The sequence below is a fragment of the Pelodiscus sinensis genome, chromosome 3, assembly GCF_049634645.1.
Source record: "Pelodiscus sinensis isolate JC-2024 chromosome 3, ASM4963464v1, whole genome shotgun sequence".
Classification (NCBI taxonomy): domain Eukaryota; kingdom Metazoa; phylum Chordata; order Testudines; family Trionychidae; genus Pelodiscus; species Pelodiscus sinensis.
Window position 1 is genome coordinate 79,639,489 of NC_134713.1, and position 121,896 is coordinate 79,761,384.

Below are 121,896 nucleotides of genomic sequence, written 5' to 3' on the forward strand. Positions count from 1 at the left end.
ATGACAGGTACACAAGCTTGTATCCCTTCCACCACATGTGGTACGATCCCTCACGTGGTGGACCAAACCACACAGCCTTCTAGTGGGCAGGCCGGACCACCGGGATCAACCCTCTGTTCACATAACTACCGATGCGTCACTCATTGGATGGGAAGCCCACATGAATACCTTGTCAATTCAAAGCCAATGGACCACTCGAAAGACCATTTTTCACATCCATTTATTGGAGCTCATAGTTGTGTTCAGTGCATGCAAGCATTTTGCGATATACATTCAAGGCAAGACTGTCAGAATATTGACCGACAACATAACAACAATGTACTATATAAACCGGCAAGGGGACACTCCATCCCATACTCTATGTGCTCTATGTGCCAAAGCAGTTCGGTTATGGAACTGTTGCATACAGAACAAAGTCACCCTTTTAGTCTCATACTTACCAGCAGTAAACAACATAGCAGCTCTCAGCAGACACTTCACCCTGGACCACGAATGGGAGCTGCATCCTCAGATTTTCCAATCCATCTTTCAGTGATGGGGCTTCCCAGAGATGGATCTGTTTGCTTCCTACAAAAACAAGAAATGTCATTGTTACTATTCAAGAGCGGGCATTGGCCTGGAATCTCTAGAAGATGTCCTTCTCTTCACTTGGGAAGGTTCTGTCTTGTATGCATTCCTCCTACTCCACTCATTCCCGAAGTGCTGGAGAAGATCCGCACAGACAAAGCCACAGTGATCCTCATAGCACCTTTATGGCCATGGCAGATATGGTTTCCTTGCCTGTATTGGATGTCTCCTCTGCCTCCCTACCACCTGCTGATTCAGCACAGTCTCTTGACTCAGAACACAAGAACCTTATTCCACCCACAACCACATGTCCTATGCCTAACAGCATGGCTCCTTGTTGGTTCTACCAGGCAGAACTACAATGATTATGACTAAGTAGAAGAGGGTATGTCTACACTACAAAGTTAATTCGAACTAACGTCCGTTAGTTCAAATTAACTTTGATAGGCGCTACACTAGCGCTCCGCTAGTTCGAACTTAATTTGAACTAGCGGAGCGCTTAGTTCGAACTAGGTAAACCTCATTGTACGAGGACTAAGCCTAGTTCAGACTTACTAGTTCGAATTAAGGGCTGTGTAGCCCCTTAATTCGAACTAGTGGGAGGCTAGTCCTCCCCAGCTTTCCCTGGTGGCCACTCTGGCCAACACCAGGGAAACTCTATTGCCCCCGTCCCGGCCCCGGACCCCTTAAAGGGGCACGGGCTGGCTACGGTGCCCGTGCCAGGTGCAAGCCTGCCAGCACCCAGCCAGCAGACCCTGCACCTGGTATGGCTCAAGCCAGCCACCTGATGCACCTCAGCCCTCCCCCTCTTCCCGGGACCAGGCTGGCGGTTCCCGGGAGCTTGCCCAGGACCGCAAGAGGCGGGCACCCGCCTGGTCCAGTGCAGACATCGTGGACCTCGTCCACGACCTCCGCACTAGGCACAGGAAAGCAGCTGTCTAGGGCCGGAGAGCTGCCAGCCTGGCCACCCAGGAGCGGGTTTGCATGAAAATCAAGGTGGTCAACTGAGACCCCCCCAACCCTGAGCCCTGAGCTTAGAATGGCCGTACTGGGTCAGACCAAAGGTCCATCTAGCCCAGTAGCCTGTCTGCCGACAGCGGCCAACCCTAGGGACCCTGGAGGGGATGGACCAAAGACAGTGACCAAGCCATTTGTCTCGTGCCATCCCTCTCCAGCCTTCCACAAACTTCGGGCAGGGACACCACTCCTACCCCCTGGCTAATACCACTCCATGGACCCAACCTCCATGAATTGATCTCACTTCTCTTTAAACTCTGTTCTAGTTCTAGTCTTCACAGCCTCCTGCAGCAAGGAGTTCCACAGGTTGACTATTTGCTTTGTGAAGAAGAACTTTCTGTTGTTAGTTTGAAGCCTGCTACCCATTCCTTTCCTTTGGTGTCCTCTAGTCCTTCTATTATGGGAACTAATGAAGAACTTTTCTATATGCACCCTCTCCACCCCACTCGTGCTTTTATAGACCTCTATCATATCCCCCCTCCATATCCTCTTTTCTAAGCTGAAAAGTCCCAGTCTCTTTAGCCTCTCTTCATATGGGACCTGTTCCCAACCCCTGATCATTGTAGTTGCCCTCCCCTCTCCCACCCTCTCTCTTCCCCTCTCCCACCTCCTTTTCCCAGTCTCCCCGAGTTTTGTTCAATAAAGAGAGATTCTATTTTTGAACACAATTGTCCTTTATTTTGTACATCAGGAAGGGGGGCTAGGGAGGGATAAGTGGAAGGAGGTGAGGGAGGAATGGGGTACAAGCCCCTGATGGGAAGGACTGGGCTGGCTCTGCGGGCTTCTGGGGGTGGAACCTCTCCTGCAACCCCCCCAATTGCCCCTTCTCCCCATATGGCAGCCTGCGGCAAGTGCAGCCGGTCTGATGGCCGAGTGCTGTGATGTGCCCAGTGTGGGTACTCCGGGCAATCCAAGCCAGGACTGCTTTGCAAGCGGGGCACCCCTGAGAACTGTCTGTCCGGGGTGGGAGTCGGGTCCCTTTAAGCACAGCCCTCGGCTAGCCTGAGACAGCAGCTCCACGCTCTAAGTCCTCATCTGATGCCCTGCCGGCACTGCTTCCAGCCATCCTTAACCCCGGTTCAGGGTCCACTCTGTATGGACATGCTAGTTCGAATTAGCAAAACGCTAATTTGAACTAGTTTTTTAGTCTGGATGCGTTAGTTCGAATTAGCTTAGTTCGAATTAACTAATTTGAACTAAGTTAGTTCGAATTAGCGCTGTAGTGTAGACGTACCCAGAGGTCCTATTACACAGTAGGAAACAGTCTACCTGATCCACTTACCTACAGAAATAGTGTAGGTTCCTTTCCTGGTGTTCTAACCAAAATCTAGACCCAAGAACAGTATCCTTACAAAAAATCCTAGACTGCATCCTGTCACTTAAGGACTCTGGATTGGCCCTTGCATCAATAAAAGTGCATTTGCCTGGCATTACTTCCTTCCATCAACCGATAGAAGGATTTTCATTTGTCGCACATCCCATTACAAGAAGGTTCATAAAAGGTCTTGTCAACATGTATCCACCATGCAGACCACCACCACGACAGTAAAGTTTAGAAATGGTGCTGGACAGTCTTACCCATGCCCCCTTTGAACTCTTAGCCACCTGTTCACTTTTGATGTCACAAAGGTAGTCTTCCTATTGGTGATTATTTCTGCCCACAGAGTGAGTGAGTTGGCAGTCCTATTGGCAATTCTGCCATATACCATTTTCAACAGAGATAATGTGGTACTATGTTCTCATCTTTCCTTCATTCCTAAAGTATGTTCCGACTTTCACCTAAATGAACCAATTGTACTTTCTACCCTAGATCACACCAAACGACAAGAGATGCGATGTTTCATTTGCTAGACCGTTGCAGGGACCTTGCATTTTACATAGAACTCAGTCTTTTCGTAAATCAGATCATTTATTCATTTCCACAACCAAACATACTGAAAGGCAACCTCTATCATTGCAATGAATTTCCAAACTTATAGTTTCATGCATCACACAAACTATGTGTTATGCCCTATGGAATGAACCACTGCCTCAGGCATTAAGAGCGTACTCAACAAGAGCAATGACAACATCTACAGCCTTTCTCCGTGGGGTTCCACTTAATGACATAAGCAGGGTGGCTACATGGCCCACCAACGACACGTTTATGAAACACTGCGCTATATACAAGCTCAAGCAAAAGATACCAGTGTGTCCTCCACAGTCTTATTGACAGTAGTTAAACCGTGAATCTGAGGCTGATCTTCCACTACTCTTGACTACTGCTACATACTCGCCAACAGTGGAGCACCCACGGGGACACTACTCGAAGAAGAAGTTACTCACCTTGGTGCAGTAATGACAGTTCTTCAAGATGTGTCCCCCCCGGGTGCTTCACTACCCACCCTGCTCCAGATTCTACCATTATATCTATCAGATACTGGGGTGGATTCGAGGAACTGGCGAGAGCTGGACCGCGTGAGAGATCAAAAGGGCACAAACGGCCCAAAGCACGTGCTACACATGCTCACGAAAACTCCAAGCTGTGGCACCGGTATGACCCGACACTAACAGTGGAACACCCATGGGGACACACATCTCGAAGAATCGTCATTACTGCACCAAAGTGAGTAACTTTCTCTTATTGTATCCAGAGTGAGGGTGACAATCCCATGACCTCCCTACAGCAGGTTTGCAACATGCCATGCCCCTTTCGTCCCCCCGCCCCCAACACATAATCTCCTTTAGAGTCAGGACTCCACAATAAATACTATGAAATTTCTGGTTTAAACAGCTGAAAACATAAAATTTACCAATTTTCAAAGCCTATGGCAGTGAAATTGACCATAATGGACCATGAATTTGGTAGGGCCCTAGTTATTGATCCTCTAAGGGGCCTTTGGATGTTACCACAATAGAAATAATAATAATTGGCAATACAAGTTATCCTTATCTCTTTTGAACATAGGTACCACATTTGTTTATCATTTTATAGTACCTCCTTAGCTCTTCTTGAGTTTTTCCAAACTAATAACCTGCTAGAGAGTGACAATGATTGTTTAGTGAAATATCTTTGAGACGGTAAGGGTACATATACAGTGCAAAAGCAAAAAACCCAAACCCTCACTGCAGTAAATCTCAGAGCCTGGGTCTACAGACTCCACTACAGAAATGCCTCATTTTGAAAGATCCTGTACAAAGATCTGTCGAAAATGTCCCATCTAAACTGCCGGGTTTGTTTGTTTTTTTCTTTTCGAAAAGCCCTGTTTTGGAACAAAGCAGCGACCACCATTATGCAAATGAAGCATGGGATATTTAAATCCCGGCTTCATTTGCATTTTCAATACATCTAATTTACATCCCTCTGCCGAGAGCTTAAAAGCTGGTTCACCCCAGGGCTCTTGCTACATTTCAAAAGCAGAAGTGCTGCGGGGAGCCTGGGGACAGTTGGGGACCTCACTGGCCCCATGCTCCCAGTGGCACTTTGCTTTTGAAATGTACAAGAGCCCTTTCTGGGCTCTTGTACATTTCAAAAGCAGGGAGCACAGGCCAGCAGGGGACTGCTTGAGTGCCCCACTAGCTGTGCTCCCTGTGGTGCTTCCGCTTTTGAAATGTAGCAAGAGCTGTCAGGGCTCCTGCTACATTTCAAAGGTGTAGGCACCCTTATCGACTAATCAAATAGTCAATGCAAATTACATAGACTATTCAGTTATTGATTCATCTAAATTTAACATCCTTGCAATGCAACATTAATAAAAAATCTCATTCTTTGCAAACACCTATCTTGGAAGGTATAAATAGTTGTAGAGTGGAAAAGAAGGTCTGTTGGATGGAGCTTGGCAGCTGTTCCGAGCTGTAAAAAGAGAATGTTGTCTAGCAGTTGTAGCAGCAGATATTGTAATCAAGCGCACACAGTAAACATTGATTCTGAAAGCAGTACAATTAAGTGAAGCTTTATCTGTTACATTGTTCTTCTCCCATTTCTGTCTTTAGCGACCTTGTGCATCCTCTCAGTTATCTTATTGGCAAAAAAGATTATATATAGATACAGCTTTCAGAATTATACTACTGGTACTCATCCACAGGCAAGAATAGGGAAGGGCTGTACTGTAATATAAAAGTTAGAAATAGCTTCTTAACTGGTTCCCAGAGTAAAGGGAGCTTTCCAAGAAGTGATCACATTCTCACACTCAGGCAACTTTGAACACATTCTTTATCTTTAAAAGGAAACAGAACAGAATCTGTCAGTAAATCAAATGAAGTCTTGGTCTTGTCTGCTGTAACCTTGTTGTGCAAAAACATATTGTTGTGAAATCAGGCATTAGGTGTGGACATTTGAAACAGGAACTGTCATGGCAGAAACCGTTTCTGTGTTTAGAGAATAATGGGTAAACGACCATATGTTTTATAAGATAAGACCATACCTTTCCCACACTTCGTGTTTTTTCTTTATTATTCTCTAAAGACAGCTGCTGTGGTGACTGTTCTTTGGAGGCTTTACATACATAGCAATAGGCAGATCATGTTTCATTTATTGTGTACAGTAATATCCTCTCCTATAATCACTGCACACTTTCTTTGTGTTTACTTTATTTATAAAAATAGAGATTATGTATCTTGCCAAAAAATTCCCATCTCAATTTAATTATTGTTTGTGTGCAATTAAATATCTAAATAGTAAATGTTCCTGCTGCAACTTTGTAGAACTTCTAGTATCCGTTTCCATGACTAGTAAACAAAGCTATCCATCACCTCTGCCAAAACTGTGATTTGGTCAGTTCCCTAATTCCAACTTCCTCTCCCTTCCACAGAATTGTTATCTGCATAGAAAAACTCAGAAACAGATGGGTTCATTTTTAGTAATATATATTTTAGAAATCAATTTAAACAAGATAGGCTATTACAGAGGAACATTCTAAACAATCCATGTTTCCCAGTTTCAGGGTCGTATATAGAGGCCTTATGTGGATTTAGCTTTCAGTAACAAGCTATTAATTTTTTATGTTAAATGGTTTATTTAAGAAATAATTTCCACCCAACTGAGAAAGGAAATAGCAGTAACTGTTAAAATACCAGTAAGGGCACCATCTGGTAATAACCTTTTTTCTTAAATTCTGATAGGGTGGGGGACAATTAAGGGGTACAGAGAGGGCACAGCAACTCAGTAAACTTAGTACTTTTTGTCCAACTAGTGTTATAAAGTTCTCCATGCAAAATGTTAACTAAAATAAATTGTTGGTTAGTTTTGTCCTATTTGATTTTAATGTATAATATACACAAAATAACTTGTTAAAGAATTTTATCAAGGTTGCAAAGTCAAGCATTCAAGTTACAAAATACAGGTTGAATCTAATTTGGCACCCTTTATTGAACCATGGGAAACTTGGCCAAATCCATGAAGAGTGGGCGTCTAGCTAACTAAAATCATGCCAGACCATAGTTCTGGACTAAAGAGATTCATCTTGTACCAGAATTAAGTTTTGTGTAACCATGATTTGGCCCCCTTATGCATATACATTATGACACATTATATGATCACATACAGGTTGAACCTCTCTAGTCCGACAACATCTGTGGTTCCATACAATTTTAATTAGCAGAATGTCCACTTATCATAGGTGTGGCCACAGTCTTATAAAGTTTCTTTAAAGCCATCAATCCTGGTTCTCAGTGTTCTGTGCTGTTATTTAAATATAATTTACCCCTAAATGTCTTCTAAGAGGCCAGTACACAGTGGAAATGTTGGGAACACTGCTAGACAATATTGACCTCTCATGGTTTGGCAAATTCTCTGGTTTGGCACTGGTCAGGTCCTGAGGGTGCCGGACTAGAAAGTTTCACCCTGTACCATTTTTTCCACAGGACCTACTACCTTCTTCAGTTCACAGAACAGACAGTGCTCTCTTAGGCCAGATCTACACTAAAGGGGAAGGCCGACGTTACATAGCTGGAGTTGACGTATCTTAAATCGTTTTTTCGCACTCTCTATACAGCGGGAGGGCGACAGAAGCAACTACTCCCTTTGACTTCCCTTACTCTTCATGAGAAGCCATACGAGTGCTGACAGGGGAGCCCTCTCTGTTTGAATTACCAGGTCTTCACTAGACCTGCTAAATTAAATGCTGGAAGATCACTGGGGCAGTATCAATCTTCTGTGTAGTGTAGACATGGCCTGCCTTACTTACAATATTTTGTTTTCTCCTAATTGTTCACTGTGGTAATTTCTTCATAGGTCTGTTTATGGCCCACATCATTTTAGTATCTGAGTGTTTCACAGATATTTAATTAATCTTCACAACACTACTCTGAGGTGAGGGGGTATTATTAACCACACTTTAAATGGGGAAGTGAGACACTGAGCAATTAAGGTCAAAAGTGTCCACTGATTTTGCATGAGCACTTTGAAGTGGTGGACAATAATTTTTGATGGGGGCCACTTCAAGAATTTGGAAAGTGGTTGAGGGCCATATTCTTCCATGATATTAACGGAGGAGGTGCTGGGATGAAGGTTGGGTGCAGAAGAGAGTTTGGGGTAAGGAAGGGAGTTTAGGTAAAGGAGGCAATTGTGCCCTGGGGCACTGGACTGGGATGCAGGGGGTTGGATTGTGACGTAGGGCAGGTAATTGGAATACAGGAGGGGATGCAGGAATTTGGGTTGTGGATTAGGGCAGGAAGGGATTGTGATCTGGCGTAGGGGATTAGGGTGCCAGATCAGGGAGAGGAGATGGGTACAGGAGGGAGGCAGAGGATTCGGGTATGTGGAGTGGGGGGCAAAGGGTTGGGGAAGAGAGGGGCAGGGATGCCAGAGGCAGGATCTGGCCAAGGGACTTATTCACCAGTAGCCCGTTCCTGAATCAGCCTCCCTGTCAGCCAGTGCTCCCTCTTAGCTGCTCATCAGCATAGCTTCGCAGGTGATTAATCAGCCCTGCCCTATCAATCAGCTCCATGCACAGAGCCCTGATCCTCTGATTGGGCAGGGCTGATTAATCACCTGTGAAGCTGTGCTGTCACACAGCTTAGAGGGAACACCGCTGCCTGGCCTGCCCCTACACCGGCTGCAGCCATGTGCTCTGGAGCCCCTTGTGCTTCGTGTCTGGCCAGAAACCAGCCAATGGGATTGTGCTGGGGACGGAAGCAGCTCCTGAAGCTTTCCCCTCCTTACTCTCAGTTTTTGAAAGAAAAAATGCCCCATGGTCACGTTTATGAGTAACGTGAGAGTGGGGTGAGGCAAGCGGGAGCCTGCCTGTGGATCCCTGCAGCATACATGGGCCAAAGCCGGCCCTCAGGCCATGTTTTGCCCAGGCTGGGTCTAGAACCTGATTTTTTTTCAAAGTACTTAGCATTGTACTTTGTATGTTCAAGAGCTGCTCACACTGACTTCAGTTGCAGCTATTAGTGTTCAGTGCTTGTGCAAGTCAGACTCTAGGGTATCAAGTCAGACACCTACTAAATGAACATGCACAATTTTTGACCACCTGTGAAAGGCTTAGTTTAAGTGACTTGCATAGCATCACAAAGAAACCCACCACCTGCTGCTTCCTGGCTGAGTCCCTGTTCTCCCCTCCTTCTTCTGGAGGTCTTCAGTGCTCTCCACGTCCCAGCAAGAAAGAGAAGGAATATAGTAAGATACAGGGGCAGGACCTGTAATTGGAGCAGGGATAGGGCTGTGGGCAGAAGAGATGGGACAGTGAGTTAGCTTCCCCAGGGGAAGCTTCATGGTGGGCTTCTTTATCCCACCTCCCTTAGGACTGGAGTGGAGAAGAGTTCAATGTGTCTACTTGTGTTGCATTGATCAAGTAGAGGGCTAGACCCTTCACAGATCTGGACCTTTTTAATCCTTTGCCCATGTGTAAAATGCTGGCAAAATGTTACCTAATGAGTGTAGCAGTATTATAGTCACTTCTCACAGGTATAAATGAAGACACAAAGTGCAAAGTTGTGCAAAAATGAAGGTCAATAGATTTGATAGTATATCAAACAAAGTTCCTGATCCTATGAACACTGCTGAGAGATGATGGGGTATTATTAATCACACTTTAGATATACTAAATAAATAAATTAAATTTTAATAAATTAATGGAGATTGCCTATCTCCTAGAACTGGAAGGGACCGAAAGGTCATCAAGTCCAGTCCCCTGCCTTCACAGCAGGACTAAGTACCATCCCTGACAAATTTTTGCCCCAAATGGCCTCTATAAGGATTGAACTCATAACCCTGGGTTTAGCAGGCCAATGCCAAAACCACTGAGCTATTCCTCCCTCGATAATGATAACCCTGAACAACTATGCACTGATAGCTTCTGTGGGATTATGCATCTGAGTAATTCAACTGATGGGTATAATTATTTGTAGAATCAAATCCTTTTTAGTCATTTTTTTAGATTGACATTTTTTGTAATATTGCTACAATTCATGTGCCTCTGATATTACCTTTGTTCTATATGGGTAATTTACTATATCTGAAATAGAATAAGTTTGTATTTAATGGCTTAAACTCCATACCTATGCCTGTCCAGCACCATGCCTTTTTAAAGCCTTGTCATACAGTATATTTTAAAATGTCAGCACAGCAGAATAGTAAGACACTAAATTTAAGTACAAAGGTCATGAGACTTCAGAGGATGTGTGCTTATGTGCATAGGTATAGTCAAGTGATTAACGGCAGTGGAAAATATGTTGTGGTTTTTCATTATTTGCATCAAGCTGTCTTTACTTCTTAGATTTTACAGTGGCTAAATAAAAACCATTCTTTTTGTTTGCTCTTCATTAGCATTACCATACTTAACTGATTCTGCGGGGATGCTCGTGTGCTTACATTTTAAAAAGAGATTTCATCAAAGCTGACTTCAAAGTAAAGCTCTGTGATATTCTTTGGCCTAAGCTTTCCTTCTCTCCTCTGAAAAATGCAGATTCAGGTCAACTGAAACATTTTACTAATGTGCGTTGATGTCAGCAAATTGGTCCTAGAAAAAAAACCAACAGAAATGTTGGGTAAGATTCAGAAAACCAAGAAGAGAGTGGTAATGGTATATGCCTAATATCCCAGTGGTTAGGCTCACTCAGCTGGCTTGAAGAAAACAAAGCTTCAAGTCCCTGCTACAGAATGCCAATGTACAGGGTGTCTTTTTCAATCCCTCCAGCTGAAATTATTCCACCCTGTATAAATAATTATGTATTCACTGGAGGCAGGACCGGAACTTACTTTCCTCCTTGCTCTCCAAGGTGAGTGCTCTAACCAGGGAATTATTACAGTCACACTTATGGACTCATTAAATATGTAATTACAGGCAGTCCCCGACTTACGCGGATCTGACTTATGTCGGATCCGCACTTACGAACGGGGCTTTCTCGCCCCGGAGCTCGCAGGCAGCGATCCGCCACCTCGACCTCTGGGGCGAGAAAAGCTGCTCCCGGTGCCCCTGGTCTGCTGGAGACCGTCTCCAGCAGACCAGGGGCACCGGGAGCGAAGCCGCAGCCGCGGCGGGTTCCCGCGCTTCTGAGGCTTTGCTCTGGCTGCTGCCGCTGCGGCTTTGCTCCCCGTGTCCCTGGTCTGCGGGGGGGGGGAGGGCAGCTAGTGTGCCCCTCCCCCCCCCAGCAGACCAGGCTTTTGTTGTGGACCCTGGGGCGCTGCCGATTGGTCCTGCAGTGCCGCTCTGGGCACTACTGGACCAACCCGGCAGCACCCCAGCTGCTCTGCCCCAGGCGTCCTGATTCAGCCGCTGCTGGTCAGTTTCAGCAGCGGCTGAATCAGGACGCTTGGGGCAGAGCAGCTGGGGTGCTGCTGGGTTGGTCCAGTAGCGCCGAGGAGCGGTGCTACTGGAACAACCCAGCAGCACCCCAGCTGCTCTGCCCCAGGCGTCCCCAAGTCAGCCGCTGCTGAAACTGACCAGCGCTGACTACAGGAAGCCCGAGGCAGAGTTGCTCTGCCCCAGGCTTCCTGGAATCAGCCACTGATCAGTTTCAGCAGCAGCTGACTTGGGGACGCTTGGGGTTCTTAAGTTGAATCTGTATGTAAGTCAGAACTGGCGGTCAGTTTGAGCAGCGGCTGAATCTGGATGCCAGTTCCGACTTACATACAGATTCAACTTAAGAACAAACCTACAGTCCCTATCTTGTACGTAACCCGGGAACTGCCTGTATTTACACAAAGTAGGACAGCTTCAATAGGAGAGATTGACTATGCTCTCCTCCCCTTCTTATCACTGTAACCAATAATCTAGCAATTAATAAACCCACTTGGACAGTATGAAACCTGAGTGCTCCACAGCAGAATGAGGCTTGGAACTTGGGTTACCCTCATCTTATGTGAGTGCTCTGGATATTGGGCATAAGGGGGGAAATCATCATCACTACCTTCTCATGAGTTTTGTGACTGTAGCCATTAATTTCCAAATTTCATTAGCTTTTTGTTAAAAGAAATGGTTACAAGTACTTGAAATCAAAACGCAATGTTTAAGTGTAGGTTGAACAAAACAATTTCCTAATTTGACTGTTTTTCAAAAATTTTCACAAAATGTTGGATTCAAGTTGACCCCACTCAATTCTCCTTCCCTCCCCACTTCAATTTTTTTGAAATGTCAGCAACCAGAATAACAGCCACACAGCTCTACTTTATAGTACTAAAGACCAACAGCATTTACTCTTGGGTAGAATATTGTGTCATTGCATATGTGCATAATTAATGAGCTGTGCATATTTTTAATTTTTTGAGCAGAAAAAAGCTGCTGAAAAGTTGTTGCTGTTCCATCTATTGTCCACCAGAGAGTGCTGTGATGATAGAACATGGCAGCTGTTCCAGCCAGCAAGGGAAGAGAAAGAGTCTGCAGAACCCTCTTCACAGTGCCTCTTGGGCCAGGTCAGGAAAAGGGGGCTATGGAAAGACAGACTGCATGGGAGTGCTGGGGTGGGGGTGGGAGGGTCAAGAAAGTGCTCATAAGGACTATTGGGGAGGACAGAATGGAGCAGCATCTGAATGGGAGTGGAGATGCAGAGCTACAGGGGGAAGGAGAACATCTGAATGGTGTTACAGAGACACATGGGAACAAGGGGAAGGAGTGCAAGGCTAAATGGAGATGGGGGAGTGAATGTCTGAGTGAAGATGGAGGGACATGTGGACAGGGGCTACAGGGACACATGGGGTGAAGGGACAAGTGTGATTACATTCTGTTATTTGATAAATAAAATTTGCAAAATTTGAAAATATTGTGTGCAGATTTTTTAATTTTTTGCTGCAGAATTTTTAGCTGTGTAAATCCTCCAGGATTAAGCATTTTGATTTAAAATGGTAGTTGAATAATTTTAATGTTACACATTTGCTAGCTCAAACCAAAACACAGAACTGGTCATTATGGCAGACATAACATGTTAATTGTTTTTGGAGCTCTGTTTCATAGTTCAGGATAGTAAAGACAAAATGATATATAAAATTAGATTAATATGATACAGTTATTTTAACTAAGAGGTAGAATGATCATTTTTATTTTTAGAATTATGTTAGAATGATTTAAATACACTCAAATAAATATTATACTTGCACCATGACCTACAGTAGTTTAATAAATGTGGATTGAAATATGTCCTTTCTTAGGAAAACCCATGGAAGAGGCCTAAAGGATAAACCTTGCTAGACTCTTCTTACGGAGTTTCCTCTAAATTCTACCCTTTTAAGGAGCAGGACATTGCCTCCCTGTAGAAAAAACAGAGGTCTGGCCTCCAAAACCTCTTAGAGCTTGATGGAATCTGCTAGAGGTGTAAGGCCATCTGCTTTGTTGCTTCTTGTGTCTCTACACTGGGTTCTGGCCCCTTGTGGTTCAGCCACAGCTTTCTGACAGCACAGCTCTTGTGAAGCTGCCCTACCAACTCAGCCAGAAAACCTATTTAAGGGGTTCCAGAGAACGTTAATATAGCCTCTAGCTTGATATGCACTTTCATGAGCTGTTTCTCAGTGACTCCATGCGTAGAACTAAACCTGCTATTCCCAAACTTTGGAGAGATGTGGGAATGCATCCAGGGAGGCATGGGCTGTGTGCTCTTTTAAGGGGAAGGCGGGGGGGAGAACAACTCCAGTTGCCATCCCCAACTGGCTGGGTCTTTTGCAGAAGGGCCTCACACACAACGGAGGTGGGTGAGAATAAATGAAAGTTGGAGTCCCACCACCCGGGCTCAGGCCCTCCTTCCTGTCTCAGAATCTCTCCCCTAGAAGTTGTGGGGCTTTGGCTGTCAGCCTTGATGTGGCAGCAGCACTGCAGAAGTAAGGCTGGCAATATTGCACTAAGTCTACTGTGAAAAGCAAAGAGGAGTACAGCTGGCTGGGAGGTGGACAGTGGGGCAAAACAGAGAAGGCTGCTGACTCCCACTACTGTGGCAAGTGCTGGCAGGGATGACCATTGCTGCCACTCCATGCCAGGTTCCCTAGTAATCCCCCATCACATGTCATTTCAGGGTGGGGAGCTACAGGCAAGGTTTGCAATGGAGTTAGGGGGCACAGCAAGGGTGGATGAAGGTGTAGCAGGTACAGGGGTTGGGTTAAGGGGTGAAGTGGAGGAAGGATGGGATGGAATGGAGCAGAGGCAGTGTGGAGGAAGGGCCTGTGACAGGAATTGCGAAGGGGTTATCCCAGACTCCACGCATCCCTGTTAACAACACATTCATTCTGAACTATAAATTGTATCATGAGCTTCATGATTGACTTGGTTACTTTTTAGGAAGCAATCCCTGGACAGCATGTAAAGAAAACCTGATTTTTTACATTTCAGGTTTATCTTGTCTATTGACCCTAGCACAAAAGTGTTCCTGCTTATCTTAGCTAGCACAGACATCCTGACTCCAGCATATTGCTTGTTAAGCCCCTATTAACAACTTAACATTTCATACCATGCCGACTAAGAAATGAGGTCTTACTTATGTCAAGTTACTTATGCCCAGCCAGGCCTACAGAAAGCTACCTTATAAGACGAGCTAAGGGAAATCCCCATCTATAATCAGACTCCCCCCAGCATAGAATGAGCATTGGGGGATGATGGGTATTCTATTTCAGTGATCCTCGCCTACCATAACAGCTTCCAGGGACTCCTACAAATTGCTGGAATTTAAAGTAGCCTGAATAGAGTTCTAATGCAGCTGAGCATCTGACCCTTTATGTGGTATTAAGAAAAAAAAATCAATTGTTGGAGATATGCATAATTTCAATGCACAGCATAATTTCTCATATGTAGGAAAAAAAGCTATATTAGTGACATACTATATTATCTGAAGATAAAAATGTATTCTATATTTATTACAATAATTAACAGTCATTCTGTTGTATCATGAATTTGTTTACAGAGTAATGATAATCTTGATATTCTTAAAAGTAGAACTGAAATCAAGTTTAAGTATGTATGAACAACACATGCAATCATAGATTAATTAAATATATCATTGACCATGTAAAGACTGCAGGAACAGGCCGTAAAAGTAAAAAGTGTAGTGCTCCAGCAGCTTCTACTGATATAACTGCAGCAACTTAAACTGTCTGAGCTTTAGTGGAAATTTTTTTTCAGAAATAAAACACTTTGTTCTTATGTTTTTAATTGGGTGATAGAAAAATACTTGTGTGTGGTCATTCTTACTAAGAGTCAAACCCACAGAATTTTCCATTTTGCACTGTTTGTTTCTTTCTTGGCTAGAAGATGTTTTTATGAAATGGATTTATAAACTATTAGTCTGAGGGGATAAAATGTTTTCTAGAGAGGTTCATCCAGCAGTATATTACAACTTCACAAAATGCCTCCTGTGTTTGTTTTTCAAAAACAAACTAATAAAAAGCTGGCCAGTTAACTGAAGCAGAACTAAATTCACTATTACTTCAGTGATTAGTTTGACCCTTAGTTTTGGACTATGTCTTATTGGGGTCTCTTGAAATAAGGTTGCTAGGAGGTAGATGTCACATGATTCCCAACTTTTTGTCTGGAAAAATTATGAAAAGAACAGACAATATTTTTACTGAGCCATTTGAGCACACACTTCTGGCTAGGCATTCAGGACTAAATAAGGAGCAAGTTCTGTATTAAAAATAGAAACTGAGACAGGTCCAGCTGCAGCATGAGTTGTAATCATTGTAGAATTAAGGGGAGGATGGTTGGTTCATGTGAGGACATCCTAATATGGAGACTCAAATTACCTTTGTCTTGTTCCTAGAAGGCCAAATCCTACCTGACATCATACACTTTGCTACTTGTTAGCAGAATTGTAACCAATTACTACAACAATTTATTTTATCTACTACACATTTAAATATGTCTTGTTTTATGTAGGTTTGCTTGTGTGGAGGACATGGGGAAAAGAGCAGAGAGAGACTTTTTGGTATCTTCACAAGAACTGGGCAAAATACATACCTACCACTCCTTCAGCATTTTGCTAGCATACCTGCCAATACTCCAGATATCCAAAAAGGCATAGTCATTCCCTAGCTTGAATGTCTGTCCAGGTCTTTAACCCTCTTCACAAATGCTGCTGTTGGCAACAGGCACAAAGGAATGGGTGATGCTGCTCCTTTGGGGAAAAGCCATAAGGAGCACTGCAGAATGCACTGCTTGCCCCCTGATCTCCTAGCCATCCTACCCTGTGTCGGTAGTATGGTTCAGAGACTCAAATTACCTTGCCATGCATTACATGATATAGGGTTACCATATTTGAACTTTCAAAAAAGAGGACACCTGGTACCTGCTGGTGCCATTGCAACGGCAGCTGCTCCACTTGCACAGGAAGCCAGGCTCGGGAGCCGGCAAACTCGTCACTGCGCACATCAAGCTCCGGGCTCTGACCACCACTTTGCTGCTGCCGGAGCTTCCGCTGGCTCTCATGGTGTGAGGGGATGCTGCATGCCAGGTTCCCACTTCTGTACCACCCCGAGCTTCTGCGGGGCCAAGAGGAAAGAGTGGGGAGCCAGGGAGGCTGCTGGCTGGGGCCCATTCTGAGGCATGAAATTAAAGGCACTTAGGGGAGAAGAGGCATGGCTAGAAAGGAAACTCAGGAATCCTGCTTCCCAGAATCCCTTCCTTTCCCCTGCTTGCCTCACCAAGCACCAGCTTCCAAAGTCCTCACAGAGCTGAGACTGGAATCCCCAAATCTGACCAACAGACCCACTGCCCACCTCTAGAAAAGAAAAGATGCCAGAAGTTCTAATGCCCAGTGCCTCTACCCTCCCCCAGAACTAGCGAGCCCTCTAGCCCCCCTGCTCTAACCCAATGCACCACCCGTCCCCAAAGCCAGGCACCCCCAGTTCCTCTGCTCTAACCCAATGATGCCCTCCCCACTCCTGCAGAGCTGGGGACATAACCTAGCAGGGCAGAGGCTAACGCAGTGAATACATGGGAGGAGCCAAACCCACCCCTGCACATGGAACCTACCCTGGGTCTCACTGGAACTGGAGCTGCCGCTGCCACAGCCACGTGCTTTTCCCGACAGGCATTGGAGCATGTGCTCAGAACAGCCATGAACAGTCCAAGCACACAGCTCTGAATGTTCCATTTGACAGGCACGTGCCACCGCTCCTTCCTGATAACCTTTGCAGGTCATTTAAAAAAGCCAGCCAGCCGGAGATGTAACAAGTGAAAACGAGGACATGTCTGGGAAAAACTCTACCTGATACTTATCAAATGTGTGTTCTTTCAGTTTGGGAAACATGATAATTAAATATTCGAGTTATACTCAAATCCCTGTGGACTAAAGCCCTGAGTAAGTTTGTTTTAAATTCTGTATTACTCCATACTGGATGTAGATGCTGTAGCAGCTTCAGCTAATTCCTTAAAATCTACATGTAAAAATGTAAGTATGTGAAAATTCAATCAGAAGCATGTCCTGAGCACTATTTTAATTTGTTATTAAAGTAAATTTTATGCTGTTTCTACATTTTGAATTTTCAGTGAGCTGTAGAATTTTACAGTGAAACCTTTGTTATCCAGCACTCTGTTAACCCAAAAACTTGGTTAACCAGCATTGCCCCCAGCCACAATATTGTCACATCTTCAGGTGCACAGGCCTGGCTTGGTTTACCATGATTAATACTTATTAAAAAAAAATTAACAATCATCTTTAACTCAAAATAGAAGGGTGAGATCAACTGTCTCACACTACAAAACTACGAGTATTAAAAAACTTGAGTTTTACTATTATTGTCCATTGGTTTTTCCTAGGTTGATGGGACCCTCAGATAACTGGAATTCTTAGATAACTAGAACACCCTAATCTCCGAGTATGCTGGATAACACAGGTTTTGACTGTATGTTGAAAATATGTTGCATATGTACTTTGATATGTTGCTTATAGGGTTTGTCAAGGGGAAGTTGAATTTTGATAAGGGAGTAGGGTTCCAGATGGTTTCAACAAAAATACCGGACACGCTTGACATTTCATCACAATCTACATTACATCTTATTTAGAAAATACCAGACATTTATATTTTCTCATTTCTATGTTCTCAATTTGTTTCCTGAACAAAAAACTCAAATACTGGGCTGTCCGGTTCAAAACTGGACACCTGACAACCCTATTTAGGAGTAGGGGACAGTTGGACAGGAGTGCCATTGGGGGACAGCAAGGGGGGCACCTGCCTCCCCGCTCCAGGTTTTGTAGCACATTTCCTGCTGCCCTCTGCAGCTGTGCGCTACCCCTGTCCTCAGCCACAGAGTCACCACTGGCTACAGTGCTTGGGACCAGGTGATTGCCTGATCTGCTGTTCAGATCCAGATGAAGGCTGATGTTGGGTGTCTCCCTCCCACTTCCTGTGTGTCCAGATTCTGCTAAACTGGCATGCAGGGGGCAGGGAGTCTGTGCTGCTGCCCCTGACTCAGGAATGGGTCCATCTGCCATAGGGAGCAAGCATTAGGCTCCCGAATCCTCGACTTAAAAACAACAACATGTGGACACACTCAGGCACACACACAGTCTCACACACACACACACACTTGTCCCGACACACGCACTCTTAACATGCTCCCTCCCGCACACATTCTCTCTGTCTCTCACACATACTTTCATTGTTATTACCTGTATATTATTATTATTGTTGCTGTTACTTCTTGATACATCCTGTCATAATGTGCAATGTACACCTATTCTCTGTAATTTTATTCTTCAAGCATTCCTTAAGGATGACAGTACTTGTTATTTTATGTTTAATATACTTTTTTGAGTAGTGTGACCTAAAATGCTTAACCCTTCCTGGCATCATTATTACTTTTATTAACATAGTGTGCTTTGTCATTCATTATTTAAACGTGGTACAATCAAATAATAGCATCCTTCTAGAATGTAAGTTTAGCTTGTGCTCACCTTACCAGTGCCAGTTTAAAAAAATAGCTAAACACAAACCTTTAGACACTTTGCAGCTGAAAGTTGCTTATTTTCAATTTTTATTTTTAGTTATATATGTAAAATAACAAAATTTGTATGAAAATAAATGTCCCAACTCATATACTAATAGTAAGACTCCATTTGATGGAGTCAAATTTTAGTGAGTCACATATATTATTATGATGGACAAATATAACTGCCAAAATAATTAGTAAAATATATTTATCTTCTTGGTAAAAGAATCATAGAATACTAGAAGTGGAAGGAACCTCAAGAGGTCATCAAGTCCAGTCCCCTGCCCTCACAGCAGGACCAAGCATCATCAAGATCATCCCTGATAGATCTGTCTGTCTAACCTGCTCTTAAATATCGCCAGTGATGGAGATTCCCCAACCTCCCTAGGCATAGTATTAGGAAAAAGAAGAAAAATCTTAATCACATACCTTAAAATGAAATAAATACATTTTCAGTGGGGTAAAAAATTATTAAAATAGAGGCAGTAACACAGAGTGTACCTGTTACAGAAAGTAAGCAGATTTTATTTATCTCTACTGAAGAGAGTATACAAATTAGCAAACCTGTGTTTTTGATATCTGTGTTTAAATCTCCAGAATCAATGTCTCAAGGCTTAGAATTGTGAATATCTTATTGTATTAAATCTCCTGGTGGTTCTAAATTTAATATACATTTAAAATATAGCTTCAATTGGTGTTTATATGTTTTTCTTTTTTATACAATGCTCCTATCAGCTAATTTTTAAGTTCTTATCTGCAAAAAACAAAACAAAAACTTAAAACTTTTCAGATGCCTAAATAGCCCCTTGGAACCAAGGTTAAAGTCCCCCCCACCAAAAATATGCAATGGCGCCCAAGCACTTGGACTTTTTGACGCCTGGGAAAGTGTGGAAAGATGGTTTGAATTTGTGAGTAAACATATTGATCGTCATCACTCCAGTCATGAAATAGTTAATATTGTTGACAGTGAAATATATATATCATACTTTGCACACGTAACTTGTACTGGTTAAACTAACATCATTTAAGTAATTGGCCTCATCTCAATTGAGATAGAGTGTCTACTTAAGAATTTGTACTGGATTGACTAAGGGTTTGTGTACACACATTTTTTGTATCACTCTCTTGGTTTGAAACCAGCATAGCTAAAACCAGAATTATCAAAATAGTTAAATCAGTATAAAAACTGTGTAGGCCATACATATGTAACCCTTCTGCCGGGTAGGCCTGGCAGTAACCAGGGCTGGGTACAATATCTTGGGGTCAAACTCACAAAGAACCGACTTGAGCCCCCACCCAGTAATCTGGGAAATTCACGCACCCCTGGGCGCCTCTGAGAGGCAATGCTTCCCCACTCGCAAGCACTGAGTCTGAGTGTAGGAAAGAAACATTTAATGAAACAGAGAGAGAATTCATACAGCATTAACTTGGGGAAAACATCACCATAACCCAAACATGAGCCAAGCACCCACCCCAGCCAAGAATCGCCTGAAGTCCAAAGAGTCCGACACCCCAAAAGTCTCTGTCCCTGGTCCATGCCACCCAGAGTCCCAAAGCTCACCCGCAGGGTTTCACCTCCCAACCTGGGTAGAAATGGGGGTGGGAGGATAGATAGGGGGCACCTTATAGGAAACTCCGCCACGCTCCACCAGCTGTCTCGCCCCACACCTCTGGACGCTCCGCTGGGCACCTGCCGCCGCTTCTCGCCTGCCGCCGCTCTGCTCCACACCACGCCGCTGGTTGCCGCTCCTTGCCTGCCGCCGCTCTACGCCACGCCGCTGATGGCCGCTCCTTGCCTGCCACCGCTCCACGCCGCTGGTCGCCGCCACTTCACTGGCTGCAATAGGTTTGGCTCTCATCCAAACCAATGATTTCAGCTCTTTAGCCACCAGCTGGACTGCCAAATGAATCCAGCTTTCACTGGACTAGCAAAAGAAAAGACTCCTCAGGGAGTCTGCGTAGGTCTGTCCTTAAAACAAAGGGAGAAAGGTGCAGGCTAGGCCAGTCTTTTAGCTCACACCTGGCAGGTGTGAAGCAGGCTGACTCAAGCCTTTTAACCCTTTCCCCCAGCTCAGTTCACTCAACTCTGGAAGGGGGGGAAGCTTGTTCTTCCGAGACCTCTAACCATGATGGTGGTGTCTCTCCTGCAAGCACTGGTGGCATGTTTTACAGTTCCCACATTTAGGGGCAGCATGATTAGTTACCCCCACAACAGTCCCAAATTATATACAATTCTCCACATTCCATTCCAACACTGACCTTCCATCAGCCCTGGCTGAATGGGATTTTTACATAGCCACACCTCGGATTCTCTCCTGAGCAATATTTACATGTCAACAGTTAACAGTTAATTACCTTGCAGAGCTAAACAACTGTAGTGGGCACACCCACCCCTCCTTTTAGCTGGCTGATAGCAAGCAGCAATTCAGCCCCTGCTTACACATACAAATTTTTAAATGGTCTTTGGTGAAATGTAAGTTGTGTATGTGCCCAAGGGCTTACTTTTCAAAGTTAATAACCTATTAAAATGAGTGGAGCAGTTCATATCTTTCAGAGCCAGCAATGGGCAACCAGGTGGGCCTCATGAATGGCCCTCCACCTAGGGTTGCTAGGTGGTCTCCCAAAAAATACACGAGGTATTGTTTGGTCAAGCAAAAAAAAAAAAAAGGAATGCAGGATAAGAAGCCTTGCGGGGATGGAGGGAGTAGCTGGGACTTTCGAAGGCCCAAAGCGGCGATCGCAGCCTCGCCTACAAGCTGGGACTCCCAGGCTGGAAGGTAGGGCCGCCATCAGCACTTGGAGCCTGTGATTGCGCAGAAGCCTGGCAAGGGCAGGGGGAATGGCTGGGAGTCCCAGCCACTTCCCCTGCCCCTGCCAGGCTTCTGCGCAATCACAGGCTCCTAGCGCCGATCGTGACCCCACCTTCCAGCTGCTCCCCCCGCCCACACCAGGCTTCTGTCTGGTGCACAGACGAAAAAAATCAGAGAATAACGGACATTGCACATGTCCAGTATTCTGATTTTTTTTACCAGACAAAGAGCACAAATACCGGACACCTGGCAACCCCACACACCTCAGTTTATGTTTGGAAGGTTTGTTGTCATCACAAGGGCTAGAAATATTTTTAAATGAAATCTTGGGCTTTGTCTATGTTAAAAGTGCCCAAGGATGTTTTTCTAAATTCATTTAGTCAAAGAGCACAAACCCTTTTGGGGGCACACTTAAAATTATTTAAACCTGGCTAAGATCACTTTCATTTAACCAATTTAAAAATAGTGTTAGTTAAGCCAATGTAACTTTTAGTATAGACAAAGCCTTAGATTTTTGGAACACAATTCTGCAACAAATTCCCCTCTCTCAGGATTGCAGTCTACATAGACCATGCTCATAGTCATCATTTCAGTAGTTTCACTCATTTCCTAAACTTGTACATGAGGATTATGAAACATGACAAGCAAGAGCCAGCTGACAGCTACATTTATTACTTTTTTTTAGAACCTAATCACAAGATCTTTCCTTATCTCTGTGTACCATATGATAGTCATGGAGAGCAGCCAAAAGTCTGTCTTCATCAAATGGTTTATTATTTCAAATAACAATATGGCTTTAAGACAACTCATCTTCTGTTATTCAAAACATATTCAAAATTCTCTTAGTACCATGCAGGTAAGTACAATGAATGATATACTACTGAATGATGAGGGTTGTGCTATTACAGAAATGTTAGGAGATAACACTGGCATTAATTTTGGCATAAATAAGTCACTGATTCCAAATGAATTTCTATTTTTACTTATAATTTTAAAGTTCATAAAACATAGGCCTTCATTCTCCAAATGAAAGCTGTCTCAATGGAATTCATGGTTGATGGTTTGTGACCGTAGGGCTTTCAGGATCTGACTAAACTAATGGTATAAAAGATTGGAAGAGGGATGTTAAAAAAAAATTTAAGTAGGGAAAACACTCTTGCGTATATGAATTAGCTCTAGTGCAAAAATGGTTTCTTAGCAATGAGTTACTTATTATTTGTGTGCATTATCAACACAATCTGCTAGGCACTTTCTAAGCACACAGCACAGGAAAGCACAATTGCTATCCTGAACCAATAGTAATCTAAAAAGCAAACATTGTGTGACTGGAAGGGAAGAGGGAGACAATCAGAACACATGCAGGTGTATACTTTTTAAAAAAAAATTTACATAAAGGGTTGCACACTTTATAATTTCTATAGGCAGAATTTACTGCACACTTAAGGGGCTACTCATACATCACCCCACCCCAAGCTCTTGTCACCCTCCCTTCCCCCCACTCCCATTTCAGAGACTCTTTGAAATATCCCACCTCACTCCCCTCATACTTTAGGTTCTGTGTCCCTCATCTCCCCACAGTCAAAGCTCTGTGTGTGTCCCCCCCCGATCTTCCTCTCTGCCACCTGTCAGGGTTCCCCAATCTCCCCTTCTGCCAGGGGTTCTGTGTATCTCTCATTCCCATCTTCCCTTGGATCCCAAAGGCTTTGTGTTTCTTCCACTCTCCTCCCATATAAGGTGCTGCATGTGTGCCCCTTGCCCTCCATTCCCCACCTTATATCAAGAGCTCTGTACTCCACCATTTTTCTTTCTGTTGTGGAGCTCACTTATTCAAGCTGTCAAAATGTTAATCTCTTTTGGGAAAATGGGCAGAGACTAGAAGGGGTATTATAAGGCTGGAAGCCATTAATACAGGGGTGGGCAAAAAGTTCGGATGCTGGCGGCATTCCAAGACTTTGGTAAGTGGTAAAAGGCCACATTTTTCTATGAAGGGGATGTGGGGGTTGTGTGTGGAAGGGAACTTGGGTAGGGGACTGGAGTGCAGGATAGGGTGTGGTGTCTGGGAGGGAGTTTTGGCGAAGGAGGAGGTTGTGACCTGGGGCAGGGAATTGGAGTGCAGGGTCTGGGAGTTGTGATCAGGGGGAGGGGCGGGACTGGTGCAGATTGTTTGGTTAGTGACCTGGGGCACGGAGTTGGGGTATGAGCAGGAGTGAAGTACCAGAGGCAAGCTCTGGCCAAGAGATGCTTATCTAGTCAGCTCCCAGCCAACAGCCCAGCAAGACACTCAGGCAGGCTCCCTGCCTGCTACTGCCCTAGACCACTCAAAACATACGGCTACTCCATGTGGCTCTCTACACCACATACAGGCAGGGCCTGGGAGCGAAGGATTCATGTGCTGCCCCTGCCCCCAGCACAATCTCTTAGGTCTCTTTGGCCAGTTTCCAACCAATAGTAGCTGAGAGATTGTGCTGGAAGTGGGGGCAGTGCAGGAAGCCTCCTTTGCCCTCCCAACACACGGCACATGGAGCAGCCAGTCATTTTGAGCAGTCTGTGGTTGCTCTGTGCCTGATGGTTCTGATAGGGCAGGCCAGAGGTCGGTACCTTTAACCAGGTGGGGTTTTTGTTTGTTTGTTTTGATATATAGACAAATGCAGAGGTTTATGAAGCTCTGGCTGTGCCAGTCAGGTGGTAGGTGCTTCCTATGTTCCCATAGGATGTTCTGATTTTTACCCAAATCAAAAGGGTTCTGACCATTGATACTTGGAGCAGGCCCTGACATTTTGGCCTTGATCATGTCGTATTCAAAAGTTAGTGTTACATACATGGGGTGGATTTACCATAAAACAAATGGTGCTGGTTCGGGACCCCTAATGACAGGAAAGGGCCCACAGTGGACTGAGAAAGCAAAGAAAACAAATGCCTCATTTTCAAGCTTTGTGCTATATGTTTATGTTTGTTCTTGTGGTAATGCCCACAAGGTATATAACCAGTATATGAAGGCAAGGGGCAAGTAGATATGTAAAGTTAAATGGCCCATTAAGGAACACTTAGCTCACACTAGACCTGGGGTGAGACACATGATTCTGGGATACATTAACAGGAGTGATGTGAGCAAGACACAAGAAGTCATTCTTCTGTTCTACTCTGTGCTGATTAGGCCTCAATTGGAGTATTGTGTCCAGTTCTGGGTACCACATTTCAAGAAAGATGTGGAGAAATTGGAGAAAGTCCAGAGAAAAGCAACACAAATGATTAAAGATCTAGAAAACATGACCTATGAGGGAAGACTGAAAGGACTGGGCTTGTTTAGTTTAGAAAAAGAGAAGACCGAGGATATGTCTACATTGTGTATTCTGTATCTTGACAATCGTGCCTGTTATTTCGAAATACCTTTTGAAATAACGGGTATACTATTCCGATGTCCCTGTAAACCTTGTTTCATGAGAATTAAGGGATGTTTCAGAATAGTGCTCTATTTTGAAATTTGGCACTGTATAGACAGCACCAAATTTTGAAATAAGATATTTCGAAATACACTCAAAATAAGGTACACAATTTGCATAGTTCAAATTGCATAGCTTATTTCAAGCTATGAGTACTGTGTAGATGCACCCTGAGAGGGGACTTTATAGTGGTTTTCAAGTATCTAAAAGGATGTTACAAGGAGGAGGGAGAAACATTTTTCTCCTTGGCCTCTGATGATAGGACAAGAAGCAATTGGCTTAAATTGCAGCAAGGGAGATTTAGGTTGGACATCAGGAAAAACTTCCTAATTGTCAGAGTGGTTAAACACGACAATAAATTGCCTAGGGAGGTTGTGGAATCTCCATCACTGGAGATATTTAAAAGCAGGTTGGATAGACATCTATCAGGGATGATCTAGTGCTCGGTTCTGCTGTGAGGGCAGGGGACTAGATTTGATGACCTCTCGAGATCCCTTCCAGTTCTAGTATTCTATGATTCTATAACAATGTTAGACTACAAAAAAAATGAAGATACCTCAATTTATTTTCATTTACTACTTATAATATAGGAGCATGATGAAGAAAAACAGAATGAAAAAATGGGGGGTGGGAGATGAGAATTTTTTTTTCTTGGCTGGGTCCCCAAGGGGCAGGCAAAAATTAAGCTGAGCATGGGGCCTCACTAACTCTAAATCTACCACTGACATATACCTAAATAGACAAACAAATGCTACCAAGTTGAGCATAAGGATTTCACTAGCATGGCCAATCAAGAAATATCCTTCAATTGTCTCCCACTGCCCATCACTCTGAGATATCAGCACAGCACTTCAGCCATATTCAAACATCACACACTGCTTTGGCCAGAAAACAAACACGTCTCCCTGAGGAATAATAGCAAGAGTCAAGCTTAAATTGTCAACCTTAATTTGATTGTTACTACTTTTGTATATTTAAATAATCTTGTAAAGAGATGTAACTTGTTTAATCCCAATTTGGTCTAACTTATTTTTGAAGGAGTGATTTTTAGTTTTCAAATATTGAGGGTCAGGGGAATCTACCACTGAGTTTCTTGAAAGTTAAAGGGAGGATTAGGAGTAACCAAAGCGTTTCATAAATATTAATGAATTAAATAATTACAACCCCTTTTCACTGATGGAGAAAGTGAGGAACAGAAAAAGTAACTGATTTTCAGAGTAACAGAGGAAGTCTGTTGTGGGGCCTCTTGTCTCCTGTTCTTGTGTTTTAACCACAAGATTATTTTTCTTCCCATTTTTACACTAAAATCTCACACAAAAATACCTTCAAGACAGAATGAATTCCCCTTGCTGCTCTGAAACATCAGGTAACTGACAAACACATAAGTGGAAACAGGTGGCCCTTACACTGTCAAATAACTGCATACAATATAAAGATTTATTTTCTTGTGGGAATTCAGTTGTGTGGAGGATTGGTAAGGGGGTGTGGAATAGGTCTTGTCACTCAGATTGACTGAAACTTGTTACCTTATGATTCCTGTTTGGGGGCCTCTATAAAATGAATTGGTGGTCTCAGTCCAGTTTCCAATGGACAAGTATTCACACCCAAAAATCTACATAGTTATCCATCTCAGAGGCTAAAGACTGATTGGGAATTGAGATCAAACTATTCTCTCATTGCTAGAAGTGATCTCTCTAAGGGTTCTGTACTTCGGGCTTTACCACATTTTATGTATGTTTTAGCCCAGACACTGGCATAATCCATCCGTACACAAAAAACCTCACACATGTGTTTATATGCATTTTGAATACATACTCAAATGAGTGACTGGGAATGTGGGTTAAAGCAGGTTTTGCTTTAAGATGTGTTTTTACCCACCTACTTTGCAGTGAGAATGCAGCTAAATGGTGTGTTGCTAAGCTTGTGTTTAGATAGTGTGCCAATGACTTTCCACAAATCCTGGAGCTTCTACCTACTTAACTTCTCATTAGCATTCTATGTACTGGAGGGCATGTATGTAGCTGTTTATATACATCAGCTATGTAGGCCTTGATTCTCTATTTCCTGCCCAGTTCAGGCCATCTGTGTGCAAAAGCTGACTACCCAGTGTGCTGCTAGCTGACCAGATGAGCCCATCAGGAGTCTTGTTAGCCTGTGGGCTGAGTATGGCAGTTAGTGCGATTTTCAGAGAAGCAGCCAAAATCTGCACTTCTTCTTCAAGCAGTGTCTCATGGGTGCTCCACTGTAGGTGTTGGGTTTATACTGGCGCCACAGATTAGAGATCTTTTTCAGCCATAGTCCGCCGGACCGCGCATGCGTGAAGCGTGTCTTGTGCCTTTCGCGCAGTTTGTGTGCGCACAGTCCGGCTCCCCTCAGTTCCTCCTGACCGTCCTCAGCCGTGGTCGGAGTGAACCCCCTCTCTTCAGATTCCTTTCAGGATTGAGAGAGAGAGAAAATTCAGTTAGTTAGTTACTCATAGTCTTCCATTCCTAAAGTTATAGTCACAGTTATATCATTTAAAAAATAATAATAATATTCCTTGTTAATAGTTGAGCATATTTAGTATAGTTGCCTCAGACGAAAAGGACGACTATACTAAATGCCCAGATCACCCAGCTTTAAAAAGTGTGGCTTATACCGAGAAGCAATGACCGTCTCCAATGGACACTCCCTTTGTATAAGGTGCCTCGGTGAGGGGCACATTCCACAAAAATGTCCCCATTGCTCCAAACTCACTGTGCGAGCCAGGAGGGACAGGGAGATGTGTCTAAAAACGCTCCTCTTTGATAGAGAATTACAGCCACAAGGTATTGACGCTCCCCGCTCAATGGATCCCTCGGGGCCCACATCTCGGCAGCCACCGTCTCCCAAGAAGATGAAGAAAAGACCCTCACCCTCTTGGTCCTTACCCCCAACGCGAGCCAGCGTCAGAGATAAGCCAGGCACCTTGGGCACATCTGCTTCACGTGGACCCGATAAACTTAAACGGAGCCGCAGTACATCGGCACCGAACCCGTCGTTGTCCACCTCCATGGCACCAACTGCACCATCGGTGCCGCGTTCAGCACCAGAAGCTCCACCGGCCCTGACATCATCTAAGGCACCGAGGCGCTTGCCGGCACCAATCGCCGCTTTGGCATTGCACCAAGAACTGTTTAAGAGGGTAACAGATAGCCAGAATGTGCAACTCGAAGTACTACAAAAACAACATCACTTGCTCAGAAACCTTCAACCATCACACTAAGCCAAAGTTGCACTACTGCTAGATGACGCCATCCTAGAAATAGTAGATGATATATGGCAGGTGCCAGCCTCGACTCCCGCTACCAACAAAAAAGCAGACAAGAAATACTTTGTTCCAACAAAAGGCATGGAGTTCCTCTTCACCCATCCACAACCAAATTCACTGGTTGTAGATGCAGCTCAGCAGAGGGCAAAGGCTCCCCAATAAAAACCCAACAGCGCAGATAAGGACAGCAAACATCTAGACTTATTCAGCTGAAAGATATATTCTTTGGCAATGCTGACCCTACACATGGCCTATTACGCAGCATTATTGGCCAATCATAACTTCAACAATTATGCAAAGCTGGTCCTACTCATGGAACACTTACCCGACACTAAACGTCGCATTCTTAAGGCAGTGGTCCAGGAAGACTACGCAGCCTCCAGAACAGCTCTGCATATAGCCCTGGACACAGCGCGCATCACAGCCACCTTGGTGGTCATGTGCAGAGCATCATGGCTGCAACAGGCAACTGTCCCAAAAGACCACCTGTCTAAAGTTGAAGATCTTCCATTTGATAGGCAAAGACTTTTTTCGGAGAAAACTCACCCAGTCCTCCACTCAGGTAAGGACTCCAGAACCACACTTAGAACGCTGGAGATATACACACCACCTTACCGGCGTAAGAGATACACACCATACCAAAAGCAAAGACCGTTCTCCTATCAAATGACCTCATATAGACAGCATGACCAGTAACACAACAAACAGCATCAACAGAGAAGACAACCCCCACCAAAAGCGTCTGGTCAGCACAACACCAGACAACAGGTTTGACACTTCGATCGAGGGACTGAGAACCATACCGCTCAACAACCACACTCATGCTGCAAAGACGTTATTCCACCATCGTCTAAGGCCTTTTCAACACTGTTGGGGCCCATATCACCACCAACAGATGGGTCCTTTAAACCATCGAGCTAGGTTACACCATCCCCTTCACATCACTGCCTCCTCCCTCCCCTCCCACCCTATCCCTCTTCAGGGACCCATCTCATGAACCTCTGCTAAAACAAGAAGTACTTCGTCTACTCACCATCGGACCAATAGAGAAAGTTCCAGATGAGTTCAGGGGCAGGGGTTTTTACTCCCGATACTTCTTAACTGAGAAAGTCGGGAGGTTGGAGGCCAATTCTAGACCATCGAGGCTTAAATCGATATCTTCAAAAGCAGCGTTTCTGGATGGTTACCATAGCTACGATCATCCCGGCACTACACAGTAGAGATTCGTTCACGTCCCTCGATCTGCAAGACGTGTATTTTCATGTGGCCATCCATCCAGCCCACAGAAGGTTCCTTCATTTCCAAATAGGTGCTGACCATTTCCAATACAAGGTCCTGCCCTTCGGTCTCTCATCGGATCCCAGGTTTTTCTCCAAGTCTCTTGCAGTGGTTACAGTGTACCTATGTTGCTGGGTATAATTATATTCCCTTATCTGGACGACTGCCTAATCAGAGCACCTTTGTCAACAGAAGCGCTTCATGCCACAGACACCACAAGAGCAGTTTGAGGCGTTAGGTCTGATTCTCAATATTCTGAAGTCAGCCGTGCAATCAATACAATTCATTGGTGCCCATCTCGACGTGACCAAAGCTTGAGCCTTTTTACCAGTGACCATGTTTCAAACAATCCAAGACCTGATACAAATACTTCCTACCAGTCCCAAAACATCTATACTCCACTGTCTACAGCTCATGGGTCATATGGCATCCACAACGTATGTCGTGGAACACGCGAGGTTACACTTCGGGGCTATGTCTACACTGGCATGAATTTCTGGAAATGCTTAAAACGGAATACTATTCTGTTTTCAGTTTTTCCGAAAAAGGAGCGTCTACATTGGCAGGCTGCTTTTCCAGAAAAGTCTTTTTTCCGGAAAAGCATCTGTGGCCAATGTAGATGCGCTTTTCTGGAAAAGAGCCCCGATCGCCATTTTCGCGATCGGGGCTTTTTTCCGGAAAAGACTACTGGGCTGTCTACACTGGCCCTTTTCCGGAACAGTGTTCCGGAATAAGGACTTATGCCTGAGCGGGAGCAGAATAGTTTTTCCGGAATAGCGGCTGATTTTGTACAGTAGAGCATCGTTGCTTTTCCGGAAATTCAAGGGCCAGTGTAGACAGCTCGCAGCTTATTCCGGAAAAGCGGCTGATTTTCCGGAATAAGTGGCCCAGTGTAGACACAGCCCCGGTGTCTTAAACACTGGATAGCCACAGTATATAACCTGAACACCCATGACATCCACAGGACAGTTACAATCCCTGTCTATGACAAAAAATCGTGGGCTTGGTGGACTATCCCCGATAATCTGATGTCTGGCATACCCTTTCATCGTCCCCAGCCGACTACCGACAATGCAGCTGACTACCGACGCATCACTCCTCGGGTGGCGTGCCCACTTGAAACACAAACAGGTGTAGGGCTGTAGCCAGACAGGAACCCCCCTTGTAACATCCATTTTTGCTTGCCTGGATATGCAGGCTCAGTGACCGTGAATGGCTGTAAACAGAGATATGCCAATTGCTTACCAAGAGGCTGCCGAGGAGTGCCCTTGACTAAAACCCACATTGATATGAACACAGAGCCGTCTGCGGGGGGAGGAATCTCTCGCCCAGTAAAAAAAATGTCTAGTACTCACAATTTAGTTATCTCTCTTGCAAGTGTAAATTAAGTTGAAACTTGCTTGTAAGAACTGGCACCACAAAACGGACCAGTACAATTTGGCATCTTAGATAAGAAAGAGGATACGGGCCCCTATGGATATAAAGATGGGTCCAGCAGCACATTTACTCTGAGTGTCAATCTACCATCTATCTGCTGGTTGGGTTATGTGTTTGACCTCCCGAGGTTCCACGGGGATGCCCACCTCGTATTTATTTGTCTTTCCTAGGAATTGAGGGACCGGCCCTGGCTTGACCCGCTGGAGTCGAGAGGCACAAAAAAGAGTAAAACTTGTACCTGGATGTGGTCCTTTGTCTTAAGTGTACACATAGACTTAGAGCTCTTTAAAGATTAAGCTGTCACTTGGTACCATTATTTCTATTTTCTATCTTTATTTTCTTTGTAATCATTTTTAAGATCTGTATTTGCTAGCAGTTAAGAAAGAGAGCAATAGCCATTGTAACCATATGCTTTTATAAGTCTTTTTAATAAACCTGTAACTGTTTAAGTTTTTAACCTGACTCTTTCAGTTGCTGTAACAGAACAAAGCACAATTTAAAAGAACTTCAGCCGGTCATAAGGGATAGGTATAGGAAGAGCTTGGGCATTTTGGATCGTGTCACTCCCAGGTGACAGATCCGTTAGGGCATCTCAGTCTTCCCTAGACTGCCCGCTGCAAAGGGATCCTGTATCGTAGCAGCTGAAATCTGAGATGTAATAAGCTCTTCCTATAAACTCTGGGGCGTCTGTCAGCCTATTGGCTGCCTTCCGCGATGGGACCCCAGTCCTAGCGGTAAAGACACGGATGTTAAACCTTTTCTCAGTAACACACACACACACACACACACACACACACACGCACACACACACACACACACACTGCCCTGACCGTCGGCTGACAAGGGCCTATGGTCCCCCAAAGAATCGTTGATGCACATCAATTTCCTGGGACTATGGGAGGTCTACAACACCTGCCAACACTTCCTCCCCATTATCCAGGGCCAAGTCATACGAGTCCTAACTGGCAATATGACCACCGTATATTACATAAACAGACAGGGAGGAGCTCGGTCCCGATCCCTTTGCACCGACGCAATACGTTTGTGGAACTGGTGCAATCACCACAAAATCTCCCTTCTCACAGAGTATCTCCCCGGACAGCAGAATTCCACAGCCGATGCACTAAGCAGACATTTCTCCATGAACCACAAGTGGGAGCTACATCCAGAAGTACTCTCCATCATATTCCATTACTGGGGGTTCCCATCAGTAGATCTCTTCACCACACGTCTCAATGCGAAATGCTCCCAATACTGCTCAAGGGCCGGGATTGGATGGAACTCCATGGGAGACTCCTTCTTGTGCAGTTGTAGTCACTGTCTTCTATACACCTTCCCTCCATGCCCTTAAACCCCAGAGTCCTGGAAAAGATAGCTATCGACAGAGCTATGGTAATTCTGATAGCCCTCTTCTGGCCATGACAAACGTGGTTCCCTTACCTATATCGCATGTTGGCTCGCTCTCCATATCCTCTGCCCAGACACCGCGACCTGCTCACACAGAACCACAGACGCTCCATTCATCTGCAGACCAACAACCTCGCACTGACAGCCTGGTACCTGGTTGGTTCCAACAAACAGAGATGATATGTTTGCAAGCTGTCAAACACATTCTATAATATAGTAGAAAATCTACCACATGTACCACTTACCTTCATAAATGGACATAGTTTTCTTTATGGTGTTCTGAGACGCACTTAGAGCCCTACTCTGTTCCTATCCACTGGATTCTGGACTATCTCGTACATCTTAAAGACTCCGGCCTTACCTGTGCTTCTATTACAGTACAATAGCTGCTATCACTGCTTTCCGTCATTCAGTAGATGGCTACTCAGTCTTTTCACATCCCATGACAAAGAGATTTATGAAAGGGATGGCTAATCTGTTTCCACACCATAGACAGCCTGCAGACCCCTGGGATTTGGAGCTAGTCCCAAACACTCTAACACAGAATCCCTTTGAATCCCTTTAGCAACATGTGACCTACACACTCTCACAATTAAGGTCATCTTCCTGCTCACGATAACCTCTGCAAGGAGAGCTGGAGAACTGTCTGTCCTATCAGCTTCACTACCCTACTCAATATTCACCCCTCAGGGAGCTATATTATGCCCCCAGCCTACTTTTCTCCCCAAAGTAAATTCAGAGTTTCACATAAACGAACCAATAGTCCTTCCTACATTCTACTCTAAACCTCATTCTTCGACAGAGCAAGCATGCATAAAGAAATGTTATGCTTTGCAAAATAGACCTCTACCACACGCACTGAGAGCTCACCCAATGTGAGCAATAGCCACATCAACCGCTTTCCTGAAAGGGGTTTCACTGAGAGACATTTGCAGGGCTGCTATATGGTCTACGGACTTCACATTCACCAAACACTATACCATCTCCTACCTTCTTCTACTGGATACAGCAGCGGCATCAGAAGTCCTCTCCACGGCTACAGCACGATAGCTCCAAATCCCACCTCCATTACAGGGGCTACTACTGTAAATTCACCTACAGTGGAGCACCCACGGGACACTGCTCGAAGAAGAAGAAGTTACTCACCTTGTGCAGTAATGATGGTTCTTTGAGATGCATGTTCCATGGGTGCTCCACGACCCGCCCTTCTTCCCTCTTTGGAGTATCTGTTTCTTATGTCTTTCAGACCAAGAGGATCAGGAGGGACTGGAGGGAGCTGGACCACACGCACACAAACAGCACGAAAGGCACAAGATGCGCTTCGCACATGCGTGGTCCAGCGGACTATGGCTGAAAAAGATCTCCAATCTGCAGCGCTGGGACAAGCCCGAAACCTACAGTGGGACACCCACAGGACACGCATCTCAAAGAACCATCGTTACTGCAAAAAGCGAGTAATTTCTTCTTGTATGACACCACTGTCGAGAAATTGGTGGAGATCAACTGGACTGGTATTCAGTTCAGGGACATATTGAACATATAAAGACCCTCTTTCACAAAGCTAGGGATGGTAACTGTTGATTCACAATGAAATCAGAGCTAATTCACATGCCTGAAGAAATTTGAACTGCCAAAGTCTGTGCTATAACTGCTCTGCTGATAAACAAGGAGGCTACGTCTACACTGGCCCCTTTTCCGGAAGGGGCATGTAAATTTCACTAGTCGTCGTAGGGAAATCCGCGGGGGATTTAAATATCCCCCGCGGCATTTAAATAAAAATGTCCGCCGCTTTTTTCCGGCTTTTAAAAAAGCCAGAAAAGAGCGTCTAGACTGGCCCCGATCCTCCGGAAAAAGTGCCCTTTTCCGGAGGCTCTTATTCCTACTTTGAGAGTTACAAGAGTTGGAGTAAGAAGTCTTACAGCTCAACATTATTTTGACATTATGTCGAAATAACGGCTTGTAGTATAGACGCAGACTATGTTATTTTGGAATAATGTCAGTTATTCTGAAATAACACTGTTGTGCAGACATGCTCTTATGGTGTTATAAAAATGGTGTTATTATAATAAATAACACTGAGCATTAGAATTTGGGATATCAGCATTAAATTAGGTAATTTGTGAGATAAAGATTGTGGCAGAACATGCATTTGGTTCCAAGAAGGGTGATATGTTGTCATAGATTACTTTTTACCAGAAAATTTACACAGCAAGATATCTTACTAAGCTTAGATACAATATTCAAACTACACTAAAGGCTTAAGTGTTGGAGATGTGCCAACATCTGATGGAACCCATATTATTTCTTGAGATTCCCCAGTGCAGGCAGAGCTAAATCACTTGTTAATGTAAAGTTAATGTAAAACTTCTAGCTATACAAAGGCTACAACATGCAAAAACCAAAAGAAAAAAAGAATAAGAAAGAAGAGCAGAAAGCAACTGATGAACAGAATTAATTTAGAACATGGCATAAACTAGTGCATTTTTTTACTTTTGCCCTTAGACTCCAAACCTTAAAAGTACCATAAAGAAACATGATGGTTATTAAGAGAAGAATTTATAAAATATTAACAAACTAATGAAATAGTTCAGTTTTATTATGTCATGAAACAATACACACACACACACGGTTCCCTTTGCACTCACCCAAGTCTTCACTCTCATCTCCTATACTACCTGCACTACCTAGCTGCCCATATCTATACCCTTATATATCATTTTCTCACTCCCATTTTTATGCCTTTCATGCCATTTCTCTATGTTTAGAGAAGCCTCCAAGTTGATATGCACTAATCTCACTTTTTCTTTTCCTTTAAAATCTTCTGAAAATCTATATGGTCCATGAAGCATTCCATGTGTTATCCCTATACACCATTCAGAGTTTATGTGGCACCATGCTGCATTGTATTGTACCTGCTCACACCATCAATTGAATGTTTTATGGGGTATGAACCTATTACATGTGTCAGCAGGTTAAATTTTGCATCTCATTGAGTCTGAAAGTAACCAACTCAAATAAAAACTACAAATGGTTCCATACATACCAACCCACTTTCTAAGCTGCAGCGGCTGGCACAAGCACATCACTTCAGCACACCATGAACTCCACTGGAACCCTGTTTATTTCCAGATTACATTCAAACAAAATTCACAAACACACTTGACTGCAACCTGCATGGCTACACCATGATACGCTTTCCTGCCAAGTCATCCAGTGGAATCTCTTCTGGATACAATGTCTTCTTGTTACCTCTGACATGCAGTGGCAAGTTGTAAAGGTATTCACAGACCATAGGACACCAAAATTGATAGGGAAGTGTATGTGCAGGAGACCAAAACAAAACTGCAAAGTGAGCTGGGGAGATTAGAATAGAATGGATGGGGCAGTGAGAGTACAAACTTTGAGGAATGATTCAATACTAAGAAATGTAAAATCATATACTAAGGGAGAGAGAATAAAGCACAGATATAAAATGGGAAAATATAATCAGCTCTCTAAACCTAGTGCATTAAATAAAGCTGATTTTCCTTTTTTCTCTTTCATAATGCCCTTATACCATTTCTTTATGTACCCAGGCACTATACTTGTTGAGTAAAGTGGTAGCTGGATGGTGGTGATGAGAACCTCTCTTCTAAGAATGATCTTATCTTATGGAAAGATTGGAGAACAACAAAGAGAGAATAAATTACAGTGATCCTTTCCAGAAGACCCATAGGTGTATAAAAATAACTAAGTACCAAATTCAGACCTCATATTCCATAGAAGTCAATGGGGCTGCATCTACTGATACCACGTCTCAATTTATCTCATTAAGTCAAACTTTACCGTTAGCTGTACCTCTTAATTTCAATGGGAGAACAGCAGGTATGTAGGTGCACGGAATTTTTATTTAATATCTAAATGTTCAAATGCAAATGTTATTTTCCCCTTACCAGGTCTATATAGGGATAAAGTGCCATCTTGCATATTGATTTTCTTGGCGTGATTCCCAAAAGATTTGTGCTCTGTAGTTTTCTGCCCATATAACACTATGTTTATTTATAAACTGTGTACCATATGATTTCAATCCCTGGAGACAATCCTGTTCAGGAATTAGCTACACAATATTTACTATATGTGAAAGTTTGACAGTGCCAAAAATAATCTACTATGGGGTACCTCAAAATGACCTAATTCTTGGTTTCAGAAGGAACAACAGGTAGCTTAATTTTCAAGTTTTACTTTAAGCTATAGCACTTACTCACTTACTTATTTGTGAAGAGACATTTTCAAGGTTACAAGGCCTAGAACCAGGGGCAGATGACAGTTTTGCGGCGCCCCGGGCAGCGTAATTCCGCGGGCCCCGCCCTTTGCCACAGCGCATGCGCCCCTGCCTAGAACAACAACACTTAATACTCATATAGTGCTTTTTGTCTATTAAGTATTTAAATGTGAACAAAATAAATCTGATAATGTGCCTTTGAAATAGTATTATTGCTAGGAAAGAGTACAAAAGAATAGCATAAGCATGTAGAGTTACTGTCCTAGTGGATGGGAGGAAGTAGTAGATGTCATATATCTTGCTATTAGTAAGGCTTTTGACACAGTCCCACATGATATTCTTATACGTCAACTAGGGAAACATTGTGTCAGGGCTGATCCCCACTCTGGCACTCTGAGTGCAGAAGATGGGAGCCCACAAAGACTTTAAATATACCTTTCCACTACAGGCACTAGTTAAAAAAACTTCCCTTGGAATCACAAATGCACAGACTTTGGGGGAGGGGGAGGGGGAGGGGGAGGGGGAGGGGAGGGATCACTGCCACTATGAAGTGATTTTTTAATCCCTAAAACCGGGGGGGGGGGGCAGATATTTGAATTCTCCCTTGGGGTACCCCAAGCTCTTCTGCCACAGGAGAGCTTGAAAAAAAAAGAGTCAAATAAGCTGCAGTCTCTGGTAGCTGACCTCTCAATCTGAGGCATGCAGACACGCACAGGAAGACAGACATCCTGTACCTTCCATGACACAAGAATTAAATCATCACCTTAAAAAAAAGTGATTTTTTTATAAAACGAGATATACATGATAAAACATACTTTGTTGGTAGATGTTACAGAGCGACTAAGGAAAACGAAAACACAGAGAAAATCTCTGGGAACAATGTTTAGATGGTAAACAAGGAGGGGAGATATAGATTCACACAAAGCAGTTCAAACCAAACCACCAAATAAAGAAAATACCCCGATCTTTTCTTGGTTCAGTCCACTTCCATGCCCCAAATTCTTTGGAGGCGTGGTAGTTCTGCCTGGGTTTAAATCATTCTGTGCCTCTCAACTCCTGGTTTAATTCTCCCACACAAAGAAAGCAGGCCAGGTATTTATATCCAATTCAAATTTCAGCCGTCTATCTTGATTGGTTCTGCTAGTCCCCGGCCAATACCCTGGCTAGCTACCCAAGTTTAACCAGTCACCAGGTGCTGGTCAACACTCCTCCTATCCATTACATGTGGCCAGTAGGAAATTATGATAAGGTGGATGCTTATCATCTTGGCTGAAAGAATATTCAAAGAGGAGTTATCAATGATGCACTGTCAATCTGGAAAGACATATCTAGTAGGATCCCACAAGGTCAGCCCTGGTTCAGCTACTCCCCAGCACTTTCCTTAAAGACTTAGATAATGGAGTAGAGAGTATGCTTATAGCATTTTTAGATAACACCAAGATGGGAAAAATCATCATTAGAATTCAAAATGAGCTCAACAAACTGGAATATCAGTCTGAAATCAACAAGATTAAATTAATAAAGACAAGTGCAAAGTACTTATCTTATGAAGGAAGAAAAATCAAATGCACAACTATAAAAATGTATAAAAACTATTTAGGCAGTAGTACTGCTGAAAAGGATCTAGGAGGTTATAGTGTATTGCAAATTCAATATGAATTGACAATAAAACACAGTTGTGAAAAATACTAACGTAATTCAGGAGTGTGTGACAGCATTCCATATGCTTTATGAAAATATGTTTATGATATATTAATATAACATAATTGAGACATACTTTATGTAAGACAGCTCATGTAAGGTATCATTGGAAAAGTCATGGCTTACTCAATGTGATTATTCGCTTTGTGTATATGTATCATTTTTGTATCTGAAGTTAGGACCTGTGTATCTGTATTTTATATTTGCTGCTTTGGGTCATGCCCATTACTGAGACTTCAGGGAGTACAATGGAAAAGCCAGACAGGGCTAATGGCCCAACAGCTAGAACAATGGACTGTGAATAGATATTAGAGTCAAGTGACCTGGTCACTTGGTACTAACTTGTATCTCAGGGTATGTCTACACTACAGCACTAATTCGAACTAAGCTAATTCGAACTAGTGCATCTAGACCTAAAAACTAGTTCAAATTAGCATTTTGCTAATTCGAACTAGCATGTCCACACTGAGTGGACCCTGAACTGAGGTTAAGGATGGTCAGAAGCAGTGTCGGCAGGGCATCAGGTTAGGACTTAGAGCGTGGAGCTGCTGTCTCAGGCTAGCCGCGGGCTGTGCTTAAAGGGACCTGACCCCCACCCCGGACAGACAGTTCTCAGGGTTCCCCGCTCGCTTGTCTAACTCGATGAGGGACAGCAAAGCAGTCCTGGCTTGCAGTGCCCTGAATGCCTGCACTCAGCACATCACAGCACTTGGCCATCAGCCCGGCTGCACTTGCCGCAGGCTGCCATCCAGGGGGGGTTAATTGGGGGGCTGCAAGAGAGCTTCCACCCCGAGGAGCCCGCAGAGCTAGCCCAGTCCTCCCCATCGGGGGCTCGTGCCCCATTCCTCCCTCACCTCCTTCCACTTACCCCTCCCTAGTCCCCCTTCCTGATGTAAAAAATAAAGGGCACGTGTGTTCAAAAATAGAAACTCTCTTTATTGAACAAAACGGGGGGGAATAAAACTGTGGGGAGACGGGGGAAAGGAGGTGGGAAAGGGCAGGAGAGAGTGTGGGAGAGGGGAGGGGGAAAACTGGGAGGAGGGAGCTGGAAGGGGGAAGCAAGGGAAAGGAGGGGGAGGGGAAACTCAGGGATTGGGGTGGAGTCTCGCTGGGCCAACTGCCTCCGAGCACGGCGAGGGAGGGGACCTCGGCATCCCCGGGGCGATGGGGTGGAGGGTGCGGAGGTTGAGGTGGGGGTGTGGACATTGAGGAAGAGGGTGTGGGGGTTGAGGAGGAAGAAGTGGGGGGGCAGGAGTGGGAGGAGGGACAGTAGTTGGGGGGGCAGCAGGCGCAGGACCAGCACGGGGCACCATGCTCTGCAGCAGGGCCTGGAGGTTTGAGTTCAGCCCTCGGACCTCAGCCAGCTGCTCCTGGCAGAGCTGCAGGTCTGCCCGCATCCAGGCCTCCACTGTGCGGTGCAGGGCTCGCAAGGACCCCAGGTGCTGGTCCCAGTACTCCTGCTCCGTGGTGGTGATCTGGAGCAGGCCGCAGGTGCGGGAGCATGTCTCAGGCGGGGTGGTGCGCCCTGCACGAGCATCTGGTTCAGCTGTAGAGAAAGAAGAGAAGTGGTCAGTTCTCCCTGGGGACGCAGCGGATGATGCCCAGTTCCCCTTCCCCTCCCCCCGCGACGTGAGGGCGACCATGCCCTGCACTGTCAGAGCCGCTGTGCTTGTACAGAGGCCATGGTCAGGATGTCTGGCTCTCCCCGGGACTGGGAGCTGCCCCAAGACCGCACCCATGTCCCTGTGCTGTGTATAGTGTGGCCGGGGCCGTAGAGGGGACATGTGAAGGGAAAGCATCCTTCTGGGTCCCGCCCCGGGGTCGGGAGCATGTCAGGTCTCTTCACACATGCATGTGCCTATTGGGCCATGGCCCCTGGGTGTCACGCAGCTGGAGCCACCTGCCGAAGGGTGGCATGGCATGTGCTCGCACGTGCACAGGTGTCTGCGTGATCAGTGGAAGGCATGGCCCACGCGCGTGGTCTCTGGTCGAACTACTTACCCAGTACGGTCTCCCTCGACGACCCTGCCGACTCCAGTGCTGGAACATCTTGTGGTGGCCCCTCCGGTCCCAGCTCGCTGTCCCCCGGGCTGGCACGGACCGCCCCGCCCCCCAAGAGTCGGTCAAGGGCGGGGAAGTAGGGGAAGGTGGCAGCCCCTGGTGGCCCTGGCGTACGCCTGCCACAGCTGCTTTACTTTCAGGCGCACCTGCTCCTGGGTGCTCCTGTGTCCCTTTTGGGACATGGCGGCCGCTATGCTGCCGTAGACAGCCGCGTTCCTCCACCTAGTGCGGAGATCATGGAGGTTGGGGGCCTGCCCCCAAACCTCAATGAGGTCCATGACCTCCGCACTAGACCAGGAGGGTGTGTGCCATCTACGGCCCCTGGATGGCCCCTGGGTGCTGGGGGACTGGGCAGGGGACGGCTCGCTGGCACTGGCTCCCTGGCTCATCGTGGGGCCACTGGTTCGGGGCACCTTGTTCACCCACCGGAGAGAGCAGACACAGGTCAGTGGTGGGTCCTTGGACTCTCGCTCATGATAGGGTGAGCTAATAGCCATAAAGTCTGGATACTTGTCCCTATGTTCAGGGTAATATGACCTAATGGCCACAGAGTCAAAACACAATCCCTCTGGGATTAGGGTAGTACAGCCCAGCAGCCAGAGTCAGTATAAAATCCCCCTGTGTTCAGGGGCAGGGTAGTACAGTCAATACACAATCCCACTGTGTTCAGGGTAGTATGGCCTAATGGCCCCCGAGTTGGGATGCTTCCCCCCTGTGTTCAGGGTAACACAGCCTAGCAGCCACAGAGTCCATACACAATATGGCTTAACAGCGACAGTCAATATACAATCGCTCTGGGGTCAGGGTATTATGGCCCAGTGGCCATAGAGTCAATACACAATAGACGGCTACATTTCTATCACTATCCCACATGTGGTGGTATCTGAAGAGGAGATTGGGGGACCCAGGTCCTCCCTCTCCAACAGGTCCCAACCCAAGGCTCTAACAGCTGTGGAGCAGTCCAGTGCTAATTCAGTGGGAAATCCTACCACAAATACCAAGCTCTCAGGGAACAATTCCGCACCCTGAGCTACTTCCTACCCATAGCCTGTAGGAAGTGCTCTCCATCATCTCACTCTGGTCCGGAGGCTTCTACTACAGTCCCCCTCGACCTGGCTGCCACTCTTTGGTCTGGTTGTGTTTCCTCCCCTGGAGCTTCTGCAGCACCTCCTTCCCCTGTGGCAGTGAGCCATGACTGAGCAGCTCCAGCAGCCTTTATAGCCAGCCTCCAGTTGGAGCATGCCCAGCAGGGTTGTGGGGGTGGAGCCTCCTCAGCCTCATTATGCCCTTATTTAATTTTGCGCAAGCAAATTGACTTCACATTATTTCTTCAGTTACACCAGGATAATCCCATTAATCTTCAATGTTCAGGTGAAACTGAAGACACAAACATGACCAGCAGGATCTTTATGAGTGGTTTTAGTGCCAAAAGTTAAAATCCATCTTGACTTTCACATCCTGGGTTTCATTTGTAGGAATGGGAGTCAGAAAAAAATGTGTTTGTTTGTTTGTTTTGGTAAGTGGTTTATGTTTGCTAAGAATTCGGTGATATACAACAAACATGGAACTCTGCTAAGATGTATCAAGAGTCACTTTTCAGAATGGAGCTATCTTTTTAAATATTTTGATATGTAGGTCAAGGTTTTTTTTACAAATTTGGATTGTACTAAAGTTTGATCCATCTAAGAAATCAAGTTTTCTTCTGTGAATGACTTACTTGTTGATGGTCATTCCTTTCATACGTAAAACTGATGAAAATCCCATTTTCATCCTGTTTTTGCATTTGGGCACCGTGAACACCATTGTGGCATAGTATGCTTATAGAACCTCTTGTGTCCATGCACAACTGCTTGCAATGGTGCATTGCTGTTCACATCCCAACTATGACTGCAGTTAGACTGAGCAAGGTTAAGAACTATTTGCATCAGACACTGAGTCACTCTGCACCACTGTAGTTCCAGGGTAGGCAAGAAATGCAAGAGTTGCAACTGTATGGTGCAATGAGTTCACCCAATTGTGATCTCACTTTGCACCTGTCCTCCTTTCAGTGATAGTTGTTAGACAAGAACACTTGCTTTGTTGCCTGTCAAGATACTCACCTACTTGCAGCATGCGGACCTAAAAGCATGTGATGTGGTAGTCTAAATTACGTTATATATTTTCCAAATATGCATTTGTGATCTGAACAATTATTGTGATCTAAACATCACAAAGAACAAAAAAATCATTGATTAGTCAGTAGTATACACACTGAGAGACCCAGACATACAAAGGAGTCACTTTGGGGGGAATTGGCGTGACAGTCCATATGCCATCTTAGCAGCATTTCCCAAACTCTCAAGATATGGAAAAGGGAAAAAAACCTGTTTTAGTTAATGCATACACAGGAAGGCAAACCCTTCCTTTCTCTGCGCTCTGCCCCAAAGCAAATCCACATAACCTCACTAGTGCACAGTCTACCCATCTCTCACAAACCCTGCAGCAGACAGTACCCAAAGTTATCAGCACCATGGAGAAGTAACCCTTCCAGTTCATATACTGGGCTGCTCAATGGGGTGGTGCGCAGACCGGGATGGGTGTCCCATCGATCGCTTCTCCACAGCTTGGGAATCCAAGGGCAGAAAAGCCAGCCACGATGGTGTCCAGGTCTCTGAGGCAGACACTCCTGTTATGGAGCTCAAGTTGTTGACTTTCCACCATGACACTTGCAAATGTCAAAGCATAGCCTCCTTCTTTTGATGCATGTATAGATCATTGTTCAACACAGAACAATTTAAGGCAATTTGTGCCTGGGATGGACCACACTGAGAATGTCACACTGAGGGCAGACGGCAAGAATTAGGGCAGACAATCCCCCCAAAGGGTTTGTTTACTCTATAATTATATTCACTAAGCCAGTAACAAAAGTGCTTCTGTAGTACAACACTGCTTAACCCAAAGCCAAACTTCCATCCAGTGGTTGGCACCTATCCAGACAAACAGGTCTGAATTATCCAATTATCACCCCTAATATCATTATCTCATAGACACTAACCTCACCTCAAGGTGGGCACCTTCCAAAGGCTCAGGAACCCTTTTTAATTCCCTGTTTTGTGTGTTTCTATGTGTTTCCTTCTGCAGGTGGTATGGGCCTTCAACTCCGAGCTGCTGCACAGGAGTGTCTGCCTCAGAGACCTGGACACCATCGTGGCTGGCTTTTCTGCCCTTGGATTCCCAAGCTGTGGAGAAGCGATCGATGGGACACCCATCCCGGTCTGCGCACTGCCCCACTGAGCAGCCCAGTATATGAACTGGAAGGGTTACTTCTCCATGGTGCTGCAGGCCGTGGTTGACCACTGGGGACAGTTTACAGACATTTGTGTTGAGTGGTTGGGGTGAGCACATGATGCCCGCATATTTAGGAACTCATACCTCTATCACAGGCTGTAGGCTGGAACAGTCTTCCCGCAATGGAACTTTGCGGTTGGAGACGTGCAGATGCCGATTTGCATTGTGGGCGACGCAGCCTACCCCCTGATGCTGTGGCTCATGAAGCCCTACACTGGCCACCTGGACCTGAGCAAGAAACAATTTCATGCGCACCTGAACCGGACTTGCATGCAGGCAGAATGCACCTTCACGTGTCTAAAGGGGAGGTTCGAGTGCCTGCTCACTTGCCTCAACATGGGGAAAGAAAATATCCCTGAGGTGGTGGTGGCTGCGTGTTGTGTGCTCCACAACCTTGTGGAGAGCAAAGGGGAGGCCTTCCTCCCAGGGTGGGTGACAGCAGCTAGTGGCAAGGGGAGGCAGTTTGAGCAGACCTGGACAGCTGCCATCTGCCAGGCCCATTAGGCTGGGAGGCCGTGAGGGAGAGATTCTCCCAATGACTCTCTCCAGGGCCTCCCCAATACCTTTCCCACCACAACCCATCCCTGCAACCACTTACTGGACATTTAATACAGACAGCAGGTTATGTTAGAAACATAAACTTTGCGTTACATTGAAATAAATGTGATTAACTGGGGTGGAGGGGGGGATCAGAACCTGGAGGGGGAAAGGGAGAGTGAGACTCAGGGTTGAGGGTGTTGCTTGGACCACAAGCTCCTGCTCCTTCAGGTCCAGGGACCTTCACAGTCTTGGGGTTGGGTGGGGCCTGGGACAGTAGAGGGCTGGGCAGGAGTGGGGGTGGGGGGGGTATGGGATGGCAGGTGATCGGGGAGACAGGGAGTGAGAAGGGGGAAAGGGACGATTGTGGGGAAGGGGGTTCAGGGGACAGGAGCAGTGTGAGCAGGAGGAGCAGCAACAGGGACAGAATCTGGGAAGGCCATGACCTCCCAGACTGTGGCACATATTTTTGTGCGCTGCTGGATGAGCTTGTCCAGCAAGCGGTTGTGCCACACAGCCTCTTCCTGTGTCCTCTCAGTTGTGGTGTCCTTCAGTCCTTGGAGGACCCCGATGTGCTAGCGCATGAGGTCTTGATAGATGTGCCAGTGCCTGCAGCTTCCATGGACCCAGCTGGGTGGTAGGACAAGTGTAGCTCGACCCTCAATGATGGATGGTCCGGCTGTGGAGGACAAGAGGGAGAAGTGGTCATCATGTGTGCACACACTGTCCCTGCTTGTGAGCAGTTGAGTAACTGTCCTTGGAACAGGAGATGTTGATGTTCTGACAGCAAGCCCACATGTGGCCTGGCCAGCAGCCCTGGTCTCACAGGGTCCCCAAGGTGCTCAGGGCACCATTCTGCCCTTCCCCCCCATGGCCAAGCAGCCCAGGGAAGTTTCCAGCCACAGTGTGTTCCCAGGTATTGGGACCTAGAGCAGCCTGGCCCTCCCAGACCCATCCCCCCCGTATGCCTGCACGTGGCAGCATTGTTTGCGGGAGCGGTTGTTGCCTCATACTTGCACACATGGCCGAGTGCTATGTGTGGCACTTGTCGGTCTATAGGGGGTCGTGCGTGTGCCCTTGTTGCCAGCCTGCTTCCCACAGGCTGCTGCTGTATGGGTGTCTGGCTGGGGGAGGACAGCCCTCCCTGGGGTCGGACATGTGTGGGGCCCTCCTCAGGCTGCGGGCAGCAGCCTGTGTGTGCCCCAGGACTGCATGTGATTGCACATGCACGGACAGCTGCACGCTGTCCAGGCCGAGCACGATGCATGACGATCGAGCCCCATGCCCTGTGCTCCCGCCTCCCCTGCCCGTTGTGTGTGGCAACCTCACAGCACTCACCTGAGGATGGGGTCTGAAGATGCCTGGGAAGACTCCTGGGTCTGGGGGACTGGCTCGAGGGTGAGGGTCACAGCAGTCTCAGTGTCCTCCTTCAGCTGCTTGTCTTCTGGGTCACCCTCCACCTGGAGCTCCGGCTGCTGCTGTATGGGTGTCTCCATCCCAGACTTGACCAGCACCTGTGAAGACAGGGGTTCCCTACCCCCCAGGATTCTGTCCAGCTCCTCATAATAAGCACAGTAGTGAGGAGCTTCCCTGGAGCGGGAGCTGTGTTCACAGGCCCTCACATAACCCTGCCTCAGTTCCTTCACCCTTGCTCTTACTTGATCCTGCACGTGGGGGTGGTGGCCTTTGTTCGCCAGACCATTGGCCATAAATCTCCCCACTCCTGTGGCATGACTGGAATGCCTGCAGGGATTCCTCCTCTGACCACAGTTCAAGGAGTGTCTGGATCTCTGCCCCCAACCGGATGGAGCTTGGCGTTTTGTGCCCCTGGGTGGGTCCTGAGATGGCTCCCTGGAAGGGCCAGGGTGGCGTCAGGGGAGGGGAGGAGAGTTGTGGCTGTGCCATGGCTGTTTCTTGCTATGGCAGGGAGAGCCAAGCGGTCAGAGTCCTGCTCTGAAGCTAGCTTCTTGCCACAATGGATGCCTTGGGTACCTGTGGCTTTAAGACATGGGCTGGAGACAGGAACTATAGAGCTGTGATTAATGTAGATGGAAGTGGCCACCAGGCCTTTTTTTTTCCCCACGCATCCACACATGCCTTTTTTCGAAAGAGCTCTTTTGAAAATTGCATTCTTCCTCATAAAAGCAGGTTTACCGCTGTTGAAGAAACCACTGCGCTCTTTTGATTTAATTTAGAAAGAACGTGATGGCAGTCTAGACACAGGTGAAGTTTTTTCAAAAAAAGGCCACTTTTTTCGAAAAAAACTCTGTAGTCTAGACATACCTGTAGATGGGTCTCGGCAGGACAGAGCATATCAAATATTGCTATGTTGAAATGACCATGGATTCTACAGCCATGAGTAGAGAATTGATTCTCATGTTGTGGGTGAAATACATTTGATACCAGAGGGCTTTTAAATTATTTTATATTAAAAAAACCCACAAATACTGACCGTATTATACTGAGTTGTGCTTAAGTTTTTGTTTGTTTTTTTGTTTGTTTTTCCAACAGAAATGATGCATTTAGAAGCAAGAATAAACATTTCACTAGGAAATCTTTTTGCATGTTGGTATTTTTGAGAAATGAGAGTGGGATGTTCTAATGAAGTGTTAAGTCATGGGAAGACATTTGCACTGGACTGAACTGGATTTTGTAGTCAGAGTATTTCAGTTGTAGACAGCACAGAAAATCTTGTAACACTGGCATGCTGTATAGTGTGGAAGAAGAATCATCCTTTGAATTGCACGATCTTTTCATTCACGTAATCAGTTTGTTATGCACACAGTGATGCCACAGAGGTCAGCCTTTTAACTGATGGGTTTCTCACTGGCAGAATCTGAAAAAGTTCATTATACACACTTATCACATGATGCACTTCATCAAACAAATGGAACTGGGAGAATAAGTCTTTCTAACACTATTCTTCAGAGCTCCCTTATGTACTATTTACTGATATACTCTTCCTTGGTCAGGATACAATGGGGTTCCTTGTATTGAGGCATAGGACACAGGAAGTGCATTGCCACCATCCAAATTAGACACAGAAAAGGGGGAGAAAGGAGCCACTTACAAAGAAGTAACAGATAATTTGCAAATGCACTTAGAAAAGAATCTCAGATTGGTATACAATTAGATCAAAAACTCTTCAGGAGAATGGTCTTGTCTTCTTATTTTGGTCTGTAAAGTAGCATACATAATAATGATGTTATACAACTAATTTCTGCAACACACTACTGATACTGCAGAAAATTAGATTTTTTTTAATCAGCAGAAATTAACTAATATAAGTGTAATGCCAACAGGCAGAACCAAACCTGGGACCTCTAGAGCTTAGTGAAGGAACCTCCACAGTCTGAGCTAAAAGCCAGCTGGCGCCCAGTTAAAGTTCGAGAGCAAGCTCATTCTTTCTCTCTGTAAGTGGTCTAAGTGCTCCTACATGGGACAGTGAACCACAACCAGAATGTGTGTGGGTAGGGTTGCCAGATGGTACCGCAAAAAATACCCGACATGCAGTATTTTGGTCAAGCAAAAAAAAGAGGAGCACGGGATAATAAGTACTGCCTCTCCCAGCCACTCTCCCTTTCTCCCCCATTCTGACGGGCCCAGACCGGCGATCACAGCCCCCCTCCCAACTGGGACTCCCAGTCTGGGAGGCGGGGCCGCGATTGCTGCTCTGGGCATGTCAGAAGCAGGGGAGGAAGTCGGGGAGTGGCTGGGACTCCCAGCCACTCCCCTCACCCCAGCTAGGCTTCTGATGTGCCAAGAGCGGCGATCGCAGCCCCGCCTCCCAGCCTGGGAGTCCTGGATACCTGGCAACCCTATCTGTCCTAGAATACTGGACACCTGGCAACCCTATCTGTGGGTAACATAAGTATACAAAAATAAGAGTCAAAACTGGAATTATAGTTATATATGCTGTTAACTGAGATCTGTGTTGCCATGAAAGCCTTTTAAAGCCTGCTGAATCCTGATATGTGGTAAGGTTTGAGGTACTTAAACGTCTGTGTGACAAACTAAGTATGTACACAAGCTCTACTTGTGTTTGTACAAGCTGCATCTGGTCAGACTGCACCTATTTATTTTTGATGTACAGAGAAACGACTCAGTTCAAATTCAGATCAGGGGATTGCTGTTGTGCCTCATTTGATGAATTCAGCTCAGTGTGCAATATCTTAGGTAATGTGCAGAACACTTGCTGAGTTCTCCAAATGATGTTGCCTTAGAATCTTCATTCGTGTAATCAGTATGTTTCTGATAAAGATAACAGTAACTTCTTCACATTGCCAGTGTTCTTTTTAAGTTACCTTTCTATATGCTGGCTTTTTAAAAGTTTGGGTGAATTTAGTGCTTATGAAAGTTAGGGGACTACGGGTATGTCTACACTACAAAGTTAATTCGAACTAACAGAAGTTAGTTTGAATTAACTTTGATAGGCGCTACACTAGCGCTCTGCTAGTTCGAACTTAATTCGAACTAGCGGAGTGCTTAATTCGAACTAGGTAAACCTCATTCTACGAGGACTAATGCCTAGTTCGAATTAGCTAGTTCGAATTAAGGGCTGTGTAGCCACTTAATTCGAACTAGTGGGAGGCTAACCCTTCCCAGTTTGCCCTGGTGGCCACTCTGGCCAACACCAGGGAAACTTGTCTGCCTCCCTCCCGGCCCCAGAGCCCTTAAAGGGCCACGGGCTGGCTACACAGTTTGTGCCAGTTGCAAGACTTCCAGCACCCAGCCAGCAGACCCTGCAGCTGGCACGCCATGAGCCAGTCACCCGATGCCACCCAGCCCTCCCCCTCTTCCCGGAACGAGCCTGGCAGCTCCCAGGAGCCTGCCTGGGGCCGCAAGAGGCGGGCGCCCGCTTGGTCTAGTGTGGAGATCGTGGACCTCATCGAGGTTTGGGAGGAAGCCTCCAATGTCCACGATCTCCACACTAGCCACAGGAATGCGGCTGTCTATGGCCACATGGCTGACAGCCTGGCCGCCAGAGGCCATCAGCGGACCCGGGAGCAGGTCCGCTGCAAAATAAAGGACCTGCAGCAGTCCTACTCCCGGACCTGCCTGCCAGGAGCCGACCCGGAGGCCTGCCCCCACTTTCACGCCTTGGACCACATCCTGGGGGCTCATGCCGTCCATGTCCCCAGGGTGGTCATCGACCCCGGGGCAGATGGACCGGTCCTGGACACCGAGGAGGAGGAGCCGGAGGACGCCACGAGCCAGGAGCCTGCCCAGGACCCAGGACCCCCGAGGAACCCCACAGACAATATCTCCTGTGTCATCTGAGGCCGGGGAGGCCTCCACCTGTGAGTACCATCATGCTCCCCTTATGTGTTTGGAGGGTGAGGGGAGAGAGGGAACCCAGGGACCGTGCGCCTGGGCCTTGCCCGCCATGGAGCAGCAGCTGGGTGTCATGCAGGGGCCTTGGCCTTGCAGAGGGGGGCTGGGTTTCACCCACCTTGTCCCCAGGGAGAACTGACCGCTGCTCTTGTTTCACCACAGCCGCAGCACCTGGGACTGCAGGGTGCACCACCCCGCCTGCAACAGCCACCCACGCCCGGGCCAGCAGGCGTGCCAGAAACCAGGAGGACTACCAGCGGCGGCACCTCCGGTTCATGGAGCAGCTGCTCCGCAACCAGGAGCACTGGGAGGAGGAACTTCGGCTGCGCCAGCGGAGTGTGGATGCGCTGGAGGAGCAGTGCTGTGGCCTCAGAGGCCACCTCCAGACCCTGGTGGACCGGTTCCTGCCTCCTTCTGTTCCGGCTCCTGCGGCTGCCCCAGCTCTCGCTCCTCCTCCCACCTCTGATGCCCCTGCTCCCTCTGCTGCCCCTGCTCCCTCTCCCGCTTCCTCCGCACCTCCCGTCCCTCCTGCCCCACCCTCCACAACCATTCCCCCCCGAGGCCCCGCACCCGCAGTGTTGCGAGATGGAAGAGCCAGCCGGACCCCCAAGCCTGAGCTTTCCCTTCCCTACCTCCCCCTTCCAGCTCCCTCCTCCCAGGTTTCCCCCTCCCCTCTCCCACTATCACTCCTCCCTCCCCCCACCCCAGTTATGTAAAATAAAGAGAGGTTTTTTTTTGCCAAAACAGGTGTCTTTATTTGACATTAGGAAGGGAGGTTAGGGAGGGGAAAGGGGAAGGGGGGGAGGGTGGAAGAAGGCCCCAGTGGGGCATTCAGGGAGAATTCAGTCCTCCTCCTCCACCTGGAAGCTCTCCCGCAGGGCTTCCCGGATCCGGACGGCCCCCTGCTGGGCTTCCCGGATGGCGGCGGTGTGGGGCTGAGCATACTGGCCAGCCATGCGGTCAGCCTCAGCCATCCAGGCTGACAGGAAAGCCTCCCCCTTCCTCTCACACAAATTGTGCAGCACACAACATGCTGCCACCACGGGAGGGATGTTATGCTCGGCGAGGTCGAGGCGGGTGAGGAGGCACCTAAATCGGGCTTTCAGTCGCCCGAAGGCCCCCTCAATGATGATGTGGGCCCTCGTCAGCCTCGCATTGAAGGCCTGGCGGGAGGGGTTGAGGTGCCCCGAGTAGGGCTTCATGAGCCAGGGCTGTAGGGGATAGGCCGCATCCCCCACCAGGCAGACGGGCATGTCCGTGTCCCCGACCTTGATGTGGCGGTCGGGGAAGAAGGTCCCGGCGTGCAGCCTCTGGCACACGGAGGAGTTCTGGTCCACCCTGGCATCGTGTGCCTTGCCGGACCAACCCACATTAATGTCCGTGAACTGTCTCCGGTGGTCCCACACGGGAAGTACCCCTTGCGGTTCATGTACTGGGAGGCCTAGTGTTCCGGGGCACGGATGGGGATGTGCGTCCCGTCGATGGCTCCCCCGCAGTTGGGGAAGCCGAGGGCGCCGAACCCCTGGATGACGGCGTCCAGGTCGGCGAGGCGGACCACCCTGCGGAGCAGCACCCGGTTGATGGCCTTGACCACCTGCGGAGAGACACAGCAAAGCGCGAATCAGTGGGGCGCCCAGGTGGCTGGGAGTGCTCGTGCCCTGGCAGTGCCCCACGCCCCACTCCCAGGAGCAACCCCCCCGGGCGGCGTGTAGTACGGCTGGGAGAGACTGGCCCCTCCGGTGCGGGGCACTTTTGCCTCCTCCCCCTCCGACCCTCCGTTTTCCCTGGGGTGGCCCATCCCCTCCTTGCAGCCCCCCTCGCCCCTGGCCCAGTGGCCGGCGAGTGCCGTACCTGCATGAGCACCGCTCCGATGGTGGATCTCCCCACGCTGAACTGGCTCCCGACAGATCGGTAGCTGTCCGGCATGGAGAGCTTCCAGAGTGCGATGGCCACACGCTTCTGGAGGGGGATGGCGGGCCTCATGCGAGTGTCCTTTCTGCACAGAGCAGGGGCGAGCCACTCGCAGAGCTCCAGGAAGGTGTCCCTCTTCATCCTGAAGTTCTGGGTCCACTGTTGGTCTCCCCAGCGCTCCAGGACGATGCGGTCCCACCAGTCGCTGTTGGTGTCCAGACGCCAGATGCGGTGGGGTATGCTGGCACCCGGGCGCCGCCGCAGCTGCTCCATGGCCCCCAGGGTGGCCAGGCAAAGAGGCAGGGGGCTGACATGCACCAGGTGGAACCAGGCAGCCTCCAGCCATTGCTGGCAGCCTTGCAGCAGCAAGTCCATGAACTGCACCAGAAAGTGCAGGGCGAGCTCTGGCTCCATGATGCCACCTGCGGCGGCGGCCCTGAAGGGAAGCACCGACACAGACAGGAGCAGAGAAAAACGCTTTGCTGTCCCTTGGTGAGGTAGGCAAGCAAGCAGAAAAACTGAGAACCGGCTGTCCAGGGGGGTCCCTTTAAGCACGAGCCTCAGATAGCCTCAGACAGCAGCCACACAAAGCAACTACTGACCTGATGCCCTGCCAGAACCGGTTTCAGCTGCCCTTAAACGCGCCCCTGCGTCCAATCAGTGTGGACACGCTAGTTCAAATTAGCAAAACGCTAATTCGAACTAGTTTTTAGTTCTAGATGCGCTAGTTCGAATTAGCTTATTCCTACTTGCAAGAAGGAATAAGAGATCCTCCGGAATAGGGCTTTATTCCGGAGGATCGCGCCAGTCTGGACGCTTTTTTCCGGCTTTTCCGCAAGCCGGAAAAAAGCGGCGGCCATGCTTATTTAAATCCCGCGGGGGATATTTAAATCCCCCGCGGATTTCCCTATTCCAAAGTTCTACATTAGCATGGCTATTCCGAAGAAGGGGCCAGTGTAGAGACAGCCATGGAGAGTAGGATCAGAGGCTAGGATCAGAGGCTAGAGCCTCAAAGCTGGGTCTTCAGCTTAACAGTTCTGCATACAGGAAATTGCCATTGTAACAAGGGACATCAGTCAGTTCAAGAGGAAAGCAGATAAAATGTTGAAGAAAGGGAATGTGTGTGGCTGAGAAATATAGGCAAATGGAACCAAAAAGGAAGCAGGCATGAGGGGCCTCTTGGTTTTTTTTCCTGTTGTAGCTTGGATGAATGAGACTGCAGTTCTTGACACTGATGTTTGAATGATTGAGTGAAACCTTTGTCTGCAGTGTCAATTCCCAAATTGGCTAAGGTTTTCAGTCTCACATATTAGTTTTTCCTGTTCCCAGCTAGATGTGCAAAGAAATGGGAACTTGACATGTGCATTTAAGATATGCATCTTTAATTGGAGTTACTGGAAGTTAACGAATTACCATTATGTGTTTTAAATAGTGAATATCTCTAATTAAAGCATGTCATACCAGGAAAACTAATCCTCATACTGTCGTATGCCTATACTTTGTAAGTCTGTAGCTTATTGTTATATCAATGTAAGCATCTGTAATCTGCACTAGGTATTGCTTTACATAAACTGGTATAGCAATATAATGGTGTAGGCAAGCTCCATCGTGTTCCTCTATCCTTCATGAGTACTGAACATTAAATTCTTTTTCCTCCTTCTACGACGGTATGTCTACACTGCCACCCTAGTTCGAAATAGGGTGGCTAATGTAGGCATTTGAAGTTGCAAATGAAGCCCAGGATTTAAATATCCCGGGCTTCATTTGCATCTTGCCGGGCGCCGCCATTTTTAAATCCCCGTTAGTGCGGACTCTGTGCCCGCGGCTACACGCGGCATGGAGTAGGTAGTTCAAATTAGGCTCTCTAATTCGAACTACCATTACTCCTCGTGGAGTGTAGACATACCCCTATATAGTAAGAATTAATATACACATTCTGGGCACCTATGTCAATTTACCTCATGTGGCCATAGAATCATAGGGTTGGAAAAGATCTCAGGAGGTCATTGGGACCAAATCCCTGCCCAAAGCAAGACCAACCCCAATGAAATCATCCCAGCCAGGGCTTTGTCAAGCCGGGACTTAAAAATCTCTAGGGATGGAGATTCCACCACCTGCCTAGGTAACCTATTCCAGTGCTTCACCACCCTCCTAGTGAAATAGTTTTTCCTAATATCCAACCTAGACCTTCCCCACTGTAACTTCAGACCATTGCTCCTCATTCTGTTATCTGTCATTTCTGAAAACAGCCTCTCTCCATCCTCTTTGGAATCCCTCTTCAGATAGTTAAAGGCTGCTATCAAATCCCCCCTCACTCTTCTCTTCTGCAGACTAAATAAGCCCAAATCTCTGAGCCTCTCCTCAAAAGTCTTGTGCTCCAGCCTCCTAATCATTTTTGTTACCTGTGCTGGACTTTCTCCAATGTGTCCATATCCTTTCTATAATGGGGGCTCCAAAATTGCATGTAATACTTTGGATGTGGCCTCACCAGTGCCAAATAAAGGGAAATAATCACTTCTCTATATCTGCTGACAATGTTCCTCTTAATGCACCCTAATATGCCGTTAGCCTTCTTGGCTACAAGGACACACTGTTGCCTCTATTCAGCCTCTCATCTCCTGTAATCCCCAGGTCTTTTTTTGCTGAACTGCTGCTTAGCCAGTTGGCTCCCAGCCTGTAATATAGCTTGAGATTCTTCTGTCCCAAGTGTAGGTCTCTGCACATGTCCTTGTTGAACCTTATCAGATTCTTTTTGGCTCAATCCTCCAATTTGTCTAGGTCGCTCTGGACCCTATCCCTACCCTCCAATCTTATCTCTCTGCCTATCTTAGTGTCATGTGCAAACCTGCTGAGCATGCAATTCATCCCCTCATCCAAGTCATTAATAAAGATGTTGAACAAAACTGGTCCTGTAACCAACCCTTGGGACACTCTGCGCGATACCAACTGCCAACCAGACATCAAGACATTGATCATTACCCGTTGAGCCCAACAATATAGCCAGCTTTCTATCCACCTTACAGTTAATGTATCCAATCCATACTTCCTTAACTTGCTGGCAAGAATACCGTGGAAGATTATATCAAAAGCTTTACTGAAGTCAAGGTATATCGTGTCCACTGCCTTCCCCATATCCACAGAGCCAGTTACCTTGTCAGAGAAGTCCATCAGGTTGGTCAGGCATGACTTGCCCTTGGTGAATTCATGTTGACTATTCCTGATCACTTTCCTCTCTTCAAAGTGCTTCAAAATGGATTCCTTGAGGATCCCCGCCATGATTTTTCTGGAAACTGAGGTTAAGCTGACTGGCCTGTAGTTCCCTGGATTGTCCTCCTTCCTTTTTTAAAGATGGGCACTACATTTGCCTTTCCAATCATCTGGGACCTCTCCTGTTTGCCATGAGTTTGCAAAGATAATGGTCAATACTCCCATTTCCACAAAATTTCTTTCCTTTCTCTCGCCTCTTCAACATAAGCCTCAGAGCCATCTTCTCAGTTACCACTATGGCTGTGTCCAGACTCAGGGGTTTTTTCGAAAAAAGTAGCCTTTTTTCGAAAAAACTTCACCTGCGTCTAGACTGCAGCCGCGTTCTTTCGAAATTAAATCGAAAGAACGCGGCTTTTCTTTCGATGGCGGTAAACGTCAATTTACGAGGAAGAACACCTTCTTTCGAAAGTTCCTCACTGGATGCTTTCTTTCAAAAAAGCAAGCCGCTTTTTCGAAAGTTCAACATGCAGTCTAGACGCTCTCTTTTGAAAGAGGCTCTTTCCAAAGAGGCTTGCAGTCTAGACATAGCCTATGGCTGCTTGAAAGGCAGCCAGCATTGGTGTTGTCCATATACCTGTATCAGCTGACTGGAATAAGTGTTCTCTATATTGATCCATGTCTTCTGTGACTCAGCCCTTTAGCCAGGTCACATGTTTATGTCTGTCCCTTTTGGGATCATAGAATCATAGAGCTGGAAGAGACCTCAGAAGGTCATCAAGTCCAATCCCCTGCCCTAGGCAGGACCAATCCCAACATAGAATCATAGACCATATATAAAGACTCCAACAATGGGGTTGCTCTCTGAGCTAGGTGAGAGGGCTCCCACCAGGTTGACTTCTCAGGATCTTGATCCTTCTGTCCTTAGAGCCTCCTCTATCTAAAATCCCAGTCATGGGAAGGCTTTGACTTTTGGCATGCTCTATGCATATTAGGGGAATCTGGGCTTACCTTCTCCATTGGTTTCCAATACAAAGCTCAGCATAAGCAACTACGTTTTACACCAAGTGCTATAATATCATCTCCTAGATCACTTTACACCACACCCTTCTTTCCCTGTGTCATTAAATACCTAGAACCAAAGATACATTTTCAGGTCTCCTAAAAATCACCAGTCTCTTCCTGGTGCACACCTGCAGTACTCCTCTTCTCACGCTCTCAGGGTGTAGCTCAGTCCATCTCCTTGCATACTTGGAGACATGGTGGGGTGGAGCTTTCTGGTCCCAACATAGATATCTAACCCCTTCCTTGCCAGTATGGGATGGGTTTGTATAACCTATCACAGGAAGATAATAGAGCAGGAAGATGCTGTGATGAGTTTTGTGTGTATCACATGGATACATATCAATGTGCACTGAGAAATTACCTGATCAATAACTCATTTCACATCAGTCACCATACAACCATCAGATTGTAATGACTTTTGGTTACTACCAGTCAGGGCTGGATTAAGTGAGGTGTCCTAAAAGTGAAATGCTCTTTAATGTATCATCCACCCGCATCAATATTAGGGTTTCTTATTAAATTGCGTCAACTTATCAAAAGCAATTGGAAGGCTGAAGGCTTCCTCATAATGCACTTCAGCACTTAGTCTCTTACAGAAACTCCCAAGGCTGAAATTTTTACATCACTGTGATGTCTTTCCCTCAGATATGGCAGTCACAAAGCACTATATTCAGCAGACTTTAACATGCTGAAAAAAGAATGGATGCATAACAGCCACCATGTGTCAGTCCAAGTAAAAGAAATAGTTAGCTCTAACAAACCACCTCAAACCTGCTGTTTTCGGGTGAGCTACTTAAAAAAAAAAGTAAGCTCCAAAGAATAAAAATACTTAACTATATTCATTCCAAATAAATTAGCTGTGTTGTGGGTAGTCTATAATAACATTGTCCTCAAACAAAAACTACTTCTGTTCCCAGTGGGCAGAGAAAATGTATTACAACCAGGCCTGCTGTTGGGGGAGGGGAGAAGCGGCGGCACTCGGAACCTGGTTTCTTTAAATCGCAACTGGAGAGCTGAGCAGCATGCTCTGGGTGGCTCTAACGGCTGGGGGTAGGGCATAGTATACTCTGGGCAGTGCTGAGGGCTGATTGCCCAAGGCTCTGCCCCCTCTATGAACATGCAGCCAACCCAGCCCTCCGCCTTGTCCAGAGTCCTGGCATGGCTGTTTGCTCTCCTGACTAAACCTGCTGGCAGTAACTGTTTTAACGCAAATGTAGGCTTAGTCCTGTTCTCATTATGGTCATGGTATTAGACAAGACAGGTGTTTTCAGAAGAGGTGCATATTCAATTGCATAAGATTTCAGAGCGCTTTTAGAAAGTTTAGCATATGTATTGGTGAAGTTCCCATCTATTACTGTATCAATGACTGTTTACAACACAGTAGGTTGCTGAGGGGATTTAAACAGAGGGCTGTCTTCTGTGGAGATGGAGTGGAACCATATTTTAGCCATGTTCCTGACTTGTACAACAGCCTTGAATTTATGAAGATTAGGAGCACAATTTAGGAAGCTGTCAGAGTTCCATTTATGTTGCAAATCCAGTTTGTGTCAGTGCTGCTGTATTATGAAAACATTATCCTACAATAGTTACAATGTCAGTTTAAACTGGAAACTTCAAAAGTAGCTGTCATTAGAAAGCTGGTTGCACTTCCCAAACCAATGGCAGACTCCTTCAGGTAACCAGACTCCTCTAAGTGAAGGCAGAAAAAAGTCTATGCCTCTTGTAATAAAGTGGGGAATGAAATATGAATGAATGTTTATTTTGAAAGATAGCACACACCTGTTCTTTCTGCTGAATCATAGGTAACTATTGGAGGCTCATTTCCGTCTGTTACCATGGCAAACTCTTTGCACTTCAAGGCCTTACAACTTTGTTTTCTTTCAAGATGAGGTACTTGCCCTAGCTTTTCCAGCAGTGTTAACCCAATAACATGGAAGTGTGATAAATAATAGTAATTGCTCTTCTCCCTCCATCAATATGTCTCATTTGTGTGGCACTGACCTATGGACTGTTCTTCCTTTGAACTCCTTTTTGAAGTTTGCTGCTGCCTGTAGTAGTCATCCTTATTAACATTCCTGGTTCTCATTTGCTTTCAGCCCAGTTGCCAGCTAGAGATAAGGAAGGGCAGGCCACTAACAATGGTGCTTTTCACGCAAGCTGCTCTAATGAGAAGGCTGGGTAGTTTATCTTGCTGTCTCTCCAGGCAGGTTACATGGTTTTTGCTTCTTTGTTTTGTTAAATGGTTCAGAAGAAACCTGGAAGGTTAAAGAGCCTATCGGGGAAACAGGCAAACATGAGAATGTACATCAACAATAATTTTCCATTTTTTTTTATTTGAAACCTTATTTGATTGACTTTTTTTATCAGACTGGCTGTAATCTATCCTTAGTTGAGATGAGCTATGGAAAAGAACCATTGATATAAATTTTGTTAAGGGCTGGTGATTTGTATCAAAGGCACATCCCAATAGTGTAATTTGAGTTTCTTGAAACTTGTAGCATAAGTAGAGAGATACTTTTTCCCAGTGAATTTTATTTATATTCTAATACATCACCATGTTAAATTGGAAGAAACTAAGACCTCATGCCTTCATCTATATCTTGATTACAGGGACATTGCTTTTCTCCCCCCTCTGTGAATCCTACTAGCTGGTCTGATAAGCAAAATCAGACATAAAACAGTTGTGAATATTTAAAGACATGCTTTTTGCCCTCTCCATTACCTGTAACTCAGCTTCTGCTAGGCAGTCATGCTAGACTCTTGGAAAATGTAAACATGGAACTGCTATAGATAGTACTACACTATTTTCATATATAGGGTACGTCTACGCAGCAGCATTATTTCAGAACAACTGATGTTATTCCGAATTAACAAAGAGCACATCTACAATATAAGCCTTTATTTCAACATAATGTCAGGCTGGAGGTTACTCATGGTAATCCTCATCTTACAAGGCATAAGGAAAGTGGAAGGAAGAGTGTTCCTCCTTTGCTTTCCTGCTGTGTAGACAGCACCAAAACCCAAAATACGCTATTTTGACCTATGCTATGCAATTGACGTAGCTTATTTGGACTTTAGCTCTGCTTTGTAGATGTACCCATAGTTACTAATTTACTTAGACTTTGGCTGCAAATGTACTTTTAATGCTTGCTCTCATTCATTTTTCTTCCCTTCTATGTCTCTGTCTTTTGTCCTCTATATTTTATTTATCCAATTCCTTTTATACTAATTCACGTAAAATGTTTAATTTTTAATTAACAACAGTATATTTTGTTTGCCTTTTCCCCTTTATGTGCTATTTCTTTCTTACTATTCTCTATCATTTCTATTCTTTGTCTGTTTTTCTCCTCCTTTCTCTCCCTATTCATAACTCCTACCATCTCTCTACATTAATAAACATTTTTATTGTTTATTGAAGAGGAAACAGCTAAACTGCTGTATCTCCATCCCCATGTCCTCATCATCATGGTCTGTATCCTTATAGAATCCTCTTAACTCATTTAAAGATTAATTAAAATGGAATCAGTGAATAAATGTCTGAAGAAAGGAATTTGGCTCTTTGTGCTTCCTAGACTCTGATCCTTTCTCTCTCCCCCACTGGTATTGTTTTTCCAGTAAAATATTATTTTAATACATTTTAAGACTAGAAAAGACCATTAGAAAAAGATCTGGTCTGATCTGGCATAAAACAGGCCACAGCATTTAAGCCAGTGATTCTTGAACCAATAACCTGTGGTTGAACAGAAGGACGTCTTGATTTAAAGACTTGGGTATGCCTACACTGCAATGTAAGCCCAGCGTTAGAAAAATTTTTAGTTAGAAGACCTGGATTTGTTAACCTAGATTTTTAGTGTCTACACACATTTGTAACCCCAGGTTGAACCCTGTTGAACCCTGCCTCACAACCTGGGCTGTAGTGTTTACATTGCACCCATACCCATACCCCAAACTTCCTAGTACCCTCCCTAGTTCACTCCCTCTGGGGCATTTGGCATTGACCACTGTTGGCAGACAGGCTACTGGGCTAGATGGACCATACTGGGCAATATGGCCATTCTTATGTTCTCCCAAAATGTGACTGCTCAGGTCCTTTGTAGTGCAGTATGGGAAAGCTTGACTGTTCCCAAACTTGACTGTCCAGAGGACAAAGAAAGTCAGAAAATGGGATTGTGGGATACTTTGGGGGTGATTCCCAGCACACAAATCCAGTGGGACTGCATCTACACTGAAAAGTTGTATGCAGGGTACATCTATACTGCAAATAGACACCCATGGCTGGCCCAAGTTAGCTGAGTCGGGCTGCAGAATTGCAGTGTACATGTTTGGGCATTGAGCCTCCCCCTCACAGTGGTGTCAGAACCCAATCTCCAGCCCAAGCTTGAGTGCCCAACCAGGGGCACTGGTATATATCTCCCAATCATCCATCCTTTCTCAAAACTGTCACTCATCAATACGGGTATGTGTTCTGATTTAAATCGGTCCCAATCCCAATCAGTCCTGACCGTTGGTGTCACTTTTCTGTGGATTCTTAGCATCTATGGGGAACCAGAACCCCTCTCCCCTGCACCGCTCATCTGTCCTCCTCTTTCCCAGCACCTTCTGCACAATGCTGAACAACTTTTCCACAGTGTGCTGGAGCCACTTGGAAGGAAGGGGGGCAGCGGGGATGGAGAATGCTTGGAGGAGGTGGCAGAAGTGGGTGGGAAAGGCAGGATAGATGTGGAGGGGGAGCAGGAAGACATAGTGCAGGCAATTATTTCTTATGGGGAAAAATTCCCTGGTATCTGTCATTTCAGCATCTGTCACTCTTTTCAAGAATACAATCCAACGTATATAAGGGACTGCTTGTACAGCAACTTTATAGCACCACAACCCAAGCCCCATGAACCCGAGTCAGCAGACACAGGTTAGCAGCAAGCAGTGTAGATGTGCTCCAGGTGATAAAGAATCTACCATCACCCGGTTAATCTAGTTGCTAAAATGCCAATTTTTATCTGTTATTTCCAATTTAAACAAATCTGGCTTCAGCTTCCTATCACTGATTCTTGTAATGCTTTTGTCTGCTATCTTAAGGAATCCTGTAAAAGCAGATGATGGGAGAATCTTATTTCCCCTTAACTTAGTCTATATTTCTTTGGCATGGTCCCCCAGAGATTTCCATATCTTGATTAGCTGTAACTAATCTATTCTCAAACTCTTTCACACCTCTCCACATAGCCTCAGTTCCAAATGCACTAATGCTAATCGTATGTGTCTAGAGATCATGAGGCAGGTCCCCAAAAAACTAAAATGAAAAAAAGTGTCTTTCTTTTAATTGCCTTCCCCTTGCTGAAACTTTAGAGTGCACTCAGGTCATATTTACAAGCTTTTTGCTGCAATCATGAGTACTAGAAGCTACCATTTACAAAGAGAAATGGAGGTGGAGGTGAAGGGGAAAGGGAGTGGGACTCTCACTTAATCAGATCCTGCCAGAAACTGGGGCTGTAAGAAATACACCAATTATCACAAGAGCCATGATGAAATGAGAGTGACAACATGGGATATGCCTCTCAAAGTCACCTGGTTAGATATAATTTCTAATAAAGAGCCCCTACACAGAAAATCTGCTTGTGATGTATTTGCATTACAGGCCCTCATTTTGCAGCTCTATTTCTGATTGCTTCTCATGCACACAGCAAGGCAGACCCTGCCAACCTGCTTCTCCCTAGAAGGGTAATTAAACATTTTGCCCAGTGTGAAAGGAATATCAGCTATTTGGTTAAATAGATTTCATTGTTAGTCTGCACAAAGGCTTTTGTGAAGGTAATTTTGGAAATCACTCTATAATACATTCTGAATAATGAATTAGAAGAGGATCATGCAAAGGTATTTGCATTGATTATAGCTGATTTTGGGCTTGTTCCTAGAGTACTTATGAGACTATTCAAAAGAATAAGGACTATAGGCTTTGACCATTAAAGTTGAATAGAATCCCAGCTGTTATGTCAATAAGGCTAAATGAATTAAAAAACCCGACCACTTCTCCAAAATATTTTTTGTATCTTTAAAAAAACCCTGTCATTTTTATTGATCAAATATTAGGTAGATTCTCTGTCAGCCCTCTATATTCCCTTGGAATATGGTTCATTGAGTTCTGTAAGTAGTGGGGTTGTAAAGTTGCATCTCTAGGCTACTAAACTATTTTAGGACTGCAACTATTCTCTGTCATGCTCTTGTTTTAGGAATAATTAAAGATCAATACCCAAGCTAAAGCCCACTGTGAAAATATTGTAGCATTCTATGGTAATAACTAAAACCACTACTAACATATGACATTGAAGTATTTTGGAATATTATTGTAGAACGCAGTAAGTGTTTGTTAAGAACTATACAGTAAAACAGTAGCACTTTAGTCACTTGGAATCTAAAAGGGCCCCATCATGCTGTGTGGAGTAGCTCATGCCCATGAGTGCCAAACTTAGAGCAGACTGTCAAAAAAGCATGGCAGACACCCCAAACTGGTTCTATGTTTTATAATTAGATTTCACCAACCCAGTAACAGGTGTGAACTCTTCAAGGGCAGTCTTATCATGGAAAAACAGCCCCCTTGGACATTCTAGTCTAACTTGCCACCCCGGCAAGCTGGACTACGTGACAGACACTAAAAGTCACAATAATATTGAGGTTACTCCCAGTCTCAGAGGACAAGTCACTTACCTTAGGCCAATTACACTCAGATCTCAAAGCAGAGACAATGCCTGTAGCCAGTCCTGTAATAAACCAACTAAAGATATATTAACTAAGAAAAGCCAGGAGGTGTTTCTTTTATTTTATTTACAGGTTTAAAACATGAAATGTACACACAAAAATGAATAACAGTTTTAGATGTATAAAGGTAACAAAATTCTATAATAAGCAACTCTAGGTCTCTTGCTTGTGTTTAGAAATCTTTGGCCCTCAGAGTCAAGGCAGCATGAAAGAGACCAAGTGTCTCCCTCTCAGGGATTTTTATCTCCATCCTAGATTCCAAGATGATGGGATTAGTTCATGTGCAGGCCTTCCCTTCCTGGAGGGAGTGAGGAATGCAGTGAACAAGGTCTTTTGATACTACACAATGCCTCATTTGACTTCATTGGGCTGTCCTGTGTGCAAGATGAGCACTTTACTTTAATTAATAATTCTTTTCCTGCTTCAGTTACACAATTACAGAGGTATACAGTGAATACACAGAATATAATTTTATACCATGGGCTACAGAGCTTATTAGTGAGAGCAATACATGCAACATCCTATACTATTCATAAGGTCTCAACACCAAACACTCTCTTTTACCATTAATATCAACTTTAACTACGTCTTCCATTTTTGTATGCAGTGTTGTTTTAGCCACGTCGGTTTGAGGGTCATTAGCAAGACAATGTAGATGAAGTCATATCTTGTATTGGTTCAACTGCTGTTGATGAGAGAGACAAGCTTTCTAGCTACACAGAGCTCTTCTTCAGTGCTGGGAAAGGTACTCCAGAGCGTCTGAGCTAAATACAAGATCTAACAGTTTAGCAATCATCTTGAATGGTCCCTTAGGGTACGTGCACATAGCACTGTTATTTTAAAATAACCGACGTTATTGTGAAATAACAGTCCGCATCTACACTATAAGCACAAAATGTCAAAATGTCAAAATAATGTTGAGCTGGAGAACTTCTTACCCAGACTCCTGTAACTCTCCTGTACAAGGAGTAAGAGAAGTCAGAGGAAGAATGCTCTTTCTCGGACTTCCTGCTGTGTAGACAGCACCAAAAGCCGAAATAAGCTATTTTTCTTAAGCTTCGCAACTGACATAGCTTATTTCACAACTCAATTTGCATAGCTTATTTCAGCTTTAGCTCTGCTGTGTAGACATGCCCCTAGGATACATGCAATGCTAAACTATCTGTTCTTGTATCTAGCAGTGACACTCTGATTACATTTCTCAGACATGAAGCAGAGTTCTGTGTAGCTCGCAAGCTTATCACTCTAACCAACAAGAAATTGGTCCAATAAAATATATTACCACACCCATCTTGTCTCTCTGTTTTAACTATACTAACCTATAGGTAAGCCACACTGGTTTCCATCTATGTGTGTCAGTGTTCAGTGAGGTCTAGGACTTTGCCATTAACTGGCACCTGGTCTGCCAGAGTCACAGGCCCTTTTATCAAATACAGTGCTCTTATGTGAAACAGCTTGTTTGAGTAAAAGATGCATTACTGAACAGTTGCCAAAAATATTCCCTCTAATCTTTTCCATCTATGTGTGGAATAAATGTGTATGTGCACCAAGGCATGTGTGAATGTTCATCATAATAGAAACACAACACCTAGCTGTGGGTGCTCTGCTAATCAGTTGGTCAGCATTTGAATTTCTCCTGAGCAGCTGTACAAGTGCACAGCTTATAGGGAACACTGGTTGCTACTCCTTTTAGGTTACTTACAATAACACCATAAAGTTTAATTGATATCTCTCCAGCAATAAACAAAACAGTTTTACAAAAAGCAGATATATTTTATTATGCTTACCATTGTTTGAGAACACTGTGTGATGCAAGAATATCTGGCTAACAAGAAAAGAAACCCTCAGAAAACAGGAAGGTGCAATTGTTTTAGATTAATTGCAATGTAATTTGCGTTATTTAAGTGCTGTGCAGCAAACTAGTAAAGGAATGTATCAAACATCAATACAAATAAAACTGGATATTTTTCCATTTGCAATTTGTTTCAGAACCAAGCAAGGAATTATGTCTGATAGGCTTCAGAAAGAGATGTTTGATACAATGGAGAAGTGAAGAAGATGAGCCTGCATTGCCCAGTTTAGGTCCGTTAGCAGAAAGAGAATTGTCTATCACCAGAAAGGGCCACCTGGAAGAGTCCTGGCTTCTTGCCAACATCATCCTTTAACAATTTCTTGTCATGGGCTTTCTGTAAAAATGTTCATAGTGGCACAACCTGGAGTGTCGGCAAAGGTCCTACTGGAGGAGCAACATATTCCTCTTCTCTCAGTAACCGCAACAAGATGTTCTTCTTAGTTTTTGGCCAATTATAAATGTGTGTGTTCTGAAGCCAAGTAGGCACATGTTCCTGCAAATGAGAAAAAAATACAAAACCATAACCACATAAAATCCGCTGACTGCATCTCACTTTCTTGCGGAAACCTCCCAGCAGTGCTATTAGACTCTGCCATACAGCCGTGTCACTGTGTCTGCTTGACTATTTCCCACGACATTGAAAATAAATTAGTCACACTTGGATTTTTATTTTATTTTTGAAATAGGTCGAGCCTATGTATTTCTCAGCTGCATAACTCATCATGAAAAACATGGGTATAGCATTTTTATATTAGCATACTACATGCTAACATTTTAATTTACTTTTCACTGATATCAGTAACTATTAGACAAAAGCCTAACTATAGCCATCGCCATAGTATCCAGGAACTATGAATATTTATATAGTGCCACATATTTACATGGTACTTAACAAATGAAGAGTAAACATTTCCCACAGAAGGAAGGAAGGAAGGGAACTGATTATTTAGATCAACAGGTTTGCATATGACTCATGAGAAGTATTAATTAAGTCAATGTACCGACTCAGATTTTTGTTGGAGTTTTTCATCCTAATATTTTGTTTGCCCTCTGATATTATAACATTGTGTAGTGCAGATTGATCCTCCTATGGCCCTTGGTTCTCAGAGAATGTATAGCTAAATATACCAAAACTACTGTGAACTCTCAAATGCTTTTTGAATGTTACATACAGAATAATACTGGCTAACATTCCATTGATATACTATAAAGCAGGGGTTCCCAAACTTTTTGACACGAGGACCAGTAAATCCATTCATGAACTTTTGGAGGACCAGTAATGTTCATTTGCATATTTGCATATTCATTAATCAAATGATGAATATTCAATAAGTTGTTTCTGGTCCTCCCAAAACCCCCAGTGCCAGCTTTAGCAAAGCTTTTGATATGGTCGCCCACAATATTCTTGCCAGCAAGTTAAGGAATATGGATTGGATAAATGGACTGTAAGACAGACAGAAAGCTGGTTAGACCAGGGTTTCCCAAACTTTTTACTTTAGCTGGAACCCTTTTTTTTCCAATACTGCTTTTTGCAGCCCAAAAACATAAACACATAAAAAACAAACTGAGAAAATACCAGACATATAAAATGTCTGGTATTTTCTCATTAGGTAAGTTGTATTATTATTAGATGTATCAGTTTGTAGTTTCGAACTGCCTGGCTGGTAAATGTGCTCAGGCTGCATGAGTGTGTCTACCAGCTAGCCAGTTCGCAACTACTTGAGGGGGAGTGTGTGTGGGGGGGACAATAGAATCCCCAGGCTGGACTAACTCATGCGGGGGGCAAAGGGGGAAGAGGGGCAGCATTCCAAGATCTACATATGGCCAGGTCAGTCCCACTCCCCGCAGGCTGATTCATTCCTCCCGCCTGCTCCCCCCGCTGTGCCACTGGCCAGACCCACTTCCCTCAACCCCCTCCCGGGCAGCCAGGTCCACTTCTCCTCCCAATCTCCCTTGGCCAGCCCCACTGCCTGTATCCAGCCCTCCTTCCAGAGGCCACTTCTTCTCCCCGCCCCCATCTTCCCCAGCCAGCTCCCTGCCCCCAACCTCGCACCCCCCGGCAGCCCTCCTTCCACCGGCTCTCCAATCTCCCCAGCCTGCCCCGATTCCCCCGTCCAGTGCTGCTTCTGGTGGCCAGCTCTCCCCTCCTCCTCGCCCCAGAATCCCCTGGCTCCTGCACCTTCCCTGAGCCCTGCACCCTCCTGGTGCCTCCCCCTTCCCTTACTACCCCTGCCCCCTTTGTCCTCTCTTTCCCTGATACCCACCCCCTCAGCACTCTCTGCCCCATCCCCTCCTGCCCCTCTGTGCCCTCATACATCACTTGCTCCATCCCCACCTCTCTCATGCCCACCCCTTCTTTCAAGCCTTCTTCCAGCACCTCCCCCTCCAGCCCCCAATGCCCTTCCTCTCTCCTCTCCTCTCCCAGCATCACCCTGTCCCCCTCCTGCCCTTTCCCTCATTGTCTGCACTTGGCCCCCTGGCATTTGTCTCTCTCTCCTGCACCCTGTCCTTGATGCCTTCCCCTCCCGAGCCCCTTCTCTTTCCACTTCTCCCCCTCCGCGCAAGCCCGCTGCCGCCGCCTCCTCCTCCTGCTCCTCCTCCTCGCCTCCGCCCAAGCCCGTTCCCTACCTTCTGCCTTCCACATTGCAGGGCCGGAGGCCGCCAGAGCCAGCGTGGCCCTGCCACGTGCCTCCGAAGACTTTTAAAATCTCGGGCCGTGACGTCACGTCAAGCCCGGGCGTGCTCCCCGCCCACGTGCAACGCCGCACATGGGCAGCAGCAGGCGGTGAGGAGGAGCCGCGCATGGCGGGGACGCTCTGAGGGTGGGGTGGGAGGACACGCGGGGGGGGGCCCGCGCCAGGCAGAACCGGGGGAGAGACCCAGCTGGCACTTCCGGGTTCAGGGGCACGGGACCCGAATCGGCCTGAGGCCGGCCCTGCCGGCAGTCACCAGCCATGCTGAGGCCCAGTATTTTTTTCCCGCGGCCCGGTACCAGGCCGCAGCCCATAGTTTGTGAAACGCTGCTATAAAGGTTATATTTGTTCATACTTATAAAGCAAATGAATGAAACATATAGATATCTCGCACTTATCTATTCTCATTTAGCACATGGGATGAAAATTAATAAGTAACTACATTCTCCATTTTGATCCTTTGGCTAGTGATACACAGTGTTCAACATTGTGCAGCTTCATTTAAGGATTTAAATGCTTAATATTTTTACCTAAATCACTAAGGCTCCCACTCTGTTGGCTTAATGCAACAGCTGAATCAGCAGCCAGATCTGAGAGCTGGCAAGATCCAGGTTCCTTGTAGTATTATATGAGTAAAGGCTAGAAAAGCCCACCCAGTCTTTGACTTAAGCTGCTTGTCACAATTCCTTCTCCCTTCAATATTTATTTAGATTCATAGTGAAAACTATCTAGACCAGTTGGCTCCTATTGGCCATTGGTGGTAAACTTTATTCCATAAACAAGCGATTCTCAAATCTTTTCTTATAGGGGACTACTTACTAGGTTCCACACCCAACCTTCCAAATGTGTTGTTACACTTCCAAACATTGTTCCTTATACCTTCTCATGAAATTGCAGTAATACTGTGCTTGATTACATACAAAATTATTATAGTATAAAGGACAGTATAAAGAAAGCAAAATAAAATTAACTTGGTTTAATATGATGAGTGTGGCTGCCTGTTTACATCATCCCAGTTTGCAGCTGTATTATTAATTTCCTCTCTATAGGTGCCATATTTACATATTTTGGTACTCAAACTTCCCCATGCTTCCTGTGCACGCCCACTACTTTATAATCCAGTGTTTCCCAATTTTATTTGGCCATGGAACTCTTTTCAGCTTTTCAGAATTTCAAGGAACCCCTAGGTTTGTCAAGCAAAAAAATTTGAGGCCCCATCCTCTCTGTTCCCCTCCCTCCAACACTTGCTATCCCCAGCCCTTATACACTCTCACTGGGTTGAGAGAGGAGGTGTGGGCTCTGGGGTGGGAATGAGGGATTTGGGTGTGGGAAGGGGTGAGAAGTGCAAGCTCTGGGAGGGAATTTGGATGAAGGCAAAGGGGCTGCTGGCTCGGGGAGGGGGCTCCAGGCTGGCGAGTGTTGGGCTCAAGTGGAAGGTTGGGGTGCCGAGCAAGTCACAGGCTTGTGGATGTGAGGGTGCGGGAGTTTGAGTTGTATATGTGAGGGGCTCAGGGCAAGGAGGCTGAGAGTATGATGGGCTCAGGACACAGATTTGCGATGTGTGGATGTCGGAGGAGTATTGTGGCAGAAGACTGAGGATGTGGGAATGTGGGAGTTTGGGGATGTAAGAGGCTCAGGACAGGGGATTCCAGGGTATGATAGGCTCAGATTTGGGGTCAGGTGGTGCAGGAGTGTTATGATGCTGCAGTGAGATGGGGATTTGGCCCCAATTGGGGGCATGTTGTCCAGGCTTCATTTTTAAATAAAATATTATGTCAAACTCAAAGACTACGACTACGTTCTTTTGCGCAAGAACTCTTTTATGGAAAAGTTCTCGTGCAAAAACTCTTCCAGAAGAGAGCGTCTACACTGGCATGTGCATTTGAGCAAGTGATGTGCTTTTGCGCAAGAGCATCCATGCTAGTGTAGATGCTCTCTTGCGCAAGAAAGCTCTGATGGCCATTTTAACCATAGGGCTTTCTTGCGCAAGAAATTCATGTTGCCTGTCTACACTGGCCTCTTGCGCAAGAACAGCTGCGCAAGAGGGCTTATTCCTGAGCGGGAGTATCATAGTTCTTGCGCCAGAAGCCCTGATTTCATACATTAGAACATCAGTGTTCTTGCTCAAGAACTCACGGCCAGTGTAGACAGGCAGCAAGTTTTGGCGCAAAAGCAGCTGCTTTTGCGCAAGATCGCAGCAATGTAAACAGCCAAAAGGTTTTAGAATTGTCTTTATTTATGAGAGGTGTGGGGAACCTGTTTTGAGTTCAGGGTCACTGACCTACAGAAAAGTCAGTTGGTGCCACACAAATGAGATGCAAAAAAACCCCTCCAAAACCCCCAAGCCTTACTAATGTGATCCCAACTGTGCTGGTGGGGGCAGGGGACAGGGTGCTAGTGGGTGCTGGGGCCGGGGAGAGGGTGCTGCTGGGTGGCAGGATGCTGGGGTCAGGGACATGGTCCTGCTGGGCACTGGAGTGGGTGGCAGGGTGCTGGGACAAGGAACAGGGTGCTGCTGGGTGCTAGGATAGGTGGAGGGTGCTGGGATGAGGAACAGGGTGCAGCTGGGTGCTAGGATGGGTGGCAGAGTGCTAGGGCCAGGGCCAGGTTTCTAGGGTGGCCATCCTGCAGCACCTCTGGGTTCCAGGAAGTGTGCAACTGCACTTCCCCTCCCCAAACAGCTGACGTGCGCACTTCCTGAACAGCAGGGGCTGTTGAACTCCAGCAACTTACTTCCATGATGCCGTCCTGCGGGGTGGGGGAGCGTGCGGGGAGTCCCAGGGCAGAAAGCACTGCCTGCACAGTTGGAGCTGTGCAGACCCAGGTCTCCTGGCTCCCCCCCCCCCCACCATGCAGAAAGGCTGCAGAACTAAGTTACCGGGTGCCACAGCCCCAGCTGTTCAGGCAGCGAACGCTGGCTCCTTTGGGGAGGGGAAGTGCCTCCCTCCCTGCTTTGGGTCATGTGGGGGCACCCCTGTCTGGCACCCCCATAGTGTGCCAGCTGGGAGCAACTGTTCCCCTCTGCCCCCACCTCACTATGTCTCTGTGTTGCCAGGGAGGAAGAGGAAACAAATGTGCTGCTTTTTTAAGAAGCTGGCTCTCTCTTTTAGAGGGGGCAGGGGACTGCTGGCTCCTTGTGAAACCCCTACTGTTGCTTCACGGAACCCCAGGATTCCACGGAACACCAACTGGGAAACACTGCTATAATCTATTCAGGCCAATTTATAGTTTGGTTCTTTCCTACAGTACGTTTGCTATTCATACAATTGTAGCGTTATTAGCAAATGTTATGAATATTGATCTTACCTCAGAGAAACATGAAATAAAGACTACAGTCACACAGGCTGTAGAGATGGAATTACTGTAGTTTAATTGATAAATGCACCACTGGGGGGGGGGGGGAGGGGAAGTGAAGCCTCTGGCCAGAGTGGAGTCCCTGACCGTCAGGAAAAAATGGAGCCAAGCCAGGGGAAAAGTGGAGTCCTCTCCCTCAATCCCATGGTATGACAAATTCTTTGGTTTGGGACCAGTCAACTCCTGAGACTGCTGGACCAGTGAGCTTCAAGCTGTACCTATTTAGAACTTGGAAAGGACAACGTGAGGGAGGTAAGAATTGCGTGGAGGAAAGATTTTGATTAGATCTTATTTCCTACTGTGACAAGGGCCCCTGTTATCCAGGCTACTGCTGGGGCCAGCCTCTCGCTCTCAACCTTAGGGATTGGGATTTGCAGCAGGTCTCTGTGGTAGGGAGCCCAGCCTCACCTCCTGGGACTCCTCCCCCAACTGTTTCTGTATTAATGCTGGTATGAATCGCTCTCTAACCTTTGGCTCGCTGTCTCTCCTCCCATCCTCTCACTGTCCTCCCCAGCTTCCCACTGCCGAGGCTTTTTAACAGCCTTCAGCTAGCCAGCAGGGGAGTCAGCTGGCCCCAATCTGCCTAAGCCAGCTCCCTCCCAGCTGCATCTAATTGTCCTGCAGCCCTCTGCTTCTATTTACACGTCTTTTACCCTTTTTGGGCTGCCTTCCCCTTCCCCCCCTCCCCCCCCCCCCCGCAGTAGCTCTCTGGCCTGACCCTGCCACACTATTTTCAAATACATCTTCAAAAATTAACAGTGAGGACTTGCAATGAAGGTCTTGTAAAACCTTTTAGTTTGTCTGACTGGCCCACCATAGCTCATATGATGACCTTCTGCACTAAGGTGAGCAAACATGGCCTTCGGGCTGCATCCAGCCCATCAGACCTTTTAATGTTAGTCTCAAGTGCCTGCCAGGGAGTGGAGTCATGGGCTTGCTCCGCTCCACACATGCCCTTGCTCCATGTAGCTCTGAGAAGCAGTGACCTCCAGCTTCTATGTGTAGGGGCAGCGAGGGGGTTCTGCATGCTGCCTCTGCCCCAAGTGCTGGTTCTGCAGCTCCTATTGGCTAGGAACCATGGTCAATAGGAGTGACAGAAGTGGTACCTCTGGACAGGGCAGTGTGCAGAGCTGCCTGGCCACACTTCCACATAGGAGCCAGAAGGGGGGACTGCATTGTTGCTCCTGGAAGCTGCTTGAGGGAAACACTGCATGGAGCTTACACCCTTGAAACCTCTCTCCCTTGCATTTCAACTCCCTGCCCCAGCCCTGAGCACCTTCCTGCACCCAACCCCCTCCAAACCAGCCAGAGGCACCCTCCTGCACCCCAAGTCCCTCATCTTCAGCCTCACCCCAGAGCCTGCACTTCTTGCTGGAACACTTCCCCGCCCCCTTGCACTCCACCCCCCTGCCTTGATCCCTCTTCTGCTCTCTGAACCCCTTGGTACTGGTCCAGAGCATCCTCCTGCTCCCCAAACTCCTCATCCCCACCCCAGAGTCCATACTCTAGCTGGAGCCTCACCCTTCCTGCATGCCAACTCCCTGCCCCAGCCCTGATCCTCCTGCCACCTTCTGAACCCCTATTCTGGCCCCATCCCAGAACCTACACTCCCAGCTAGAGTCCTCACCTCCTCCCACACCCCAACCCCCAGTTTTATGAGCATTCATGGCCCTCCATACAATTTCCATACTGAAATGTGGCCCTAAGGTCAAAAGGTTTGCCTATCTCTTTATTTTTACTTTCTTAAAATATTTGGGAAAACTTAAAAAACAATGAATAGTCTAGCAGCACCTTAAAGACTAACAAAACATGTAGATGGTATCATGAGCTTTCGTGGGTACAACCCACTTCTTCAGATGAAACCCATGAAAGCTCAGGATACCATCTAGCGCTATGTCTACACTGGCGGGTTCTTGTGCAAGAAGTCTTGCACAAGAAAATGTCCACACTGCCATGTGCAAGCTGTGCTTTTGTGCAAGAGCTCCCATGGCAGTGTGGACTCTCTTTTGCGCAAGAAAGCTCTGATGGCCATTTTAGTCATAGGGCTTTCTTGCACAAGAAATCCCTGCCAAGCGTCCACACTGCCATCTTGCGCAAGAGCTCCTGCACAAGAGGGCTTACACCTGTTAAAAAAAGAGTGTAGCTCTTGCGCAAGGAAACCTCTCTTACCACGCAGTACTGTAAATTTCCTTGCACAAGAGCAGGCGGGCAGTGTGGATGCTCTGCAGATTCTTGTGCAAGAACGGCTGTACTTGTGCAAGAAGCCGTGAGTGTAGACATAGCCTACATATTTTGTTAGTCTTTAAGGTGCTGCTAGACTATTTGTTGTTTTTAAAATTTTTCCAGTTACAGACTAACTTGGCTACCTGTCTGAAGCTTTTAAAATATTTGAATAATATCAGTTCACCATAATCAGAAATTTTTCCCATCAAATCCATCAGCATTATCTCTGGGTAAACCGGTAAAATAATAAGGTATAAATATAAGAATCTTTCTTGCTAGATAATTTAATAGACTCTGAGATAATTTATTTTACTGCTCAGGAGAATTTGTTTCTGTTTTAGTTATTACTATTCTCAGTACCGACAGAGCAAGAAGCAATGGTCTCAAGCTGCAGTGTGGGAAATCTAGGTTGGATATGAGGAAAAAACCTATTTCAATTGGAGAGTGGTGAAGCACTTGAATGGGAGGTGGAACTATTTCACCTAGGGTGTGTCTAGACTACATGCCTCCTTCGACGGAGGCATGTAGATTAGCCAGATCGGAAGAGGGAAATGAAGCCGCGATTAAAATAATCGCGGCTTCATTTAAATTTAAATGGCTGCCCCGATCTGCCGATCAGCTGTTTGTCGGCAGATCGGGGCAGTCTGGACGCGACGCGCCGACAAAGAAGCCTTTCTTCATCGGCACAGGTAAACCTGGTTTCACGAGGCTTACCTGTGCCGATGAAGAAAGGCTTCTTTGTCGGCGCATCGCGTCCAGACTGCCCCGATCTGCCGACAAACAGCTGATCGGCAGATCGGGGCAGCCATTTAAATTTAAATGAAGCCGCGATTATTTTAATCGCGGCTTCATTTCCCTCTTCCGATCTGGCTAATCTACATGCCTCCGTCGAAGGAGGCATGTAGTCTAGACACACCCCTAGAGAGGTGGTGGAATCTCCATCCTTAGAGATTTTGAAGGACAGGCTTGACAAAGCTGTGGCTGGAATGATTTTGTTGGTGTTGGTTCTGTTTTGAGCAGGGGGTTGGACTAGATCACCTCCTGAGGTCTCTCCCAAACCCTAATCTTCTATGATTTGATGGATTATACTTATTAACACCTGTATCATGTTAACATACTGATTTTTACTATGATATAGGTTTTATTTGTACATACAAATATGAACAATTTGAGTAAAATGCTGCTCAGGAAATTATTAGCAAGTTGTATTAAGCACCAAGAAAGTGAATCTTTTTATTCCATTTTGCACATTGACCAAAAAAAAAAAAAAATCAATCTGATTAATTATGTAACAATTTGTTTTTACCTTCTTAGCATTTGGGAAGAGCACAGGAATGAATCTAAAGTTCATGCTTCCTTGTTGGATGAACTCAATCTGCATCTAAAACAGAATAACTTTGACATTTAATTGAAAAGATTGTTACATGTTATTTTTTTAGTACATGTCCAAATTCCTACATATACAGAACTTTCACTGCTTATTCAAACTAGTCTTCTGTTACGATATTGACTTCTGGCTAATCAACTTCACTTCTAATTACATTAGGCACTGTTTGTGTGGCATATTTATATGACAGGTCTCTATACAGAAATAAGAGACACGGGGAAGGATTCTTCAAAGCTTTATTTCCTATTTGCCAGTTATTCAGAATTAAATAATTGTATTTTTCAGTTGCACCGAGTAATTCTGTCAAATAAATCAAGAATTGTTTAAGCAATTGGTAAGGAATGCAGTTCAGTTTACAAAGTAGTGAAAACATTAATTTCAATATCTGCACTATTTAGGTCATTCTGTGTCCTAGCTAGGATGCTAACTAAAGTTCTGTAACATGTAGACTCAGGTTTAATCTGACTTAGGTTCTGATGCAAATGGTGAGAACTAGAAGGGTATGTCTACACTACGGGCCAAGATCAAATTAAGATACACAATTTCAGCTACATTAATTGTGTAGCTGAAATCAAAGTACCTTAACTCAACTTTTGGCGCTGTCCACACTGCAAGAAGTTGAAGGGAGTGAATACTCCCTTCGATTTCCCTTACTCCTCATGGAAGCAGGACTACCGGGATTGACGGGAGTGCCCCCTCAGTTCTAATTAGCTGTCTTAACTAATTCAAACTCTAGAAGATCAACAGTGGCACCTTCAATCTTCTCTGTAGTGTAGACATACCCAAAGTGTTGCCAAGGTAAAGGGCTTAGCTTTCAAATGGGAGACAGGTTACCTTTGTATTAGCTTATTCTGCCTGATCTGTATAGAGCTCTGGAGAGAACTGTTTTGAGAAGTTTAAATAGGAGGTTTGTTGTGGCAATGTGAGGCCTATAAGGTTACCACATGAAATAGGCAGGAGTTCTGAGAAGGGAGGAAGAAAGAACAGGAAAGAACACCAGGGTAAATTTCCTCTCCTGCCTGCCCTGTGCTTAGTTTAACAATCCCATGTCCCAGTCACCTGCCTGACAGAGCCCTCAGCCAGCAGGGTGAATTACAGGGAGAAAAATAAGGCAACATATATCAGATCATGCTGAGGGGCATTGGAGATCATATAACGGGTTAAGACAGGGGTAGGCAATAATTTTTGATGGGGGGATCACTCCAAGAATTTGGAAAGAGGTTGAGGGCTGCACTTTTCCATTATATTAATGGAAAAGGTAAGGGGTCTGGGATGGAGGATAGCTGCAGAAAGGAGCTTGGGGTAAGAGAGGGAATTTGCGTGAAGGAAGTGGTTGTGACTTGGGGCAATGGACTCGGGTGCAAGGGTTGGATTGTGACCTTGGGCAGGGGATTGGGGTACAGGAGGGAGTGCAGGGGATTGAGGTGCACAAGTCTGGATTATGAACTAGAGCAGGAGGGGACTGTGATCTATGGCATGGGATTGGGGTGCCAGATCTGGGAAACGTTGTGGGTGCAGGAAGATGGCAGAGGATTTGGGTATGTGGAGTAGGGGGGCTGAAGTAGGGGGCAGAGGGTTGGGGGAGGGAGGGACTAGGGTGCCAGAGGCCAGGAGACTTACCAGCCAGCAGCCCAGCACTTTCCTGAAGCAGCCTCCCTGCCTGCCCCGTTCCCGTATAGGTATCAGCCATGTGCTCTGTGAATAACTATGAGCCCCAGAAGGAAGGGGGCGTGGTGCTTCTTAGCCATCTGTTATTGAAACAGGCAGTCCCAGGGTACATCTACACTACCACCCTAGTTCAAACAAGGGTGGTTAATGTAGTCATTCGAAGTTGCAAATGAAGCCCAGGATTTAAATATCCCGGGCTTCATTTGCATCTTGCCGGGCGCCGCCATTTTAAAATCCCCATTAGTGCGGACTCCGTGCCCGCGGCTACACGCGGCACGGAGTAGGTAGTTCGAATTAGGCTAATTTGAACTACCGTTACTCCTCGTTCAAACTAGGTAGAATTAGAAACTACCTACTCCATGCTGCGTGTAGCCGCGGGCACGGAGTCCGCACTAACGGGGATTTTAAAATGGCGGCGCCCGGCAAGATGCAAATGAAGCCCGGGATATTTAAATCCCGGCCTTCATTTGCAACTTCGAATGACTACATTAGCCACCCTAGTTCAAACTAGGGTGGTAGTGTAGACATACCTCTATTGACTAGTTTCTGGCCAAAAACTGGCCAACTGGATTGTGCTGGAGGCAGGTGTGGCTCCTAAAGCCTTCCCTCCAGGCTCTCAGATTTTGAAGCAAAACTGCCCAGCAGCCGCATTTCTGAGCAGCGTGTGGGTGGGGCAAGGCAAGCAGAGAGCCTGCCTGGGGCTCCCCATAGTGTCCACAGGCCAGATCCAATGGCTTGGTGGGCTGGATCCATCCCGTGGCCCGTATTTTGCCCAGGCCTGGTTTAAGATGATGAACTAGAGCATAAAAAAATCCTGTTTCATAAAATCACAGAGAATAGGGAAGAATAAGGTGGCACATAGTTAATCTTGAACTCAAACTGCATTTCCTAGCCAATAATATGGACTGCAGGATACTGATTAGAAGGGAGGCATTAATGTGAGTACCACAGAGAACATGCATTTGGAGAAAGATTTGCCTTTAAGAGAAGAAGAGATGAAACAGATTTCTTTTAAAATGGCAAACGCGTGTGCTCCTTACCATCCTGTGGATGTATTTAGTATGTAAGCCATGCTCATCCCTGTCCAGCTGGGATTCAGCCCCTTCAACATCCTGCTTGTATTTTGGACTGATTGCTATGATTATCATCACCGTCTTCTGTTAGGGAGAAAAGCACTCATATGAGATTGTGAAATGCATCGTGTTTGGTAGAGGCCGCTTGGAAAACTGCCAGCTAGTATTTTAAGTGCTCTTGATGTTCTTGGCAAATATCAGAGCATCTCATTCATTATGGCAAGTGAAATACTGTGAAACTCATCCACACCCTCTCCTCGCTCTTTCTTGTTATTGCTACTTCTTACATATAAAATACCTAAATGTCAGTGGATAAGATCAAGAGATAATAGTGTTGACCAATTTACAATAGAAACCATCTTAATAAAAAGTAATGTATGTGTAATACAGTTAGGCCCAGACATTCAAAAGTGCACATGCTATTACAGTTGTCAGTGGGCTCCATGCCTGGGACCTTCGGCACCAAAAGCACAATCCTGTCACCTACCTCAAAAGTTTCTTTAACTGTGAGAAAGTAGAATACTGTATTGTTGTGGGGCCAGGTACTACAAGGAGTCATGGTAACTTGCACTGGAGCAACATAGCACATAATCGACTTTACACAAGCCTGGCTGCCAGATGTGTGTGCACGTCACGGATTGGCATGTACCTATGCACACACATGTGCTCACCCCCGTATTGCTTGCATATGCTTCTGAAAATGTGAGTCTGACTTCAAGGATGTCAAAGCACTCTGAAAGCACTAATTAATTAAACTTCCCAACAGCCCTGGTAGGCAGATAAACATTGCGAACTCCATTTTATGGATGAGAAAGTTGAGGTACAGAGAGGCTAATTGTCTTGATCGAGGCCACATAGTGAGTCAGATAGGCTATGTCTACACTACCAGGTTACTTCAAAATAAAAACTCTTGAAATAACTACAGGCAGTCCCCAGGTTACATGGATCCGACTTACATCAGATCCCTACTTACAAACGGGGTGAGGCAACCCTGAACTAGCTGCTTCCCCCCAGCAGACCAGGGAGACGCGAAGCTAGCGCCCCCCCCCCCCCCCCCCGCAGACCAGGGAGACGCAGAGTGGCTTTTCTCAGCAGACACCTCAGCTTGAGAATAAAGGACTGAGGGAAGTGAGGTGTGGGAGAATAAAACTGAGCTCTGGAGAAATGTTTGGCTAGAGTTTCCCCTACCATATGTACCAGTTCCGACTTACATACAAATTCAACTTAAGAACAAACCTACAGTCCCTATCTTGTACGTAACCCGGGGACTGCCTGTATTTCGAATAGCACATCCAAACTACAAATCCCCATTGAACTAGCACAGGACTATATGGAAATAGCATGTCCACACTCATTGGAAGTTGAATCACATTTAAAGCCCCCCAGAAGCACTCTGGGCAGGGCATCAGGACAGCAGTCATTTCCTGAAGCTGATACATGAGACTATCTGAGCCTTGTGCTTAAAGGGGCTCCCCTCTACAGTCATGTCTCAGACTCGCCTCCATTGCCTACCTCCTTGAGGGACAGCAAACTCTCACTGCACCCTCTAGTAGCCCTTGCGGATGCCACAACACTTCCAACATGGAGCCAGACCTGATGAAAAACAGTCCCTGGCTCTTAGACCTGCTGCTGCAACTCCTGGTGCAATGTATGAAGGCTGCAGGAGGACTACCAGCCCAGAATGGGCAACCTCCTCACACAGGCCCAGGTGCTTTTCATGCACCACATTTCCCCCTGCACATTGTGCATTGCTGCTTCTGGTGTCGGGAGATCGGTATGGACTGATGGGAGCTGATCGTCATGGAGCAGTGGGATGACCAGCAGTGGCTCCAGAACATCTGCATGTGAAAGGGCACCTTCCTGGAGCTATGCGAGTGGCTCGTCCCTGCCCTCAGGTGACAGGACACTCACATGAGACCCACCATCCCTCTCTGAGAAGGTGGGGCTCCCTAGGGAAGTGGGGGAATCTCCCTCCCTGGAGGTTTTTCAGTCCCGTTTTCACAAAGCCCTGCCGGGGATGGGGTAGTTGGGGTTGGTCCTCCTGTGGGAAGGAGCTTGGGCTTGGAGAAGTCCTGAGGGCTCTGGCAACCATGTGATTCAATGATTCTATCATACTAGAGGTGGTGAAGGCCATCAACATCATGCTGCTGAACAGGGTCATCACCCTGGGAATGTGGGCTCCATCATCACTGGCTTTGCCACCATGGGCTTCCCCAACTGTGTGTGTATGGGGGAGTGAATTGACAGCATCCACATCCCCATCCAGGCCCTAACCACCGTGCCTCCATCAATAGGAAGGGGTACTTTTCAGTGGTGCTGCAAACCCTCTGGGACCACCAGGGCTGGTTCACTGACATTAACGTTGGGTGTCGGGGAACATGCATGATGCCCGCATGTTTAGGAATTCCAGCCTGTTCCAGAAGATGCACGCCGGCACTTTTTTCCATCACCACATCAGCAGGGTCAGGAAGGTGGACATGCCCATCTGCATCATGGGTGACACAGGCTACCCCTTGCTCCCTGGCTAATGAAGCCCTACACGGGCAGCCTGGACCTCACCAAAGAACACTTTTATGCCAGACTCACTAGGTGTTGCATCATGGTGGAAGGCACCTTCGGCCACCTCAAGGAGAGGTTCCAATGTCTCCTCACCCACCTGGATCTTGGTGAGCGGAACATCCCCTAGCTGGTGGTGGCCTGCTGTGTCCTCCACAACCTCTGTGAGAACAAAGGGGAGATGCTCCTGCCAGAGTGGGGGACAGAGGCTGAGTGGCTTGCAGGGGCTTTGGAGCAGCCATGCATGTTTGCTATCTGGCAAGCCCATCGGGGTACTGGGAAAGTTTCACCCAAGGCCAGTTGTGACACTCCCCCAGACATCCCCACAAGGGACCTCTGATAGCCTGTGTTTGCCTTTCCTCCCACACCCTTCACTTCTCCTGCTCTCCCTTCCCCCCTCCCCGCCCTTCCCCAGCAGACCAAATAAAGAAGACTTTTTTGTTTGACACAATAAACTCTTGTTATTTTTATTTAGGGAATATATAACTGGGGAGAGATTGGTGAAAGAACCTGGGAGGGGGAAGAGGAAGGAGTGGGGAGGATGGGCTCAGGGTTGGGGCTGGGTAGGTCTTGCCTCGGGTGTGTCGGGACCAGTGCTTTTTTGGTTAAAAAAAAAGGTGCTGATGGGGAAAAGGTGTGGGTACCCCAGGGGAAAAGTTGTTGAGCTCTGACTGGACGTGCCAGTACCGCATGTAGAGGTGCCGGTACTGCATACCGGGCAGTACCATCACAAAAAAAGCACTGGTTGGGATGCGTTGACTGCCTGAGAGATCCCACTGCCTCATGTGTGCAACCTTCAGTGGCCCAGGAGGTGGGGGGCAGAGGAGAAACCTGGGTGGTGGGGGGTAAGGGCAGGTGTGGAGGGATTTGGAAGGGAGTGGATGCTGGGGGGTGGGATGCTGGACTGCTCAGTGGTGGCAAGTAGGCGCTCGACAGCATTGGTGTATGCAGTGCACGTCACCTCATGCTGCTGGGACAGCTGCTCCTGGTCAGCATGGCACCCCTGGTGCTCCTCCTCAAAGTTCCTGTTCAAGTAACGGAGGCACTCTAGGTGTTCCCTCGCCAGGTCGTCCTGGAGTTGCCTCCGCCTGCAGCTCCCACAGGGTCATGCTGATGGCATGGGAGGTGGTGGACTCATTGCCTGGTCCAGCTGTGAAGAAAAGCAAGAAGGGCAGCCATCCCAGAAGACACTGTGCATGAAGCCTACCCCTAATATCTGAGCCAACACTAAAGGTCTCAGGTCAGACAATGGTGATGTATTTTGAGAAAGGCCATCTTTACTTACACAGTGGGCACTTTCCTGCAGGTGCACAGACGTCCCAGAGGAGTCTTGCTACCCCCACATCCCAAGGACAAGCAGGCATTGGACGGTGTTGACTATGCCAGGAGCCTGTGGGTTGGAGCGGGGGATGGGGTGACAGCTTCCCTTTGTGTCTTCCACATGCTGGGTCTGGTAGTGGTGGCATCCCACAGAGAGAGAACTTCTATCCCTGTCAGCTGGAGGAGAGGTAGGGTGTTGGGGGAGGTGTGTGTGAGCAGCAGAGGCCACTTTCTGGAGAGAGTGCTGCTGCTGTCCCCTAATCTTTCTCTCCCCAGTAGGCTCCCCTGCAGGGGATAAGTGTCCTCCACTTCACCATGCTTGACCAGGAGTGGATGCTGCCTCGAGAGTGCGGGCATAAGACTGTTGCATGTGCTGCACTGTTGAGTGTGTCTTGGTAGCTATTGGTGGGAAGGTGTCCCACCACGAGTCCGAAGTAAAGCAGGCCTGTCCAGGGACCTTGTGAGAAGAAGCAACAGGTTCCTGTGTGGCAGCCTCATGGGGCGATCTGCTCCAGACTGGCATTCTATGTGCTCCTACGTGCACTGGCTGTTGTGTGATCCACAGGCCGAGAAATCCAAGCGAGGAATGCACAGCCCTTTGCAGCCCACCGCCTGCCCCAGCATGTAGATAGCGAAAGGTAGAGAACTCTCCTGATGTGCTTTCCCCAGCCTCGTCTAAGCCCTGGGAGATATCCTGGGAGGAGGGGATCAGCTCCAGGGTGATGACCACTTCTTGGCTGGTGGGCATTGTGTCTAGGCTGGCCTGCTCCTCCTCCTCCTTTTCATCTTGGTCCACAGCCCCACCCTCTTGGAGTCTGAGGATGGGTGTATCCAGACCAGAGTCCACAACGAGGTGGGAGGGATTGACTCCCCCTCCTCCCAGGATGCCATCCAGCTGGGAGTAGAAGCAGCAGGTTTGGGGTGCTACTCCAGATTGGTAACTTTGTTCCCTGGACTTGGTGTAGGCCTAGCGCAGTTCTTTAATTTTCATGCACACCTGGTCGAGTGTGCGAGTGTGGCCCTTCTGAGTCAAGCTAGTGGCCATCTGGCTGTATGTGTCAGCATTCCTGCGCCTGGTATGGAGATCCTGGAGATTAGACACCTCACCCCAGACCTCTATGAGATCCAGTATCTCCGCACTAGTCCACGATGGTGCCCTCTTCTGCCCCTGGCCAGGGGCTTCAGAGGTGGCTGCCAGTATGCTTGCAGCTGTGGATTGCTCAGAAGGAGTGCTGGGGTCTTCCATGGCAGCAGGGAAGGCTGTGAAGGGTCCTGCTGTGTGTCACTGTGCAAGCAGGACCTGTGTTTTGCCACAAGCTCTTTCCCTTCTGCCTGCAGCTTTAAAGCCTGCAGGGGAAGGGAATCTATGAATTTTTGAGGGGGGTGGACAGTGTAGCCATCAGGGCAGCTGTAAGAAGCCCCAGAGGCCAATTATTTCAAAATAATCACAGCTGCGCTGTCTATACTCACCCTATTTTGAAATAGCAGTTTCAAAATGGGCATTATTCCTCTTGAACTGAGGGTTTATTATTTTGAAATAAGAGGCCCATTTTTTCAAAATAGTTCAAAATGCGCTTGCGGCATGGATGCTCACCCTGCTATTTCGAAATAAATCTGTAGTGCAGACATGCCCTTAGATACCCTGTGAAAGAAGGAACGAATCCAAGGAATCCAGTGCATGAAGCTATATACCACATGATTAATTCAGAGCTTTCTATTCTGTCAGTGAGTACTCAGAATGCCCATGAAGTTCAGAGGAAGCTGTGCATGTTGAGGACTCTCAAGATCAGTCCCATACACATTGTTGCTTTGTTGTCTTTGCATTCAAGGAAACTGCATTTTTCAGAAAAATACAAAGCCGTCAGACTGAGCCTTCACTTTGCCTCCTAGGATAATATTGTGTCAAGTATCAGAGGGGTAGCCGTGTTAGTCTGAATCTGCAAAAGCGGCAAGGAGTCCTGTGGCACCTTATAGACTAAATGCAGTGTAGGAGCATAAGCTTTCGTGGGCAAAGACCCACTTTGCATGCATCTGACGAAGTGGGTCTTTGCCCACGAAAGCGTATGCTCCTACACTGCAGTTAGTCTATAAGGTGCCACAGGACTCCTCGCCGCTTTTTTAGGATAATATTGTGTTCAGGGGCGGCCCGTGAGCTTAGGCAGACTTGGCGATCGCCTAGGGTGCCACCAGCCCGGGGTGCCTGATGATGATGTCATGGGGCGTCTGGGTGCCTGATGATTACATCACGGTCATTGACGGCCGTGCAGGCGGGGGCACCAATCGCGCCTTCTGCCTGGGGCGCCAGCTGCCACAGCCGGCCTCGGACCACTCCCGATTGTATTTCTAACTTACATTTATATAGCACATTTATCCACAAAATGCCTCAGATGCACAAAGTGCTTTACATGCACAGTAATACTCTAGCTGTATGTGGGGAACAGGATCACTACATTCACCACTGAAACGCAACTGCCATTGGGATGAAGCACAGGAATTGCTGTCACCACGCTTAGGAAAGGATGTGAGGAACAACATGTCCAACTGAAACTTCAGGCAGAACTTAACTGCCAGAATAGGAATTTGGCTGAGATGCCACGATTGACACCCCAGCTTTTAGAGAAAGAGCTTTGGGATGTTTAACAAGCACAAGGGATCGAGATCTTGGTTTTATGTTTCATAACATGCCTCTTTGACTTGTTTTAGTCTAGAGCAGGCTGAGGCTACAATCATTTTTTTGTCTTTTAAACCACAAATCCTAAATTAAGTCATTGATCTATGTTTAGTCTATCAATGGAAAATAAATCATAGGCTATGGGAGATTTAATGTTACCTAAAGGTAGATAAAAGCAAATCAGGACAAAAAAAAAAAACTTCATGCAAATATCGAGTTAGCTATCTGTGAAGTGGACCTATTGTTCAAACACGCTGCATCATATTTCACATTCTTCTGTCGAAGCAATACTGCACCAAATTCCTCCCTGGTTGGGGACAACAAGAGCATAGGCAGGGAGTGCCTATTGAGAGCCTGGAGCAGGAAAGTTGGAAAGGATCTTGGGGGAGGAGGGTTGGCCCGCTGGCAGCAGGTAGGTAGATAAGAGATCAAATCAATCAGCCTTGTGGAGAGGTAGAATGTAATACCAGACCTCGGGGATAGATAATGAGAAAACTTGTGATGTGGGGAGAGGCAGAGATGGATGGAAAACTTGGTAGAGGGTATTGTGGGCAAGGAGAATGGAGAAAAGATAAACAAATTTACTCATGTTCACTCCACTGTTTAATGAAGACAAACTCATTCTCATAGCTGTATGTTCAGTGTAGGTGTGTATGTAACCCACACATCTTCTGGGTGTGACATACAGTCCCATCCAGTGGCACTGAGGCCACATGCAGAGAGAGTAATGAGTCTGTTCTACAGCATTAGCTGAGCGCCAGCTGCTTTTAGCACATGTGATACAGCAGGCCTGGGCAAAATATGGCCCACGGGCCGAATCCGTCCCACCAAGCTCCATATGTGACCGGGGAGGCAGCGAGGATCCCCAGGCAGGCTCCCCAACAGCCCTGCAGCCCTGAGTGCCATGCAGAAGTGCGGCTGCAGGGCTCTATTTCTGTTTTAAAACTAGAGGGGAGGGGAGAAGTTTTAGGAGCTGCCCCACACCCACCACATTCCTATTGGCCGATTTCCGGCAGACCCCAGCCAATGGGAGCTGCTGGTTAGAATAACAGGCAGCTAAGAAAAATCACACCCCCTCTCGTGGGTTCAGTTATTCATGAAGCACATGGCAAGGCAGGTAGGCTGGCTGGCCGGGAAACATTTTAAGCTCTGCAGGCAAGCAGGCTAGTTTGGCAGCTGGCAAGTAAGTCTCTTGGCCACAGCCTGCTTCTGGCATCCCAGCCTTTTCCTGCCCCAACTCTCTGCCCCCCCCACTCAACATACTTAAACCCTCTATCCCCCTCTTATACCCATACCACCTTCCAGATCTGGCTAGGATTGTCAGATGGTTTCAACAAAAATACCGGACACACTTGACATTACATCACAATCTACTTTACATCTTATTTAGAAAATACCGGACATTTATATTTTCTCAATTTTGTTTCTTGAACAGAAAGCTCAAATACTGGACTGTCCAGTTCAAAACTGGAGACCTGGCAACCCTACATCTGGCACCCCAATCTCCTGCCCCAGGTCACAATACCCTCCTACCCTACATCACACCCCAAATCCCTGCACTCCAGTCTCCTGCCCTAGATCACAATCGCCTGCTTCATCCAAACTCCCTCCCAGACTCCAGTCACCCTCCTGCACCCCAGTCCCTTACCTCAAGCTCTCTTCTGCACCCAACCTCCATCCCAGACCCCGCATCTCCATTAATATCATGGAAGAGTGCAGCCCTCGACCACTTTCCAAAATCTTGGAGTGGCCCCAAAAATTATTGCCCACCCATGCTTTAAGAGAATGAAGGGACTCCTATATGGCATCACCTAACACCTGTTTTCCCTTGAAGGGAAGATCCTTGATGGTATATTGTACCCACAATAGTACTCTGTACCTACAGTTGAAGTCTGGAACAAATGAAATGTACATTAAGTTCATGTCTGATCTCTAAGGATTCAGATCGGTGCTGTGTTTGAAAAATCACATTGAGAATGTCCTGACAGCGCTAATTTATAGCTGTTTCTGCAGTTGTTTTACCTTCCCTTCTCTTCAGAACCTGATCAGTAATACACACTTGCCTGAGTGGCTTGCCTTACTCCCAGTGCTAGCTAATAGGACTGAGTGAAAAATCTTGTTCCTTGTATGTTCTTTAGAAGCACTTAACTGACTCCTGGGAGAATTAAGAACCAAGCAATATAGAAGGTCATCCCTTTGTCCCTCCTGCTGCTATCACTAGACCATGTTTTACCAACTTCTGAGTTTTTATTAAGTTTTTCAATATTTGGTGGTTTCCTGAAGCCCCACCTTCTGAAGTCCTGTGATTTATGTGAGAATCTCAGCTTTTTAAAAACAATGTTAAGGTTTTTGTCCTTGAGGTAATGTAGAAAAGCTTAACATGTAAATTCCAGAGGCTCAGAAACCAAACAACAAATAAAAAGAATCCATATTTTTTTTAGAATATCACAAGGGGATGGAGTGGCCCTAACAATGCCTTGACCACTTTCCAAAATCTTGGAGTGCCCCACCCCCATGGTACAGGCTCATGTTCTAAGTTCCAAAGGTCCCAGGTTCAATTCTGCCTGTCTGTGTTATACTTGCACCTCACATTTTGGTTCTGGTCCCTCACTACTAGTATTAATCTTAAAAATTTTCCTTGTGTCATCTCTGTGGGAAAATATCTAGGCAATATCAGAATGTTGTTACATACATCACCTAGGTAGCGTTCCATCCATTTAATGATATCAATGCCTCGTACTGTGTCTTCAAATATATCAATCTGTAAGAGATGAAGAGTTTGAGATTATTCCTTCCCTACCCTCGGTAGGCCCGGAGGGTTGTGAAAATGTTTGAGGGACAGGAGAGTTTCCTGCAATATTTGTAAAAAAGTTTACCAAACAAATTTTCAAGTCAAATACTGCCCTGAAAGAGTCAGAGTCTAAAGTGTTCACTGTTCCTAGCTAAAAGATAAATTAGCATTTACATAACAAAATCATTGCCCCAGAATGAAGCTTCACACAAAATTGATGACACTATCTAAAAGTATTGAAAGTTTTAATTATATGTCTGAGAACATTCCCGAAGTGCCTTCTCTGTTCCTCCACTCCTGTGGCTTCTGAATCTTCTATTTACAGCCCTTCTCCCAACCCTTCAAAATCAAACACACAAAACATTCTCGCATCCAAAACCCAAAACAAAACAAACTGTGTCATTATTTCCCTATGGGTACATCTAGACTACAAGCCTCTTTCTAAAGAGAGCATCTAGACTGCAACTTCTTCTTTCGAAAAAGTGAGCCGTTTTTTTTGAAAGAGAGCACCCAGGCAGTCTGGATGCTCTGTTTCGAAAAAGCCCTGTTTGCATTCAAGAATGCCTTTTTTCAAAAGAACACTTTCAAAAAAGGCATTTTTCCTCATGAAATGAGAAGTACCACCATCAGAAAAAAAGCCACATTCTTTCGATTTAATTTCAAAACAACGCAGCTGTAGTCTAGACACAAGTGAAGTTTTTTTGAAAAAAGGCACTTTTTTTTTCGAATAAAACCCTGAAGTCTAGACACATCCTATCACTGCAAAAGGACACATGAATTTATGTCCAAAACTATTTATTAGTAAAGATCCACAACTTCCTTCCTGCAAAGTATCTGATCTTGGCTCCACACTGCCCTGATTTTTCATCCAAAAATTAGCCAGGGTCTTGCTATTAGAAGTTCCAATCCAGGCTATAAAGAGTGCTGAGTGGGAGGAGGCTTTGTAGTAATGAATATGATCAGCCTCAATCAGCTCTCTGCCAGGTTTGTAAACTCCATAAATTGACAGTCTATGAAGTTGGCTACTGAAGTACATTTTAACATTTCCAACGGTTTTGGTAGACAAGCCATGTGGTTGTCTCCCAAGACTCTGTTTTTCTCTTCTTTAAAAATAGTAAGAGAGAAAATATTTGGGTACCTGCTTTGATGCCTTTTTTCTCAATTTGTTACTATGTCTCCAGAGGTGATATCAACAGGCTTTGTACGGAATGGTCACATTTAGAATCAAACTCTCATAAACAAGGATCGCTTGAGCCTCTGGAGAAAAGCTTTGATTCAACAAAGCAAATAAGTACATGCTTATCTTCCATTAAGTCTTATGAAGCCTAAAGTTAACCATGTGCTTAAGTACTTTCCTGAATAGGGGTCAATGAGGGGAGGTGGGAAAATCAGAAAGCTTATGCTCCTGAAATAAGAAAAAATGAGTCAAGACTTGTTTCTAGCACTGTGTCTAGACTACATTCCTCTTTTGACAGAGGGATGTAAATTAGACACATCAAAATTACAAATGAAGCAGGGATTTAAATATCCTGCACTTCATTTGCATAATTGCGTCATTGCACTCTTTCGAAAAAGCACCATTTCGAAAGTAAAATCGCGGTCTAGGGCAGGCTTTTTCAAAAGATTTTGTAAACCTCACCTTGGCTAGGATGACTTAGTTGGGACTGGTCCTGCAAGGGATTGGAGTCCATGACCTCTTAAGGTCTTTTCCCAATGATTCTATGAAAACCAAACTGATTTTTCCTTACCAGAGTTGACCAATTCTAATCAAGCAGCCTGTGAAAGCTCATATGGATGTCCGTTCTATACCAAGTTGTCAATAAATGTGTCAAAGACTAGCAGAAGCATGACGTTCACTTTACAAAAGTCAACAAATGAAAATGTGGATAATCTAGTTTAGACTTTTCAACTAAAGCTCATTCCCCATTTGCCATTCCCTAAATTTACATTTAGTGATACACAGAGAAACATACACCTCTCTATTTAAAAATCAAATAATCTCTTTCTCTTTTCTCTGAAAACCATGCTTGCCAAAAGGAACACTCACCGCAGTTTGAAATCCATTTACAACCAGGAAGTTCACAAATTTCATGACCTCCATAGCTGTGTCCATAGAATAGGTTATAAAGACTTTACCTAAGAGAGACATTCATATAAATAAATGATAAGTCAAAACAGATTCTTCCAAGGAAAGGAGACAATTTTATAACTTTACTGGCTCAGTTGTGAAGTCAGTGTGAGGGGGCTGTGCCAAGTACATTTGACCTCTGTGACCAGTTAAAAATATTAGAGTAATAGATTTTGAGACCAAACGAGACCATTATGATACTCTAATCTGACCACTGGCTATAGGATTTCACCCAGTAATTCCTGCATCAAAGCTGTAATTACTATCTGAGCTCTTGCCTATCTAAGGGTGAGATTGATAATCTAATTCAGTCCTCAGACACAATGATGTAATGGCTGTTATAACTTTTTGTTAGGGCCAAAAAGCCTCACCATGCAGTTTTTAAAGGGGCCACAGTGTATTGTGTTTTTGTTTGTTTGTTTTTGCTTAACAACTCTGTGTCTTTTTTATTTTGCTCAACAAACTTTCCTGGCGTGGTGTTTTTTCGGTATTTTTTCTGAAACCATCTGGCAACCCTACCACCTTTACTTCTGCACTGAGTTCAGAGAGGGAGGTTATCTGGAGAACAGCAGCTGTTGGCCAGACACTCCATTCTGAAGGCAGCATCCCACCAGCAGCACTGTAGAAGTAAGATATTGGCATGCCATGTCACTCTTAGTTCTGCACTGCTGCCTTCAGAGTTGGGTTGCTGGAGAGTGGTGGCTGTTGACTGAGGGCCCAGCTCTGCAAGCAGCAACACAGAAAGCAGGGTGGCAAAACCATACCATGCCATCCTTTCTTCTGCGCTGCTGCTAGTGGTGACTCTGCCTTCAGAGTGGGACTGCCAGCCAACAGCCACTGCTCTCTAGCTGCCTAGCTCTGAAGACAGCACTACCACAATAACCTTGTTACCCCACACAACTCCTATTTGGGTCATGCTTCTGCAATTATAACACCATGACATTTCAAAATCATTTACCATTTTTAAAATCACATGACTGTAAAATTGACCAAAATGGAGTACCCTACTTATTAGAGATGACCATGCTCAAGCCAGCCAGTCTAAGGCCTTAGTGCCCCATCTGTAAAACATGGATAATAGCACTATATAAATACAGCTGGTCCCCGAGTTATGAACGTGTTACGGACCAAATGCTTGGCCGTAACTCGGAACCCATTGAGTTACATTGTGACCACGCTGTTCATAAGTGCGGGTTGCATTCATAACTCGGAGCCCGCATTTGCGACCGCTTTTCTCGTAAGTGCGGATGATCGTAAGTCAAGGTGGCCATAAGTTGGGGGCCAGCTGTACTAAGTTGGTGAAAATTCTGAAGGAGGAGGCAGTTCCCATCTTTTCCTTAACTGATTCAACCATCACTACAGACAAGTCTCTGGGCCTTGATTGCTGTTATTTCATTGTTATGAACTGTAATGCTTCCTGCCTCACAGGGACTTCTATTTTATCAAGAAATCAGCTGGCCCATGAAAACAATCCGAAGAGTATTTATTTTCTAAAAAAACATAATGGCAAGTAATTAATTAGAATTATGGTAATTTGTTTTCAGTTCCAAGGGAATAATTTGTCACACCAAACACATTCAGGACCTGATGATGTGTAGTGCAAAAGGTCTAGTTCATGTTAAGTGTTTTGTTTCTTTGTTGTCTTTGTGTTCTTATGTTGTTTACATTTTTTGATGCTAAGCATGTAAAGCTGACAGGCTGATGATCATAGGCAGCTTTTGAAATAATAAAACGTGACAGAAGAAAATTACTAACAACTTACGTAACTCTTCTGGCAAATTGCTTGTTCTCAGAGTTCCTCTGGCTGCCAGGTTACTAAGAGGTCTTGGGATAGCAGCTGGGGGTAGAAAATTGTTAACCTGAGCTCCAAAGTCAGAAGTACACTGAGAAGAGTCATTTTGAGCACATGCTGTGTGCGGCAGCCCTCCCTTGGGTAGCTGGTTGCATAACTGGTTTCTAGAAGGAAAAAAATTGTGATTTCTTATACACATACACACTGAAAACATAAAATTTGAGTTCTTCAAAAGACAAGCAAATGGTTTGCTTCAATACCAAATGGATATGGTTTATCAAATATTTACCAAATAAGAACATAAGACTGAAAATCTGAATTGAAGAGAGATTTTGAAGAGTCACTATTGGCTCAGTTTTCCCACCGATCTGTTTGGGTCTCTTTTGATATGTGTTTCCATTGATACTTCTTGGCTGGAAGTCTACCATGCTGATGTAGTTTATTGCAAAGGAAGCACTGACCACAGCAGATGAATGCAAGAGAAAGGCTGGATCCTTTCATACTTGAAAGAAGCTAATTTATAAATTAAGGAACCAAAAAAGAATTTTTGGATGAGAAGGGTAAACTTTCCAAATGGTGCAGGTCTGTGCATACACTTCTATACATGTGGATATTTGACCATCAGAGTGGCATCTACATAGTACATTATAGTCTCTATCTAGAACAGGGCTAGGCAAAATATGGCCCGGGGAGGGGGGCAGATATAGACTACCGAGCCACTGTATCTGGCTTGCAGACCACCCCTGCCGGGATCCTCAGGCACACACAGCTGCCGCAGTTTAAAACACAGTCCCTGCATCTCTCTGCTCTGCAGGGAGGGGAGATTTCATGTGATCTCCCAGCCCCCAGTCCAATCCTCAGCTCTGATTGGCCAGAAACACCCGGCCAATAAGAACTGACCTCAGCCAATCTCTCAGATCCTATTGTCTGGAAACAGCCAGCCAATCGGGGCTGAGAGATTGGCCTGAGAGCCTGGGATAGCGCAAGCCTCTTCTCCTACCGGAGCTGAACGCCACGTGGAGGGAGCAGCCTGCAGTTTCAAGATGGGGCTGCATCAGGCAGGGAGCCCAGCCTGCCTTAGGGGTGTTGAAGCCTGCTGGCCAGGAGACACTTAGGTAAAATCCTCCCAGCCAGTGCCTGCCTCTGGCACCCCAACCCCTCCTGCATCCCAGCTCCCTCCCCCAGGTCACCGTCCAAACCCTCTGCACCCCCTTCCTCAGGTGACAGCTCCCTCCCAGACCATGTCCCCCTCCTACACCCTCCCTCAGGCCAGAATCCTCTCCTGCACGCACACTCCCTCCCTGACCCTACACCCCAATCCCAATCAAGGTCACAACCCCCTCCTCCACCCAAACACCATCGCAGACCTCACACTGTCTCCTGCACCCCAGTCCCTTACCGTGTGCGCCCTTCTGCACCCAATCTCCAACCTAGACCCTGCACCCTCATCACAAAGAAGTGTGGCCCATGACCACTTTCCAAAATCTTGGAGTGGCTCCTCCCACCAAAAATTATTGCCCACCCCTGATCTACAAAGTGATATGTGAAAACTTTCAGACCTTAGAGACTCAGCATCTGACCAGAGATGCTGGCTTGAAAAGAAGAATCAGAGTGCGAAGTGAGGAAGCACAGCAGCATTTCCAAACTGAAATATTTTGGTTTTGGATGAAAAAAACAAATGTTGTAAGAAACATTTTTTGTGTGTCTGACCAATTATAGTGGCTAAAATTGAGGTTTACCACGTTAGAGATTTGGGTTCTGGGCCTGCAATGACCCTGTATAATGTTTCTAACTACTTATTTAAAACAAAAAGAGGGGTAGGAAGAGAATTTTCAGTAGCTCTTCCCCAACTGTGTTCATGGCTGGGATTTATGGCCCACTTTCTCGCACTTTCTCTCACTTTCCCCCCTTATCCACATTCTGGCTACAACATATTTTTTGTTGTCAAATAAAAACTAGTTGGATTTACTTTGGCATCCATTTTCTATTATGAGTAAAAAGTTATAAGAGTCTATAGTCAATCATTATCAATATATAATTTGGGATAAGTATAAATTGAGAGTGCTGCTTCTTTTAGCAGGGGGCTGCGCTCAATGACCTCCTGAGGTCTCTTCTAATCCTATGATTCTATAATGTGGATTGTAGGAATCAGTGTGAAGGAGCAGCAATGTGGCCAAAAGATGTTTTAGATTTATTGCAAAAAGGGAACAAAGGAAAATGAGACATAATCCAGAAAAAAAAAATCAATCAAACAACGTCTGTTTTCCACAGCTGCTTATAAACTTTCCAGAACTTCACATTGACTAATAAATGCCACAAGTTATCATCCATTTTTGAAATTTGACTGAAACTCTCTCAAAGACACTCGATAGTCACCATTCTTTCTGCTGACAAATTGAAACACTTTAATGCAAACTTAATTTGCAGCTGCATCTCACTTTGATCATTATTGCTCTTAATTCTCTTGAGGCAGGGAATGCTATGTAGCCAACAGCCAGAAGTTCTGTTGCTGGTTCAGTTTCTTGCCACAGCCCAAGCCACATAGCTGCATATTTCCAAAAACAAATGCCTAAAGTTAACTCACTTGAATCCATATTTCAGCACTCAGGTGGCCTGATTTCCAAAGGTACTCAGTGCCTGCAGCTCACACTGAAGGTAACTTTAGGTTCTCCAGTTTAAAAAAAAATAAATCAAACCTCATATTTCCTATCTCGTAAGTGAGGATCAGAGTGAAAGGAACTTAAATTTCTTACAGGTACTGTCCTATCACAACTTGGTCCCTAACAGCTCTTTAAATAGCTCCCTGCTGGCTTTTGCCGCAGCTCAGCTAGCTCTTGCTGGAGCTACGAACCAAAGCGCACCGGCTTACTTTAACCTCCAGCGAGGATAATACATAATGCAAATTACGTAGCATGATAGAGTCCTTGGTCCATGAGTATGGCCTTTAGGAGCTATAGTAGAAGCAGTAGTATAATAATAACAACACTAATAACAGGAGCAATGCGAAGCCTAACAAATGAATGTTTGCAAAATTCTAGGAGATCCTCAGATGAAAAGTGCTAGACATGCTATGTTTTATTATGTCATGAGAAATCCATGAAAATGCTGGAAGTGTTAATTTAGAATTAAATAAGATTTTCTCTCTTTTCCTCTGAGCTAGAGAAGAGATAAGGATGAACTTATTTGTTGCCAATCACTGAGGAATTCCAAGCTGATTGGCCTGACATATCATAAACTTGAAGGCTAAAGAATGTAAAGAATGTGACCTTTGTTCATATACAGGGTAGGGAGAGAGGAATAGTTCTAAAGTTTCAACTAAGATATTTCCAACTCCTTTTTAGCCTCCAAGAATGTACACTTGTTAATGTGCACACTTCAGAGTGAAGCAGACACAGGAACAGTATTTAAAATAAGCAGCTTTGAAGTTCTGGTACCACACTGAAAGTCTGTATTCTTCTCTAGAATTTCTAAAGTTTGTGTCCCAATTCTCCAGGCATACTTACGGAAATCGTGGGTGAACTGGAGGGGAGCATTCTCTTTGTGGAACTCTTTCTCCATTGCATTTAGGAGCATGAGGATTTGAATAGTAAGGGTTGACTTGCTGGGGGGGATGGATGACTCTTATGCAAGGCCCAGGAACAGGAGGCGGTCGTCTGGAGGGATGTACGAAGTGTTGGTAAGGATTCCTACCATCTAAGAAATTAAAAAAATAAGCACAAGGGTCTCATCAATCTACTTTTGATTTGACTAAATGGAAGTTTTCATATTTCAAACACAACCTGCTTTGATTCTAAGAAATCTCTAGCAGCTTGTAAGTTATATAGAACCATCGGTAGCAGGTGTAAGAATAGCTTTACAGAACAAAGTTCCATGCTCGAACAAACAATGTGGCTCAGCTTTCAACAGTGGGCTGGAATTTTGGGAAGATTGGAAGTTAAATAGTGAGAGCTGGTCTTCATCCATATTTAACATGCCTGACTATTTTTTGGCTATCACCTGAGAAAATGACTCATCTCAACAGTCTCATGAAAGCAGAAGAAAAACCCTGGAACAAATCAGTTTGCAACGCTAAAGCTAAACAGACTGAAGTTACTATAAAAGAGAAGAGAAAAATTAACTTTCATTTTGTTATTTCATTTGGAATGAATTTGCTGTCTGTCTAACAGTAACTTCTTACAGCCTCCTAGAAGGTATGAAGTCAGTCCTTGCTAAAATAACTTCTTTGCAAAAACGCTCTTGTTTTTTTGATGTGCAAATCATTTTACCAGTAGTAGTTATTATTTGTATTACCATAGCATCTAGAAGCCTTAGTTTTTTACCAGCAGCCCACTGTGTGAAGTGCTGTATGAAAACAAAACAAAATGATGGCCCGTACCCAAAAGAGCTTACAATTTAAGACAAAAGGCAAAATGGGTGGACACAGGCATAAGGAGGAGCACAAGAAAACAAAATGTGTCAGTGTGATAGGTCACTGGGCATTGAGAACACAGCCTAATTGTTGTCACATTTTTGTGGGCACCCCGAAGAGGGCGATTGGAAAGAGGACAGTAAGTTAATTCCATACACATCTGCATAATTATTGCCTATTACCACACTACAGGTGCAGCAGAGCACAAGAGTGGGTGCAAAGATGAAGGTCTCTCCTTAGAAAGAGCAGTTATTCAACCTTATTTGGAGGTGATCTACACAGCCACTCCCTGTTTCATTTTTCAGAAATGACATAACGTGCTGGGGATAGTTACAGGAGACAGGAGAGCAGGTATTGGATGAAACACACAACTGAGATCCCAGCTACTCATAAAAAGTAAGATTAAGATTTTAGGTTTAACTTCCATTGTATTTTGGTGTCCAAACATTTTGTTCACTTTCTGAGCATGAACTGAATGACATAAGCAGGAAAGCAGGGCCTTGCAAATCAACACCCAGGCAGCTGACAGAAAAGGCAAAGCTAGGACACTGTCCTGCTGTGTAAGTCATTCCATAGTCTTTCCCCTTTAAAAGTCAAACATAGCTGGGCAGAGAGCACTACAAACCTAACTGGAGTGGGGTAACAGAAGTGATGCTGTACATTTGAAGAGAGGTATTATTGCTGATAAACAGGAAATAGCTTCTAATGAGCTGCAACAGGCCTACAGCCAGGGGGAGAGACTTTCCCTTCAGGATCCCACATCAGGTTCGTTGCCAGGAATGGTTCCCTGGCCTAGTGGTAGCACTGGCAGCCATATGCCTTCACCCAACTCATCACCAGAGCTTCACGTGTTTTATGGCTGATCTGATAGAGAAAGAGAATAATTTAGGCGTAAGCAGAAATAGAAAGCAACTGAAGCACCTTGCATCGTGGGCAGGGGAAACTCAGTCTGCTGCTGCAGTCTCTCTTTGTGGACTCCCGAAAATGACACTGCATCAGTACCCAGTCACGAGGTAATCATCAGGACTGGAAACTTATTGTTTTACAGAATGAAAGCTTAAATTATGTAGAAGCACATGGGACAGGAGTGAAGTGCTAGACATGTTGCCAACTCTTGCTATTTTATCATGAGTCTTGGGATATTTGGTGTTTTTTTTAAATCCTGATATCATGGAGACGTATTCTAAGGGATAATCTCAGTTTTCCTTTAAGGAACTCAAGTTTCTAGCCATTGTGCTAACAGAGAAAAACTTATAAATGTGATTCAAAGGGCTCAATCACCAGAAGCAAATAAAAAGATCCCAGTATTTACCATTTTAAAATCTTGTGATTTTTAATCCAAATTCGTGATTTTCAAGTGTTTGGGATGGATACTACTATGCTAGTAGATAATATTGGCTCAAGTTGACTCAGTTGGACCCTTGTTTGAATCATATTTGGAGTGCTGTGGCAGATTTATTTATGAATATAAGATTAAAATCCACAATTAATTTGTAGAATAGTGATAGAGATGCAGCCGTGATAGTCTGGTGTAGCTGAAACAAAAGACAGAACTATGTAGCACTTTAAAGACTAACAAGATGGTTTATTAGGTGATGAGCTTTTGTGGGCCAGACCCATTTCCTCAGATCAAGATGTGGAAGAAAATCAGCACAACCATATATACCAAAGTGATACAATAAAAAAAAAATCACTTGTGTCCGTCTGCTATGTACATTGGACAAACGTCTCAGACACTTCGCCAAAGAATCAATGCACACAAAACAGACATAAGACTCTCTCACAGAGAGAAAGCTGTTGCCTGCCATTTCAACCAGATTGATCATTCACTTAATGACCTTAAAACATGCATATTGCTTCAAAGAGACTTTAACTCCAGACTTCAACGAGAAGCTTCAGAATTGTCATTCATGCTTAAATTTGACACTTTATGTATGGGTTTAAACAAAGACTCTAATTATCTCACCCATTACAAAAGATAGCTTCCCCAATTATCACCCCTAATGTCATTACCTCACAGAAACTTACCTTCCCCCCTCACCCCCACACTGTTCTAAAATTTGTTTTGTCAATTTCACATGCATTCACTTTTTTTTTTTAATTGTATCACTTTGGTATATATGGTTGTGCCGATTTTCTTCCACATATTGATCTGAGGAAGTGGGTCTGGCCCACGAAAGCTCATCACCTAATAAACCATCTTGTTAGTCTTTAAAGTGCTACATAGTTCTGTCTTTTGTTACAATTAATTTGTGTGTTTATTATTAACAGTGCTTGATATTCTCTACATTAGTTCTCTTTTTATTATATAGTTTGTTTAGAATTACACACTATTTAGAGTCACTACTTCAGTGTCACAAACTTAAATAGTTTCTATTTTTCAACAGTTAAAGAAGGGTTACTCTTATTGCCTCTCAATATAATACCCTCAAGGTAACATCCTTCCATTGTTAACAGAAACAAAACACATGGTTATAAAAACTGCCATTTAAAGTATTGCCAGTTCCAGATGTGAAAAAAACAAAGGCCCCAAAAATCATGAGATTAAAAACTGACATTTTAGACAAATTATGTGATCTTTTTGTTTGTCTTCTGTGATTGGAGCCTTTAAAATACAATGGAATTATGTTTTCAAACTTTTCTTTTCAGCCATGAAGAAAATCATCTACTGTAAGAATTCTGACAAAATTATGAGAGTTGGCAGCATTCTATATTTTTTGAACTATAGTGGGTTTGCCCCACCACCTCACTGCCCTGCTAGCTGTGGTTTGGAAAAGCCTAGGGGAATGCAAAATGAAAGTAGACATGTTTTTTGGAATATTTCTTGTAGCAAGCTCTAGCGGGAGAGGCACTGCTATGTGAGGGATTTTAAGACAACACAGTCTCACCTCTTTCATTTGGCTGTCCATGATGCTATAATAAATGATACCTATAACTAGTGTTTCTTCAAAGAGTGCGGTCTCTATCTGTATATTTCACACATGTGGATCACCCATGCACCTTCATCCAGACTCTATTTGGCAAGTGGTGTCCTTTAGCCTGTACATGTGCCATCGCTTTCCTTATGATCTGAACTGAGGGCACCAAAGGTGGTGTGGGCTGATGCCGCTCCAGTTTTCCCTTCTTACCTCAGGTAAAACAGTCCACAGTAAAGGGCACAGAGGGCAGGTAAAATGGACTATAGATATTTTCACCAGTACCACCAAAAAGTGAAGTGGTGGGTGAGAGGACAAAACCTACCCCCCTTTGGATAGAACAAGGTAATACTCCTCGCCTCCCTTAGGGGTGGGAGCACAAGAAGCAGGAGTGTGCCAAACTATCTATATTGGGTCCAGAATGGCCACATTCTTAACTAGCTGCAGAATGTCTGGTAAATTGAGCTGAGGCTCCTGGATTTTCTCAAACTGAATCTGTAGCTCTGCAGCTACCCTGTGCATGAGTTTGTGGTATTGTTTAATATTCTCTGGAGACTCTGGTGAAGATGACAAGATTGCTCCCAGAACTATGGGAGTCAGTGGATCTGGCTCATCTTCCCCTTTTGAATATTCTCAGAGGATCATTCATGGGTGTTTTGCCAATGGCAAATAGGACTCCAGCACTGATTCTTGGTGTTTAGGGCAGGACTTATGCTGTCTCCAACACTGACAGGTAGGATGGATCAACTGGCAGAGGATGACCCCATGGATACCACCTGTCTATTGGTCAATCATATCTAATTGGAAGTCAGAACTCCAGTCTTCTAGTATTACTGTCTTGTGCTACCTCTGTCCGATGCAGCAGAGACTCCTTCAGGGCCTCAGAATTATTAGAAGAGAAAGCTGGATCGCTTATCTCCAGTGGAACTGACAGTACTCATGCTTGTGCCTCAAGATGGGATGGGAGAACAACTCTGACTCATCAGGATGATGTTCCTCTGGTGTTCCAGAAAGGAGATGGGCCCAATAGAAAGGTGGATGCAAATAAGGAGAAAAGTTTTCTGGGGAGATGTAAATATCTGAGGGTATGTCTACACTACCCCGCTAGTTCGAACTAGCAGGGTAATGTAGGCATACCGCACTTGCAAATGAAGCCCGGGATTTGAATTTCCCGGGCTTCATTTGCATAAGCCGGCCGGCGCCATTTTTAAATGCCGGCTTGTTCGAACCCCGTGCCGCGCCGGATAGTTCGAACTAGCAAGTACGTGGAACGAGGCGTACAGATAGTGCGGAATGGCTTGCTAGTTCGAACTATCTAGCCCGTGCCGCGCGTAGCCGCGCGGCACGAGGTTCGAACAAGCCGGCATTTAAAAATGGCGCCGGCCGGCTTATGCAAATGAAGCCCGGGAAATTCAAATCCCGGGCTTCATTTGCAAGTGCGGTATGCCTACATTACCCTGCTAGTTCGAACTAGCGGGGTAGTGTAGACATACCCTGATTTCCCTGGGATAGGAGGAGAGTACATTGGAGCTGTTGGTAGAGTTGCCAGATGATTTCAACAAAAATACTGGACACACTTGACATTACATCACAATCTACATTACATCTTAGTTAGAAAATACCGGACATTTATATTTTCTCAATTTGTTTCCCGAACAGAAAGCTCAGATACTGGACTGTCCAGATCAAAACCGGACACCTGGCAACCCTACCTATTGGAACTGGAGCCACTCTTGTTGCCAGGGTGGTTGCTCCTTTCAGGGCCATATTGTTACCAGTACTGCATCAGCTCTTAGAAACAGAGGGAAGCACCGGGAGCTCTTAATCCTGACCCTCCACCATCTAAACAGACAGTGGAACTGTTGGATCCATACCTCTGTATGCCGCATCCTCCTCATGAAAAGATTTACTCAGGCCTAAGTCCTTAGCATGTACATGCTCTCCATGCTGTGGGTAGGGATCTGTTGTGCGTGTGAGAGTTTTAGATGAAGTTCACTTATGTTTATGTCTATGGGAGTTCCCTTTGCTTTCCCTTGAGCCCATCTCTTTAGTCTGAACAGACTTGAGCCTTTCTTCCTGTGCTCATGTTCAGAAGGGTGCTGTATGGAAGTGGGTCTGATTGGGGCTTCGTTACCTTCTTTGTGAAAATGTTCTTTGAGTCTCAGACCATGACTCTCAGAAGTTCTGGGGGGAAAGAGCAGCAGATGCTGCACTTGGCAGAAATATGAGCCTCCCCCAAGGCAGTAGAGGCAATGGTAATGTTTGTCACATGTTGAAAAAGAGCAAGGGCAGGAAACACAGTATGTGAATTCCAGGACCCAAGACATAATCCCGGACTTCCTGGGTGGAAGAAGTTTGGGAGAGTGGGGAAGAAAGTGGGAAAAAACACTATTTAACTACACTATGTTGATGATACTATTAGAATTACAACAAGTACTAATTTATAAAAACTACTTCAACTATATGGAACATTTTATAGCTCTGATAGGCTATGTCTACACTGGCCCCTTTTTCGGAAGGGGCATGCTAATTTTGAAAGTGAGAATAGGGAAATCCGCGGGGGATTTAAATATCCCCCGCGGATTGAAATAAACATGTCCGCCGCTTTTTTTCCGGCTTGGGGAAAAGCTGGAAAAAAAAGCGTCTAGACTGGCCCGATCCTCCGGAATAAAGTCCTATTCCGGAGGATCGGGCCAGTCTAGATGCTTTTTTCCCGGCTTTTCCCCAAGCTGGAAAAAAAGCGGCGGACATGTTTATTTCAATCCGCAGGGGATATTTAAATCCCCCGCGGATTTCCCTATTCTCACTTTCAAAATTAGCATGCCCCTTCCGAAAAAGGGGCCAGTGTAGACGTAGCCATACTGTAAAAAAAGGAACCAAGGACACCAAAGCATCCAATGTAAGTCACAATACAATAAGACAGACCTAGAGAGGTGTCAGCCTACACCATCTTTTATGACCTTTGTTTAGAGCATGAGGAGATCTACGGCGCATGTGTGGGCCAATGGCCAGGGCCTGAAAAAAAATTCTAGACTTGTGCACATGTGTATCCCACGCGTGGAATACATATATGGACCACAACTCAAGAAGAAACATTACTTATCACAAACACTGTGTTATCATCTATCCATGGTTTCTAACATCAAGTGTATCATATAATAAACATGTAAAGTAACTGTCTTTGGGTGAATAGCTTTGCTGAGAGGATTTCTTTGACATCCAAAGCAGTTTTACTGTTCTTTCATGAATGGCCGATAGCAGGTGCCCAGGGCTAGATTACAGCCTGTGAACACAATAGACTATATTGTTATTGTCTAGAAAATACATAATAGAATGCATTAAGTGCAAAGCCTTATTGTGGGCTGTGATTGCCCAATAATCATTTGAAATGTAGAAAGCTGTCAGGAGGTGATTTATGCTGCACTGTGCATGTAACAGGGAGGACTCCAGTTCCAGTTTTTTGGTCCCGATCAAATCCATTTCAGGTATTTGATTTTTTTCCCCCATTGGATATGGTTGAAATGCTTTAATTTCTCTGTGGGGATCCTCCCCTTTGTCACAAAACAAACTGCACCCATTCTGTTAGTATATAGCTGCAGACAACCTGTGTATGTAGAGGAGGAAGGGAGAGAAGAAGCAAGTGGCTATCATGAATTTAGCTCTTCTTCTCTAGAAAACTTAATTGATGCAAGGAAGATGGAAATGACGAGAGCAGAAAACAGCAGCAAGGAAGTCGGAATACAAAATACATGACTAGGAAATAATAGCTTCTGTGAAATAGTTCTTTTCTGATGAGTGAACTTTGAATCCTAGAACTGATTTATTTGAACGGAAGGCTCTGCCTTAGCAAATTCACTGACATCGTGCTAACATTTAGGAAGATAAAAGGGTTGGTAATAGAAAACGATAAATGCATCTTAGGAAGGGTGTACAGTAGAAATACAACTTATTAAAATATAGTTTGGAGCTAAGCGGGTGAGAAAAGCATATTAAATGCTGGACAATTTCATTAACTTACATGGATTTTGGTGATGTGGATCAACTGGGCAATGGTATCTGAGGTTCCATTGAGCTTGTGGAGAAACATTAGGGTGCAGCATTTGTTGACACACAGGATATTGCTGAGGTTCAGTTCTGAGAAACTCTCCGGATATTAATGGTTCTGGAAGGTCCTGAGGATTAATCACAGATGTAAGTGGTAATGGAGGTTCTAACTGCCTGATACCCATGAAATCCCCAGGCTGAGAATCATATCCAGTGTCTGCAGTCGGAAGGTCAAATGGTGCTCTGTTATTTGATGGCTGATGTGGCTGTAAATCCTCTTGGCTTCTGTCATCCAGGGAATCCTGGGAAACATCAGAAAAACGTGTATTTGATTTGCTAGAGTTGTGTCCAGTGTCTGGAGAATCAGTTGAAAGCTGAGATCTCAATAGCTTATTTGTTTTCTCTGTAGCTAAAAGATGAGACTCAGGAAGGAGCATTCCAGCCACAGCAGAGGTACAGAAAGGAACATCTTTTCCAGAATCCTGATGTCTTACTGAAAGACTGCTCTCACAATCCTCCATTGCTACGTTGTGTGGTTCAGGCTGGTGATAGTTTGTATGTTCTGATGATTTATAGAAATGTGACTGATCAGACAAGGAATTTTGAGTTGGATATGGTCCTAACGGTGCCAAGTTCTCTTCATTTTCAACAGAAGGTTTCAAAGCCTCTTCTAGTGAATGTTCTGGAAATGGGGACCAGAATGCAGATTCATCAACTTCAACTGGTATGCTTCGACTCATCACAGTTCCTGAAAAAGGAAGACCAAAAAATATAAAACTACCAGCTCATAGTTAAATCCCAGCAGTCACTATAAAGACAAACATATCTTCAGTGTTATAATTTGAGAACACAGAGTGAAACATTAAAGACAGAATATGACAGCACATTGCTGAGCTTTTAAAGACAGATCAACATCAGGAATACAAGTCTGCTTGGATGGCTTTTGATAAAGAAACAAATGCACCGAGAAGTAACCTTGGACTAACCTTCAATGGAGGCCATTTCAAGTTTTTGTGAAGACTGTGGAAATATGAATCAAGTTTCGGAATGTGGCGTCAGGATTTTCCAACCAACTGGAAAACAAACAAATTATTCCTATTGAACCATTGCCATTTCAGATAGTTAAAAATGCAGAAATAACTTTGTATCAGAGATTTAATAGGGGTACTGATTAGAGTTTTGGGGATTACATTGCAGAAAACAGAAATTTAAGGGTATTTCTGGTACTTTGTGTCCCTGTTGAGTCTGAAAGGACTCTGTGTTATTTCCAGACATAAAGTTCAGTGTATTCTGATCTGGGAATTTGGTTCAATTGATTCCAGAGAGGGAACCAACAGCAAGTTTTGGATCCTGACCTGATAATGAGGCTCCACCCTGCTGCTGTGGATCTACTCTCCCTTTCTCAGCCAAATGAAGGAACTTTGATTCCTGTGCCAAACTTAATGACTAAAGCCAATCTCCAATTACTGGTTCTTATTTCGTCCAGAGCAGTTCATCCATTTTGTTATTACATGGATATTGTTAATTGAGGTTGCTGGGAGTTTACAGACATTTTGAAATTTTTGGTTTTCTTCTGGATCCTTTTTTCTGATGATGTAATGACCTAGATTGAATGGTATAGGCCACATGGAATTTCAGATGTCCTTCCAGGATTCATTAGGGATGTTAAGTCATCAGCTTCTTCATTGGTGTTGTCAATAAAACTGTTTCAGCCAAATTATTCTCTTAATGTTTGCAATATAGCATTGTCATCCACTATTACAGTAGCAGCCAAATCCAAAACATGTACTATTGCTATACCAACTTTTGAGAATGAGACCTTCCTCTCCCTTTGCACAACTATAAAAAACCTCTTTTTACCCTTACCCTAAAGTTATCTGTAAAAGGGTATAGATTCCTGGAGAATGTGACCATTCTCAATTGGCCTTGAATATTTCACAGTGGGTCTCAGGGGGCTTTCTTTGAAATTATAATGTAAATAAGAAGTCAAATGAAGCAACATAAGTCAACCTCTTATAAAAGGCTAATTTTCTATACTGTTCTGACACTCTCATCACTTCCAATGGATAGGGTGAAGAGGCATGGGTGATATGCACCACCCCCTTTAGAGTCATATTTCTGTCCTATTAGAAGAAGACAGAACCCAAACTAGGACAATCAGTAAAGATGAATGGGACAAAAACTCATGGCAAAGCAAATGGCAACATCACCAACAACAGAATTTTGCTTAAAGGCCTTAATAATCGTTGGCATAAAGTATTAAAGAGTTTCCAGTAAACAAAGAAGAAATTTACTTCAGTTATATATTCAGTAACAAGTCCCTTACATAGAAAGTTACACATACAAAGTATGTTCCAATGAACAAAGAATTCAAATCAGTCAAGCAAGGTCACAGAGAATATCATAGTCTGTGTTTGATTGAGAAATGTCTTAACTCCATTCTTTCTTAGCAGCTCTTTCTCCAAAAATGTGAGGCGTTAATTTGAAGACACAAAAGCCTCATACCTTTTATAGTGAAATTCTTTGTCAAACTGGAGAAAAGCAATCACTAGTTCCAGTTCATCTGCTCTAAAATGTCCCCACAAGTCTTGTTCTTTTGCAGTAACAAAGGAAATAATACAATATATAGACTGAAGCATATCCAATTTGACTTTCCTCAGAGGAAAATCACTGGGAAAGGAATGTACATGTTCTGGTAGATTTCAGCTCTTAACTTTCACATGTTCAAAACCAACCATTTCAGAGAGTATATTAGCTTAGTAAGGCTGTAGAAAACAATGTAATAAAAATCACAAAAATCTTCACAAGGCATAGCCAGGAGGAAGCCCACATAATGGAGATTTTAGGCCGGATTCTTGGGTGCTTTGTTGCCAATGTGTAATACTAGTATATAACATGGTCCAAACCCTACTAGTACTCGGTAGCTGTGATTCTGAAGCAGCTTAGAGTCAGTGAAGTGGCACATCTGCTACACAGCCAAACCAGCTATGGCACAGTGAAGTTTCAGGTTGTGATTCTCTGAAAAGGAGACGTGTGGTCAGACAAAATTATTCTTCACAACTCCTGGCCTGTACATCTAAAGAAAGGATTTCTCCTATGTATAACTGCAGGTCTTTCTACACAGAGTAATTTAGCGCTATAGTTTTATGTATAGTTTATAACTATAGTGCTATATTTATACCAGGAAAACGATGCTGATAAATTTCCCAATATGGATAAGCCCTCAGAGCAGTTACTGGATGGCACTAAGACACAGCATATATAGCTGCTTTACCTGGACAGGGGCCAGAGGACAAAGTGCAGTGCTAACTAGATTCCTTTTTATGGAAGGCACTAATGTTTGAAATCCTAATGGTGAGCTCATTGGCATCATACTTTTTTTTCCCCTGTATTTTGTGTAAATTTTCCTTTAAGCTATCCACGTTTCATTGCTATTGGTAGCTGAGTCAGTATCCTGTGACAATAATAATGCATATGACTTGAAAGAGAAAACATTGAGTTCTCAGAATTAAGATGGGGACTGGTTTTATTCTGTTCTTTGCAGTGATAGGGAAGTGATAGTTGCCTGGGAATGTTGGTTACATCACTGTCCCCATTGTCATTGTACTGTGGTCAGATGACTCTGCTACGAATCTGAGTTAAGGCCAGGATTAACAAAGGTATTCAGGCACTATATATGCAGATGGGTGCCTAATGATATACAGGCAGTCCCCGAGTTACGCGGATCCGACTTTATGTCGGATCCGCAGTTACGAACGGGGTTTTTCTCGCCCTGAAGAACAGGAGCGGCAGGAAGCCCAGATGCGCCGTGGTCCCGCCGCCCATGGCCTCTGGGGTGAGAAAAGCTGCTCCACGTCTCCCTGATCTGCTGGGGGGGAGAGCCCCCCCCAGCAGACCAGGGAGACGCGGAGCAAAGCCGCGGAGCACGCGGGCAGCGGGACAGCCCAGACGCGCCGCGGCTGTCCTGCTGCCGGCGTCCTCCGAGGCTTTGCTTCCCGTCTCCCTAGTCTGCTGGAGGGAGCCCCCCCCAGCAGACCAGGGAGACGCAGAGCAAAGCTGCGGAGGACCCGGGCGGCGGGACCGCGGTGCATCTCGGTCCGCCGCCTGCGTCTCCCTGGTCTGCTGGGGGGGGGGGGGGGGGAAGAGGTGGTGCAGCTAGTGCGCCCCCCCTCCCCAGCAGACCAGGCTTTTCTCTGGATGCCTGTGGTAGAGCAGCTGGGGCACTGCCGGTTGATCCCGCAGCGCTGCTCTGGGCGCTACTGGACCAACCCGGCAGCACCCCAGCTGCTCTGCCCCAGGCGTCCTGATTCAGCTGCTGCTGGTCAGTTTCAGCAGCGGCTGAATCAGGACACCTGGGGCAGAGCAGCTTGGGTGCTGCTGGATTGGTCCAGTAGCGCTGAGGAGCAGCGCTACTGGAGCAACCCAGCAGCACCCTAGCTGCTCTGCCCCAGGCGTCCCCTAGTCAACCGCTGCTGAAACTGACCAGCGCTGACTATAGGAAGCCGGAGGCAGAGTTGCTCTGCCCCAGGCTTCCTGGAATCAGCTGCTGATCAGTTTCAGCAGCAGCTGACTTGGGGACGCCTGGGGTTCTTAAGTTGAATCTGTATGTAAGTCGGAACTGGCGTCCAGATTCAGCCTGTTGAAACTGATAAGCGGCTGATTCCAGGAAGCCCGGGGCAGAGCAACTCTGCCTCGGGCTTCCTGTAGTCAGCCGCTGGTCAGTTTCAGCAGCGGCTGAATCTGGACACCAGTTCCGACTTACATACAGATTCAACTTAAGAACAAACCTACAGTCCCTATCTTGTACGTAACCCGGGGACTGCCTGTACACAAAAGTGCCTAAGCAGAGTACATGCTAACTCCCATTGAAAGAAATTGCTTGTCTGCATATTTACGTATCCAAATGCCTTTGTAAAACCTGTCACAAGGCTCCCTGGCCATGGCGTGCCTGCACTTACTTACCTTGTGAAAAAGGAAGTAGTTGGGATGTGTACAATGTGCGGGTAACTTTGGACCAACCCCCAAGTGAAAAAAGGACCAGCGTGATGGAATATTTCAGATGTGGACAAAAGCCAAGTTAAGGGGCTGTCAGGAACATCTCTAGACTTGATTCAGATTGAAATCTCTCCTCCTAGGATTGAATAACATTAGGTCTTTCATAAGGCATTCACTTTGGACTCCATCAGAGGCCAAAAAAATAAAGGTCAAATACTATGGTATAAATTGGCTTCGTAAGCCATACTAACTTAACATCATTATTATCTGTAATTATCAAACATTTGAACATGGCAAATTACAGAAACAAATTCACCAGGGCTGAATCTGTCTGTTGTCTCTGATAGTTACTGAAGTGAGCATATCAAAGCACCAGAAAACCACTCCAACTGGAAAATCTGTCTTCAGAAACCTTCCACCTCGCACAAACACTGATAATATTACTGACCAAATGAGAAATGCACTGCTGGGGAGACTCAAGAGTCTTATTCAAAGAGCAACTGATGTAGCATCATCAGAAGAGTGAGTCCTCTTTGTCCTGGATATTTAAGCCATTTTCAGTGTGAGCATTCAAGATAGGGTTGCCAGATACTTTCACTAAAAATACCAAAAATGGCAGGGAAAAAATTGGTTGAGAAAACAAACAAACAAACAAACAACCCTGTGCCTTTAAGCCTTGAAATCCCCACGTTCTCCCTGCCCACATCAGATGTGGCAGGGAAAAAATGATGTCCCCTGCAGCTTTCCGTCCGAGAGAAACAGAAAATACCGGACATGTAAAATTTTCTGTTTTTTTTTTTAAACCAGACAGAAGACGCAGAAGACAGAAGGCCTGTACCGGACACCTGGCAACCCTAATTCTAGGAGCAGGTCATGATATAAAATCACCAGGGAATATTCGAAACACCTAAATCATTTACTAAATAATGTACATCCCAAATAACCCTTGATGCATTTAAATCAGTTGCCTCTTGTCCTATAATCAGGGGACACAATGATGGAAACACTTTCTCCTTTCTTATTGGTGTGTCTGTATTTATGGCACACTCATCACCATTAGTGTCTGGGTGCCTAGAATCTTAATCCCTCAGCTTCTGTGGCTCTGGCTGGTGTATAGAGGTGCAGTTTTTGCAAATCCATATCAGAGGAGATGAATTAAATCCACTCTATGCAATATATGGGAAATTAAACTTTAATCTAAAATTAGATTCTAAATAAAAATCAAACCTCAGTAAGGAATATGGATGCTGGAACCAGACTTATCACAGCTTAGTAGATAATTTTCTTTGTTTTTATCATAGGCTTCCAAAAAAAAACCACACCAGGAAAGAGACCTTTCCATAAACACAATAAAGGTTCAAGAGATGAATAAGCATATAGTCAAATATCATTTGCTCTCAGAATGCCAAACCAACAAAAAAGTCCACTGTCAGGTTTATCTTTTAAAGATCTTGGCTGGTGGGCTGCACAAAATCTTTTGGCTAAAAATGTTAATGGTTTCTCCTCGAAAATTAATGCTGATTCTGGCTAATAATATACTTGGAACAAATAAGTAAAAATTATTCCTGTATGGGGTCTCACCTGCCATCTATGAGATTTACATTGTCTTTGAGACATTTCAAACACCTAGAAAATGTGACTGTTCCAAACAACAAAATCCACACTGTGGCTGTCACCCAAAGGAGAACTGAAGGTTTCTACCTCCCGTGGACATTGCAGCCAGTTTTTCTCTTGTCTTTCTGAACATAACATAAAAATAAAGAAAACAAGTTTTCTGTCTCTTCTGATCAGTCTACTTAACAGTCTTAATAAGCTTGCACAGTCTTTCTTTAAAGGAGACCTGGTAATAAGAATGAACCTGCAGCTTGGTGCAGACTGCTGTGCAGTCTCCTGTTATCTGGAGAGTGCAGTGTTTGGCCACTGGGACCAAAGAGGACAATAGAGAAGCTGTTGTTGTTCTATATGTTCACCTTGGACTAATGGTTCAGCTGTACTAGTTTCACAATTCAAACCCAGAGAGAAAGAACTGTGGGATAAAGTAATCCATCTTCTCTGGCCCATTTATTGGGCACTGAGAATGCAATTTTCTTTAGGACTGGGTTTACACAGAATCATAAAATGCTAGAACTGGAAGGGACCTCGAGAGATCATCAAGTCCAGTTCCCTGCCCTCGCAGCAGGAACAAGCACTGTCTAGATAATCCCTGACAGATATCTGTCTAACAAGCTCTTAAATATCTCCAGTAATGGAGAGTCCACAATACTCCAATTAAGGCCTAATCAGCACAGAGTAGAGCAGAAGAATGAATTCTCGTGTCTTGCTCACAACACTCCTGTTAATGCCGCCCAGAATCATGTTTGCTTTTTTTGCAACACTACCACACTGTTGACTCATATTTAGCTTGTGGTCCACTATGACCCCTATATCTCTTTCTGCAGTACTTCTTCCTAGACAGTCACTTCCCATTGGCTATCATTATTTCGAACTCTAAGGATAGCTGTGCTCCCATCATTGGAGGTTTTTAAGAACAGGTTTTACAAAAACCTCTTTCAGTGGTAATGGTGAGAGAAAGCAGCCTTAAATTGCAGAAGCCCTGAGAAAGATGCTATTGAAGGGATAAGTGGAAGCATTGCATGCCAGGGAACCCTATCCTCTTTTGGGATGATGCTGGCAGCAGTATTTGGGTGGCAGTTCCCAAAAGAAAGCCCATGTGTGGTTGGCAGTATTGATGGCTCAATAAGTAACTTTCTTCCTCCTGACTCTACACTGAACCCATGCTTCAGGGGGATGTTACTGTTCAGACAGAGGTTCCAGCTTTTCGAAACCATGTGCAACTGAGACTTTGATCCTGTTGTTTTACATGACCTCGTGCTGGAGACTTTCATGGAATTTCCCTTGACATTTTTCTGTTTAACAGAGCCTAAAAGTTGAGCACCAGACTTGGGCCCCTGTTAAGAACTAGGATAAAGAAGTCCATCAGCATATCAAAGCACTCTCAGCGAACCATGCTCTGATCCTCTTCTAACACTGAGACAACAGAAGAATGTAGTTTATGGCCCAATCGCATCCTCAAATACATGGAACTATTTTAGGTGGTATTTTAATAGTCTCAGAAAGCTCTAAGACTTTAGTATTCTCCCATGACTGAGGGTGCCCATACGTCCCAGTTTGGCCAGGACAGTCCCCTTTTTAAGCTCTATCCTAGATGTCACAACTTGGTAAAATGAACATTTGTCTCATTTGCTTTTGCTTGTGGGGGACATTCAGGCCAAAACAAATGGGACAAATATTCAGGTTTGCCAAAAACGTTGTGACATCTGGGACATGGGCTTGAGTGAGCAGTGACATCAGGTGGCTCAGGACAGCTTATGAGCACTGATCATCTCTTACCCAGTACAGTAGACTTCCGATAATCGGCACCTTTTGGACCTAGGTGGTGCCAGATTATCAGATTTGCCAGAAAATCGGGAGGTCCGGTACAGCTGCATGGCTTAACAGCTGGTCAGGACACAATCTCCCTCTATCCCCTCCCCCTTCCTCTTCTCGTCTCCTCCCCGCTGTAACCTGATCCTCCTCCTCCTCCCCTCCCCTTTCCCCTTTGCTGAAGCAAAACGCTCTTCTCCATACTGTAACACGATCCCACTCCCCCCCCCAAACCTTATGCTCCGTCTGGTTACAGCCAGCACGTGTGCTGAGCAGCAGGCTTTTTAATCAGCTGGTCAGGAGCGCTTGGCATTTTGATGCCGGAGTATCGGGAGTGCCAAACAGTTGGATGCTGAACTATTGGAGTTTTACTGTATTTCATTTTCAGCTTAGGGACCTATAGTCACTCTACCAGGGTTATACGGGAGGTTACTGATAACCAGTTTAGATTCTTTCTTGGATTCCTGCAAATCATAAAGTGAGGCAGTTAGTACAGGGAATTAACATTCTAGTAGCAAATTTCATAAAAAATAAATGGAAAAAAAATCCCATTAACTGCCCTGTCTCCTCTTCTTCCTTCCTCTCCCCTACTCAAAGTTTTGTAACATGGATTAATTTCATAAATAGCCTCAGAGAACTGATCTTAAATGAGCTGGTTGGCAGTGACTCAAGCACTTGTGACCAAACTCTTCCAAGCTTCCTTGCAACCGTTCCCAGGCTGAGAGAAGTTCTTCCATTTCTCCTGCCAGATAAACTGAACACTCCAAAGCCAAGGGAGTGGTGACTGGGCTGTTGAAATGGTCATGGACAGCAATGATCACAAAGAAACAACCGCATCATATGCTCGTTCTGGACACAGGTTGTTTTGGATGTCTTGGGGGAGTTGCAGGGTGGAGAATAAGTGGAAAGGAGAGGAAGGGACAGACACTCCCTTTCCTGTGTCAATAAAGCTAGGCCTGAATTGCAGAGTTCAATATCAGGGCCACATTCCTTTACCCATTCAGGAGAGTTTGAAGCTGGGGGTTAGCCTGAGGCCGATCTTTACAGTTTAAGCTTTTTATAGCTAGCCACAAACTGTTCCATATATTTCCCAGTTTGATCCCCAAAGATCTGGTTTTGATTAAGCAACTTGTGATAAGAAAGAGGTGACATCAAAAGAAGGTGCTGGCACTCTCATTCTCTCCCAGGGAGCTTTGTGAGTTGAGAAGAGATTTTGATTGAAGTCATATTTTTGTGTGCTAATCAATAGAAGGGGGAATTTTGTGACAAGAGAGAACACTCTTCATGTGCAATACATAAATGATTGCAGAGCCATTGGCCGTTATGTTTGAAAACCTCGTGCAATCAGGTGAGGTTCCGGACATTTGAAAAAAGGCAAATGTAGTGCCCATCTTTAAAAAGGAAGAAGGAGAATCTGGGGAACTACAGACCAATCAGCCTCACCTCAGTCCCTGGAAAAATCATAGAGCAGGTTCTTAAGAAATCAATTTTGAAGCAGTTGGAGGAGAGGAAGATGGTCAGAAACAGTCAATATGGATTAATTAAGAAGAAGTCAAGCCTGGCCAGCCTAATTTCCTTCTATGATGTTATAACTGGCTCTGTGGATATGGGTAAGTGGTGGATCTGATATACCTTAGCAATGATTTTGATATTTTCCCACAGTATTCTTGCCAGTAAATTAAAGAAGTATGGATTGGATGAATGCACTGTAAGGTAGATAGAAAGCTGGCTGGATTATTGGGCTCAATGAGTCATGATCAATGGCTCAATGTCTAGTTGGCAACTGGCATCAAGCAGAGAGTCTTAGGGGTTGATCCTGGGACTGGTTTTTTTTCAACATTTTCATTAATGATATCAGTGATTGGATGGATTGCACCCTCAGTAAGTTCATGGATGACACTAAGCTTGAGGAAGAGGGGAATATGCTGGAGGGGAATTGGAGGATTGTCCAAAAGAAATCAGATGAGGTTCAACAAGAAAAAGTGCATTTAGGATGGAAGAATCCCAAGCACTGCTACAGGCTGGGGACTGGCTGGCTAAGTGGCAGTTCTGCAAAAAAGGACCTGTGGATTACAATGGAATGAAAAGCTGGATATGAATTAACAGTGTGCCCTTGTTGCCAAAAAGGTTAACAGCATATTGGGGTGCATTAGTAGGAACATTGTCAGCAGACTGAGGGAAGTGATTATTCCCCTCTTTTTGGCAGTGGTGAGACAACGTCTGGAGTATTGTGTCCAGTTTGGGGCCCTTCTACAGAAAGGATGTGGACAAACTGGAGAGTCTAGCAAAGGGCAACAAAAATGATTAGGGGGCTGGAGCATCTGACTTATGAGAAGAGAACTGGGCTTATTTAGTCTTCACAACAGAAGAATGGGGTGTGGGATTTGACAGCAGCCTTCAACTACCCAAAGGAAAGTTTCAGAGCTTCAGGCTAGGCTGTTCTCAGTGTTAGAGATGACAGAACGAGGAGCTATAGTCTGAAGTTGCAACGGGGGAGATTTTGGTTGGATATTAGGAAAATCTATTTCACTAGGAGGGTGGCAAAGCACTTGAAATGGTTACCTGGGGAGGTGGTGGAATCTCCATCCTTAGAGGTTTTTAAGGCAAGGCTTGACACAGCCTTGGCTGGGATGATTTAGTTGGTGTTGGTCCTGCTTTGAGCAGGGGGTTGGACTAAATGACCTCCTGAGGTCTCTTCTAACCCAAATCTTCTATGATTCTCTGAAAGATTGGCTGCAACCTTCCTAAAACTAAGTGAAGTCAGGTCCAAACCTTTTCAGCAGTTATGGAGTGTAAACATGGGAGCCATTTAGGACCTATGATCCAAATGACCAGAATAAAATAAAATCTGAGCTGAACAGTTTGTTTTTTGCTGTGCTAACTATGTTTAGCTGCACTCATAGCGGACACCTGTTGTCACCAATGGGCACATTCCATAATGTAGACAGGAACATTGGGCCATGTTTAAAAGGTAGATCGATATTCTCAGAGAGGATCTGTTTCTTCTGGAAAGCATCTAGCATGCTTTAGATGGTATATAATAATACAATAGAACCTCAGAGTTACAAACACCTCAGATATGGAGGTTGTTCAGAACTCTAAAATATTCATAACACTCTGAACAAAACATTATGGTTATTCTTTCAAATCACTGACTTAATACAGTTTCAAAACTTTACTGTGCAGAAGAAAATGCCACTTTAAACAAAACAAGCACAGAAACAGTTTCCTTGTCTTGTTAAATCATTTTTTAAAACTCCTTTTTTAAAGTAGTTTATGTTTAACACAGTACTATGCCATACTCACTTTTTTGTTTTGATTTTTGTGTCTGTGCTGCTGCCTGACTGCATGCTTCTGGTTACGAATGAGAAGTGTGGTTGACTCGTCAGTTTGTAACTCTGGGTTCATAACTCTGAGGTACTATTGTATGAAACAGCGTTCTTCTTCAGTGCTGACATGTTTTCATTTTTTCACTGTTCTTACATTCTCGCTGCAGCCAGCACAAGGATTATATATGGAGGGATAACTATCCATGTGCTTCTAACTCTAGGAGGAAGGCTTTACCTATACTATAAAATACCATGTGCATTTTCAGCACTACTGGAGCTACACTGGTGCTAACAATAATGCAAGTGTCTTTCCTCTTACCTGGCCAATAGAAGGGGAAATACAACCAGAAGGGCTGACAGGAAACATAACCTCTGCTTGGCCAGGAGAAATGGGATGGAGATGACAAGAGTTGTAGTCCCCGGCTTTAAAGATCCATCATAGCACTTTCTGAAAATCAGGTTATTTTAAACTGTCTCCCACTCAATATACAAAAAAATCACTTGGCACCTTTGAAAATCTTGACCCAGAACTATCATCCATTGTAGCAGATTCCTGGTCTATTGCATGGTCTAAAAAAAGGAGCAACAATATAGTGTGTATTCCTCCTGGAGCTTTATCAAGTTGGAGCTTCAGCATTAGATAAAAATTACTGCAGTGTAATATTTACAGTACATGTTGAAATTGTGCCAGCATCAGCAATAGCTCCTCTTATCTCAGATACCCAGAATATTATATAATGAAACAGAATCAATACACCTTCACATGAAACATGACTCCCTTAATAAAGATATGCCTTTAGAAAATAAGATTTTCAGGGCAGAGACTCTGCTATGTGCTTGGGACATTTCCCCCATACATTTAATGACATGTACTTCTGGTAACTGCTAGATAAATAATGTGGTTTTTGTTTTACTATATAGCATGCTAGTTAAGGCTGCTAAATGACAACACGCCTGCATATCACATCAGTAACAAAGTGAAAGCTTCTGAAAACAAGGAAATGAACTGTAAACAACACAAATCCTGAACTGCCCACAAAGTAAACACAACATGCATATGGACTACAATGAAAAGCATATTTTATCAAAACATAACTAACTTTGACCACTGAATTACTAATTTTAATATAATATTTTTATTGCAGTGGCAAAAAAAATGTTTTTTACAAGGTATTTTTAAGTGGAATACATTCTCAGCTAATACACGGCTAGGCTGGTACTCTTTAGGCACGTCCCAGAAAGGGTGGGGGTGGGGACACAATGCCCCAGAGAAAACACCAAGACATGCAGACTTAGAACTGGAATGCCTTCTGGAGCTTTCCATTGAACAGCGGGTATATACACACCACTACCTGTCAACGCTGGCTGGTATATGGGGGAACCAACACAGTCACAGATCTCCGTAATTCTCCACTCCTCACTGCCCTTCAAGGGTGGCGTACATCTCCATGGGAAGTAGCGAGGGTGCTATCTCCATGTGCTTTCTTGAGTATATGGCTTGGAATTCTGCCTGGCTCTTATGCTCCACTGAAGAGGTAACAAACATGTCACTTTAGTATCTGTGTCTTCCTCTAGCTCTAAGTCAGAATTGCAAACCATTGCACTATTAGAATGCCATGTAATATCAAAGGATCTTGAATTTTCTTCAGGCTTTGCTGAAACATTCACCTTTTGCTGCCAAAATAGGGCACTATAGCAGAGAAGCTGGTTTCAAACTTAACTATGGAAATACTGCCACATCTCCTTAATAGTATGGGTTCTGGAAAGACTGCAACACTGTGTGTTGGGTCTACACCAGTCCAGCCATTGGACACTGACATCAGCCCAGCACTAGGCAGCCATTCCCCTGTTTCAGGCTTCCCCCTCAACACGTTTCCTTGCTTAGGGTCATGCCATGATTATTTGTGTCCAGTTCAGTCATATCCAGCTGAAATCCCTTTTCTTTGACTCCACATAGCCATCTACAATAGACGTTCGCAAAAACTGAAAAAAATCCCCAAGCCAAGCATATCGAGAGAAGCACTGCTGATAATGTTCAATGTACTCAAGACCTCATGCTGAACAATGTGCTGGGGACACACAAAAGATGACGACAGGAAGAACTGAGGTCTTACTAATCTTTCTCCCCTTCTCTAGTGGCATTTTTTGAGCTTATGGAGCTAGGAAGCATTTTATTATTTCTTTGCAGACGGCACCAAAAAGTCTGTACATTCTCTACCTAAGGGCTTATTATTGCTAGGAAGGGATTGCTGGTTTAGCTAGACCAGCAAAACAGTCTAGTATAGATGAAGCTTATATTAACTGCCAATTCCTTGAGCAAAATAGGCTACATCAGCAAAAGTAAAGTTGTGCTGGCATCACTAGGTCTTACCCTAGCACACAGGCGAGGAACCTTTTGGTTGGGGGCTGCTGACCTACAGAAAAATCAGTTGGGGGGGCACACAAACTGAGAAGCAAAACAACCCCAAACCAAACCAAACCAACACCTCACTGACATGGCCTCTGACTGAGAAGCAGAAAAACGTTCCCCACATACCTCTCATACACCAAATCCCAGGGGGGCCTGGGCTAGTAGATTTTGTGGGCCTCTCTAGGCTCTGGGTGGGGCAAAAAATGAGGGGTTCAGTGTGTGGGAGGGGCCTGCTGGGAAATGGGCTTGGGTTGTGAGGTCTGGGTGGGAGGGAGGGTGCAAGGTCTGGGGGATTGGGGTGGCAGGTCTGGGGGAGAGGTAGGGTGCAGGAGAGAAGTGCGGGTGCAGAGTCTGGGTGGGAAATAGGGTAAAGGAGTGGACTGGAGATGGCAGGGCTTGGTGGGAGTGGAGATCTGTGCAGGAGGGCAGTGCAGGAACAGGCTGAGGGTTGGAGGGTCTGGCAGGCCGGTAGGGTGCAAGAGTGGACTGGAGGTGGGGGGTTTGGGTAGGAGGGGGTCCAGGAGTAGGGTATGGGTGTAAGGGCACAGGCCTCAGGGATGCACTTGGCTCCATGTCCCCTGCCGCTCCCAGGCATAAATTCTGTTGCTCCGATTGGCTACGATTACGGCCAATTAGAGTGGCGGGGGAAAAAGCCTCCAGGCAGTGTTTTGCTGTGCTGCCATTTCCCCAGTTGAGAGGGGGGCGAGCAGCACCCATGGAGCTACTTTCTCGTGTTGCCAAACAGAGCCTGTGGGTCGGAACCAGCCCCGGTTTGCCTGACTCCATCTCATGAGACTCTTGGCTCCCCATCCTTGAAGTGGTGAGTCTGTGCTGGCGCTCCAGCCCCACGGGGGAGGGGAGACACAGGGCTGGAGCGGCAGCACAGGCTCCCCAATACAAGCTCAGCTCTGGATCCAGCCCCCACCCCTGCACATATACCAGCACATCTATGCTGGGAAAACATCACCTTCTTGACATAATTATGTCAGTATCCATTGTTTATGTAGCTCAGGCGTTAGTCTGTAGGAGACACTTTGATTTTGTAAAATTGTGTAATTCCCAGCAACTAGTTGCAGCTGTAAGGCACAGTAGGTGGGGGCAGATTTACTGTTCCCACTCCCTAGCAAATGGTAGTGAGAATTGCCAAACTGAGTATCCTGAAAGGGAAGTTAACATATCAATTATACAGCTGATGTTTTTTAAATTAATATCAGATCACTTGCAATCTGTTCTGATATAAACATCAGGTTGGAAGTGTTTTATCTGGGTTTATAATCGTATTTCTTCTTTGTTTTCCATAATAATTCTCTCTTCAACATTATTGGAAACAGCCCCTCATTATGGCTGAGTAGGCAACATGGTATGGGCTTGCTGTACAAAATCGCACTGTTCCAGTGGTGCCACAGTTCCTTCTGAAGCTGCCAAATGCAGGATCACTGGCTAATCCCTGTGTGCGTGTGAGGGGGGGGGGGGAACCACAAAAAACTAGAGGTGAAGGCTGCTTTCAAGCTACCCTCCAGCAGAATGCCCATGCCACGACTAGCCAGAATTAGGCCTGTGGCTGGTGTTTTACAAACAGCTGTACAAAAGCTTGGGATGACAGCAAAACACTGCCTATGTCATCCATTCCCAGAGGGTTTACCCAAAGACAGTCCTGATCCAAATCTGTTACGCAAAGTAGCCGAAGCGCAGTGTGCTGGGTTCTAAATTCACTCAGTCATTACTGGAAAAAATAGGTGAAGTAAAAAGGAGGTTAGAACCCAGAAAGAAAAACAAGCGGCAAAGTGGGTCAGTGGTTAGTAACAAATAGCGAGCAGCAAGATCTTTAAGAGCTCTTACCTTGGGGCTAGCAGGGACACACGCTGGACTGATCAAGAGTAAAGAGCAACTGCTGGGCTTTCTCCTGCACTCTATTTTCCTGTGGATCTGTGGTTTTCTTTTTTCCTTTTACGCACTTCTCTCTCTCAGGTAAGTTGCAGAACAGGCTCTGCAGCAGGAAGTAGAACTTTTATGCAAATCACAAATCAGAAGTGGAAAGCCTCAGGCTGAAAACCTCTTCGAGGGGGAGTGAATCAGTAACAGAGGAAAGCTACTTTGAAGTTAAAAAGTCCCTTGAATTGTTCCTGTCCCAAGAAGTCAGGCTACTGTTCAAACTGAACAGATAAATAATTGCAGGGGAAACCCAATATGGTTTTCAAACATAATACACATAAGTGGAAGAAGTGTCTGATTTTTTTAAATACTAGAATGTACATTGTCAGTGCTAAGCTGTCTGCTCAAAAATCATGAGTCAGACCACCAAAATCATGAGAAATCAAAAGAGTGAATCACAACTCATGTGATTTAAAGGTGGGTTATTTTTGTATGCATTCTGATTCTTGAGTCTTGAACATTATGCTCAAGCAGCATTTTCCAGCTTCTCTCCACATCCATGACTAGGAACATTTGTTGTAAGTAATTAAAGGTGAAGTTCTCATGCACTCACAGCAGCTAGGACTTTAATTAAAACATTAAACAGTTGACAACATTTCATGATAGATTTTAGAATACCTTACAGTATCATCCAACTTGTCTTCTTTCCAGGCAGGGTTTTCATCACAGTATATTATCTAGTGCTTTCTCCAGTCTAGCTGACATGGCGGAGGGAAACTGACTTTTACCACTTCCCAGCGCAGCAGACCTCACTGTCAGGCCTGTTAGCCTACATTTTCTTCTCTTAGTTTCACCCCATTCCTCCTACTTATACTCCAAGGTGCCACATGGGTGTTTTCACCTTTTCAGTATTTGTAGGCTGCCATCAGGTTCCCCAGCCAAGCTATACATATATAGCTATTTCAAATCACCCCTTAGAAGTCAATTCCTCCTGAAGTTTGATGTTTTTATTGCTCTTTCCTGAACACCCTCTCATTTGATTACTATCTTGGTTAAGAGGTGCCTATAACTGAAAGTAATATTTCAGATGTGGCCGTAGCAGAGAGAAGGGAGGTAACAGAACCTGTTTCCCACTGCCTTAAGATGCCTCTGTGTATTTTCTGATCATACACTTTGTTACAATGACATGAAGTTTCCAAGCACATATTAGTGCTTTGAGTAAGCACTTACCTGCCGCTACTTCATAATACAACCCTTAAGTCAGGCAAGTCTTTCCTGCACCATGCCATGCCTAATTTACTGGTCTTTGTCACTCATCAGTCTGATTCGGCTTTACTGCTTCTAAAGTTTCTACCCTTATTTTGAAAGTGCTATGGCACTCTATAACAGTGTTTCTCAACTTTTTTTTATAAAGTACCCCTTTAAAAAAAGTATAAGTACCCCCCACTACGTACAGTTTTCAGACACACCATTTCTTTTTTCTACCATTGCAACACATTTGCTTAAACAACTTAATTATAGCCAGGTGGGTGATGAAATTTTTGGGCGTAAAAAGTACAAAAATAATAAAGTGCTGTAAAACTTAAAACAAAAATTCAGTTTTCTCCAAATGTCAGTTGTGTTGATGTATCCCCCAGACATATCTCAAGTACCCTTAAGGGTACTCATACCATTGGTTGAGAAACACTACTCTACAATACAGGTTGAACCTCCCTAGTCTGGCACACTCTGGTCTGGCAACATCAATAATTTTAGTTAGCTGGATGCCCATTTATCATGGGTGTGGCCAAGTTTCTTGTGGTCTCAAAGTTTGTTTACCAGTCCTGGCTCTCAGTGTTCTGTGCTGTTATTTAGCATTAATTTACCCCTAAATGTCTTCTAAGAGCCCAATAAGCAGTGAAAGTGTTGGTAATACTGCTAAACAATATTGACCTCCCATAGTTTGGCAAATTCTCTGATTTAGCACCAGTCAGGTCCCTATGGTGCTGGACTGAGAGGTGAAAGCACTGTGCCTTCCACTAGCAGCACTGCAGTATTTTGGGCTGTTGCTGTAGAATACTGTAGCATGTTTCCTGGAGAACCTCACGCTGCAATCATCATTCACAAGAGTGGATGGACTCTTGATTGGCAGGAAAGATTCCTGCTGAACATTGTGTAATGCTCCCTGTCACCTCCCCCTTCTTTCCACTAATGGGCTGGGCATGCTGCCTCTCTTAGCTTCCCGTATCAGCCTTACAAGTGAAAGGCTAGTGTCCATAATTGAACCCATATTTCCCCTCTGGGACATTGCAGAGCAATAATATGAGGCCACTGAAACAAAGCCAAAATGGCTGATTGCTAATAGTTTCTTCCCTTCTCAGATTAGCATCAGGTCTATGGCTGCTCATGCCCATGGCAAACTGGAAAACACGTGCCCTTCACTTCCCACAAGCCCTAAACATTTTGCTGCTCCAGGCAACCACCTGTTCTGCCTGTATAACAGAGCCAGCCTTGGATGTGACGAACATTCCTACCAATTAATGTGGCATTAGTAGTCATGCTATTAGCATGGCCTTTTAATCAGTGTAAGTTTGAAGCCATCTGTTTGTAACTAAGACGTGGTGTTTTGCTGCATGCTTATTTTTCACAGTGAAAGCCCTTCCTCTGACAGCTGTGAGCTTTGGCATTTCAGTGGCACAGTTCTGTAAGACTGGGTTTGATCTGAGAAACTTCCCAAATCCATATTTTACAAAGTGCAGATTTGATAAGTGCAGCTACAGTGAGGTAATTGTTGGTTGCAGCAGGCTGGCTGGAAGAGCTGCAGCATGCTAAGCACAAAGACTAGGTAGGTATAAGGTCTGGAGTTTCTGGCTGGGCATATCAGTGATGGTGACTCATCCAGGGCAGGGCAGGCAAATACCATATTTACTGATGTATAAAACCAAGATATTTATGCCACAATTTTAAGGCAAAACTTTTGGCTCATGTACTAGTCAAGTGTGGGAAAGAGAGGTGTTCTGCTGAGTCCCCTGTGCTGCTTCCTGTTCAGGGACGTCCCCCTTCTCCATAATCTCTTATCTGTGGAGCACAGGGATGGTGGGAGTAGGATCAGTTTACATGTAGGACATATTCGTTAATCTTTGCTGGGAAGAGAAGGGGTTTAACTTTATGGGAGTTGGTTTATAAGCAAGTATATACGGTAGAACCTTGCATGTTCATCATTGTCTAACTGGGGAAATGAACTGTGAAGGAGACCAGAGAATGTTTATCAATCATTCATGCAGCACATTAACCAGTGCTCTGACTCAAGGGCAAGAACTTCAAAGTTATAACTTTGTGGACATAAATGGCACTGTCTGGCTTCAGACTCTCCATGCTGACCCCTCCCAATTCCACCATTTAGACAAAGCAAACAGGGATTTTCAACAGATGATATCTAGTGTTACTAGCAGTCCTCCCAGCATGTCTGAATTCCAAAGTGTAAACAACAGGGCTCCCCAACCCAAATAGGCTTTCAAAGCTGAAAGCGTTGTGAAGTCAGTAACTGTTTTTTTTTTTGTTGCAAACCTGGTGTTTGTAGTTGTCAGATGACAGCCAGCTGCTGAAATGTACCAGGGAGAGTTCTCACTATGAGCTGACAGCTGCCTGCTGGCTACTCACAGCCTTTCTGACCCTGAGTGTAAGCAAATGAAAATAACTCAGTTTCTGGTGGCCAATTCACGGTTTCACTTCTGTTTCTATGGAAATGGGCACAGACTGGCAGAAGAAAAGGGACAGAGTGCGTGTGTGTGCTTACATGCGCACATGCGCACACACATACAAATGTTTTAAAAAGCATTTTTTAAGGAAACATACATATGTAGTGAAAGAATATTGGATCCCTGGACTCCTCAGGTTAGGAAGGAAATTGAACCATCGAAAACAGCATTATGGCTTCTATATAAACACTAATTTAGGACCCTGTCCTGTAAACACTTATCAGTGGGCACAATGCATACACCACCAAAGTCAGTGGGACTGCTTAAGGTAGTACATACTTTACCTGATAGTCTGTATTTGCAGGACTGGACCTAAGGGGTCATGAATACATTTATCATGCCTGGTCTTTTAGGCTCTTCAACAGTAACAACAACAACCTGTTTAAACTAATATCTCAGAATATGAGGTTATGGCAAACAAAGGCTGCATTAACCTGCTCCAGGGGTGAGCTTGGTCCCCTGACCTCAGTGTAGTAACAAGCCTCTCTCTTGCTCCATGCACTGGTGGTGGGATTAAGCTGGCCTAGTGAAGATA

General features: G+C 45.2%; 2 protein-coding genes and 1 long non-coding RNA gene across 11 annotated transcripts in view; 1 reads left to right on the plus strand and 2 right to left on the minus strand.

The window, feature by feature from the left end:
- The window catches only part of LOC142827854 (uncharacterized), a 45,497-nt gene extending 17,912 nt beyond the window's left edge, over window positions 1-27,585 (plus strand). For 2 of the 5 annotated variants that reach the window (XR_012902628.1, XR_012902626.1), the window contains 2 exons: window positions 12,278-12,418; window positions 15,858-27,583. This is a non-coding gene — a long non-coding RNA (uncharacterized LOC142827854). Of the gene's footprint in view, window positions 1-12,277; window positions 12,419-15,857 lie in introns of all 5 variants that reach the window. The other 3 variants (XR_012902630.1, XR_012902627.1, XR_012902629.1) reach the window with 3 other exon arrangements.
- A 22,984-nt stretch (window positions 27,586-50,569) lies between these two features.
- LOC142827852 (uncharacterized) lies at window positions 50,570-57,816 on the minus strand. Its single transcript, XM_075923982.1, has 2 exons — window positions 51,645-57,816; window positions 50,570-51,387 (listed from the first exon to the last, which is right to left on the minus strand). Exons 1-2 carry the CDS (start codon window positions 52,116-52,118, stop codon window positions 51,235-51,237), a joined length of 627 nt encoding a protein of 208 aa, XP_075780097.1. The 5' UTR covers window positions 52,119-57,816; the 3' UTR covers window positions 50,570-51,234.
- A 4,951-nt stretch (window positions 57,817-62,767) lies between these two features.
- Window positions 62,768-117,773, minus strand: TRAF3IP2 (TRAF3 interacting protein 2). Of its 5 annotated transcripts, XM_075923983.1 has the most exons (11): window positions 117,592-117,771; window positions 114,695-114,869; window positions 102,582-102,668; window positions 101,570-102,343; window positions 93,732-93,921; window positions 90,199-90,392; window positions 88,356-88,444; window positions 86,210-86,278; window positions 76,938-77,054; window positions 74,149-74,223; window positions 62,768-65,065 (listed from the first exon to the last, which is right to left on the minus strand). In XM_075923983.1, exons 3-11 carry the CDS (start codon window positions 102,595-102,597, stop codon window positions 64,919-64,921), a joined length of 1,671 nt encoding a protein of 556 aa, XP_075780098.1. In that variant the 5' UTR covers window positions 102,598-102,668; window positions 114,695-114,869; window positions 117,592-117,771; the 3' UTR covers window positions 62,768-64,918. The 5 variants fall into 5 exon arrangements, with proteins under 5 accessions (XP_075780098.1, XP_006123275.2, XP_075780099.1 ...); XM_006123213.4 differs by lacking the exon at window positions 114,695-114,869 and having other exon boundaries at window positions 117,592-117,770; XM_075923984.1 differs by lacking the exons at window positions 114,695-114,869; window positions 117,592-117,771 and adding an exon at window positions 113,662-114,052.
- Between the last annotated feature and the right edge of the window lie 4,123 nt (window positions 117,774-121,896).

Coding starts and splice junctions, on each gene's coding strand:
- TRAF3IP2 (XM_075923983.1), bottom strand. Junction 88,445..90,198: donor CAATTTGCCAGAAGAGTTAC/GTAAGTTGTTAG, acceptor TGTCTCTCTTAG/GTAAAGTCTTTATAACCTAT. Junction 65,066..74,148: donor TCTTCCCAAATGCTAAGAAG/GTAAAAACAAAT, acceptor TCTCATTTGCAG/GAACATGTGCCTACTTGGCT.
- LOC142827852 (XM_075923982.1), bottom strand. CDS start 52,118: ATGGAGCCAGAGCTCGCCCTGCACTTTCTGGTGCAGTTCATGGACTTG. Junction 51,388..51,644: donor TCGGAGCGGTGCTCATGCAG/GTACGGCACTCG, acceptor GTCTCTCCGCAG/GTGGTCAAGGCCATCAACCG.